At 35.5% G+C, this 136,842-nt stretch overlaps 14 protein-coding genes across 23 annotated transcripts; 7 read left to right on the top strand and 7 right to left on the bottom strand.

Moving 5' to 3' along the window:
- Positions 1 to 403: 403 nt before the first annotated feature.
- On the bottom strand, positions 404 to 11,239 carry LOC136414487 (mucin-22-like; the record flags this gene model as incomplete). Its single annotated transcript, XM_066398535.1, has 17 exons — positions 11,152 to 11,239; positions 8,660 to 9,400; positions 6,848 to 6,898; positions 6,352 to 6,466; positions 6,004 to 6,306; positions 5,891 to 5,958; positions 5,537 to 5,596; positions 5,134 to 5,248; positions 4,928 to 5,088; positions 4,580 to 4,639; positions 3,829 to 4,198; positions 3,623 to 3,783; positions 3,170 to 3,313; positions 2,165 to 2,488; positions 1,915 to 2,029; positions 1,802 to 1,869; positions 404 to 1,057 (listed from the first exon to the last, which is right to left on the bottom strand). Coding segments are annotated over exons 1-17 (3,564 nt in total), but the record flags the coding sequence as incomplete, so codon positions are not given.
- A 5,369-nt stretch (positions 11,240 to 16,608) lies between these two features.
- On the bottom strand, positions 16,609 to 21,741 carry LOC136414470 (suppressor APC domain-containing protein 2). The gene is made up of 9 exons (XM_066398506.1): positions 21,537 to 21,741; positions 18,847 to 18,970; positions 18,598 to 18,785; positions 18,324 to 18,546; positions 18,072 to 18,277; positions 17,598 to 17,810; positions 17,210 to 17,317; positions 16,950 to 17,150; positions 16,609 to 16,839 (listed from the first exon to the last, which is right to left on the bottom strand). Exons 2-9 carry the CDS (start codon positions 18,953 to 18,955, stop codon positions 16,717 to 16,719), a joined length of 1,371 nt encoding a protein of 456 aa, XP_066254603.1. The 5' UTR covers positions 18,956 to 18,970; positions 21,537 to 21,741; the 3' UTR covers positions 16,609 to 16,716.
- Positions 21,742 to 22,827: 1,086 nt separating this feature from the next.
- LOC136414357 (protein MMS22-like) lies at positions 22,828 to 26,331 on the bottom strand. The gene is made up of 2 exons (XM_066398335.1): positions 24,810 to 26,331; positions 22,828 to 24,604 (listed from the first exon to the last, which is right to left on the bottom strand). The coding sequence occupies exons 1-2, from the start codon at positions 26,196 to 26,198 to the stop codon at positions 22,964 to 22,966; spliced, it is 3,030 nt and encodes a 1,009-aa protein (XP_066254432.1). The 5' UTR covers positions 26,199 to 26,331; the 3' UTR covers positions 22,828 to 22,963.
- A 284-nt stretch (positions 26,332 to 26,615) lies between these two features.
- Flo1 (flotillin-1) lies at positions 26,616 to 34,563 on the top strand. Of its 3 annotated transcripts, none has more exons than XM_066398512.1 (10): positions 26,617 to 26,813; positions 27,318 to 27,393; positions 27,471 to 27,561; positions 28,756 to 29,019; positions 29,444 to 29,740; positions 30,016 to 30,202; positions 30,304 to 30,434; positions 30,716 to 30,880; positions 32,509 to 32,569; positions 33,635 to 34,563. In XM_066398512.1, the coding sequence occupies exons 1-9, from the start codon at positions 26,762 to 26,764 to the stop codon at positions 32,527 to 32,529; spliced, it is 1,284 nt and encodes a 427-aa protein (XP_066254609.1). In that variant the 5' UTR covers positions 26,617 to 26,761; the 3' UTR covers positions 32,530 to 32,569; positions 33,635 to 34,563. The 3 variants fall into 3 exon arrangements, with proteins under 3 accessions (XP_066254607.1, XP_066254609.1, XP_066254608.1); XM_066398511.1 differs by having other exon boundaries at positions 33,631 to 34,563; XM_066398510.1 differs by lacking the exons at positions 32,509 to 32,569; positions 33,635 to 34,563 and adding an exon at positions 31,358 to 31,522 and having other exon boundaries at positions 26,616 to 26,813.
- Positions 34,564 to 34,736: 173 nt separating this feature from the next.
- On the bottom strand, positions 34,737 to 41,044 carry LOC136414465 (sulfhydryl oxidase 2-like). The gene is made up of 5 exons (XM_066398496.1): positions 40,244 to 41,044; positions 39,566 to 40,043; positions 39,265 to 39,512; positions 38,536 to 39,033; positions 34,737 to 38,443 (listed from the first exon to the last, which is right to left on the bottom strand). Exons 1-5 carry the CDS (start codon positions 40,743 to 40,745, stop codon positions 38,268 to 38,270), a joined length of 1,902 nt encoding a protein of 633 aa, XP_066254593.1. The 5' UTR covers positions 40,746 to 41,044; the 3' UTR covers positions 34,737 to 38,267.
- Positions 41,045 to 41,471: 427 nt separating this feature from the next.
- On the bottom strand, positions 41,472 to 44,266 carry LOC136414477 (ataxin-3-like). 2 transcript variants are annotated; one of them, XM_066398520.1, is made up of 4 exons: positions 44,036 to 44,266; positions 42,622 to 43,079; positions 42,365 to 42,565; positions 41,472 to 42,125 (listed from the first exon to the last, which is right to left on the bottom strand). In XM_066398520.1, exons 1-4 carry the CDS (start codon positions 44,057 to 44,059, stop codon positions 42,008 to 42,010), a joined length of 801 nt encoding a protein of 266 aa, XP_066254617.1. In that variant the 5' UTR covers positions 44,060 to 44,266; the 3' UTR covers positions 41,472 to 42,007. The 2 variants fall into 2 exon arrangements, with proteins under 2 accessions (XP_066254617.1, XP_066254618.1); XM_066398521.1 differs by having other exon boundaries at positions 42,622 to 43,075; positions 44,036 to 44,264.
- Positions 44,267 to 44,404: 138 nt separating this feature from the next.
- Positions 44,405 to 57,838, top strand: Unr (cold shock domain-containing Unr). Of its 4 annotated transcripts, XR_010752544.1 has the most exons (17): positions 44,405 to 44,528; positions 46,654 to 47,269; positions 47,623 to 47,833; positions 47,881 to 48,022; positions 48,439 to 48,618; positions 49,644 to 49,843; positions 49,900 to 50,107; positions 50,193 to 50,419; positions 51,168 to 51,310; positions 51,364 to 51,553; positions 51,720 to 51,963; positions 52,259 to 52,467; positions 52,532 to 52,650; positions 52,786 to 52,977; positions 53,089 to 53,356; positions 53,559 to 53,849; positions 54,171 to 57,838. XR_010752544.1 is itself a non-coding variant. In XM_066398465.1 (16 exons), exons 2-16 carry the CDS (start codon positions 47,170 to 47,172, stop codon positions 53,725 to 53,727), a joined length of 2,754 nt encoding a protein of 917 aa, XP_066254562.1. In that variant the 5' UTR covers positions 44,405 to 44,528; positions 46,654 to 47,169; the 3' UTR covers positions 53,728 to 57,838. The 4 variants fall into 4 exon arrangements, 3 of the variants coding, with proteins under 3 accessions (XP_066254562.1, XP_066254561.1, XP_066254560.1); XM_066398465.1 differs by having other exon boundaries at positions 47,929 to 48,022; positions 53,559 to 57,838; XM_066398464.1 differs by having other exon boundaries at positions 48,439 to 48,615; positions 53,559 to 57,838.
- Positions 57,839 to 59,688: 1,850 nt separating this feature from the next.
- On the bottom strand, positions 59,689 to 62,904 carry LOC136414304 (protein cueball-like). The gene is made up of 4 exons (XM_066398224.1): positions 62,722 to 62,904; positions 62,164 to 62,304; positions 60,913 to 61,044; positions 59,689 to 59,821 (listed from the first exon to the last, which is right to left on the bottom strand). The coding sequence occupies exons 1-4, from the start codon at positions 62,771 to 62,773 to the stop codon at positions 59,757 to 59,759; spliced, it is 390 nt and encodes a 129-aa protein (XP_066254321.1). The 5' UTR covers positions 62,774 to 62,904; the 3' UTR covers positions 59,689 to 59,756.
- A 10,677-nt stretch (positions 62,905 to 73,581) lies between these two features.
- On the top strand, positions 73,582 to 87,192 carry LOC136414476 (uncharacterized). 3 transcript variants are annotated; one of them, XM_066398517.1, is made up of 6 exons: positions 73,582 to 73,847; positions 83,922 to 84,147; positions 85,750 to 85,852; positions 86,074 to 86,099; positions 86,244 to 86,552; positions 86,840 to 87,191. In XM_066398517.1, the coding sequence occupies exons 2-6, from the start codon at positions 84,066 to 84,068 to the stop codon at positions 87,088 to 87,090; spliced, it is 771 nt and encodes a 256-aa protein (XP_066254614.1). In that variant the 5' UTR covers positions 73,582 to 73,847; positions 83,922 to 84,065; the 3' UTR covers positions 87,091 to 87,191. The 3 variants fall into 3 exon arrangements, with proteins under 3 accessions (XP_066254614.1, XP_066254613.1, XP_066254615.1); XM_066398516.1 differs by lacking the exon at positions 73,582 to 73,847 and adding an exon at positions 75,765 to 76,242 and having other exon boundaries at positions 86,840 to 87,192; XM_066398518.1 differs by lacking the exon at positions 73,582 to 73,847 and adding an exon at positions 80,794 to 80,903.
- Positions 87,193 to 87,403: 211 nt separating this feature from the next.
- On the bottom strand, positions 87,404 to 100,904 carry Usp47 (ubiquitin specific protease 47). Of its 2 annotated transcripts, none has more exons than XM_066398530.1 (20): positions 100,671 to 100,904; positions 100,450 to 100,566; positions 98,495 to 98,701; positions 97,554 to 97,863; positions 96,258 to 96,497; positions 95,891 to 96,111; positions 95,620 to 95,831; positions 95,336 to 95,550; positions 94,484 to 94,956; positions 93,883 to 94,090; positions 93,080 to 93,255; positions 92,800 to 93,019; positions 92,527 to 92,739; positions 92,235 to 92,422; positions 89,986 to 90,045; positions 89,497 to 89,709; positions 89,268 to 89,444; positions 89,001 to 89,175; positions 88,725 to 88,944; positions 87,404 to 88,563 (listed from the first exon to the last, which is right to left on the bottom strand). In XM_066398530.1, exons 3-20 carry the CDS (start codon positions 98,696 to 98,698, stop codon positions 88,392 to 88,394), a joined length of 3,897 nt encoding a protein of 1,298 aa, XP_066254627.1. In that variant the 5' UTR covers positions 98,699 to 98,701; positions 100,450 to 100,566; positions 100,671 to 100,904; the 3' UTR covers positions 87,404 to 88,391. The 2 variants fall into 2 exon arrangements, with proteins under 2 accessions (XP_066254627.1, XP_066254626.1); XM_066398529.1 differs by having other exon boundaries at positions 100,450 to 100,526.
- Positions 100,905 to 101,870: 966 nt separating this feature from the next.
- LOC136414303 (uncharacterized) lies at positions 101,871 to 110,286 on the top strand. Its single transcript, XM_066398223.1, has 4 exons — positions 101,871 to 101,999; positions 103,954 to 104,066; positions 109,249 to 110,227; positions 110,275 to 110,286. Exons 1-4 carry the CDS (start codon positions 101,901 to 101,903, stop codon positions 110,284 to 110,286), a joined length of 1,203 nt encoding a protein of 400 aa, XP_066254320.1. The 5' UTR covers positions 101,871 to 101,900.
- LOC136414397 (uncharacterized) lies at positions 110,272 to 117,629 on the top strand. Its single transcript, XM_066398388.1, has 5 exons — positions 110,272 to 115,132; positions 116,060 to 116,276; positions 116,360 to 116,796; positions 117,050 to 117,160; positions 117,422 to 117,629. The coding sequence occupies exons 1-5, from the start codon at positions 110,294 to 110,296 to the stop codon at positions 117,479 to 117,481; spliced, it is 5,664 nt and encodes a 1,887-aa protein (XP_066254485.1). The 5' UTR covers positions 110,272 to 110,293; the 3' UTR covers positions 117,482 to 117,629.
- A 658-nt stretch (positions 117,630 to 118,287) lies between these two features.
- Positions 118,288 to 122,062, top strand: LOC136414406 (uncharacterized). Its single transcript, XM_066398408.1, has 5 exons — positions 118,288 to 119,187; positions 120,021 to 120,246; positions 120,775 to 120,945; positions 121,164 to 121,345; positions 121,693 to 122,062. Exons 1-5 carry the CDS (start codon positions 118,367 to 118,369, stop codon positions 121,862 to 121,864), a joined length of 1,572 nt encoding a protein of 523 aa, XP_066254505.1. The 5' UTR covers positions 118,288 to 118,366; the 3' UTR covers positions 121,865 to 122,062.
- A 2,235-nt stretch (positions 122,063 to 124,297) lies between these two features.
- LOC136414402 (limbic system-associated membrane protein-like) lies at positions 124,298 to 127,038 on the top strand. Its single transcript, XM_066398403.1, has 7 exons — positions 124,298 to 124,595; positions 124,649 to 124,870; positions 124,925 to 125,046; positions 125,944 to 126,085; positions 126,141 to 126,232; positions 126,284 to 126,800; positions 126,859 to 127,038. The coding sequence occupies exons 1-7, from the start codon at positions 124,418 to 124,420 to the stop codon at positions 127,017 to 127,019; spliced, it is 1,434 nt and encodes a 477-aa protein (XP_066254500.1). The 5' UTR covers positions 124,298 to 124,417; the 3' UTR covers positions 127,020 to 127,038.
- The last annotated feature ends 9,804 nt before the right edge of the window (positions 127,039 to 136,842 follow it).

Genomic DNA, 136,842 nt, shown 5'->3' with positions numbered 1-136,842 from the left:
TAGAACTACCAGAAGAACTTCCTGTGGTCGTTTCTGATGGACCTCCAGGGGTATTTTCGGTACTCCATTTTGTGGGTTCGGTGGCACTTGAACTACCCGATGAACTTCCTGTGGTCGTTTCTGTTGGACCTCCAGGGGTACTTTCGGTACTCCATTTTGTGGGTTCGGTGGCAATTGAACTACCCGAAGAACTTCCTGTGGTCGTTTCTGATGGACCTCCAGGGGTACTTTCGGTACTCCATTTTGTGGGTTCGGTGGCGCTAGAACTACCAGAAGAACTTCCTGTGGTCGTTTCTGATGGACCTCCAGGGGTACTTTCGGTACTCCATTTTGTGGGTTCGGTGGCACTTGAACTACCCGATGAACTTCCTGTAGTTGTTTCTGTTGGACCTCCAGGGGTACTTTCGGTACTCCATTTTGTGGGTTCGGTGGCGCTAGAACTACCAGAAGAACTTCCTGTGGTCGTTTCTGATGGACCTCCAGGGGTACTTTCGGTACCCCATTTTGTGGGTGCGGTGGCGCTAGAAGTACCAGAAGAACTTCCTGTGGTCGTTTCTGTTGGACCTCCAGGGGTACTTTCGGTACTCCATTTTGTGGGTTCGGTGGCGCTAGAACTACCAGAAGAACTTCCTGTAATTGTTTCTGTTGGACCTCCAGGGGTACTTTCGGTACTCCATTTTGTGGGTTCGGTGGCACTTGAACTACCCGATGAACTTCCTGTAGTTGTTTCTGTTGGACCTCCAGGGGTACTTTCGGTACTCCATTTTGTGGGTTCGGTGGCGCTAGAACTACCAGAAGAACTTCCTGTGGTCGTTTCTGATGGACCTCCAGGGGTACTTTCGGTACCCCATTTTGTGGGTGCGGTGGCGCTAGAAGTACCAGAAGAACTTCCTGTGGTCGTTTCTGTTGGACCTCCAGGGGTACTTTCGGTACTCCATTTTGTGGGTTCGGTGGCGCTAGAACTACCAGAAGAACTTCCTGTAATTGTTTCTGTTGGACCTCCAGGGGTACTTTCGGTACTCCATTTTGTGGGTTCGGTGGCACTTGAACTACCCGAAGAACTTCCTGTGGTCGTTTCTGTTGGACCTCCAGGGGTACTTTCGGTACTCCATTTTGTGGGTTCGGTGGCACTTGAACTACCCGAAGAACTTCCTGTGGTCGTTTCTGTTGGACCTCCAGGGGTACTTTCGGTACTCCATTTTGTGGGTTCGGTGGCACTTGAACTACCCGAAGAACTTCCTGTAGTTGTTTCTGATGGACCTCCAGGGGTACTTTCGGAACTCCATTTTGTGGGTTCGGTGGCGCTAGAACTACCAGAAGAACTTCCTGTGGTCGTTTCTGATGGACCTCCAGGGGTACTTTCGGTACTCCATTTTGTGGGTTCGGTGGCGCTAGAACTACCAGAAGAACTTCCTGTGGTCGTTTCTGATGGACCTCCAGGGGTACTTTCGGTACTCCATTTTGTGGGTTCGGTGGCGCTAGAACTACCAGAAGAACTTCCTGTAATTGTTTCTGTTGGACCTCCAGGGGTACTTTCGGTACTCCATTTTGTGGGTTCGGTGGCACTTGAACTACCCGATGAACTTCCTGTAGTTGTTTCTGTTGGACCTCCAGGGGTACTTTCGGTACTCCATTTTGTGGGTTCGGTGGCACTTGAACTACCCGATGAACTTCCTGTAGTTGTTTCTGTTGGACCTCCAGGGGTACTTTCGGTACTCCATTTTGTGGGTTCGGTGGCACTTGAACTACCCGATGAACTTCCTGTGGTCGTTTCTGTTGGACCTCCAGGGGTACTTTCGGTACTCCATTTTGTGGGTTCGGTGGCGCTAGAACTACCAGAAGAACTTCCTGTGGTCGTTTCTGATGGACCTCCAGGGGTACTTTCGGTACTCCATTTTGTGGGTTCGGTGGCACTTGAACTACCCGATGAACTTCCTGTAGTTGTTTCTGTTGGACCTCCAGGGGTACTTTCGGTACTCCATTTTGTGGGTTCGGTGGCGCTAGAACTACCAGAAGAACTTCCTGTGGTCGTTTCTGATGGACCTCCAGGGGTACTTTCGGTACTCCATTTTGTGGGTTCGGTGGCACTTGAACTACCCGATGAACTTCCTGTAGTTGTTTCTGTTGGACCTCCAGGGGTACTTTCGGTACTCCATTTTGTGGGTTCGGTGGCGCTAGAACTACCAGAAGAACTTCCTGTGGTCGTTTCTGATGGACCTCCAGGGGTACTTTCGGTACCCCATTTTGTGGGTGCGGTGGCGCTAGAAGTACCAGAAGAACTTCCTGTGGTCGTTTCTGTTGGACCTCCAGGGGTACTTTCGGTACTCCATTTTGTGGGTTCGGTGGCGCTAGAACTACCAGAAGAACTTCCTGTAATTGTTTCTGTTGGACCTCCAGGGGTACTTTCGGTACTCCATTTTGTGGGTTCGGTGGCACTTGAACTACCCGATGAACTTCCTGTAGTTGTTTCTGTTGGACCTCCAGGGGTACTTTCGGTACTCCATTTTGTGGGTTCGGTGGCGCTAGAACTACCAGAAGAACTTCCTGTGGTCGTTTCTGATGGACCTCCAGGGGTACTTTCGGTACTCCATTTTGTGGGTTCGGTGGCACTTGAACTACCCGATGAACTTCCTGTAGTTGTTTCTGTTGGACCTCCAGGGGTACTTTCGGTACTCCATTTTGTGGGTTCGGTGGCACTTGAACTACCCGATGAACTTCCTGTGGTCGTTTCTGTTGGACCTCCAGGGGTACTTTCGGTACTCCATTTTGTGGGTTCGGTGGCGCTAGAACTACCAGAAGAACTTCCTGTGGTCGTTTCTGATGGACCTCCAGGGGTACTTTCGGTACTCCATTTTGTGGGTTCGGTGGCGCTAGAACTACCAGAAGAACTTCCTGTGGTCGTTTCTGATGGACCTCCAGGGGTACTTTCGGTACTCCATTTTGTGGGTTCGGTGGCACTTGAACTACCCGATGAACTTCCTGTAGTTGTTTCTGTTGGACCTCCAGGGGTACTTTCGGTACTCCATTTTGTGGGTTCGGTGGCACTTGAACTACCCGATGAACTTCCTGTAGTTGTTTCTGTTGGACCTCCAGGGGTACTTTCGGTACTCCATTTTGTGGGTTCGGTGGCACTTGAACTACCCGATGAACTTCCTGTGGTCGTTTCTGTTGGACCTCCAGGGGTACTTTCGGTACTCCATTTTGTGGGTTCGGTGGCAATTGAACTACCCGAAGAACTTCCTGTGGTCGTTTCTGATGGACCTCCAGGGGTACTTTCGGTACTCCATTTTGTGGGTTCGGTGGCGCTAGAACTACCCGAAGAACTTCTTGTGGTCGTTTCTGATGGACCTCCAGGGGTACTTTCGGTACTCCATTTTGTGGGTTCGGTGGCACTTGAACTACCCGAAGAACTTCCTGTGGTCGTTTCTGATGGACCTCCAGGGGTACTTTCGGTACTCCATTTTGTGGGTTCGGTGGCGCTAGAAGTACCAGAAGAACTTCCTGTAATTGTTTCTGTTGGACCTCCAGGGGTACTTTCGGTACTCCATTTTGTGGGTTCGGTGGCACTTGAACTACCCGATGAACTTCCTGTAGTTGTTTCTGTTGGACCTCCAGGGGTACTTTCGGTACTCCATTTTGTGGGTTCGGTGGCGCTAGAACTACCCGAAGAACTTCCTGTGGTCGTTTCTGATGGACCTCCAGGGGTACTTTCGGTACTCCATTTTGTGGGTTCGGTGGCGCTAGAACTACCAGAAGAACTTCCTGTGGTCGTTTCTGATGGACCTCCAGGGGTATTTTCGGTACTCCATTTTGTGGGTTCGGTGGCACTTGAACTACCCGATGAACTTCCTGTGGTCGTTTCTGTTGGACCTCCAGGGGTACTTTCGGTACTCCATTTTGTGGGTTCGGTGGCAATTGAACTACCCGAAGAACTTCCTGTGGTCGTTTCTGATGGACCTCCAGGGGTACTTTCGGTACTCCATTTTGTGGGTTCGGTGGCGCTAGAACTACCAGAAGAACTTCCTGTGGTCGTTTCTGATGGACCTCCAGGGGTACTTTCGGTACTCCATTTTGTGGGTTCGGTGGCACTTGAACTACCCGAAGAACTTCCTGTGGTCCTTTCTGTTGGACCTCCAGGGGTACTTTCGGTACTCCATTTTGTGGGTTCGGTGGCGCTAGAACTACCCGAAGAACTTCCTGTGGTCGTTTCTGATGGACCTCCAGGGGTACTTTCGGTACTCCATTTTGTGGGTTCGGTGGCGCTAGAACTACCCGAAGAACTTCCTGTGGTCGTTTCTGTTGGACCTCCAGGGGTACTTTCGGTACTCCATTTTGTGGGTTCGGTGGCACTTGAACTACCCGAAGAACTTCCTGTGGTCGTTTCTGTTGGACCTCCAGGGGTACTTTCGGTACTCCATTTTGTGGGTTCGGTGGCACTTGAACTACCCGATGAACTTCCTGTGGTCGTTTCTGATGGACCTCCAGGGGTACTTTCGGTACTCCATTTTGTGGGTTCGGTGGCGCTAGAACTACCCGAAGAACTTCCTGTGGTCGTTTCTGATGGACCTCCAGGGGTACTTTCGGTACTCCATTTTGTGGGTTCGGTGGCGCTAGAACTACCCGAAGAACTTCCTGTGGTCGTTTCTGATGGACCTCCAGGGGTACTTTCGGTACTCCATTTTGTGGGTTCGGTGGCGCTAGAACTACCAGAAGAACTTCCTGTGGTCGTTTCTGATGGACCTCCAGGGGTACTTTCGGTACTCCATTTTGTGGGTTCGGTGGCACTTGAACTACCCGAAGAACTTCCTGTGGTCGTTTCTGATGGACCTCCAGGGGTACTTTCGGTACTCCATTTTGTGGGTTCGGTGGCGCTAGAAGTACCAGAAGAACTTCCTGTAATTGTTTCTGTTGGACCTCCAGGGGTACTTTCGGTACTCCATTTTGTGGGTTCGGTGGCACTTGAACTACCCGAAGAACTTCCTGTGGTCGTTTCTGATGGACCTCCAGGGGTACTTTCGGTACTCCATTTTGTGGGTTCGGTGGCGCTAGAACTACCAGAAGAACTTCCTGTGGTCGTTTCTGATGGACCTCCAGGGGTACTTTCGGTACTCCATTTTGTGGGTTCGGTGGCACTTGAACTACCCGAAGAACTTCCTGTGGTCGTTTCTGATGGACCTCCAGGGGTACTTTCGGTACTCCATTTTGTGGGTTCGGTGGCGCTAGAAGTACCAGAAGAACTTCCTGTAATTGTTTCTGTTGGACCTCCAGGGGTACTTTCGGTACTCCATTTTGTGGGTTCGGTGGCACTTGAACTACCCGAAGAACTTCCTGTGGTCGTTTCTGATGGACCTCCAGGGGTACTTTCGGTACTCCATTTTGTGGGTTCGGTGGCGCTAGAAGTACCAGAAGAACTTCCTGTAATTGTTTCTGTTGGACCTCCAGGGGTACTTTCGGTACTCCATTTTGTGGGTTCGGTGGCACTTGAACTACCCGAAGAACTTCCTGTGGTCGTTTCTGATGGACCTCCAGGGGTACTTTCGGTACTCCATTTTGTGGGTTCGGTGGCGCTAGAACTACCCGAAGAACTTCCTGTGGTCGTTTCTGATGGACCTCCAGGGGTACTTTCGGTACTCCATTTTGTGGGTTCGGTGGCGCTAGAAGTACCAGAAGAACTTCCTGTAATTGTTTCTGTTGGACCTCCAGGGGTACTTTCGGTACTCCATTTTGTGGGTTCGGTGGCACTTGAACTACCCGAAGAACTTCCTGTGGTCGTTTCTGATGGACCTCCAGGGGTACTTTCGGTACTCCATTTTGTGGGTTCGGTGGCGCTAGAACTACCCGAAGAACTTCCTGTGGTCGTTTCTGATGGACCTCCAGGGGTACTTTCGGTACTCCATTTTGTGGGTTCGGTGGCGCTAGAACTACCCGAAGAACTTCCTGTGGTCGTTTCTGATGGACCTCCAGGGGTATTTTCGGTACTCCATTTTGTGGGTTCGGTGGCACTTGAACTACCCGAAGAACTTCTTGTGGTCGTTTCTGTTGGACCTCCAGGGGTACTTTCGGTACTCCATTTTGTGGGTTCGGTGGCACTTGAACTACCCGAAGAACTTCTTGTGGTCGTTTCTGATGGACCTCCAGGGGTACTTTCGGTACTCCATTTTGTGGGTTCGGTGGCACTTGAACTACCCGATGAACTTCCTGTAGTTGTTTCTGTTGGACCTCCAGGGGTACTTTCGGTACTCCATTTTGTGGGTTCGGTGGCGCTAGAACTACCCGAAGAACTTCTTGTGGTCGTTTCTGATGGACCTCCAGGGGTACTTTCGGTACTCCATTTTGTGGGTTCGGTGGCACTTGAACTACCCGAAGAACTTCCTGTGGTCGTTTCTGATGGACCTCCAGGGGTACTTTCGGTACTCCATTTTGTGGGTTCGGTGGCGCTAGAACTACCCGATGAACTTCCTGTGGTCGTTTCTGATGGACCTCCAGGGGTATTTTCGGTACTCCATTTTGTGGGTTCGGTGGCACTTGAACTACCCGATGAACTTCCTGTAGTTGTTTCTGATGGACCTCCAGGGGTACTTTCGGTACTCCATTTTGTGGGTTCGGTGGCGCTAGAACTACCCGAAGAACTTCCTGTGGTCGTTTCTGTTGGACCTCCAGGGGTACTTTCGGTACTCCATTTTGTGGGTTCGGTGGCGCTAGAACTACCAGAAGAACTTCCTGTGGTCGTTTCTGATGGACCTCCAGGGGTACTTTCGGTACTCCATTTTGTGGGTTCGGTGGCGCTAGAACTACCCGATGAACTTCCTGTGGTTGTTTCTGTTGGACCTCCAGGGGTACTTTCGGTACTCCATTTTGTGGGTTCGGTGGCGCTAGAACTACCAGAAGAACTTCCTGTGGTCGTTTCTGATGGACCTCCAGGGGTATTTTCGGTACTCCATTTTGTGGGTTCGGTGGCGCTAGAACTACCAGAAGAACTTCCTGTGGTCGTTTCTGATGGACCTCCAGGGGTACTTTCGGTACTCCATTTTGTGGGTTCGGTGGCACTTGAACTACCCGAAGAACTTCCTGTGGTCGTTTCTGATGGACCTCCAGGGGTACTTTCGGTACTCCATTTTGTGGGTTCGGTGGCGCTAGAAGTACCAGAAGAACTTCCTGTAATTGTTTCTGTTGGACCTCCAGGGGTACTTTCGGTACTCCATTTTGTGGGTTCGGTGGCACTTGAACTACCCGAAGAACTTCCTGTGGTCGTTTCTGATGGACCTCCAGGGGTACTTTCGGTACTCCATTTTGTGGGTTCGGTGGCGCTAGAAGTACCAGAAGAACTTCCTGTAATTGTTTCTGTTGGACCTCCAGGGGTACTTTCGGTACTCCATTTTGTGGGTTCGGTGGCACTTGAACTACCCGAAGAACTTCCTGTGGTCGTTTCTGATGGACCTCCAGGGGTACTTTCGGTACTCCATTTTGTGGGTTCGGTGGCGCTAGAACTACCCGAAGAACTTCCTGTGGTCGTTTCTGATGGACCTCCAGGGGTACTTTCGGTACTCCATTTTGTGGGTTCGGTGGCGCTAGAAGTACCAGAAGAACTTCCTGTAATTGTTTCTGTTGGACCTCCAGGGGTACTTTCGGTACTCCATTTTGTGGGTTCGGTGGCACTTGAACTACCCGAAGAACTTCCTGTGGTCGTTTCTGATGGACCTCCAGGGGTACTTTCGGTACTCCATTTTGTGGGTTCGGTGGCGCTAGAACTACCCGAAGAACTTCCTGTGGTCGTTTCTGATGGACCTCCAGGGGTACTTTCGGTACTCCATTTTGTGGGTTCGGTGGCGCTAGAACTACCCGAAGAACTTCCTGTGGTCGTTTCTGATGGACCTCCAGGGGTATTTTCGGTACTCCATTTTGTGGGTTCGGTGGCACTTGAACTACCCGAAGAACTTCTTGTGGTCGTTTCTGTTGGACCTCCAGGGGTACTTTCGGTACTCCATTTTGTGGGTTCGGTGGCACTTGAACTACCCGAAGAACTTCTTGTGGTCGTTTCTGATGGACCTCCAGGGGTACTTTCGGTACTCCATTTTGTGGGTTCGGTGGCACTTGAACTACCCGATGAACTTCCTGTAGTTGTTTCTGTTGGACCTCCAGGGGTACTTTCGGTACTCCATTTTGTGGGTTCGGTGGCGCTAGAACTACCCGAAGAACTTCTTGTGGTCGTTTCTGATGGACCTCCAGGGGTACTTTCGGTACTCCATTTTGTGGGTTCGGTGGCACTTGAACTACCCGAAGAACTTCCTGTGGTCGTTTCTGATGGACCTCCAGGGGTACTTTCGGTACTCCATTTTGTGGGTTCGGTGGCGCTAGAACTACCCGATGAACTTCCTGTGGTCGTTTCTGATGGACCTCCAGGGGTATTTTCGGTACTCCATTTTGTGGGTTCGGTGGCACTTGAACTACCCGATGAACTTCCTGTAGTTGTTTCTGATGGACCTCCAGGGGTACTTTCGGTACTCCATTTTGTGGGTTCGGTGGCGCTAGAACTACCCGAAGAACTTCCTGTGGTCGTTTCTGTTGGACCTCCAGGGGTACTTTCGGTACTCCATTTTGTGGGTTCGGTGGCGCTAGAACTACCAGAAGAACTTCCTGTGGTCGTTTCTGATGGACCTCCAGGGGTACTTTCGGTACTCCATTTTGTGGGTTCGGTGGCGCTAGAACTACCCGATGAACTTCCTGTGGTTGTTTCTGTTGGACCTCCAGGGGTACTTTCGGTACTCCATTTTGTGGGTTCGGTGGCGCTAGAACTACCAGAAGAACTTCCTGTGGTCGTTTCTGATGGACCTCCAGGGGTATTTTCGGTACTCCATTTTGTGGGTTCGGTGGCGCTAGAACTACCAGAAGAACTTCCTGTGGTCGTTTTTGTTGGACCTCCAGGGGTACTTTCGGTACTCCATTCTGTTGGTTTGGTGGCGCTTGAACTACCCGAAGAACCTCCCGCTGTTGTTTCACTTGGACTATCAGAGCTAGCAGTACTAGGAGTAGATGGAATAGAACTAGTATCACTAGTGTCCTCGTTAGGTGGCGTAGTCTTCGTTGAAACTGTGAAAGTTATTTCAGTTGTATAATTGACTCCTCTAGTAGAAATGGACCCTAGCGTGGTGGTCACATCTGATTCTTCAGGGGGGCATTCAGTTGTGGTACTGCTTTCCGAGGGAAGCACGCATTCATAATTATTAGCGCTGCTGCAAATCATCCCTATAGGGCACACTTGTATTTTCTGGCTTGAAAATGCTAGAGAAACAGGTCCGAAATCGGAACATAGGTAGTAATTGGTTTCATTGATACAGCGAAAACTTTTGCCGTAGCAGTTTAGGATTACATCTTCTTCTTCTCCGCATTTTTTACAGACGGCCTAAAAAGAGTAGCTGAATTTAGTGGCCAGGTAATGGATAAGGAAAAATTTAATGCTACACCTCATGCGGAGAATTTAATCTTAAACAAGGGAGTAATTCTGGGCCTTTCTTCTGATGTGCTCTATGATAAACTCACATGTGAGAAACACGTCATCAGAAATCATAAATTTGTTTACTTTTTTGCATTTTACGCGCATGTCCGATTTATTTTCAATTCGAAGAGATTAATCTCATTTAGTTCCAACCAGACGAAATTTTACTAGTTTTTCGGCACTTAACAATACGTTTCCTCCACATGAGATTCTCACACAACACCTAAGATTTACGATTCATTTAAGATAAAAAATTACTGTGTGCTCTCCGTATTTCTTTTATATTTCGCAACGCTCTCTCAAATAGTTAAAATCGCGAATGATCTCGTGAAAAATGCATTTCATTGGTTTCTTTTTGACAATTGTGGCGTTTTTGAACCAATGGAATGACTTACTTTCAGTTAAAGCGAAAGGCTGTTGATTAACTGCCACTCCCACTTCTGATACCATCCAATCAAATTATTAGCCATTAATCACGTCATCGCAGTTTTCTATTTCAAATTTCTGACGATTTAGCAGTTCGAATTAAGTCAAAGTTTACATATGTATTTATACAGGGTGTCTGTAAATGGTCGGTACAAAAGTCCACTACTAAACGAACTTATTTTAATCCAAAAGTTGACGGTTTCCGAAATACAGGTCTTCAAAGTTGATTTTTTATTGCAATTTTTTTTTGTAATTACAGTAAATGAGCAAAATCTGACATTTGCACCGTACTGTCTAGAGGGCGCCATTTGTATTATACTATGTGGCCCCACTTTAAGGAACTTTTTGCAACCCGGTATGAAATTTGGTACTATCAAATTTTTCGTTCGCAACACATTTTATTTAAAAAAGCCTTGTAGAACCTCTTTTCTCGAGATATTTGGAGTAAATATTCATTTCGTTTTCAATCTCGTGTCTGATAATTAGTGGCAGGATTGGATTATTGTCTATGAAGAGGCGTCTATATGTACTAGAATCAATTAAACACTATAATTATTCGAAGTGGTAAGTCGTTAGTTTTTACTTAAAAAATATCTACTTCCGATAACTGTAAATTTATTATGATTATTTTTATATCTATTATGAAGAATTTAAACAACTTTGGCTGCTGAACGGCAAATATTTGAATAAAGGCGGCCCTCCGAGGTTTTTTTGCATAAAATACATTGTGGGGTGCACATTTTATGAAAAGAAAGCTTCGTACAAAAAATATATGCGGATTCCTATTTGTCGTCGCTGAAATCCTCAAATACGAGATTTCAGTCAAAAAAAATTTATTTTAAAGCCCTACATTTCTAAAACCATTCATTTTTGGACTAAGGCCAGTCGGACTAAACCGACGAGTATCGACCTGAGGAATCAATGGTAATGTTCTAGAGACACCCTGTAAAGTATAAGTAAAATTCCACTAATTTAAGACATACAACCTGAGCCCTAGATAATTTCCTTTTTAACTTCTTGTATCGAAAACTTATTGATTAATTCACGTTGGTAAAACTTTTCGTTTAACCCAACCCTCTCCAAGCTTTGGAGGCTCAGAGCTTTGGAGGAGAAAACGTTTTCCTTTCGAATAGTAGTTGCGTTTCAGTAGCCAAATGGGTTTGAGATGATCTCTGCGATATTGACCTTAAATGGGCACATGTAATGGTAGGTATGGAAATCAAAATACTTGCTTGTATTGTAGGAATAAACACTAAAATTGCACTCAATAGAAGCTTCAATCTCATTATGCTGAGGCGCACATGTCGTAATGTTCTAAGTTTTCTGACGTTCTTACTACATTTAAATAACTTTTAACTTCGTTGTCCATTGTTTTGGCAAAATCCAAAGTAAATTAGTTTGCTTATTTGTGTAAGCCCTACTATACACACAACTAGAGTTTATAGTATTTAGCGGCTTTGTTTTTGTACACGTCAATTCCCATGATTTTCCAAGGTGCGATGTAAATGGTGCATTGTTTGATACTCCAAAATTGATTAATTAAAAGTCCCCCGGTATGATATACCAACTCTGAGTAATCAACACTTTGGTGATTTAAGGGGGCTTAGTAATCGGCCAAAAATGTGTCGTTTTTGCCAGCAAATGCAGCGATTTGTATCTTGACTGAAAATCTGCGTAAAACCTAATGAATATTGCGGTAGCAAATATTTTTTAATGTCTTCGAAGAAGGTTTCTGCAGATCTGGAACAATATTTGTCCCACACCACTGACAATAATGAACATTTCGTAGAAGTGAAATCCGTTTTAATCCGAATCTTCATTGTTCGGTGTTTTGATAGAATTCTTAGAGTTACTCATTAACCTCAAATTACGAAACATTTTTAAGACCATGTCGAAACGGAAGAAAATTTTCCGGTAATTCACCAGAGACGTATCTAGAACATCTATGGTAGCTCTGCTGCTTCTCGGGGTACTATCTCTAATCATAGAGATGCATTATGCATAAAGTTTACTTATGAATTACGACTATTAAAAATGGCGCTTAACAATGTAATTCAAAACTATCATCGTCATGATTTTCTCATACGCTAATTGAATGAACACGGGTATTATCTAAGAGATTATTGACTATTAAAACGATGTCAGTGAATTTGATATATTGTACACTTTAACATAATAACTATCGCAGAGAGCTTGTGCTTCTTAATTTATGGGATACGCCCGCTAGCTACCCTCAAATCGGAAAGTGGTCGTGGGGTGGTTTCGCTGTTCTTACTTTATAAACACCACACTTTTTGCAGAGCCTTTGGAAACTCAATATACACCGATCTGTGGGAGTCAAATCAATCGACAATAGCGGGAAACTGAATGTAGAAAACACAAATAAAGCAACTCATAAATTTTTAGTTCATTTTACGACTTTATTGACTTTGGTATAACTTACCGGGTGTTTCCTAAATGTTCGGCTCACCTTGAAGAAGATATTCCTTCGATTAGAACTTAAACAAAAATGTACCTGTAAACACATGTACGAAATTGCTTCATTCTCGAAATACAGAGCGTGGAAGTTGACGAAAAAATGTAAAAAAACGTCTTTTTCTTTATTATTGTTGAACAGACGCTTAGGCCAATTTAAACGAAATTTTCGTGATTTAATATGTGTGTTTTAGACATTTCAGAGTTCCACCAGAAATTTCAGCGGCGTAATCACGGAGCAGTTCTGCGGAATTTCACACAAAGATAGTAACGCCTGCAATTTTCACAACTACTTTGTATAGAACAACTTTTCTGTCTCTTGATTTCTTTCCGTACTTCGCTTCGCTTTCAAAATTAAAATTAAATTCCAAACTCTTACACGTCTCTGAATCTGTTGGGAAAATAGTTAAAAGCTTAAAATTTCTTAAGAACAAACTTTTTCCTTTTAACATCACGACTACCAATAACGGTTCGATCTTTTGCATGTACGCCAAGACGTATAGGTATCAAACTCACGATTAGTGAACTTACGAATTGAATGCATTTGGATGTAGACCATATATATATATATATATATAACTATGGCTGAGGGGTAGCGATTGTAGAAACGCTGAGAATTAGAAGAGTTCACCGGGGAATGACGTCAAAACGACGTCGGTTTGTTAAATTCTAAATGTCCACGCTGCTTTGATTGACTACTTGGGAGCCATTCACCGAAGAACATTTAACTTTCTAAAATATAAAATCGGGCTCTTGCAGTCTAAACATCCCAACTTTTTCTGGAGAGACTGTCTCACGTAGCAAACTAATAATAGTTTCGTTTGAAAGAAAACCATAATCAGACTTGACCTTCTGGCTATAACACGTGATAGAGCTAGATCCCCAAATTCCATCGATGTTCCAGATTCCAGCCAAGGATGACAATTTCTAAAATTCGTGTTTCGAAAAATCCACCAATAAGTACGGTCTTCTGGTGTTAGATTACCTATGATACATATTGTCAGAGTCAATAACCAAACCTCTTTTAGCAAGTGGATATCTATACCATGCCACTTATTGTTTATTGTCAGGTCGACCAAAAACTGACATAATAATTTTAACATTTTTCAACATGATATGGACGTTATAGAAAGTACGTTGCATTAATCTAATTTTTAGTCATTTGTGTTGTGTTATTGTTAATAATATTTTAACTATTCTTTTAGAATTTTGGCGTTCGCTAAGGCTTTAGAGTCACCGCAGCCTACAAACGTTTAGTCGGCCATTAGTACATTTATTGATGTATGACTAAAAAATGACGTTAATACCACGTGCCTTCTATTAAGTCTATATGGCGTTGAAAAATGCCGAAAATTTGCCATCACGAAAAACAAATGTTTACTTATTATTTAGTACATATTTCCGAGAGATTTAAGGGTCAAGGTTATTGTATTTAACACGTTGAAATCATAATCAAATAACATAAAAATAATGCTTAATGTAGACAAACAATTCTAACCATTATATAGGGCTATAGGTTTCTACAAATAATACCACAATAAAATTGTTCTATTACATTATGTTTACTTTAGCGATGATTTTAAAGTTTACTCGTAAATCTCTTTCGTGTAGGCATTGGTAAGTAATAAATATTAGTTTTAATTAATATTACCGCAACGGTTTTTTACATCTAAAAATAAATTGGTATATCCCCTTAACTTCGAAAGCACTTGTAATGTGTAAATAAATTGGCTTTGAGGCCTATGCAGACAACAAAACAAGTACAAAAAATTTTTCTTTTGCGTTATCTTAGTCGACCCTATGTAAACAATGAGGAAAGTCGGGTATTATGATTCGCAAATACAGGTTTTTTCCAAGGAAAATAATACATTGCAAATCGTAGAAATCTTCATTTGAATTCCGAGACTCAATGGCTATTTCAAAATGAGTTACACGTACATTTCTAGTGTACCTACAAAGAAAAAGTTTAAAGTCTCATCACAGTTACTTATTTGATAAAAATGTCACGAGTTGTGTTTATTGCATTCCTAAAGTAACGGTATAGGAACAAAACGATTTTTAGACGAAAATTGGGACAAAAATCTAGCAGCAAAAATAGAAAGCACCGATCTAAGTTAGAAATTTTCACCAAAGTGCAACCAAAATAATTTCTTGTACATTTCCAAATGAATAGAAAATTATCTTTATAAGTTTTATAATAGCTTCGGATTTTTAGCGATTTTAATCTTTTTTGTTTTCGATGATTATTTTTATCGTCCTTTTTGTTCCTAAACCAAATCGCCTTCTTTAAAATTAAAAACTTGGGATTGGCCTATCAAAATTTAAGAGATTCCTGTGCTGATCTTGGTTTTGACCAGTATAGCACTTAACTACCTACATTTCAATTACATATGTTCTACGAAAATGATTGCTCTCTTTCGCTACTTAAAAACCAGAGGTGCACCGACAGAATATATGTATATGGGTATTACGGTATTCACCGACTTACCATCGGTTGTCTCAAAATGTAACTTTTCCAGAGTTTTTTTTTCAATGTCTGACACAACGAAACGTTTTATACAGGGTGTTAGTGAAATAATTTTCGTAAATTTAACCAACGATTAAGAACATCATTTTGCATAAAAAGTTCGACACAACAGCTGCCGAAGGCCTAATAGTTAAAAAAAAAATGTCAAATTTGGTAACCAAAAAACTATGATAAGCTTTAAAATTTGAATAAAATGTGAAAAAATGTAGTTGACACATGTTCACTGTTTGACATGTAACAAAAAAACTTAAAATTATTTATTCCACAATAACATCGCTAAAAGCAATTGAAATCTTAATTAAGAACTTAAGCGGTAAAACTAAACGTAAGCGGCAACGCCGCACTAAACGTGACCGAGGAAGAGGAGTTTGTTTTTGTTTTGATTGTTTTTTATGACTCTTCGTAGGGTTGTTCGCCTACTTTGCGGGTGAAGCGATAAAGCATTGGAATGCGCAGTAAACAAATTGAGTTAATACCTCAATAGTACATGAGTTATGTAACCATCTGCGTTATGCTATGGTCATCTGCACTTTATCCCATTTTATGTGATATATAATCCTGGGTAAAGAGGCCTGGCGCCATGGACATGTGGAGCCCATTAGAGATCATGAAGAAAGAATAAGACAAAACCCAACCCTATTTTTCAAATTTGTCATGAACTGTATGTCCTTCTATACTTTTAATATTTTAGTCTGATTTCGTTCTCGCTGAATGCATCTTCTGTCAGTACACGCAACAGATCATCCGCAAAGTTAATTTGGGCGAGCTTTAAGTGATTTTATTCCGATTTATTAAGAGCACCTACGTGACAATATATTCTGTACGCGAGCATCATGGCACGCCTTTGATTTACGGAGAGGCGTCACAAAACTCAGAAGAAGTTGGGCGCATTTACGGTAATCATTATCCAGAAAGAAAACTTCCAGCTCCACAAACGTTTGTGCAAGTTTCTCAACGGCTTCTGGATACAGGTAGCGTTATTCCTACGTATAAAAGACGAGGTCGACAGCGAGAAGTTGGTTCTGAATCCGAAGAACAAATTTTAAACCTTGTTCAAAAGAGTTCAACAAGAAGTACCCAGAGTAGAGCATTCATAGACTCAAATGATGAACATGTATGTAGTAAAAATAATAAAAACATCACACTCAAAAACAAAAATAATAAATTTTTGTTTCTAAGTATGATTGTGAGTGGTGTAAAATGTGTAACGTAACATGTTATGTTAATTAAAGATAACAATAATTTCAAAGTAAATAGCTTTTCAAAATAATAAAATAAAAATCACATAATTTTTAAATTTCATGAATTTAATGCATTTTGTTAATTATGTACTGTAAAACTTACCATACCCAGAAAAAAACGCCCCAAAGCACCCCAAAGAGATCCACTTCATGCAGCTACTTAGGTAGATATGGAAATGAAATAAATACAACGCGGCGTTGCCAATTCCCACAAAATGTTTTTTTGATTTTCCGGGAATATTATTGAATTTACGATCCCTCTTGCAAGGAACTTTTTTGTTCAAAATGATGTTTTTAATCTCTCTTAATCTCGCTGGTTAAATTTACCATGGTTATTTCAGTAACACCTTGTATAGTTCAATATTTTTCATTTGAAGATATTTATGCTTTTTTACACTTAATATGTACATAAATTTAGCGAAAAAGTTCTCTGTAAATAAAGCTCCTTTGAAATACCATGTTGTATTAAACAATTAAAAAATATATACATGAATCAACACATTTAAACAATATATGAAAGTGGCACATTTGGAGATAAATAATTTAAAACGTAACTAAAATACTGCTTCTTCATTACCACTATTTCTAACTTGTTGTGATTGTAACTGCAACACTTGTATCAAACTGGCCTTTTCTCTTTCCAAAGATGCGATCCTTTCACTTTTTTTGGACAACTCCTAAAAAGGAATATAAATTTGAATCTATGAGTTCCACGTTATTTTTCTCTAAGTTTGTAGTATAAAATTCCACTACATCCCTTTCCAGAAATCTACTTATAAATACCTACCTCTGTCAACATTCGATTTTGTTGCTTGAGCCGATCAGGCGCCTCTTGTGAGGGTGGGAAGTGATGAACAGCTAAATTCATGTGAAGCGGCAAGCCTCCTCTTTCCCAGCTCTCAGTGAGGGCAGACAAGTGTCGATTAACCTCGAACACTCGAGCTTTTTGAAGTTCTAAGCGTTCCTGCTGTGCCTCGGACCACATTTCCTGAAAAATATTAATCCCGATTGAAATTTTGACCCATTTTTTTGGATCATGGGAATTACCACATGGCCCATGCGGCCTAGATATTTCATTTTTTCCTGGACGTTTGCAATCTGCTTCAGATACCAATCTCTTGCTTTCTCAACAGCACCTAGACCGTTCATTAGGACCTGAAATTAAATGTAGATATTATTTAAATATATTATAAGTATATAAAATGCTCAAATTGATGACGTCGCGCTGCTTAGAATAACCGGCCTAACAAATTACGCTTTTTTAAATGATCGTGTTTTTTCCCGGCTTTGGCCTCACATCTCGGGAATTCCTGAATCGTCTCGAAGAGCCCTACAAGCTTGCAGAAACCCAGGGAACTATCTCTATTAGTTTCTGAGATGCAGGGTTTCAAAAACAGCACCATGAAATTTGAATTGCGCATTACAAATTACTTGCCTCTTTTTCTTGCTCGATTTGCTTCATTCTTTTAAGCATATTGTAATCGATTCCATTCTGCAGCGTATGTCTACGTGGTTCTCGTCTTTTCGACACAGGTTTTCTTTGGTAAATTGCCTGTGTTTGAGTGGGCGCAACAATTGGGAGGTCCGGCTGGACAGCAGCTTTACCATCGCCAAGACTTCTACTTGACCGAAGGAAGCCGTTGTAGGTCTAAAAGAGAAAATCACTTTTTTGTTACCATTGAGGCTAGAGCTTATGAGTGAATTGAACAAGCTTCTTTGAGTCAAACCCGAGGTGGATTGTCGAGAAAACTCGCTGATGGATCTTACTTGGAAGCATGGGTGAAAGCCAACACATAATGGGTTCATTCACTAAAAGGCTGAAGGGTTGTGTGGCCCAAGGAACGTCTCAAAGGAGAGGACATGCTATTTGATATTCTTGAATTGCAATATCTCTATATCAGACATGTACCTGTGATGGTGGATTAGAGACTCCCTTGCTCTCCTTAACACTCTGATCTTGGGTGGTTAAAAGTCCCATTTGCCAATTAACTAAGGCAGTCCTAATTTCAGCTCTATCTAGATTTCCACAAGAAGTCCCTGTAGTTCGTTCCACACCTATGGCTGTGCGTGGAGGCTTTGGTGGTCCATACAACGGAAGTTTACTCAAATTCTGAGCTAAAATACACTTTAACCCATCATCAATAAATTTAATGAGGCTCACCTGTTAAAGGAGGGGGTTTCTCAAATCCTTGGTCACTTTGTTGGTCCTTCAATTGAGGCATGCTGAAGGTTCTGGTAACATTTTGTTGATGTGAGTTGATGTTGTTAGGACGAACTGCTGCTGTGTTATTGAGATTGCTCCCCCATGCTGATTTTGTAGCATGATTATTATCTACTAAATCCAGTAGCGGCGCTGAGGGAGGTCGATTGATCAAGTTTGGAATCTGGAAAAACGTGAAATTCTAGAGGGAACTCCGTCTTAAATTCGCTTTTACCTTGCTCATCTCTTGCACGGCTTCGTGTGGATCGTTCCTTGCCTCCATTTGATTCCTCAGCAGGCAGATTTTGAGGCCAGCGCAAAATCGTTCGAAAGTCAACATTCCATTGGGTGGAGTTACTTTTCGTAGGCTTTCCAGTACCCCCTTGGGCAGTCCTTTGGATCCATCGTCTTGCCACCTTGCCTCTGCATTAGAGAGGTGTAAGACGAATTATTCTCTGTATGGATGACGGCAATAGCTTCCTACCTATATCAGTAAAGTTCACATATCCTGTTTGTTTGTCGTCCATAATGTCGAACAAAGTCCTCATTGCATGCACAAATTGTTTGGGCAAGTTATCTAACGTTGAAGTCATGTTTTAAAACTAAATCTGCAAAGAAAGAACAAAGAAATAGTCTAAGTGGGATCCGACTGATTTATTCGGTAACTTTTTCTTGCCCTCAATACAATGATAGTGGAATTTGGAAGTTTTCGAGTGTTACAGTACTCTTAACGCTGCTCTCTAGACAAAGAGCAATCCTCGAAACCATGATACATATTTACTTACTTCTTGCACAAAGACCACATGTAAATGGTTATATCTTTCGCACAATAAAGGCTCAGTGAATGACCTAGCGACTTTAAAACACCGATAAGTCTGGCATTACAGCACTGACACAAAGAACAATGGACGTATTTTGTCACCAGAAATTCCTCTGCCATAAACAGGTGTGGGACTGAATATAAATGAAAGAATAGGTGTTTCGCCTTTGGAAACATGATCTTAAATAAAATAAACTTTAGCAGTAATTTAGTGCCCAGTGGGCATTTGAGTCGGCAGCAATGAGGTCGATCTACCACCCACTGATACATGATTGAACCGTTAAGCGTAGTGTGACAAAATCGTTGAAAATCCCTAAAGGACGTTAAATTTGGTAGTAAACTTTCTTGAAGTTCCACGCACTTTTGCACCCACAGGAAGGGACACTCAAGAAGGAAAAATCTAAAAGTTGTAACTACCGAAGTCGATTCTCTCTATCAATGACTCTTTAGATGTAAAAATGCCCTCGACATGGTTTTATACCTATACGAATTTGCACTCTGATTGGCAAAGAAACTGGTGAGTGGTCAACCGTATTTGAAGCACGAAAGAGCACATACATGAAGAAATTCTAAAATTTCTATGTGCCCGAATACGTATTTCCCGCTCCAATGAATTTAGAACCGAATTGTCATGTACACATTGTGTAATAACAGAATATCGTGAGTAGACTCATTTCAGGTTCACCCAGAATGTTCAGCCCCTTAGCCAGAATGGGGGCTATATATGTTAGATTTAACCCGAAGTTCCTTCGAGAGCTCAGTGATTTTAACACTAAGCAGTCAGAGTCTCCCGAGTTTTCTGCCAACTTAAGAATCTTGCAGAGAACCCGTCACAGCGTTATCTCCACGAGATTCACTAAATTCTAAGGATAGATACAAGCGTTTCATCCACCTGAGATTGCTTTCTTCCTGATGAGAGTAGCGCGAGATGGTTACTGTAGCTTTTTGATAATCTGCAGATCCTCAACAAACTGGCCATCAGAGATTGCCACCATGTGAAGAACTTTTCTCAGTATCAACCAGAATTTCATTTCTCAGCATCGTATGAGGTTGCATGTTTTACGCAGATTCAGTTCAAGACCTGCAAAACTCACGCACATAATTCCATTCTCAGTCTCGAGAGACGAACAGTTCAGATGACGATTTCTGTCCACTTGAGCTTTTTATAAACGAAACTCGTCGCAAGTGGCAGAATCAACACCAATATCATGTCAATAGGAGTACCATGGCCTTAAATCCTGAGCTTTTTAAGGTGGAAAAACGGCCGGCCTTGGACTTGTCGAGTTGACATCGTCAGAAGATCTCCTGCAACCTGAATTTTCCGCCAATCTCAGCACCTTGAAGAGATTTCAGTCTGCGCATCATATCATCCTCAGAACCAGGAGCTGGACAGGTTCAGGCCGATTTTTCTGTATAACTCAGATTTATTCAAGATGAACTGATCAAAGTTTCGACTCGGAATGCGACTTCGTTCTGAGCATCGCGTTGAGTAGATAAACGCGTGACTCAGATTCAATTCTGGTTTTTTTTTCCAATTAATTTTAACATCCTGAGGAAAACGCGAGTTTTATATCGAAAACAATTGTGTGATAAAGTGTCCTGAAAATTTCGCGTAATGAATTTAGTGCATTAAGGAATTATTGCTTTAACCATTAGGACACGTCTACTCAGCGTCACTTGGTATACTACCAGTATTCATTTAGATGCAAGAGGTATTGGGGATGGTATCTGACCTTAGATGGGCATACCATAGTTAACTAAAGAAAACTAGGTAAAAAGTAAATAATCATGAGAATCGGCACGCATTTCTCTTAAAGAATGCCAACTAAGAGGACGATCCAAATGCGTAACAAAACAAGAATAATTATTTAGTTACTTATCGTGCATACTTATAATCACTTTTGTTGGTTTTACAGTGAAGGAATTTCGCACAATTGTGACTAACAACAAATGGTATTCGCGCCAATATGCTTAACTAGGTATTATGAAAACAAGTATAAGCAATTATTAATTACTTTCGCCATCAAAACAATGAGTTTTCTGTTAATTTTACTAGCAATGTAAGGTATTCCGTCATGAGAACCCAATACCATTGACAAATCTGCCTTTAATGGGACACTGTTGAAAAGTTATAGTATTATAATAAACTTGTATGAAAGTATGAAATGTATGAAAATACTTGCTTTGATGACTCACAATGTTACAAGTTCATAATCCGAGTTATAGCACACGTCCGAAGTATTTTCTTCTTATGCCTGACCGCGAATCCAAAACTTTCACTAGCTCTGCCCTATTTAGCTTCATCAGCATCTTACAAAAACCTCAAATGCCGATTCCTGCACTTTAACACTTACCAGTCAATGGCTTGCGTTGTCTCAATTTGCCAGGTTTCACATGGACATTCCCGAATCACCACATTTCAGAATCGCAACCGTTAAAGTAGCATATTTTGTCTTGTAGCTGGTTCGTTAACTGTGAAAACATGATTCCGCGACTAACCACAAGATCTTGATGGTATTCTCGCTTGCTTAGACCATTACCTACTGGCTCGAGTTGAGATTGATTCAGGTACAAACCAACCATAGCAGAGAGGGACTCTCCGTTTTCTTAGAAGCTCGGTATAGGTATCCTAAGACGAGCATGGAAGTACCTTGCAGGCTCCGGAACGAATGAGAATCGACTTTTATTCCCTTCAATTTTGATCTTACCTCCTTCGTTGGTGTAATAATGTCATACCTTGTACATCATTATTGTTAGGTAAGTAATGGTGTACAAAACATTTCTCTTTGTTGAAGAGATTTTTTGGATGGGAAGCAACAAGTGGTAGGTATACCTAGGTGGGTTACTTAGACCGGTCCTGGCCCAATATACAAGAGTAACTGTTCTGTGGCACAAGCCTCTCTTGACCTTGTTTCTATATACCTCGCTAGAAGCGCCGATTGGTCAATTTAAATATTCGATTGGCATAACATAAAATTGAGAAAAACGATACCGCTCCTATGGCATTCGCATGGCATTGTTCATATGACAAAAGCAAAGGCTCCTATTTCATATATAGGGGTCCCAGAAACATTGCTATACATGATTATTGTGTGCTAACGGATAGAAAAATGATTTCTTATATCCGTTGTTTAACGATTCAGCTAAAAATATATTATAAAAAAGTTGCTTTTCTTCATTCTACGAGATGTTTTAATTTTTTTTATTATGTAAATTAAGAATAGATCGCACTGTGTTCGCATGAATTTGCTCCTGGAGGGATTTTTTGCACCTCGATAAAGCAAGGGTGGCGCTATCCATCTGTTAGCGTGAACTAGATATTTTAAATGACTTTAAAATACCCAAAAATCCCCTTAGAAGGAATTTCAAGGGTTTAAATCAAACACTGTGAGATTTATTTCCACTTTACAGAATTTAAAAAAATTACTTCCACACTCTGTAGAAAGATTCATAGAAAAAATCGATTTGTTTTCAGATCTTTTACACGCATCTGTAAAACGTGGATTGCATTAGGAATACTTTGTATATTTATTATACTATTAATTATAGGTATTAAGAATTAATAATAAAAACACAGTTCCAAAAATTACCGAAATTTTATTAATAATTACAATTTAATAAAAATATCAAGGTATTCGCAAAAAATCTACAGAACCTTATCCTTCTTCGTAAATTTAAAAAACCCTTAAAATGTTTCGACTCTTTATATAAAATTAAAAACTCTAAACTGGAAATATATGTCTCTTAAAATTATTTTGTTATAGAACTTATTTCTTAAGATTTACGACAAATTTTCATTGATGGCACGCTCTAGTCTCTCTAACTGCAACCGCAACGATTGATCAAATCCAACCCCTCTGACTTTCTCGACACGTCCAACATGGGCTTTAATACTCTCAAAAACATCTCTCATTTCATGCGGCACGAACTTTGCCACACAAACCATCAACTGGAAATAATTTATACTATTTATCGCCATATTTTTTTGAGTAACATCCAAAAGAACCTTTTTAAATTCATTCTTTACTTGTTGGAATAAATGAGAGTTTGTAATATCCCTCACAACACCGATGGCAATGTTTCTTTGAGAATGAAAAATTATTAATTCAAATAAACCTAACAATATTTTATCTATTAAAAGCCTAAACAGCGACAGTGATGTGGTGCTTTTAGCAATATCGGAGATGATCTTTAATGCTTTCGCCACATTTCCATCTGGCTCGTTTATCGGGGGTTTTAAATAGACAATTGCAATTTTGTCTAACACAACTTCGGCGGTGCTGGGAGTTTCTAGAGAGGCCACAATCGCAGACCCAGATGTGGGAAAAAGTGGTAGATATTTCGCCACCATATCTCGTAAAGTTCTCTCCAAATAAGGATCTTTAATCGTGTTAAGATTTATAATAGCGTCGAAAAATGTGGGCCAACACGTTTTCAAGGCATTAATAACGAAATTATGGATGTGTCTTTTACCCATGAGAAAATCCATTGGCAAAAGGAGAACCTGGACGAGTTTGGTCAGGATAGTCACGGGTTTATTTCTGTTATAAATTAAATTACCGCAAGTAAGAAATATAAGAGATGAATGTCTATAAATTTTTAATACTATCTTTTCATCTTCAGGATTCATTAAATATTGCGCGACGGTTTTATCCAAGTTCCCCAAGGCTGTTTCACAAAGTTTTAATAAATGCATGGTAGATTGAACATTGACACTATCGCTGCTGCCTAGATACTCTATAAACGCCTCCATTGGTTCGTTAGATTCTTTTATACGAGTTTTCAAAGCTTTAGAAAAACACTCTAATTTAATCACCTGTTGGGTTAACTCTACTTGAGGCTCAACGGACAGAAAACATACATTTACCCAACACTGCACTGCCACATTTTCTTGCTCAGGAGTCAGAATTAACCTATCAGGATAACAATTTAATACTACTTCCAAAAAAGTAGACGATATTTTAGGTACCAGCAAATCAATCAAAAAAAACTTAAAGGAATTATCAATTAAATTATTACAATTCAATATCAATTTACCAGCTATTCTTCCGATTATGGGGGGAGGAGTGGAAGTTACGGCTAATTGCTTCAACGCTGGATACACACAATCTTTAAAGAAGGGTTCCCAAACAGCCCAATAATCGGCGTTACTGCATTTTTCCAATATCGACAGCAGAACCGCTAGAGATATCTTTAAATCGGAAAAATAACAAACAGATTGGTAATGAGTTAACCATGGCCCCAATAACGTCCACTGATGTAGCTGCATGTTGTTGCTATGATTTACAATTAGTTGTAGATTACTTATGAAATTCTTGACTAAATGGTGGAGTTTATGATCGGTGCAGGCTTCTTGGAGCATCCGTAAAATGGGAGGAGATATTCTTTCAATGGAGTGTCCATTACGTATGTATTGTAAAACCTGAAAATATCATTAATATTAAATACAGAAAAAATACTCAGACTTTGTCCATCATTTTGCCCTATTCTATCAAAAAATAAATCTCTAGGAAACCTTACCATTAACTTAAATAAGACATAAATTAGATAGACAAATCCTTAGCAGAATTAAATAAAAATTAGTTACTTAAAAAACAATTATTAATTTAAAGGGATATCATATTTACCATTGCTGCATATATATTCCATGTCTGTAGGTTATATTTAGTTGCTCTAGGCAAACTCTCCAAAAACACCAACATCTTCTTCTCCATTTCATTGAAATAAACAGTGCTTAAGGCAAGATACAATATCATCACATGCATCACCCCAATATCTGTCAGATCCTTAGCTTTATTTGGCCCCAACTGGGAATAAATCCTGCCTTTTAATTTTCCCCAATGCAGGGCATGCTTCTGCAGGTAATTTATCAGTATGCCAACAAAAATTTGAAAATCTTCTTTACAGTGTTGCGGTGATGTTATTACTAGATCCAAAATTTCAACTAGACTTATAGCCGAAATATTTTCTAAGGAATTATTGGACACATTTAGTCTCTTGCTGTAGAAATCCCAGATGATCAGCAAAATGTCAATCTTGCCCTCTTTGATCCACAAATCACATATCAATGGTTTAATAATCTTGAGACTACTAGATAAAATATCACAGTTGCTTACAGCATGTAAATTGAAAAGTTCTCTGAATTTATTTTCCAATAAGGGATAATTGGGTTTTATTCTCTCACTGGCTGCACCCATATCTTTGAAACTGATGTTGAACTTTTCAACATCAGCAACTTCTTTCAGAAAACTTAAAACTATCAATGGACTTTCTGATTGTAAAACTTTATTGAATATGTTCCAAAATAGTACTTGATTTGGTTCTTTTCTTTCTGCAATTAACTGAACTACTAACCAAAAGGATTTCATGCAGCTGCACATTTCTGCATTATTGAAATTGTTAATGTTTATTTTAAACAATGAGAATATATTAGTTATAATATATTCAAGGTGGCTTTCTAGTGGTTCTGTTTGTTCTGAGCTTATTAAATAAAGTAGTAAAAGGAAATAATAGATATCTAATAATGTGTGGAAATACTGAAAAAAAGGGCATATTTCTATTCTTGAATATTTCATTTTTGATAACACATTTTCCTCCAATTTGTTCAAGGGCACCAGTGACCATGACAAGGCTCTTGTTAATTTTAAAATGGCACTCTTGGTTCCAAGATCACTCTCCTTGTTGAGCACCACTATGCTTTGGATTATTGCTTCAAATGCAGTAGAAATAAATTTTCTCGAACAGGAGGCGTTCGATAAGAGTGGATCCTGACAATTGAGTGCAATTTCTTGCAGTTGAAATATCTGTGCTCGGACAAGTTGAAAAAAAACATTGTGATGTTCTTCAATGTCTTCAATAATGTCTTGAGTATAATATGTATGGTCGTCTATATTAAACGTTGCCTGGACTACACTTTTAAACTCTCGGTATTGACCATTGGAGAAGAGATCTTGATAGTGTTCTGCTATATTGAAGAGTTCTTGACTGCATCTTTTGAGTGTTATATCACTTGACATTGATTACTGATTATGACTTGTTTGTTTAATATAATTTTTTAGTAAAATAACTTTAAAAGTTTATTCAAGGAAAAACTAAACAAAGACAAAACTTAACCTTACATATTTGATTTTAGCCTTTTACATTTCCCGCGTAAAGTAAAGACGTAGACAGGAAGTAGAAGTCTAGTAATGTCGGACCGCCATATGACTGTCACTTTCACTCGTGTGTTCATTAGTTTTCTGTTAGCGGAGATAATTGTAGAAGACTCAAATGATATAAAAACCAACAACATTAATAATAATAACAAAATTAACAAATGGTTCATCAGTAAGAGATCTGCTTAAATGCATCGTTGCCATTGTTAATGTAATCGATATTTGACAGAATTTGTCCTCCATTTTTGACACTGACTGACACTGATCTCTGAAAGATAAGAGTTTTGTGGATTTTTTCATAACTTTGTTTACAATTTTTGAAAAATTCAAGACGCACTGTTTAATCGGGAAATTGTTGGAAATAGACCTTTAAAATTAGTAGCCAGCAATTAAATATTAAATTGTACGTATTGTTATAGTTCAAGATGACCTGGGGATTTGTAACTTGCGGACCAAATGAAGCACTGGTGATTTCAGGTAGATATTCCATTTAATTTATTATAATTTACCAGTAATAGAGTAATTATTAGTAACTATACTGAGGAAAGGTTTAATTTGTTGTGTGTTCTTTGTAAATTAAAAAAAGGGTATAAAGAACCATTGAAACTATAAGATGCTTGACTGTATACTCTACTGCTGCTTGTTCCGAGGAGCTCAATCAATAGAAAGTAGTGATGGAGCTCTTTCATTGAAGTTAATTTTGCACTCAAACCTTCAAATTATAATATATTATTTGTTTTATATAAATATACTGTTATTCAGCACATCTTTTTTCAGAAAGTTACTTGGAGCACTTAAGAGTTTTAAATCAAAACCAATTGAGTAACTTTCTGAAATAAAATTCCAGATCAACAGATTTAGCACCATCATAAAAAACTATAGCTGTCATTGTATGGTAAAATTTAAAAAGCAATCAAGGCTATTTGTATTGATTTTTATTTCATTTTGGATAAGTTAGCACATATTTAATTTTATTTCCAGGATGCTGCTATAGCAAACCCCATTTAGTGCCTGGAGGTAGAGCATTTATTTGGCCTGGTGTACAAAGAATCCAAAGGTAAGACATTTGGCTACTACAAGATGTTAATTTAATACTAATTGATTAAAAAATCAATTAATTATAAATTATTTCAGGATATCCTTGAATACTATGACTCTTATTGTAGACAGCCCCAAAGTGTATACAAGCCAAGGCGTTCCCATTTCTGTAACTGGAATCGCACAAGTAAGTACATTGAATTAGATCTATTATGCAATTAAATAGTCCATTTGCTGTAAACAAAAGTGTAATTGAAGCAAGATTATTTCATTGTGAATTGCCTAACTTGAATAAATAGGTAGTTTTATTAGGCTGCCACTTAAAAATTGATATATTTACACAATTTTAAGAATTAGGCTGACAAACTATAGGAAGAAATAATATTAGACTTTATTTTCATGCAGTTAAATGTTGATAAGAGAAATCCTATCATTCTTCATTACTAAACTATTATGAAGTTTTTATGGTTTTCAACGAATCATCAAGAGCAATTTGATTAGAATTGTTATGTTCCATTTATTACTTTATTTCGAGAATTTGATAGCTTATCACATTTATGACAAACCTGAACTGTTTACTTGTATCTTTGCTATATTGATGACTTAAGGAATGTAAAAACACATATAAAAGTGGTTGACTTTTATCATGTAATTCAATCTATTTTATTTATTTTTTTGCCCTGTAGTGCAAAAACTAAGATTGCTGGATCAGTTCAGTCAATATCATCATTAGTTTCACTTAAAAGTGAAAACCGCATCTCTATTTTTGCTAATAACCAGAATATCCCATGATTATAACAAAAATGGATTACCCTGTACAAGTACAGGGTGGCACTTAGTTTGAATTCAATTCTTGAATAAAATATTTAATGTACAAGATGATAAAAAATTGGAATTATTTTTTGATGCACAGGAAGTGCTTTTATTATATACATGAATGGAGAAGAGGAAATAAACAAAAAGTGCTTTACAATCTAATTGTAGTTACAGCAGCTTGTCGAATTAATGAAACTGACTAGTTTGTTGGGGTGTAACTCCTTGATCCTATTTGACAACAGGACTTGTTGTCTTAAGTACTCTGTACTGGCATGCATTATAGCTGAAGAATTGGTTTGGTTATGTGTTTCTTAGCCTGCTGCATGCCATGGACAGCATTATAGTGATGTAGGAAATCATTGTGGGAGTGCTGAAGTGCCTTCTCAGCTCAGCTACAGGGATCAGGTTATCAGAGCTCACCACTGGAGACATGACAAGATCAATTCTACATCTATCCCTTAGAGCCCCTAGAAAATGTCTTAATCCAGTTCAATTTTATTCAGAAAAATCTAATAAATTCCTTTTTATCTACATAAAAAATATTATTTGCATATTTTCTTTTCAGGTAAAAATTCAAAGTCAAAATGAAGAAATGTTGCTGGCAGCTTGTGAACAGTTCTTAGGCAAACCTGAGAAAGAAATTGAACATATAGCTCTAGTCACCTTAGAGGGTCACCAGAGGGCTATTATGGGCTCTATGACTGTAGAGGAGCTTTACAAGGACCGTAAGAAATTCAGCAAACAAGTTTTCGAAGTCGCCTCTTCCGATCTGGTCAATATGGGGATTACTGTCATCTCATACACCATCAAGGATATAAGAGACGAAGAGGTTAGTGAGGCCAATAAACCAAACCACTGGCAACTTTATCTGGAAAATAATTTCCAAATTAGGAAAGTTTCCTGAAGTTTGATTTTTCAATACTTACACTAATGGATTCAATTGATTTTAAATTATATATTTATATTCTTTTTTTGCCTCGAAGGGTGCTAAGGTATGTGATTGTCGGGCACGCCCGTTAATGTGTCTGTGTGCATTTAGATTTTAATGTGTACTGTGCATATTTTGTGTTGAACATGCTTAAATATACCGACGCACCCTGTACGATATGCGGGAGAAGCACATTTAAAGCGCATATCTAGAGTTTATTTTTAGTGGTTCGGAAGTTGTTTTTATATCTCGCTTATCCCGTATGTCAACAAATCATCCATCTTAATTTCCAAAAACATATTTTAAATCCATTAATTATATCCAGGGATATCTGAAAAGTCTGGGAATGGCACGGACAGCAGAAGTGAAACGGGATGCGAGAATAGGAGAAGCGGAAGCTCGAGCCGATGCAGCGGTCAAAGAAGCGATTGCAGAAGAACAACGAATGGCGTCGGTATTTCTAAACGACACCGAAATCGCCAAAGCTCGACGTGATTTCGAGCTTAAAAAAGCCGCCTATGATATGGAGGTACAAACCAAGAATGCTGAAGCCGAGATGGCGTACGAACTCCAAGCGGCAAAAACGAAGCAAAAGATTAAGGAGGAAGAGATGCAGATTATGGTCAGTTGCACTTACTGTTTATTTTGAGCTTAAGTTTTCTGGTATTCTGAATGACAATTACAGTACGTTTGTAACGCCACTGAGTTTTTCTCTATATAATTGATTTCATCTTATACTTTTGTGGCAGAGAAGGAAAAAGCTATAAACAATATAAAAAGTGTTGCAACATTTCAAAGATTTAAAAAATACAAGTTAAGGAAGTTCTCTAATTTTTTCCATATATATTATGCCGCACATTGTATTCCCTATTTAGAATTTTTTGGGTTTTTACTTAGGTCGTTGAAAGAACACAACAAATAGCCGTTCAAGAACAAGAAATAGCCAGGCGTGAAAGGGAATTGGATTCAACAGTAAGGCGTCCTGCTGCAGCAGAGAAGTATAAATTACAACAGTTGTCCGAGGCCAATCGAAAGAAGATCATATTGGAGGCTGAAGTCGAAGCTGAAGCTCTCAGATTAAAAGGTATTGAAATTCATTGTTCTATTGAGGATATTATTGGTTTTAAATCTCCGTTTTTTAATTATTAGAAAGGCATTTATTACGTTATTTTGTATTTTATGCAGGTGAGGCAGAAGCTTTTGCCATTGAAGCAAAAGCCAAAGCTGAAGCTGAGCAAATGGCTAAAAAGGCTGAAGCGTGGAAGGAATATAAAGAAGCTGCGATGATTGACATGTTTCTGGACGTTTTGCCGAAGGTAAGTGAAATTCAGTTTTACTGACAATCTTAAATGTAATAAACCTAGTTTTTCTCAGGTAAGGACTGAAATGCTTTTGAAATATATTTATGTACGGAATGTTCCTTTTTCTTGTTTTACATGCAACTTGTGCCACAATATTATATGAAGCAGACTTGCAAGATTATTTCAAAACTCAATGATGGCATCTAATTAGTTTTGTATAATATAAGGAAAACGAAAATGTGTGAATATATATTTTTTAATTACTGTTTAATACAATATATTATGGTTCTTTTTAGGTGGTGGCTGAAGTTGCCGCCCCCCTCTCACAAGCAAAAAAGATCACCATGGTTTCCACAGGAAATGGTGAAGTGGGCGCCGCAAAATTAACCGGGGAAGTCCTGGAGATCGTTAACAAAGTACCTGAACTCGTTAAATCGATGACCGGTGTAGATATTGCCAAGGTATGTATCGTTGAACGCTGAACCAAATTAATTTATCAACTTTTTTAGAGATTTATGCACAGATTTCATTATTATCAAATTCATCACAGATTCATCGCATGCCTTATTGCTAAGCTCTGCATAGTTGTTGTTTTCATCATTACACAAAATTCTTGCCATTTTTCGTTGTGATTGTGTGGTACCTATTAATAAACTGGTACAAGTGTCCTTTATTTTCAAACGTGCAATAAAAAATAGTTCAACGTTAGTATCCGTCTTTAAAAGATGCACACTAAAAGAGTAAAGGATGGCTGTCCAAGTCACTATACAAGTTGATTATAAAGACATGTTTTATTCAATCAATAATAATCCTAAAATGTCTAGGGCGTGCTTTAATTTAATAACTACGAAAGTTATACATATCTTCGTATAACATATGCATTACAACGAAAAATGGACAACCTGCAATGCAATCATCATATTCATTCCATTTTTCAGGTAATAGATAAGTCGCACAGGGGCATTGGAGATTTCTGAAAACCAACCTTATGCTCAATTGATTAGAAGATTTATTTTCTGCGAGAATGGAATGGCTGCAAAGCAAATTTGCTTGCAAATTTCCATTTTATCGTTTTATTACTTCATTTTTATGATACCTACATCTGCATAAACACTAAAAATTCCGAACTTAAACTTTATGCTTGTTTCACTAACAAATTTTGTTTCGATATAGATACCTAACATCATATTACTCATTTATAATTCTTAATCGACTGTTATTAAAGCGTTTTCGATTTACAAACGGTTTCAGAATTGATTGATAGACAATAGAAAAATTGACAACTTTTTTACTGAGATTATGAGTGGTCCTAAATGATGATGTGTAAAAGGACACTCAAACTGTTTTAAATCGAAAGGACTTTTACTGAAAATGGTTTTCTTGTTATTGCCTTGACCACTTCACCGCACCACATTAATTTTTTTATGTAAATAAACTAGAACCATATTTTTGACCAACTTCAAGTTAATGATTTTGTACCACAATGTCTATAGTTGTTTCAATTCGTCTATTTCTCAGAGAAGTCTGCAAAACTATTGCTTTTTCATGGTGTAAAAAGTGTATATGGAAAAATGACAAAGCTCATGTTGGGCGTATTACACTGTTCCACAAAAATACAGTTATTTTCTTTCTAAGAGCATCTTGCACACTGAGAGATACAAGGCCCGAAACATTTTTGTAAAAATTTTAAAGCAAACTTTTGAAATTTTCGAAAAAAATAAAAATTTTAATAACGCCATATTTTTTCGTTTGAATCAAAAATTTAGGACTGTGATCTAGTAACTCTCGCCATATAAGAGAGATGATATGAACCGTTCTTTAACAACAACATCCTGTATTGTTTGACGAAAATTAGATATTGAGCGCTAATGTGAATAAACAGCACAATTACTACCCTAGAAGCCTTAATTTGGCAGTCTTCGTATTTTTGTCTAAACGATTAAAATCGCAAGCGCATGCAAATATTTGAAGAATTGATACGGGATTTGTTTAACGTAATGAAAATTACTTTTGTTTTTTGTTTTTTTTAATTTTTATTCAGTAGGCATTATGCCTGGAAATAAGTTATTTTATATTATATATTTTATAGTCTGTGAAAGCTGTTGCCTAAAGGACAACCCAATGAGTTCATCGTTATAATCATGAAAAAAGTAAGTATAAATCACAACAAAGTATTATATTAATTATTTTTGGCTATCAATTAAACCGTTATTTATACCACTGTAGTTGTTGATACAATATCGGCATTCACCGTTCTTATCAATGGTTGGTAGGTTCTAAGAGTAAAAAATCAGCATTCAAAACGTTATTTCAACATGAAATAAAGAAACATCACGTAAAAAAATAGCAGCACAGCCCAAGGTTCCGAAAAACGAGACCCGTTACTTATCGGCTGCTTTTTTCTCGTATTTTTTGCTGCGTAGAACTGCGAAGTTCAACTTTGAACAAAGTATGAATCAATGGCACGGTCGCAGGCTTTTGTGTCGAGCAGTTGATGAAATAATCGTTGTAAGACGGCTTGTTACATATATAACCAATGTTAACACTTAAAAATAAATTTCGATATGAAATTTATAAATAAAACATGTGTTTAAGATACGCGATAAAACCTACATAAGAATGGTGGATAATCGATTGTAATACATTTATTTTTAATGACGAATTTAAGTGGATTTTCATCAACGTACGTAATTTTTTGCGGTTATCAGATCAGTGCTAATTTTTTAAGAGACATTCATGTAGCTATATGAAATATAATAGCTTTTTCTGTTCGGAAACTAGTGCAAAAATATTGAAGCTTATTCCTGTCTATGGCACGTCAATAAAAGGCCCTAATCCTGCATTAAATTTGCCGATAGAAATCGTTGTAACACTCCATTTGGCCCGCATGTACAGGTCGAATCATTAGTGAGTATGATCGGTTTACAAGATTTAAACGATTAGACATAGAAAACATTCTTTTATTGTCATGATTAATCTCCACAATGGCTCAACCTGCATTTTAGGGACTCGATAAAGATTTCGTTGAGTATTCCTATTGTGATTATTTTGAAAAAAACACTTAGCTTACTCCGATTTACAGAAAGTTTTATATTGCGATACATTTTCATTATTAAATTTTGAGTGATATTGCGTTGAAAAATGTACGTTTATAATTTCAGTATGTTCACTGATTTTTTAAAATACCGCGAGCAGTTTTTCTTTCTTCAAGGCAGTAACAAAACAGTAGAGTTGAGGTATCTCCAGTTCCAACAAAAAATTTGTTTGTAAGATTACGCGAACTAAAGTGCACCAAAACCAAAGAAAATGGCATTTTATTGATTGAATTATCGAATAAAGAATACTTTGTAACCCTAGCGTTATGAGATCTAAATCACAATTATGCCTTTACGTGATGTCATAGCAATTTACGTGCCATGTAGTTCTATGCGTTCCAACCATTTTTTTAAGTAAAGCAATTTAAGTTTTATTTTTTATATTATGTGTTGTCTAGAAAGTAACCGAATCTAGTCTAATTTATTTTAAAATGTAATGTTGTAAATAGGCTATTATCAAATATGTTGTATATGTTCGAAGCGATGATTTTTTAATTCTGTTTGGGAACGTTGAAAATTCTTCGTCTCTGTTGAGGAAAGGAAATTGTCATTCGTCAACGATCGAGGTGAGAAACTTTCAGTGTTTCACATATTCAACACATTCATAATACGGCATAATTCCATCGCTCCAGCAGCCCCCACTTGTGTGTGAGGCGTGACTTCCAAACAGAATGAAAGAAAAAGTAAGCAATTATTATTACTCTATTATTGCATTAGAAACATTTTTGTGAGTGATGTGTTTTTAGATGTTCGCTGCCTTTTTCTAAAGTTTAATAAGCGTTTGAAACGTTTTTAAACCGTATATGTTAATAAAATTATTAATTAGTATTTGACGTTTGAAAACATTCAGCTCTTGATTTTGGTGTTAAACTGAGCCAGTCTTAATCTTGTCTTGTTTGTAATTGTTGTGAATTTTTTTCTTGTAGCACTTTACATGACTATGAGAGAACTGTACTGTCTTAGTTTTCAAGTGAGCTGTACGTATTACAATCACAAAATGAAATATTTTTAAATTTTGTCGATTTAAAAAATATAGATTTATAAACAGATGTTATGTTTTCAATTCATCCCAGTATTTCAAAGATTTGAAAATAATAAAGGGTATGTTGGCAGTCACTGCTTAATTTTAGGATTGAAACCCTAATTTCGCAAGGATGAGAGGTAAGTGTAATTTCTGCTTAATTTTAGAATCACCACCCTGCAATAAATGATAATAAAATAATTATTAATTTCATTAATAATTTATTAACATCCCAATATAAAATTCCCCTACACGAAAAGGTAACAAAAAAGTAACAATATCGATAGAAAATAAATTACAGTCTCGTTTGATAAAATTTTCACGACCAACATACACATACAAAAAGCATTGCAAAACTGCAAAGCAGAAAATACAATCTGATTTATCACAACTTCGTTTCCTGATTATTGCTGCTGGTAGATTACCACAGCAACAGTTCACGTTTCAATTTTGCAAGTTTTGCAGCAATATTTACACATCTTACCTTCTATGTTTTGACAAAAGATAAGGTATAAGCTTAAATAACTGAAATCTCGGATAAGCTACAGTAAACAATATTTACTTTTTAACCTTTGGATTTATCACAAACACCTTAATGTATAAATATTTCAATATTAGACTAGCAAGATTGACATAATCCTCCCTTTAATCCTAATGAAACTTCAATTATAGTACTGAATTCAGTGAGAAAACTACCACTGAAGTATGATGCAGATTAAAGTAAATTCAGACACTATTTTATGTTTCACATATACATAGTGATCCAAAAACATTTACTATAATAAATGTTGGAATTGACCACTAGAAACAATGTGGCAGCATCTAAGACGATCTTGAAACACTTACGCAACAGTATACTAACGATTTTAGTAAATTGGGTATAGAGAAACAAACCAAAATCCAGAACAACCAAAAATTTTATATCAGCAATCGACCTATTTGACCCACTTCGTGAGACTCCAAAAGGTGAGCAGTGGACATTCACGGAGGAGAATACTTCCACCAACTGCGTAAAACTCTTCCCACTTATTAAAACCACCGTTCAAGAATATTCTACGAAGCCGATTAACGAGGTATTTCTCAAAATGGGATTCCTTTTGCCGATCCTACAATGGTGACCAATTCGCTGATCAGAAGAGAGCGGATACTCCTGACTTCTGTAGGAGACAAGAGTTTTTGTCATTACGCAAGTAATAAAGATAAGCATGTGACAGCGAGACTTAATCTTAAGAGGAAACTTGCAAGATCACGCGTTGTGTATCTCTATTTCCGTTTAAATTGGCCAACTCTAACCAACTGAAACTGATATACGGGCTCTATACAATAGGCATGGAGAAGTGCTTGCAAATCTAATAGTAGGGCACATCATAGAAGTAGACTAGCACAGAAGAACTCAGGACCTCTCGAAACTCGTCCTTTGACATTTTCCCTCTTTACAATCTGAAGGGAAGTATGTCCATATATAGGGTGTGCTGTAATTAATGGTGTATAGCTGAGCCTCAGATTCATAAACTACATAAAAAAAGGTGTACCCCTTGATGTTGTTTCATCTGTCTATCTTTGAGATATTTACATTTTTATTGTTTGGTGTAAGGATTTCAAGTATTTAAGAGAGCACTTTGATCGTCAATTTAAGCAACCGTTTTGACGACTTTAGGACCACAGAAATGTAGAGAGAATAATATCAATATAATTAATATTAAGTCATTTTTCATTACTTTAAATGGAAATGTCGAAATTGTAAAACTGCATCTCCCGAAATATCTAATTCTAACAAAAACTTATTTTTATTGTCACTTTCTATATATCAAAAGCTTGCAAGAGATTTCAAATGTATAGAGATTACCTCGTATTTTCCTGATATCTGGGGGCAATAAAGCTCGTCGGTTAATAAAGCCCTGCAACCATATTTTAAAATTAAGGCTAAATTTTAAACATTCGGAAACGTGAAGTTTGGTCGTGATAAACACTGAAGGCCTCCCAGTGTTATAAAAGTCGTACCGATTGCACTTTCGTTCATTAAAATATATTTGTGTATTGAACCGTTTACATGATATAATGTTAAGAATTTCATTTATCATCTATGTTTTACGCAAAGAATCAGGTATTTCTTTATTAAGTAACGAGTGTAACTACAGTAGCAGATACTGACAGAAATTTTATCGTCATAAAATTTATGAGTAAATTGTATCGCGATGAAATTTTTATCATCATCTAAGAATCAAAAATTTTATAAACATGTTACAAATCCTTAACATTTGGTAGAATGAAAAGACCTTTCGAAACACATGTTGACTTTGATACAATCAGAAGATGAGCAAGAAAATGTAACTCAAATTGTCAATAAGTTATTTAAAGGAGTAATCAAAATCAGAAAAGCAAATCAGTGAATTCAAAGTAGTGTTCAAAGGAAAAAATAAGAAGCCTGTGGTAGCAACTACTCCAAAACAAGAAAGTGACGCATAAAACTATTCTTGGTTTTGCTTTGTTTGTGAAAAAATGGAACAATTAGACATGCGATGCTATGTGATTTGTGGTGTTTGGTGCCATGAAATATACGTTAATTTAACGAATTCAATAACTTTCTATTCAAATATTTAGTTTAATTTTATTTTTGTGAGCATTATTAACCGATTGTCCGGATGTTCAATGTGATCTGAAGTTCTTTTTAAAAATGGTAGTTAAAATCTTAATGTTAACTTTATTTCTTTACAAAAAACAGTCAATTTGTTTGTTAAAGATTACTTTAAACTGTGTGGGTGTTTGTTCGGTGGTTATCGCCTTTTTCCAATGGAAAATACCTATTTTTTAAACTCCCCTGGGCCTTATTCGGCTCAAGTACCTTAGTCCTAATAGCACTTAAAGCTGAAAATATAAAACGAAACATCCGATCTTTATATTATAAAAAAATCATTTTGCTTGAAATCTTGAGACTCGGGTCGCAAATAGTTCACTGCAACAATATTTCCCAGTTTATCTCTTAATGATAACTATAAGTCTTAATAAAGTAAAACCAACCTTTTTACGTCACCAAATACCTTACTATGTTGCTAGCACATCATGCTAAAAGAAATAACGTTTCAGATTATAGAAAGGAATAAAGAAAAATAGGCTGGAACGACATCAACCCGAATTAACTTTTTGATGCTTAACTTAGTTGTTATTTTTAAAATAAAGGTTAGTATATCCCACATAGAAGATAATTTAAAGCAGGCATGCATGCATCTATACTGAGTTTATACTGAGTGTCACATTGTATAGTCGTATAAAAATTATTTCATTTACTATATGAGATTATGTTGTTTATTTTCATACCAAACACGTCGGAAAATGGACAAAAAAATCTCTGCCCAGGAATTCTATTTGATATGAATTCAATAAGGAACCTTTAATTTGGCGTTAAAAACGTTAAAAGAATATTGTCCTAAAATCTCCTTAAGGGAAATGGATTATGTACTTCATACTTACAAGATTTTTAAACTACAAGTAGACATCGGTCAGACTTTGCTAAAAAAATACTTGGCACGTATCCTTGGCTAAACTTTGACTGCATAATTCCCACAGCCTAGATTTAGATTTAATTGACAGTATTGACTATTTGTTGCCTCCACAAGAATGAGGAATAATTAAGTCTAAATTAGAAAATAGAAACGTTTTTGCACTGAAAATCACACTTCTCTAGTAAAAAAATTTTTTGGAGACACTCTGTATAAACTCATCTAAGTTCATTATTTAATTACGGGCCCAAAGATTAAAAACACCAGACACGGTTAACACGAGGAACGTTAATAATCTTAAAAATGCCTTATCTTTTGTCGTGGTTGCTGATGACATGCCATCGCTTCTGCGGGTTAAACCTTGCCCAACAGGTCGTGTTTGTATTTGTACATCTTCCGTTTGTAGCCCCGCTTTAAAAACAATTTTATAAGTAAAAAGATCATGAGAAATATGGCTATATACAGCAAAAAATAAAGGGCTACGTCTAAGGTAATTAACCCACCGGAATTGTTGGCGCTCTCTTCCAGACCCAGGTAGATAACCTTTGTGTCGGCTCCTAAGTAGCTGATGTTCACGTTGCTGTAGATGTGTTTGAGGTATTTCAGCACCTCCGTGGAATCCCATGAACCGTCCGATTTTCGGCATTGTTGGCAGTTTTTCTCTGAGGGGAATTGGAGTTTTGGAAAATCTGGGTCTTCGGTTGGATCTCCGGAAAGGCGGTTATTCACTTCGTTGTGAGCTTCCCAGAGCCACAAAATTGCGTTGTCGAAAGAGGATACTTTGAAGATTTCCCTCTTAGCAGCCATTTCTTGAAAATGTTGACTGCAATCGGCACATCCGAAGAAATTTTTTATATAGCCATGCATGGCTTCTAGGACTAGGCGAGGATTGTCTCCTCGCAGTTCGTGGCTGTAGTCCGCAACATTTACAGTGAGGTAATGGAACATTCGCCATAGTCCACAAGGGTATCCCCGGTATTGAGGGGAACTTCCTTGACACGCTGAAAATGATAAAAATATCGATTATGTACTACAAAATTACTTTTTTTGAAGAACTTATTAATAACATCCTTAAAAGTGCTTTACTGGCCCTCACACACACTTCATATATCCACATCCAGAGTTTTATAAATTCAATATTTGAAAGTAAATAGATGATAGAGGCCAACCAGCAAAACTTCACGTGTGCGTATAAAAATTTTCGCACTTATTAAGTAAACTATTGCACTTACCCAACCATTTCTGTGGAGTTGAAAATACTTGTCTAGATTCATTTTCGGCGTTTCTCACTAAAGTGCCAATTTTATTGCCCTCAACTGGATCTGAAGCCTCTACTAAGGCACTAATCTCCTGGAGAAGGGCTTTACCATTTATACCAAATGGAAAGTATTTGGCCAACACCTGGACATATGTTCTCAATGCCTGTAGCTTCTCTCCTGTAATCTCTTTTAAACCCCCAACTTCTCGCTTCAAGGAATATCTGAAGAGAACAATTATTTATTTCTAATAAGACTACCTTTATCCAAATCAAACCTTAAGGCAGTTTCAAGATCCATTTGAAAAACTGCATCTCCCATCTTTTTAATCTTCTCTAATAAATCATTAACTTCCTGCTGCTTCTCCTGTAATTTTTCCTTCTTTTCCTTCTCAGTTTCAAAATTAATCTCAATATCCCTTTCTTTTAATTTTTCTTTCAGAAAATCTAGTATATCTTTGCGATCATAGAAAGGGGGTCTTAGGGTTTCAGCCTCTTTTTTTTTCTCTATGAGATGGAGGCTTGAAGAGCCTGAATGTGGAAGACCAGCAATGAGATCTGTGTTATTGGAATAAGCATACTTGGTAATTAAGTGAGGGGTTTTGTGTAAATCTAGTAGAAGTTGAGGCCCAAGTAAAGATTCAGGTTCCTGGATTAGTAATAATGCAATTTTGATATCAGAGGCTGCTCCATGGAATATTGCTTGAATGTTAGAGCCACTAAATGGTGATATATCAGGGAACTGTTTTCCTCGGCCTTAAAAGAATAAGTCCCATATTTAGTAACAAGTTATTTATCGACAGTTATGTACTACTTCCTTTTATTCATTGATGAATGCATGCATCAATGGCAACAGATTTTTTTCCATTGATGTATGTTACATCTAATTTTTTAATTACTGATACTTCAATTTACAATGCAATCTACATTCTAATATCCTGATAAAACATGCTTACCTTGTTTTTGTTCTATCATAATCTCCCTCACTAAATCATATCTATGATCTCCAGCAGTTACTCCTCTGTTTATATTTTTACCATAATTTTTTGGAGTCTCCTCAAATCCCTCAGGATAATACCTCAATGTGGGATAGGCCATAATTTCATAATCTCTGCATAATGGATAGTTCTGATCATTGGCACAATTAATAGCTGCAACGACAACCATATCCCTCCAATGGTAGATGTCAGTTGCTAATTCCTTCCAAGATGGAGCAAACCTCTGGCAGAACCCACACCAGCTGTTGTAGAATTCAACAAACCAGGCTCGATTACTGCCTATGATGGCATCTTTGAAGTTATTTTCGGTTAAAATTTCCACATCATCTTTGTGTGTGTACAGGCCTTGGTCTCCTGTAAATTCTTGGTACTTGTTGCCGACATCCAAGGAGGCATTGTTTACCAAGTGAAACAGAGTTGAGAATAAAAGGATACAAAATTTCAATACTATAGGGGACATCACAGTGTAGTCTTCTTTATTTGTAAGAAAAATTAAGAAATTAGAGTGGATAATGCACGTTTAAAAATCAACAAGACATTGTCACACTTTTCACCGTGCTACAACCAGGTTAAAATCCGATTACCAAAGCATTTCAGTTCAATATTGATAGGTATTAAGCAATCACAATACCCACGTACTATATAAACGAAAATAGGCTAAAGAAGAGCAATCAATAAAGTAATCAAAGAGAAAATAGTACTGAACATATTAAAAATAATTATAAACAATGGCAATATCTCTTGATTCGCGATGACGTGTTCAGGACGGTGTTATTTCTTTATTTTATTACCACAATATTGTGCTAAAGATGGGCCCTTTCTTTTTGTTACCCTTCAAACAAATCGATAATAAAACAAATATCGATAATACAAATCAGATCGATAATAAAATCTATATCAAAATACTTCGTGCGTATGGTAAAATGCTTAAGGAAATACGCATAAGCTTCGTATGGGTCTAAACATTTGGCTGCTGTTCAACCAAACGACCGCGCATAAAGATATTAATTTGAACGGAATAACAAACTTGTAGGACTTGCAAATATATATCTAATCTCATCTAAATTGGTTTTGTTTGGCATTTGGTTCACTGTACGGCCAAATTCGTTCAGGCCTGTACGTAGTTCAAGAAACCAGACATTATTTTCACATATGAAAACCACGACAATTAATATATAAATACAAATTTTATTGTTAACAATAATTTTATTTTAGAAACATTCCATTAAAAATATCAACGAGTCGATATTAGATTTTAAATCTATATAAACCATAATTAGTATCAGACTTTTTAACTGGTGACGTTGTCACCTCTCTTGTTAAGTACTAAAAATAAAATAAAATAAAAATTATATGCTTAAATACGTATTTACTGTTAAAGCTATTGATTTCAAATACTTATATATTATTTTTAAAGGAGTCTTTAGTGGTTTTATTGCTATAAATTTTATGAAGGGTGCAGTGAGATAAAATGTTTTTTAATCAGATTTAATTTTAGCACGATTAGGGCAAAGAGAAAAGTCTACTACATCAAGAAATTCTTCAAAAAGCCCATAAAATCAACACGAATAATTCTGATTAAACTAGGCAGAGTTAATGCGAAAATAGAATAAAATATAGAAAAATATTACTACAATTGTCAATATATGTCTCCTAAAGTCCCCTTTAACTCTTTCCATTCTCAATCATAATATTACTCTAATAAAAAACTTAAACTTAACTCTAGCATTGCAAACTCATCATTATGGCCTTTTTCAATAGAGCATCCTCATCATCTTCCTCTTCGTCAGGAGAGCTGCTTAAGGCTTGAAGACTAAGCCGCATGGCCTCCTGAAGTTCTCTATGAAGAAGGTATTTATAATTATCTTAGTATTAATTATTAAATATCTACTATTTCTTAAATAATCACAAAGGTAAAAATTACAAAAAATGCATGTTAAATAGTGCTTAAACACATATATTTTGAGTTAACTGCTATCATACAAAAAGGCCCACTACGATCATTTTTCTGGAGAGAACAACAATTTAATTTAAAACATGAAAGTTATAACTATATAGAAAACATGAAATGGATCTTACCTGTCATCAGAATCAGGACTATCTTGCTGTTCACTACTTTGCAAACTAAGTCTTAGTGCAGCCTGTAGATCTGGGTCGCTCTCAGTGGATATTGAAGGGGCAAGATACCTAGGATTTGATGCAGAAATAACAGGATTAGTTTTAAGTACTTCATCTGCTTGGCATTCAGGTAGTTGGCCAAAAACTACGAAAATTGAATACCTATAAAATAACCAGGTGAGTGGCACAAGTTTGTTATCTTATATTGAAACACTCACCCTTCATTTCTTAATTGAGCCAAAAACAATGATAAGTAAGTGTCTGATATAAGTTGAGGTTTGGCAAGTAACGAATTTAAATTAAACCATTGATTACCAATCTTCCTAATGGTAAACCAATGTTCTTTGTAATTACAAATAAAGGCCTGCATCTGACTAGGATTTTCTAAAGCCGACTTCGCTCTTTCGTCTGTACTGCAATAAGGCACTAACTCCAAACCCCACACTTGCAACGCACTACTTATAACTTGTACAGAGAAATAACCACTGTCATCCATGTTACTGGAAGGTTGTTGAAGGAAAGTGCGATAATCTTCAGTATCAACGCCTCCTTCCGCCATTTGTTCTCTTTCTTCTTCATCTAGACGACTTGCTAATGAGCCAAGGTCAACAGCATTAAAATAAGATCCTTGCAATAGAGAATTAAGGCAGTGTTGGGCACATAGAGAACCATCTTGCTGAAATATAAAAACAAATTGAAAACTATGGCTAGAAATAAACTTGAGAATTGCTTTATTAGAAGTTTACATGGCAATTCAGAAACAATAATAAATGTTTCCACATGTTATTAAAAATCAAAACAAAAATAGTACAATCACAACAAATATTTGGATTTCTAATTGCAACATTTTGTTTTTTTGTTCATGCAACAAGGGGTTATATACATAATAGTATGTTAAGAAGATGAGTTAAATGTGACTTTAGCTGTTTTTGATTGTCCAGATATCAATTTTCTTACACAACGTTGGTTGACACTTAGTGATTTTTTTAAAAATTTCTGTTAATAACTGTTTTATGATTTTTTTTCTACAGTAATAGTCATGGTGGTCCACAAAAAGACTAAAAGTTTTCTTTCCATCAATCTCTTCTATTTCCATTGATTTGACAATATTAATATTGAGAATGTTTGAGTGTTGTGTTGGTTACTTATAGAACTCTAGAAGTGAATATTCATTCACTACATATTTTCTAACATTGCTCCTGTCTCTTACTTGGTGAATCTACAAATCTCCAGTCATGAAACAGTACAGGAGTCTTAGCAGCTTTAAGTATCTTGTTTTATGACAGTTGATAAAAAATGAATAAGTATTTAAAAATGTGCCTGTTTGTTTTAAATTTAGCAAGACATTCATGTTATTAGTCAACTCTAGAATGTAGTTGTTGTGTGTAATGTTGTGCAGTACTTTTTTGGTAGTCTACAAGGAGTGCATATTTTTTAGTTAAATATGACATCTTTACTATGAAACGAGTAGCTGAATCAAGCTACCAGGAAGGCAGTTTAAAACATAAGATCACCAATAAACAAAAATTGATTATGGGAATTGGACAAGTGAGCCATATTTTATGTTCATATTCTTAATGAATATGAACATAAAACCAATTATTCTAATTGTACTAAATCCAGGAAACTTACCTTTTCATGAAAAATTGCATCCATAATGCCTATTTGAGTTCCAGAGATGTAAATGGCATTAAATAAATTCCTTTTCAAGGAAATCTTATTTGGAAACACTGGGAGCGTATATAGAACTAATGATGAAAAAAAAAATGTTTTTTTCTTTATTTTTAATTCTATGTGATTAACAAATAGAAAATTCCAAAATATTTTCAAAATTTTCAAAAAAAAAACAAAAACAAAACACAAAAATGACAAAAATGACGTTGACGAATTGACATCTTCAAAGATAGGTGCCAAACATCATTAGGCTATTAGATATGTGTTATCTGATAGTCTAATGCCACTTGACACTATTCTATTTACTTTATTATTTCTTAAACTGGAGAAATTCTGCGGTCAGAGCGTTTTTTTTATCGATATCGACCCTCATTAAAAATCGGTACTTCTCCATCGATCCCATTCCTACATTCAACATGGCGGCATGTCGTCAGTGCTGTGCTGTGTCGTGGTGAGTTACAAATTTTCGTAAATTTCACCAAACTTTTCCTTTATTCAAGCCTCAAAAGTATGCAATTTTGTAATATTTACCACCGGTTTACAGTGAAGGCTAATAATGCTGTAAATATCGCTCTCATATGAACATTATTTCGCCTCGGAAATGGCTTACATGCAGTTCCTTCAATTATATTTATTCCTTTTTATATGCCGCTGTTTTCCATGAACGTAGACCTCCAGTAGAGTAAATTATCAACAATTTAGTCAATAGTTATTTAATTATGTCATAAATTCGCTGTTTTGATAATGTCCTTTTATTAGCACTTCTTCTATAAAGTAAATCAATAATCCGACCCATTTCTGAGATGTTTCACATCTCTTCCTTCAAGCTATACCGCATTTATTGGAGATATTATTTGTAATTAAATAATAAGGGAACGATTATCTACTGATTCATATTACAAATTGTTAATTAATATAGTTTTTAAGGAATTTTAAAACAAGTGATGTAAACAAATCAACCAATAACAAAAAATTGTTTTGTAAACCAGACAAACTATAGATTCTTGAGTCTTACAACATGCTCTTTTTTTCAATAATTTTCGTTGGTTTAAAATCGAAGAGCCATATTAAAATGACACTTTTACCAATAAGAAGTGATAAAGGGAGAAGGGTTAACATAGAAAAAGCATTTGCCAAGGACCAATATTTTTGTTATAACTGCTACAAATGTAAAGCAGGGGGAAGGTCAATTTTTGGGGTAAATAAGTTGAAGGTTATAAAGTGTAGGGGAAGGTCTTCTCCCCAAATTTTTGCACAATTTTTGAAATAAAAATTTGAATTTTTTGTCAAGTTGTATGTTCACAATTTGCAATTTTTTCAGATATGGGACAGTTATTTAAAGCTTTCAGTTGTTTCTTCAGATGTTTGTACTTATTTAGAAAGAGCATCCTTTACAATGATTAATCAAGTGTCATTAAGTCAATATTTTAGTTAAAAATGGCAGCAAAAGATTTTTTTTAATATCAAATGACTGTTTTTCATCATTCGCATTTTAATGTGCCTTAATCCCATATTTTCATCAAAAATAGTGCTTTAGGGATCTATCTCATGTCAAAGAATTGAAAGTCAATCATATATTGATGAAGTGTAATCATTAAAAAAAAAGAGATAATTTGTATTACAAATGAAGAGGAGAGGTCCTAAAATGGATACATGGAGTAAGTACTTCCTGCTGAAAAGATTTTGTTTCTAAAGTGCAAGTACATGATCCATTGAATTTAATACTATTTGGGTTTTGTTATGAAGATAAGAGTTTATGAAATACAAATGTCTCCCTCATCCTCCAACACTACAGTTTGGACAGAAGCAACCAATCATTCAGTCAACAATTTTTTCAGAACTACTTTTCCAATCCCCAAAATTATTTTTTGTCCACAACACCATGTCCTGAAAATCAATATTAGTACCTACTTAAGTTAATTTTCGATTTTTTGGAATTTCTGCAAAATCAAATTCATATTTTCCATTTTTTTATCACCAAAAGGAGTTACTTACTTTAGTGCTGTTATGTGTTAATAATTTGAAGTATATGGGGTGTAATGAGCAGCAATGAACAAAATTTAACCAGTGGAGCTTAGTCAAATATGATTAAAAGTTTATATCAACAGAGAAGAGTAAATACTTTCCTTCTGAGACCCTGTATCTATTTCCCAGTATTTGTATTTCTTAATTTTTTATATATTAAATAGTAATTTATACTAAGAATTTGAGTTAAATGTCTCAAACAAAAAACGTTTATAAATTTAATGCCCTGTAACTTGAAAATAAAGCTTTAACATATCCAAGTTGAACTGAACTACTTATCTTATCTTAATGAGCACTGAATATTTAGTCCGTACAATTTGAGGCACCCTATATACTGACATTAGTATTAGGTAGGCATTATTAGGAAAATCATTTACGTGGAATCCAAGAAACTGATCAATGGTTTGCTTTTATTTTATTATTTTTCAAGGAATTTACTCTCTTAATATAGTTAATAAATAAACTTTTTCTGGAGTATAATAGGCTGCTACAACACAATATTTCAAACTTATTTGACAAGTTATTCATACAATACTTTTCTTTCTTTTCAGCTTGTGTAACTAAGAACCTCAAAATTTAGTGTAGAAAATTCAAAGTATCCTGCGCTCTACTCACCGTGAAACAACAGGCCTTATGGACATATTTCTCAAGCATAACAGCACACAATACGCACCCAGCACGCATTGAAGACATCTGAGGATTTCTATTTACTTTTCTGTTATCACCTCCGTACAAATTTTGAGTGACTGTGGAAACATAATTTTTAACTTATGCCGAACTAATTTTTTTTGGTATGATTTCTAATTTATTTAAATATGGAATCATAATCACATTGTGGACTTGTCTTCTATGAATTTTGAAGATTGATTTCAAAGTGGCCAGATTTTTGTTGATACGTATTGTAGCCGCATTGTGCCGCGGCCATTTTTATCATCCTTCACAACGCCTATATTATAGCATCAAATTCTGTATTGTGGGGTATTTCTGAAATACCGATAACCATTCTGTGATATTCACTACACTTAAGAAACGATAAGAAGTGAACAAGTCTAATAAAGAAGCATTGAATGAACATGTCCAACAGTCCTCAGTGGAAATCGTTCCAGCCGCCCCCCGATTCTCTGAACCAGGACCCTATCATCGATTTTAAGACAATGTCTAGTAACGGTATGTATTCCACAACGCCTTAAAAAAATTTTGCACCACTACGATTTCTTCATTTAACAAGAAAAACCAATTTAGAACACACTGTTTTTACCACACAATTTTCTTAATAACTAAAAGGGAACATCCCTTAGGATTTTTTCCTACTTTTCCCCTTTCTCAACACGGGGAATTAATAAAGAAAACAAGAAGAATAAGTGGATAGAGGCCATCAGCAATCTTTCAATAATCAGTTGATACGATAAATAATATTATTTCAATAACAAACACGGACATTATTCCAGATAGCTGTTGATACAAATACAATAATTTGTTTTCGTTTGTAGTGATGTCACTATAATGAGCTATCTATCTAGGTAAACCGACAACTTCATTCGGCTATAACCGATCCGGGTCAAACACGCGATTTAGCCAGGATTTTCCATTACTGGGAACAGAGAAGCCAAATGCTAACCAGATGTCTTACAGCAATGGACTGTACGGCTCGGCCAGCACCACTCACGCTTCTAGTAGGAACTTTCCCCCTATCGGAACATTTTCATTGGATAGTAATAACGTGTTTAACAGGTTCGTTTCCAAATTATTGAAATTTGATAATTATTGGCTCGTTTCAGTTCCGGTGATAGTTCAATGAACAGCTCTTCGTCAAACGTTTTTAACAGTAATGGTAATAACACTAGCAGTAGCTACAACAGCGATCCTTCAAATGCGGCCAATATGGGCACTCGCGAAACTGGCATTATTGAAAAATTATTGGTAAGATATTGAACAATTAGCAGTCTAAAAAATGTATTTAAGTTGATCTCAAAAGTTATAAAAAAATGCGAATTTTTATAAAAATTTTTGAGGCTGGAAAAAGTGTTGGAACTCAAGTATTCTTCAAAACACACTAGGAGATTTATGAAGTTTTCAGTTTTTGTTTGTGTCGTGAAATAGTCTTCAGAATTTATTCAGGATTTATTGAAGAGTTTACGAGGATTTTTTAGAATCTCGAATCACAATTTTTGGAACTCGAATATTGGCTACATTTTATGAGAAATTAGTAAAACTAGTGGTCTCCACCATTTTATCAACAATCAAAAAAACTATTACACTAAAAAATCACACTCATTTTGTCAGAAGCTTTAATTAATCACTTGGTAATATACACAATTTTCCGATTTTTCTTGCAGCACTCTTATGGTTTTATCCAATGCTGCGAACGACAGGCTCGGCTCTTCTTCCATTTCAGTCAGTTTAGCGGAAACATAGAGCATTTGAAGATAGGCGATCCTGTTGAATTTGAAATGACCTACGACCGGCGCACTGGCAAACCAATAGCCAGTGCTGTGACGAAAATTGCTCCCGAGGTAGTAAGTAGTTGCCATAAGCAATTTTATTGCAGGTTTCTAATTTTTTGACATTGAAACGCTATACTCACACCTATATAATAGTTTAGAGCGAATCAGTTTTTTTATTTAGTCAATAATTTTAACTTATAACAGGACCTTAGTATTCGATACGAAACCGTGTTTTAAGTTTATGTACGTAATATAATGAGAGAACAGTGTATCAAACGAAAGGAAACCAAGTTGGATAATATTCTCGAATTGCAGAAAATGATTATGACGAGTAGAACAGTATATTTTTTCTACAATTATGTATTTTTAATATAGTTGTTACTTTGTCTACGACCATGCACGATAAACAGTATAATTATTAAATGAAAATTGCCAACCGCACTCGCACACTCGATAGTGTAGGAATTTGTTACAGACATGTGTACATAAAATCAACAAAAAACTAAATTTTTTTCCTAGTTTCGACTCCCAATGCGAATAGACACACATTCCTTTGTATCCCTTGTTAGTTAGTTTTTTCATGGTTTCTCCGGATATTCTTCGTTCAATTTTGGGCCTAAATAACAAAAACGTATGAAGAAACCATACTTTTTCTAATGAATTCAGGTATCGATCTATCTAAAATAAAGCACCACATCACCTTATATGTTTTATTGTGAAAAATGTAGCAAAACTTTGTGTTACAAGTGTGGAATGTGCTGCAAAAATAAGCAGTGTTTAAACACAACATAGTTAACGAACTCTATATTTTTACAACACAATTCATACAATTCATAAAGAATTTAAGAAAATTAAGAAGATGTAACAAAAACGTGAAGAAATACCAACTAATATGAAATGTGAGTTTTTGTTATTGGTGTGGCAACAAATCATCAATAATCAATTTTCAACAATACTTTTATGAATGGCAGGATGTGTTCAAGCGCCACGGTTAAACTTTTAGAGACGCAAGTTAACGTTATGAGATGCTTTCTATCTAGATATGCAAATAATGAAGCGCGCCAGATTTTGAGAGTGGTATCACTTTTTTATTATAGGTAATGAGTGAGGAGCGAGTGACTGGTACCGTTACAACCGAAGTTAGGGGTGAAGGCTCGGGGGGAGACACAATGGGTAGGATTAGTTACGAAAATCGTGGCGAATGTTTTTTCCTACCTTACACAAAAGACGACGTGGAAGGGAACGTTGTCTTGAGGTCTGGAGATAGAGTCAGTTTTCAAATAGCAACTAATAACAGGTTAAACTGGTTTCCCTGCCTCAAACTTCGAGGTGGTTCATTAAAACTTGTTGTAGGGGAAACCTTGGAGCTTGTCACGTTAGATTAGAGAACCCAAAACATCCGGTGAAATATCAGGGTGTTGTTTGTTCTCTGAAAGATAGCTTCGGTTTTATTGAACGCGCCGATGTAGTGAAGGAGATATTCTTCCATTTCTCCGAGGCCAAGACCAAAGAAGAGCTTAGACTGGGCGACGACGTCGAATACACAATCCAAACCCGCAATGTAAGCTTTGGCTTTATTATTTTTTTAAATACGTTTGACTGTCGACGTATTTCCAAATAATTGGGATGGGCTTTATCTTTTGCAGGGGAAAGAGGTAGCTTGTAACATTATTAAATTGCCACCTGGAACGGTTATTTTCGAGGATTTGAAACCTGAAACTTTGAAAGGACAAGTGACTAAAGCCATCGACAAAAATCCAAGAACTGCGAACGAACCGTTACCAGGACGGATAACGTACAAAGTTGCCGATTCGAAGGAGATACGTGAAATATCGTTTAGTGAGAAAGACCAGATGGGCGATTTTACGCTTAGGTAAGGTATTGCATTATTTTTGATGTATTAATAAATTAATGAGTTTCGAAAAGAACTTGGTGCAGGTGGTGTTGTGCTTTACTGTTTTCCGTCAGAATGGGACGGCGGTTGTTATCGCAAAGTATGATGTATTGCCAGATGACGCCGGTCGGCTTGATCTGTTGTATTGTGCTATAAGAATTTACTTAGTAACCCTTATTAATTTGAGCACTTTCTAGATTAACAAATTTCTTATTTGAGCTTTAATTAAGGGATAATCTATTAATTGGTAGTTTTGAGTACTCCCTTGTATTTAATCTACACATCTCATAGACATCGTTTCCTTTATTTTCTTTTGGAATTTTTGGAAATACTTTGTGAAGTTTTTGCGAGATCAGCACATGTTTTGCTTATCTTGTTTTCAGAAATTTGTAAATTAAGCATTTGAAAATTCTCTTCAAGTCATTTGGTGTTTTAATGTAGTAATACATTGTTACAAGAAGATATGTTTCCTGTAAGTCGTTAAGGTTTTTACCTTAAGGAAATTATGTCCGTATTATACAGCTATTTATAGTTTATTTTGTAACCAAAACAATTATGATTTTTCAAAGTATTGTTACCTTTTAACAACTTAAACCTCTGTGTTATTCATCAAACAAATGGTTTCAACATTTCTAGTCAAGAATTTGAGAGAAATAGAATTTTCGGTTTGTTACCAAGAAAAGTTACTAGATGAAAGATATTTTGTTCATAATTTTTATTTTGTTAGGTATGGCGATTGGGTGAAGTTTCAAATAGCAACTGACAGGAGAGACGCTTTAGACCGAGCTACACATATCGTGTTATTGGACGAAAGTTTTGCAGCTTCAGGTGAAAAACGGGAACAAGGCGTAGTAGCATCTCTCAAAGAAGGTGTTTTCTAGTTTTTTATTCTTCATGAGCCGAACATAATCAATTTGTTTTAGGATTTGGATTTTTAAAGTGCGTTGATCGCGAAGCTAGATTATTTTTCCATTTCAATGAAATTCTTGACGTGAACCGAACAAGTGAGTTGCAAGTCGGTGACGAATTCGAATTTACGGTCGTTCAGGATCAGACTAATTCCTATACTACTACCCATAAGGAAAACCGCCAAAGTGCCATTCGTATGAAATGGTAAGTTTACGGTATTGGAAATCCGAGTTATAAACAAAATATTCAAGTGATGATAACTTTAACCAGGAGATGTTGATAGAAATTACATGCATGATGAAAGTTACTAGCGCTTTTATTTATTGACCCTCAATATTTATTATTTTTATTACATTAATTTTGTCATTAGGTTGCCACTTGGAACAGTTCAGTTCGAAATAAGAATTGATAGTGATTTATCCGGAGCAATTACCAAGGAAATTCCCGTTAGCAATTGGTTGAATAGAAGCCCTACAAAATCATTAAATTCATCAAATGGGAACGAACCGAACGAACCGGGACACATTGGATACACAGTAAACGGAATTAAGAAAACTATAACTTATTATGCCAAGGATTGTGATATTAAACATTTGCCAAGGGTTGGAGACAAGGTAAGTTTCGTTTCAATATTTTTTGGTTAGTTGAGTAACTTTCTTTACTTTGTAAATTTTTGAGCATAGAAAAAGTAACATATAGTATATGTATACCTATTATCTCTTCTTGGATGTATAATATAAAATTCGATTGTTTTTGAAAACAATTATTATTTTGCAAAACTCCCTGTATGCATGTATAATTCCACCTATTCTTGATAACTTTATCTGTAGAACTCTCCCTTTTCAACATAAATATCTTGAATAATTACGTTTATTCGCACTTTTTGTATATATTTAAAAACATTTTTAGGTGACATTTGATATTAATCAAGTGAAACGAACAAAAGAATTCATAGCTGTAGACGTTCAAATTACCCAGTCTGCCATGCAGACGAACGGCATTAAACATAGTACAAGGAGCAGTGGTCAAGTTTATCAGGGTTTTGTCGCTGCATTGAAGGACGGGTTTGGTTTTATCGAAACTACTCGGCATGACAAAGAAGTGTTTTTTCATTTTAGGTAGGTTAATCAATGAGTGTGCACGTAGTTATGGGTTTTATAATTCTTTATGTAATTCTTTTAGCAATTTTGATGGAGACGCGAATTCATTAGACCTGGGGCAGGAGGTAGAATATAATTTAGGATCTCGAAGTAGCACTGGATCTTGCTCTTCAGCGGAAAATGTGAAAATTGTGCCAAAGGGTGAGTTTAATACATTTATTATTATTATTAGAGTTTAATACTTAACCAACCTGTTCTATATTTTTATTCCTTATAAGAAACATTTTAATGTTTTATCTGCAGCGAAAAATGGGTATATATTTGTATTTTCATCAGGCACTATCGAATTACCACAAATAAATGGTGACTTATTGGAAGGAGTGGTGATTCGTCCGCTACGATCAGTTAATCCAGACCAGTCAGAATATTCTGGTTTAATAAAAATCCGCACCGACAATCCGGAGGAGAAATCTCCAGAATACGAATTTGGCATCATGGGACTTGTTAATAAACGAGAATTACTTCAAGGCAAGTACCCATATTACTTGAGATTTCAACGTTATCGACTCTCATTTTAAATATCTTTTATCTGCCAACATCATTTGGCCATTTGGATTTAATGTAATCCTTTCCTTATAGTTGGAGATCATGTACAGTTTCATGTTGATTCAACTGAAAGGGCAGCCAACATTGTTGCAGTGCGGAAGAAATTGCGCGCTACGGTAGACGCAATTAAGGGACACTTCGGATTTCTGGCCTATGAGGTGGAAGAGGGCAAGAAGCTGTTTTTCCATATGACTGAGGTCAAAGATAATGTGGCTTTGAACGTAGGCGACACCGTGGAATTCGTTTTGGTGACGAATCATAGAAGCGGAAAATCATCTGCTTGTAATGTTGTTAAAGTCAGGTAAGCTTGCTGTTAATTATTAAGTAACCTTAATTTAAATTTCAATGGTGTTGAATTATTTGCTCTAGTGTTTAGGTAAAGAGGGACCGCTTCAACAAATATTAAAAGCGCTCCGTTTAAGCGGCTAGGGTATCATTTTGAAGAAATTCATCTTAAAAGAAATAGAACGATACGCACTGAAGTGTTTTTTTTTCTGTTTCAGTGATGTTCAAGCTCGACCTGAAAGACTAATAAGTAGACTGAGAACTATCTCATTAGACGACGCAGGACCTAAGTTACTAGTCACTCGGCAACCAAAGGGCCCAGACGGCACCAAGGGCTTTACGTCTGAATTTAGGGCGCATCGACTCCCCGGCTCCGTATCCGAATAGTTGCAAAATTAGTCGAAACGTGCAAACAAAAAACAGACTACAAAACCTAAAAAAAATGAGATTAGAAACCTCTCCCAGTTGTTTAGATGATGAAAAGCATTTGGAACTACATAATTTTAATTGTAAGTTTATAAGTAAGGAGTATATTACTCTTTGTACTAATTCTAAAGAAAGAGATACAAGAGCAAATTTGTTGAAAACAAAGATGAAAATAAAAATTGGATTTCAATCCAACTGTGGGACGGAACGATTTTTTATATTTGTTGTACGTCCTCACATTGCATTTTTATCAACATTTTATCGTTTTAATTATACACTTATAATCTGCATTATTCGAGCATCGTTTTTTGATTTGTTGTCAATGACATGGTCAATTTGGCGCCACGTACGAGACGTTAATATTGTTTGCTTGCGAATTTTGTTAAATTTTTCACGTTTTCCAGCTTTCCGTTTTGTGAAGCTCTGTTCTTGAATTTTCCTAAAAATAAGTACCTACCAAATATAGCCGTTACTTCAAAATTAAACTAGATGACAAAGGAAAGGTAATCCATTGGCATAGACACGGATACAATGAATTTATCTCTAGATTAAAAAGTTAAGGCATTAGAAGTTAAACGAGAAATAACATGTAAAACTAGAAAGACTGCAAGAGAAACTGTACAATGTAAGTATTTGCTTTCGAATTTTGTTCATTTTTGGTGTTTTATTTAGGTAATTAGGTAAATTATATTGTGTAATTGTTACAGTCATATAACAGTACCCGCAATGTTATTATTTTACGGAACCGAAGGATTTAAGCTTCAGTCCAAATTAAACTAAAGTGTGATTAATTTGAGCAATTTTTTAAGCATTAGATTAAATAGTTGGTTCTTTAGCAATATTCAGATCTAAGTTCATAAACAGGAAAAGATAGTTTGGATATGGTAATTTTATCAATTTAATGGCTAAATTATTGAAACGCTGTTAACTGTAACAGGAGTGTATATTTTATCTTAACATTTCTAAACTAATTCCTGCTAAAGTAGCGCAATTTCAATCATTTTATAGCGAATTTGGTCAATCGAGAGGTACGCACCCAGTGCAACAAAATGGTAATTTAAAGCTACCTGTGCCAGCTTGATGCGTTATAAAGTGCCATCATAATAAAACACAGGCATTAAAAGAAGTCGGTCATTTTGTTGCACTTCTTATTGGCCGGGTTCAGCAGAGTTAACAGTTGCGTAACTCTTGGGCCTTCAGCTGAATGACTGCTGTCCTTCAAATAATATAAGTGGGACCTGACGTCATTGCAACTCTGAATTTTAAACGATTCTACAACTGTTGCCTCTGTTGGATATGGTGATTTTAAATTGAAACATTAAATGTCGTACAGAAAAATATACATTTTTTCTAACAGCTGTCAAATTATATACACAAAGGTTTTTTCCTCATTTTGTGAAGGAATCTAGCAAGCCAAAGTAATACTTAAATAAGCTGCTTACAAAATTAGTCGGAATGACGACAACGAAAAATGTTCTCAGTATGATACAACTTACTGCATTTCGTAGTTTCGGTAACTTCAGAAACTTTTGTTTAATGTTATTTGATCGATATATCTGGACATATTTGAAAGATTTTCGTTTTTTGGATAATTAAAAAAATTACAGGGTATTTTCAATTAATTTTTTATTTAATTACAGTATATATCTCGGAAATTTGTCCGAGAGACCATTTTTGCAGAATGGTGTAGACTAATTTATACAAAAAAAGTTTTTAACATGGTAGAGCTTTTTGATTTTTGGTCTACAAGAAAAAACTACAGGGAGATTTTATTTATAAAGTTCCTATTTTTTATGAAAAGAAAAATAATATTTACGTCTCTAGAACAGCATTCGATGATGTTTTGGAAAATCTAACCGAGACCAACTGGATTTTCAATAAATAATGTTATACAAAGTAAGAACAATTAAATATGTACTGTTAACTTGGCAAAATTTGAAAACATTTCAAAATGATGAGAATAGAACATTATTCCTTACGAGATATTGACCAAAGCCATTATGAAAGTTATGAAATAACTATAGTTATCAAATGCAGGGGGTTAAAAATGAAAAAAATCTGCATGACATTATTTTTATATATAGAATAGCATTGAACATTTTTCCCAAGATAAGTGTTCAAACACTGAGTACAAGAAACGGACTTTCAGAATCTTCTTTATCAGCCAAGACAGTTCCGAAATACGAGCACTGACAAAACGTGGTATTTTAACTATTTTTGTGAGCAGTTTACTTACAGCTTTTGAATATTAATAGACACTACGAGAAGTGAAAATACCATTATATAAAGGTATACATATAAGGGTATTTTATAGGGTTCACAGGTATGTAATAGTTAAGCAACTTGCAGGTAAGTGTAGTTCTATTTGTTCGTATTAACAAGGGAAATTTCCAATACTTCATTTTTTAATTAAAATGTGAAAAATGCCTTTTTCCAGTTTTGTCAAATGGGATATATCAAGACGCTGTTAGATTTTTAATTAGGACGCTTCCTTGTATTCATTTTTTAATGCATCAATGACAATAGATTCCATCGTTCCGCGTTCTCATTCTTTAGATGTATGTTAGATAGATGTAGCGTCGCTTTCTTTAATTGCTATCACGTCAGCTTCTCTTATCAGTGATTGATCGAAGTGTGAATGGATAAATGTCTACTATTAAATAATATTTCTACTTAAACGCTGAATATTTCGAATATAAATTTCTTTCACTTTGCGTCGACACCCAATAGAGTATTAGACTCAAATCTAATTACGTGTTTATTAATTTTGTTCATTACTGACTTAACCTAAAAATATCCCTGGTGGTACCTAAATGGCAACACCGAATAACACTACTGACATGATCCCAACGCTGCTATTGACGAAGTTTCACTCCATGTGATCAAGTAGGCGAATTACATTGTTGCCACTGTGAACAAATGTTACTGAATTTAATGCCAAATAGTTAACAGGTTTTCCATTTTTCGGGAATAATTAGTTGAAAATTGACTGAAATTGGTTGGATAAGAAAATATGCTGTCTTGTGTACTTGCAGGTCGAAGTTACATACATATTTATTTTCGTCTTTCAGTGAAAAAGTATGGTCTTAGTTTCCCTTTCAATGTACACTGGAACAAAATGAGAAATTGAATGAACAAATTTTGAGACTAGCAAGTTACGAGCAATGTGTTTTTATACATAATCCTGTAAGAAACTAATTATTTGATTGGTAAATAAGGTCAATTCATTATTAACATAAATCAATCTAATCTGACCGTATATTCCCTTGTTGAAGAAGGCATAATAATTAGTCGTAACGGCTTATGATTATATTTTGCTTTAAGTAAGTTTGAACGTATAACTCCCAAATTCTACCCCACAGTATACTAGTTTATAAGTTGACTCTTTCCTGTAATGTTTAACTTCGAGATTGATTGTCTATAGTCATCTTGTATCGCAGAACTACAATTCCCCTGGAAGTCTTATAATAATTGAATAAACACTCCCTACTTTCATGACATGACATATCTTGCAAAATTGACCTAGCGTAGTTCAAATAGGTACCTATAGACGTTTTAATAAGGTTCTCATATTTCATATAGCCGAGTTCGTTAAAACTATTTGAGGAACTCTTGCTTTAATATTATTAAGCTGATTTTTAGGTGGGTATTGAATTAGTGAAACGGTGGAAGAAAATTTAGGAACAATACAACGGAATAATAGCTGAACTCGGCTGTAACTGCAATGTGATGTAGATGACTTCCATGTGGCCTTGCTTTTTACATTTTGACCCACTGTGATAGTTTAGTCATATTTTGTAATCGAACCTAAGTCAAAGCAACGTAATTCACGATTTTTTTACTAAACCGCTATTATCTCAAATTTTGTTTTGATGTACGTATTGCTACTCCTCTTGTATCAAGGAACGATATTGTTATTAAGGTTTTTTTGGATTTTTGCTAATGTGGGTACTGTGATGCTGTTAATAAGGAGAAAAAAAGGAACGTAAATATATTAATAATTATTGTGGATTATCTACCATTTGTAAAATTGTTTTAATTTAAAAGCAAATAAAAGTGACATCATTATTAAGGCAAGTACTTTTTTAGCCCTAGAAATATAACTTGAAGTACGTAACGCGACTAAACTGAAGGTAACGAATGTGGATTTTTCGAATCTGATTAAACAGAACTGCGTATCATCAAATATTCAGCGAAACTGTACAGGGTGAATATTTGTCCTGTCAGTATTAATTCCTGAAAAAATCTTCAAAACGACTAGTTTCGAATTAATTTCGAATTGAAGCAGAGGTGTACACAGTTGAAATCTGAACCAGAAAAAAGTGTTAATTCCTGAAAAGTTTTAAAAAATCTTCAAAGCAGCTCAGTTGCGATATCATTTTTCGGCTACGCCCGTAGATGGTTCCAAGTACATTTCAAAAAAGCCAAAATTGCAAATAATTTCGACTTTGAACTAAAATTATAATTTCGGCGATTTCATTAACCTGATAAAACTTAACTGTGAATCACAAGAAACAACAATCAGAATTCATCCTCGAGTACCAAAAGCGTGAGCCAAAATCATGTCAGCAACATTCACTTGCATTCACGAAATGGCAGCTAAATACCACCCGCTTTTATTAACTAAGTCATGGATGCACTAATAACATACCTCACGAATTTTTAAAATAAAAGGAAATCCGATTTTCCCAATTATTAGTGCAAGTCGCGTTCCGAATACTTACCCATTCGATTAAATCGTTTACGAAGTGATATCAGTACTACCTGCCTTTTGTAAAGGTACAGCTGATCGGTGTTGGAAACGATGCGCGACAGGAAGTAACATGTGATGTTTCGATAGTTAGTAAAATAGGCAAAAAGTTGCGAATTAAAGGTAGCAGTTTCATTATGCAAACATATTCCGACGAAATAAAACATTGTAAGAGAATATAAGGTTTTGAAAAAAAATATGGTTCTTAACTTGGGAAAAAGTAAAAAAACCTCGTTACTATTAATATATGCTTTACTCCCACAGGATACCACTCTGCCATTACGTGTACCTATCGTATTCCTCCTTTTTCCTGCCTTTCGAGTGTATGAGTCACGTCTCGCATACTCCTTTGTAAACATCAACATAACATAACAACTATGAACCTTAATATTTTGTCTCCGTGTGTTAAAATCTTAACAACTTCGAGGGCTGAATAGTATATGTGAGCTTAAAATTTAGTTCTCTTACGAACAATAGCCATAAGCATCGTGTCAAGATCCTGCAGTGGCATCTTTTCCTTCGTCAAATTGTCTTGAATTCGGAATTTTTATTAATAGTATGTTTCAAATTTATATGGGTAACTTTGAATATTTGTAAAAAAATATAAACAATTCCTCCTTTTGATGGACCTACTGAAGACTTTTTTACCATTTATTTTTATATTGGGAATTATTGGGAACTTGATTAGGAATGTTTTTTTTTTGGTACATTCCATTTCCATAATTATTCTACCGGAATTGTATTATATCTTTTCTTTTCAATTTTTGGCATTTTTTGACGTTGGCGTCTTCGATTACATTATTTGAATTAAAACTACCCCTTTCTCTAAGTTGCCTTTCAATACTCGCGAAAGTTTAATGGTACGAAATTCTGCAATTTGGATATTTGTTACAATAGACTTTGACACTCATAGGTCCATTTCCCTCATGAAATCCATAAACTAGAAGCATTTCAACCTTCTCAACGATAGAATAATGTTCTGTTTTACAATACTAAAAATTATTCAATTTACAATAAATTCAGCTCCGATCAACAACAATGGTAGTAAAACTATCGGTATCAACAACCTAAATTTGTATTTTTTAATTTTATTAATTGATCTAAAGCTCATAATAGTTTTTAAGACATGTTCAGTGTTCACATACTCCTTCATCTTAAAACTAAAAACTAACTCTCACGTGCAATACGATCCTTTTATTCAAAAAAATTGTACATCTATAAATACTTAAAAACCATATTTTTATATTACTATACATTCATACGGAACGATGTCTCCAACTCTGCCGGCTGCTGGTATGGGGCAAGCTGAAATTGCAAAGTCGATTATTCATCTCCCATTAATTTTTTAAAATAAAATTTTAAATCTCCAAATGCCTTCCAAAAGAGAAATCATCTGTCTAAGTAAGAAAACTTTTTAGACTTTAGGGCTTGATATTCGACACAAAATCAAACCTTAGAAGTCATGATATAACGTACTTTTAAAACTGTTGAAATAAGAACTGTTTAAGCTTGGAATTTCTAGCGTGTACGCAAAAGTAGGTACAATGAATATGAACTAAGTAACAAAATTACAAAATGCAAATTGGCTGTGCAGCCGTTCCATCAGTTATCATTGATTACTACAAATAGATAGAAAGCGATATTGAGCAAAATCATAAAGAAGCAGATAATAGAAACTAGATTTGGTTCTAAAATGCGTGTTAAAGTCAACATATGAGATACTTGGAAAAATTGCCAATTTTCGGATGGAATGTCTAAAATCACTCTCTGTAGGTGCCCTTTCCCTAAATAAATTTAAGTAATAAAATTTTAAATTATGTTTAACTTTGATTTATATTGCAAAACTATTAAAGTTATTATTAAAAAAAGATTAGAAAACATTGGACAAAAATAAATATTAATTTGAAATTTTTCATTTCATAATTAAGTAGTTGTTTCCCTTTTTCATATTCATTTCTATGATACAAACTTTGATGGTTCTGAAAGATAAATTACAGTCAAATATAATTTAAAATGTTATTTATTATTTTTTAGTTAATGAAAAGGCGCTAGTGAAGAAGACATTTTGACGCACCTGCAGAAAGTGATTTCACAATTGCCCTCTTCAAAAATGGGCAAGTTTTTACTACTTTATTCCATATGTTGACAATTATTTGCTTTATTTTGTTCCTGGTTATGCAAAATTTCATTCTCTAACTGTAATAAACAATTGCAACCAATGGAATGACCGTGAAACAGATTTGCTTGCAAATTTCTATTTTGTAATTTTAGTACTCACTTCATATGAATTTTATTTACTTCTGTATAAACGTTGAAAATTCCAAACTTAAACTATTTTTCGCAGAAAATGAATTTTCTAGTCAAATAAAGACTACGTCGCAACTAAATTTCCTTACCTCTATTGCACCTCATGCCGAAAAATCCAGTTCCCTCACATCGACATTTGTAGCCCGGTTGTTGAGAGATTTGGATGCATGTTCCACCGTGCATACAAGGGTTGTTAGTTTTGCAGATGTCCTTCTTTTTCCCTAGAATTAGGTTAACACAACTGTTACGAAAATAAGCACCCGTATTGATTATTAGTATACAGGGTGTCCCATTTAAAGCTGTGATTGACGATTGCTCAAAAATGATACGTTGTATCAAAAAAAGTTTCAAATAAAAATTGTCCGGTAAAGAGGAGGACATGTTATGAAGATAGTGATTTTGAGCCAAAAAGGCGTTGTTTTAAGGTAATTTCAAGGGCAACTTTTTTTCCAAATGGCGACCTCGTATTTTTTTACAGATCCTTGTAAACCTTAATTTTTTATTTGAACAATTTTGTTATTAGAAGTTTTGCTGCAGAGTTATCCTTGATTTTTCTCCAATTTTTTAGATAGTCGAAATTAATGCATTTTTCTCTAGAAAAGTTTTGCAATCCATATTCTGTTTAAAATTCATAACAATCTTTCTATCTAATAAAAAAAAAACATTATTTCTTTGAAAAAAAAATTTTTTTAATCATTCTTTTCGAATAAGAGTTGAAACGTGTTAGGAGCAGGAAGGACATTTTTTTGAACATTTGCTTCCATAAGTTTCTCAAATCAGGATTTCAAATTAATTTTTTTGTAGAATTTTTTTTTCATAAAAATATTCATTTTTTGAGGCTCAAATTAGGTGAAAATTACTATTGAAAATACAATTGTTGTAGTTATCTTATAATTACTCATAATTTTATAGTGCGTGATTACAGAATATTAAATTTTATCAGCGGAAATATGTAAGTGACCTACATTTTTTGATTTCGGTTATTACCCTTGATGACCGCAGTTCATTTAGCCTTTATCACTTAAAATAATGATAATTGATGGTAAGCATGATATTACTGAGGTAATTGATTATTATTATGAGAATTCATTATCCATCTGTTCGACTAAAAATCAGGCATTCCAGTTAAAAAATGAAAAAATACTACTGGAAAATTTAAGTCTCACGCACTCATTCTTGGTGTAATAATAGTCCGATGGATAGAATGAGTCTTCTAATGAGAAACGATCTGATTTCGTAACAAAAGAATTCAAAACCCTTCTTGTAAAAAGATCTGCGTGCATTTCCATTGAAAATTATACTTCTCATAAATTTTACCAGCCCAAGGAGACATTTTTTACCTTTCAAAGCGGCTTGGCATTCTTGGATATTGTCGTATCTGTAATCCGAAATGCAACCGTATCCACAGGAACACGCCGAGTTCCTTATTAAACATCCCTGCTTAGCCTGTCCAGTTTCACAAGCCCAACAGTGTCCTATTGCTGGAATTAAAGAAAAAAATGTTGCGAGGATTTATTTGTTTTATCACTCGGTTTTAATACTGTCGTAATTCCACTAAAATTTCCCGGATTACCATATGAATAATGTAGAAATCGGCTTAATTCTACTATGGTGACTTAATTGACGCTAATAGGTTTGGATTTAGCCAATGAGGAATTCAAGATGTAAGTGTCTGTAATGATGCTCACATCGGTTGGTTTTAAGCCCAATAGGCGCAAGGATTAATCGATGGTGGTCAGCAAAAAAATTTTTTTAGCACCCGGTAAAGGTGCACACAAAGGCATTATTGGGACATGATTCAAGCTGCAAGTTTGATACGTAATTATTAATTTACAAATCATCGTTAAAATCTACAAATAAACCCTGTTAATGTTGCAAAAATAAACAATGCTGCTTACCCATGCAAATGCAAATTGTGCCAATTATCCAACTATTTACAAACATATTCATTAATATCTTCGAAGGAGAGCAAAATTTGAACTAAACCTAAATTGTCGGAAATGATAAAAACTTGATTACATGAATTTGGCTAAAGAACCCACACTGCAGGCGGTCGAGCCTGAACTATTTTAAAGATATTTCTTTACAATTATTGATGATTCCGATTTCATATGAACTCAGTAGCGTATCATACACGTATTTCTACACGAGCAAATTATAAAATACACTTTATAAAATACCAACTGAGTTTGGGCGAAATTTTGAACTCTTCGTGCGTACGTTTAAGGTTGATTTATCCCAAATTTCAACGCATTTTTCGACATTTCCTTAACGAATCACTGTCCTGCCACTGCCCCGAAACGATAACTGCAATGCGTTTTGTTGTCTTTGGTGATAACAAAGATCATTGGCCTCTGTACATTGCGTTAAACATCCTAGTTTGAAATCACAGCTACTTTTATTGATAATGGATATAAAGGGTTCCAAAAGGGCAAGGAGAACCGAGTTATTAAAATGAACGGGTGCATTTTTTATTGCTTTTTGAATGGAGATTATCTTTTGGAAGAGTAAACATCAGGACTAATTGATCGAACGATTGTCAAATCGGTAAATTTCCATTGTTTTTAATTAAAATTTGGGTAATATGAGATTTATGACCGCGTCGCTCAAATGGGCAGAAGAGGCGGTGCAGAGTTAAGTTTCCATTTGAAATAAGTTGAAAAAATGAGATTCAACGTCGAGTGGAATGTATCATCTACGAAATCCGATGATTTTTCCGCATTTTACGTCCGCTGAAGATCGAGGCAAAGATCAGAATGTGTTTCCATGAGAACTTTTTACGTTTTTCGACTATGCGGAGGTTTTTGATTCGGTAAAATGGCGGCAGCAAAATCAAACTTTTGGTGGCATCAGTTGTACGAAAAAGTGTGCAACATATTCACGTATGGCCAAAAATCTACCATTTTTTTCATTATTTTTGTATAAAGTTCCGCCCTATGTACCTACCCGTGGATCCGCCCCTGAAATTTCCGAACGAATACTGATATGTTTAAAAGACACACTGCGACATTGATATTTGAAAGGACGAGCACTTTAATTAAATTGGTCTGATAGTTTAAAGATGTAATAATGATATATCGCTTTTTATATGTGTTTAGAAATAGGAGCAGGAACGTTTTTTCTTATGTTGGCTTAAAGCATATCCCCATTAAATTCGCGCTCTACGTTTAAGAAAAACCCCGTGTACTAAGATTAGTAAGAAACTAGGGGGAAGGCTTGTGACCAGGCGAATGAACATATACGTATAATGGGTCCAAGCATTAATTAATGCCAGAAGCTTAACAACTGTAGCGGGAATTCGCTACCTTTGGAAGACAACTCCTAATTGCACCTAATGAAGTATTGAGGAGATCAACACCATATCTACGCATATATCACTATGTCACTATATCTCTTGGCGACGCATATTGATGAGGCGAGAGCAAATCGTGACTCCAGTATGAAACGCCCATAATCTCGTATTCTTAGGTTAACTCAGGATACATTAAGACTTATTAGTTGATCAATTTACAATCTGCATATTCAATGTTATTAACAACGGTATAAACAACTGTCACATATTAGCGGCTGTCAAAAAAGTCTGTAAACAAACATTTTCATAATCGGTTCTTGTCAAAACTGACATTTATTTCTATTTAACATTTGTCAAAGTTCTGACGTCATTATCAGTTTTTTTAACTGTAAGATAGACTGTGTGATACCCTCAATGAAGGTCCCTTCAGTGAATTTAGTTAAATTCAACAGATGAGGCAACGCGTCAAATATTGCTATTTCTATAAATCAATTATCAATTTTCGCGGACGCAAAAGTAAATGCTCTGACGCTTTTCCGGGATTTGACAGGAATGAATTATTTGAGGAAATATTTTAAAGAAAATATTTATTTCGTCAGACTTTTTTAACACTGCATATTTTCTTTTTTTTTCCGAAAACTGACTAGTTTAGATTTATCCAAGAATGCAGCACATCTAGGAAACTACTACAAGAAAAGGATTGGATCTTGGATAAACCTAACATATTTTCAACACATTACAATTAGAATCAATGTAAGGCCGAGTGACCAGATTGCAGCCGCACATTGAAGATATGCAGACCTTTAAGGCACGTGCGACGTATTACAAAACACGACGTGCCGTAAAGTATCTTGTAAGAGTTCTAAAGTCTCTTGTAAAATATTTTTATTGCATCTACGTGCATCAATATTACAACTAATTTAAGTTTTTAGGCGTCAAGAAATGTTAGGAATTTGTTAATCTTTAGACATGCCGAAATGAATATTTATAATACTGTTTCCGTAGAAAATATACATGCATCGTAAAGGCCGTTTTAGGCACGCTGCAGCGTGCTATAATCGTCGATTGTGATGCAGACGAAATAAGAACGATGGAAATGCGTTGCTAATTTAGGTTAAATATCGTATTCAAGAATGCAGTATCACCAAAAGCATCAATGCATATTAGCATTACAAATATTCTCATCTTTCTTGCGTTTTATGAGGCAAAATCCAGAACCACGAAGAAAGACGATAGGAAGACTTAAGGACGAAAAATTTGCGAACAAGATGGTTTATTTATAACATTTTTTTTCACAAAAATTTCAAATTGAACTTTTTTTTTGTGAAACCGCCAGTTTTTAATTTGTTCGGAAATCTCAAACGTTGGAAGAGCAGAAATTCTCGAAATTGAACGCTCAAAAATTCAGCTAAACTCTTAAATTCGTAAAAACTAATATTGTGACAAAGTGATCTATAATAAACGCCAAACAAAAAGATTCGCACGTCATCAAAGTTCTATGTCGCGCTGCCCTACGCAGTTGCCAGACTTCCGAACAAATCCTTGAGGCGATATACATATAATTTGTTTCAGGACAGTCAGTCGTAAGATTTAATAAAAACATGTTTTTAATTAAAGAATTTTATTATTGTGTAAGTAAATAAAATTCTATCTATCTAATAATCAACACATAAACAAACGGGGGTTTGCGGTTGATGGCAACCCTGTCGGCTTAAAATTTTTCCAGTGATCATGTTTACATCTTAGTGGAATTATCGAATTTTAACTAAATGACGTCACATCAAAATTTTTGACCATATTTTACTATATTTATGTTTATATTTTATTTATATTTTAATATACCTGTACCTATATGACCATATTCATTATATTTTTAATAATTAATACCTTTTACCTTCATAAGATAATGATAGTTAAATAAGGTTCATATATGTTGCTTCCGAGATAAACATAACCAATGTGGCCATATTATTTCGTCATAGATGATGTGTGAGATTTTTTGTTTTGGCGTTTACCATACGTACATATATAAAAATCTCTTTTAAATCCTCAGAAATGCATCGGGAACCCTGGTCTAGTTGTACAGTGATGGTTCAGAACGCGGTTTGATTATCCCTATTGGTAGTTGAACCACCCTACACGAATAGTATCGGAGTAAAATTGGTTTCATTTGCAACAGCAATGTTTTTCTTATAAAGCAATTCGATTACCAGTCGGGTTTAGCTGAAGTGAATTTTGAACCATCGTGACGCAACTGGGCCGAAGAATCTTTCTTTTTGTCCTCTCAAATGAAGAACACGTTTAGAAAGTGAACACTTTAAATCTCTGCAAAAAACCCCAAAAAAAGTCATTTTGAATTATTTCTCTTGCCGAAATTCGATTTGTAAAAATCCAAATGAGCGAGCCTCAGCTCAGCCTCATTTAGCGCGATAATGGCTGTTTTCTCTATTAAATTTATACTCAGCAGTTAATCAGATAAAGTCGAAATTTACATATCGTAAACCATAAATCCGAATAAAACGGTGATTAAATTAAGCTCTTAAGTGAAACTTGGTTCATTTTTAATTCTTTGTTATGTTAATTTCTAAAGATTAAAAAAATCTGTAAAAGATTTCCTTAACGCATTTATAATCGTTTTAACTTGCAGATGTCTTTCTTGATTTTAAATACCTTATATTTTAAATGTTTTTCGGAATTATAGACGCTGAGGTGTGTCTTAAAACTTGTGTAATCGATAAATTAGATAAGGTGAATTTATTAGCGGTGGATTTAATGGCGTCACAGGGATTTAAATATTTTTCAAATTTGGTTTTATGGTGATGGTTTCAGCTCGGATTAAGAAGTATTCAAATATAAAGCCCTCATATACATCATTCGGGTTCATTAGTCAGTAGGACATTTAACTACGAGCGGCTACCTACGGATGCAGAGGAGCAATAATTCAAACGAAGGCAAAGAATCAAAGTCAAGAGGCAATTAATACCTACATGATTTCATAATCAAGCGCAGTAATGTTTCTTTTATAGTCATTCCTCAACATGATAAATAATCTCTCCGATAATTAAAGCTTTCGGTTCGAATGACCTAACAAAATTAACTTGTATAAAGAACAGTGGTAAGTAAATTACGAGTGTTCGGTAACTTTTCCTGCGCTTCACTGATTTCAAATCTATTCCGAGAAGTTGATGCTCCGCGCTAATTGAGAGACTTGGAAGCTCCAAAGCCTAAGGGATCGGTGCTTTTTGTCGTCAGTGGTAGAATGCAACGTGAAGAGTTGAAGTAATCATAAGTTTTTGTGGGATATCGTATCTGTTGATGATTAGAGTCGAAAACATCAATGATGGTTAAACACGGCAATCTGTGTTTTAGAATAAGGTTTTGTATTGCGGAGATAGAAGCAACACTGCTTGAAGCAATAAATTACTCAAGAGCAAAAAAGGAGGAGGAATACAGCATCCTCCTTTTTTGAAAGGAGTAATGCGGCAGGAAGGTTGCATCCAAACGAAATTTAGATAAGATGAAAGGCACTTATTGCAACGTACCATTCCATCAGTTTCCATTTATGGTCTAGACCTACCAATTTAAGTCGATAGTTTCCTTTTTCTGCAACTAAAATTTGTTATGATCCATAAATATGTGAAACACAGTATACCCTAGCGTCGCGTATATTTGTATAGGGAGTGTATGTTGGGTTGCTCACTTAAGGGGCAATATATAATATGTTCGCAATTTTTTTTGCCTGTGAAACACACTAGATTTGCATTTTTGTTTTGGTTTAATTGCTCAACGTGTATTAATTGACGAGGATGCCCAAGTTACGTTCGAATCCGTTTTGCGTTCTCCCATCATTACGAGGGACCCAACATTCTATATAAGCAATTCCTCATCAATTTCATGCCACCCACCAAATCCTGCAAAATTGATCATTTAATTTGTATACTTCAATAAGGAACTGAGAACTAAACAATGGACCCAAAAGCCCATAATAGATAATGAAATAACGGTTTCCATTAACCTTCATTGTTATCTAGTGCAGTGGGAAACATAATAGGATGCATTTTTCAGTAAATTCCTGTAACAATGAAAACAATCTAGGAAGCAAATGAGATGTAGGTTGGACCTAATAGGGGTCCCTGTTAATGGTTTCGTCCTGGGGCACACCGATCAATTTTAATCAATATTTATTGATTGCTTTGGTTGTATTTTATGATGATGCAGTAAGGACTCATTTTAATAGGGTATGTAAAATTAGTTCTCTGAGCATCTGTGCGATAGATTGAAACCATCCCCTCTCCATCACATAACAAGACGATGAAATATTTAATAACAGTCTTCTGGACACTACTGCGATATTCTCAGACATACTCCATCAAAGCAGTATTTAATCGACATTCGTGGCAAGTTATCAAATTTAATTTGTACTTAATCATATACAATTACTTAGAAATAAGCGCTATAATTACGTACTAACCTTCTTATTCTAAGAAATTGCATTTTAAATACAATTTGCATCCTTCAGGCATTAATATGTTGCCTCCAACTATTGGAAAAAAGCTAGAACATGAAACTCATTGCATTTAGTGGGTTGGGTTCTTGAAGTTAACCAGAGATATATTGCTATGCATTTAATTACTTCGCAAGTAATAATTTTAAAGTATTGCGTTGCTGATACATTTCCAGTGTTCCTACCATTGTCAGCAGACAATTTGTTTGAGTGGGAGTTACCCACCTTGGATGGATAAACGGCTATCAATTTTACTTTACATCTATTTAGAATTTAAATTATTATTGCCGTGTCGCTTCGTTGAGAAAGCCCTTAGGGCAGGAGCGGGTTTGTGGAATAAATTATTAGGTAGTGCATAGAGTTAAAGCGAAATCGTAGATGGTGTCGCAACTCTTCAGGGTCTCAAGAACCCTTGCGGATATTTGAAACTTCCCTGCAAATACTCATTTGAAATGACGCCCCTCCAGAGTTTAGAACGTTCTTGGAAACTTCCTTGAGGCGCTGCTACGAACAATATATTAAAACGACTGAAAATTACGATAGTGGTAGGAATCCACTACTACCGACCTTCCCTGATAGTGATCGGAAGGTGATTGTAGAAACTTGATGTAAGTTATGGGCGTCTCTACTCTTTTGAAGCCCCGAGATTGTCGGGCTTCAAGTCGTTCACGGGCCTAAAAGGAGTACTTTCCTCCCGTGTTAGACGAATAACCATTTGTCCACAATTTTATTGAAGTTTGAGCGTCGGTATGCGGAAGATCCGTGGAGGGATTGCCCTGAAGAAGCTCCAAATCCATTTTTTTTCTCTTTTTATCGCACAGTTTCTGAGACCAACTTCGGATTTGAAAGTGAGACGGAGAAACTAGCAGAATCATCTATCCATCTAGCGCAATGTTGGTATGACACATTGTATACAGTAGCTTCGCGAACACTTCTGGAGGTGTACGGTACCCTATATTAATCATACAGTTAAAGATCAAGAACCGGACCTTTGTGTTGTTAATTATGGTCAAATGTGTGACCTGACAGACCTCGCTTTATTACCGTTTTAATCAGTAAGTTTTACTTAGCTAATTCCCACGAATTTTCGTTCTCGGAACACTAAAAATAATTCACGAGAGCGGTGGCCGTAAAATGCCGAAAAAACGGTGCATACCTTTGGTACACTGGACGCTACGATTATGTTCCATGTTCGTTAAATTAATCAGTCGTGTAACAAGCACAAAGGTTCAACAAAACGGCCGTGTTCGAGAAAATTACGAAAGATTATAAATTATGTAAAACAGTCAAATAAAAAGCGGTTTAGCGGCACCACAGTCACCGTGTTTATGGTCTCCCTTTCTGTTTTTTTCCGGGGCACTTCTTGTTTCCCGCTGCAATAAATCCGGAGTTTTAGTCGCAAAATAATCAGAACCAACAGGTGAGAATCTTAAGAATGAAATGACCAGGGAGAGAATTTAACCGTTTTGCCCACGCCGCATTTACATAGTAGTTAGAATTGTCAATTGCCTCGCTTCGGTTCTTGAAACTATAAACTTGCACTGGATCGTCCTCGCTCTTCTTTCGAGGAATGCGTCGAGGTAAATGTAACTTTGTTACATTTGCAGAATTTGTTGATAAGATGCAATTATCCAGTTAAGCAGCGAAAACTCGATCGCAACTAAGGCACACTTAGGGAATTCTTCGATCCTAAGTATTTGAGATAATGCCCGGAAAATTAAATGTCCATTATTTCTTCCTGGGATTGTTGCGTTCCGTCTAAATTAATGTGCAAGCAGTAGCTTCGGTCATGCTCATGAAGGCATGATAATTCTCCAAATCGCCCTGCGCTGATGTTCAAATATCCAATGATGATGCAATTGAACCGACACGCCACTCAACTCAAACTCACACGGGAAAAATCGTTGATAGGCACGGAATGGGGTTGAGGCACTAGGAGAAATCACTGGAAAGTACTTTACCGAACGGAAGATGAACCAATTTCCACCACCAAAAAAAAAAAACAAGCAAAAATTATTAGGCTAATTTGAAGACTTTGGTGCAAGAACCGAGCAACTCCAATTTTAAAAAATTTTCAGGAAATGGAAAAAACTTCGCCATTTTATAAAATGAAAATAAGAACACAGTTACTTGTAGTATCTTTTAGTGGTTTGGTTAATGAAAATTTGTACGTATTAAGTCACCCCATGATGGCGGAACATGATTTTGAAAATTTGGACTTGCCTGTTTCTCTGTTTCTTGCACCAAATCAGCATCTAACCATAAAAATGTCCAGCTGATCTACGAATGTTATTTATTAAATAATAACAAAATACAAGTTTTTTTGTTTAAATAAATGAAGAATCGGTTTCATATTCGTTTCTTCCTCGGCCTCTTCATCTGTACCACATTCGATACTTGGTGATTCTAGTAGTTCTTCAAAAACGGTTTTATAGTAATTTTGGTAAGCCACTGGAACATGTTTTCCCACAAGGTTTTTGCAGTCTTTTATCTTCATTTCGTTCAGCGGTAAGGGGTTATTGTTGTTGGCCTTTAAATTTTCACATATGTAGATTCCTGCCCCACTGCTCCTCACTCCGGCGGTGCTTCCTGCCTCTATTTACGTACCCTCCGCCTTCCGACCATTTCCTAATACGGAATTTCTACTTTTCACGTAGAATAATAACCCGTATACCTCCACTTGTGGATGGTTGATCGAGTTCGGGCACATATTCCCATCCCGAACTTTGATACGGTTCCGATTCTTCATAAAAAATATCCACATTTATACAGACGCTTCAAATCGCAACATATCAGACGTTCAAACACTTCTATACAGGGCGTAACATAAGTAGGGGTTTTCCTTCTAACGCGATATAGACCTCAAAAAACTAAACAATATTTTTATATAACATTTTTTCGAAATTTCAAAAACAACCGAAATATGCGCTTATGAAAGTTTTAATAAGTACCATATCTTGAGGTACTACTAAAAGGTGTTCGAAATTGTCTCCATTGGTTTCATGTGCACAAATTGTCGCTCGCCTTAATCACGACCCTGTGCATGCTGTTAGAGGAGATGGTTTTCCTTTAATTATTTATTGTGCAGTAGCATTGCATAATGGACAATAATTGCCAATTTAATAGTATCGATAGTGATAGTTTATCAAAATAACACCTGGCGCTAAACTTCACGACCGATTTTTAAGCGGCACGGGTAAATTGCATAAAAACAGTAAACATTAAATGTTTTTTGCATGTTTACAATAACGGACCATTTTTTGTGGGACATTTTCCTTTACATTGAATTTACTATTTTATGCAGGAATGAATTTAGATTTTATTCAAAAATGTATTAAAACTCATCTGTACACATTTCGTTCTTTTTTTTGAGGTCTATGTCGTGTTAAAAGGAAAAACCCCTACTTATGTTACACCCTGTATAGTAACAACGATATATTTGCGACCAGTGAGTATCTAAAGTACGATCAACCAGTCCCGACCTGTTGCATCGATCAATCTCTATTTGATGCTTATCTTTTTGTGTAATAACGCCGTTAAAATGCGGTGGATTTGCCTGATTTTTACACCAAAAGATGCGCAACATCGATTATAGTATAGCGGCATGGAGATCTCAATAATTGAAAAATATGGACTTGCCCAGTTTTGCACCAATTTTCAACTTCAATGAACCTGAGCAGCTCAATGGGTAGTATTAAGTATTAAAAGACCTAATAAGTTACTTACGGTTCCCAATGTGTATAACATTCTGAACGATGCCCTTTTGATATTTAAACGACATACACTTTATGAGTTTTCGAGATATTTAGTAATAACGCATTAAAATCGAGTTATTTAGAAGCGTATCCAAAATCACAAACCCATGAATATTGGTAAAGTAAAGGGTGACCGACGAGAACCTGAAGATTTTTAAATGAGTCGTACACAGTTATTTTTTACAAAAAATGTAATTATAATTCATAAAATGGTTTATTATTACATGTTATTTGATCACATGGAAAAAATTATGTCGGATAGGCGGTGTCCCTCCGCCTGGATACAGGTTTCCAATCTTCGCACAAAATCGGCTATTGCTCGAGCTATCATTTCAACGTTGATTTGAGCGACTTCTTCCCTGATGGCCTCCTTTAGTTCTGGCAACGTACGGGGTTGATGAAAGTAAACATGCGCTTTCAAATACTTCAACAAAAAAGTCACATCCACCACATAAATCCGGTGATTTCGGGGGTCATGAAACGTCACCCTTTACTAATAGTTACTATAGTAAAGTTGTGAACAATGCCCCTGAAGCCCATGAAACTAGGTTAAAATAGTTTTTACGGATAAAGGAACTCATCTAGCAACACTCCTGAATTTTTATTTTTAACCGAATTTGACTTCGTCAGATTTTGTAGCGTTTAGTAATTTTTCCTCGAGAATCGAGGTATTAAGGTACGTATCCAGGGGTCCAGAAATGTAAATCTAAGAATCATCACTCACCTAAGTGAGTACTTTCCGTAAGTTTGTGAATAATTAGTTATTTGTTGAAATGTTTATATGCTTAAAGAGAAGAAAAGTTATGTATACATTAATATTCATGACATTCCGTCAGTTTCCTCATTAGCAAAGTTTAACATTCGAGACGCAAAGTAATCTATTCGAAATCCTGATTTATGTTCTTACTAACTTGTAAAATCCAGAATGTGTTAATATGTAAATATGGTTACGCTTCGTTCATAATTCGTACAAATGGGTGTTGGAATAAGTAATTTCTCAGGGATATTGAAGATTTTAACAGTTAATTATTTCCTATACTTCTACATGCAGTGTCCATATTATATGTTTATATTTGTATATTTGAGTTACACCATCATCGTGTCGTTCTTATCTCTTGGATGAAGCAAAGGATTTGACCATTTTCACAATTATGGGATAATGATAGTAGATAGGAAACACTCATGCCAAGTTACTTATCTTTGTTAATTTTTATTATTGTTCTCGTTAGGTTTATATGCCTATATACGACACCACGCTGTAATCGCCTTAGCCATTGTCTTAAGCTTATACACTTGACGCCGAGTAATCTCGTCCTGTCCCAACACCAAAAAAGTATAAATCAAAAGACCGATTGTCTCCCGCATAATGGCATCCCGTTCTTCGACCGAAGCCTTACACAACCTCCAGTTACGGCCTATTGTAAGGACATAACATGTTCATTATGACCATGTTGAGGAAAGAGCAACCACAGGGTAGGTGCCAAATGAAATATATTTGATGACAACGTCGAATTGTGGTCGTCGGAGACAATGGGCGATTATTTCGTACCTTTTGAGAAGTAGGTTCGCATTGTGTTCGCATAGCCAAGACATACTGGGTTTATGAAAATGTATAAAGACTCTAAAAGGGAGGGACGGATGGAAGTCTATGAATAAAGTAAATTGAAATAAATGTTACATCAACTGTGCATAATGGTTCAGAATTGCATTTAATTGCATATTAGATGTTTAATTTGCATTTTTCAGGTAATACCTACCTGAAAAGTTTTGTTGTGTACGAGGCACTAGAAATTAGTGAACGACAAAAGCTAGAAAAAGCAAGCGAGAAAAATAATGAAAACACAACATGGATCAAACAAACGATTTTTGTAAGCGGCACTGATTTTAAAGAAAATAGCATTTTTTAGATATTTGATTAAACGAATTAGGATATGGGGAATGTTTTATCTGAATACATAGTGGTTTTTTATTATTCGCGAACTCTGTTGGGTTTTGCTTCCAACTCAAAAACCTTTTCGACTCAGGTTCTCGAAAGCATGTTCGGGAGGCACGTGGGAATAATACAGCTTTTTATATCGTTTAAGAGAATGAGTGCCGTTTCCGTCTCAAAAGTTGCATTGAGACTTGAATTAAACATGCGGCGGATACGTGGGAACACCGCTTAAATAAACAATATAATCATGTATCTGCGAAAGAAATAAATTCAAACCGCGCTCAAGGGAGTCGAAATTTCAAAAACATAAAAATGATCAGTACAATCATTCAGCAGTATCAAACACTGAAAATTAAAGAAAAATCGCAAATTTTGTGTGCTGTCACTTTCATTTACCACCACTATTAATATCGATCTACTCAAACATAAAGATAGCTTTGCCTAACTTGTAACTGTCCTGTTTTATTGCATGTTTTTAACTGAAGACAGAAGATGTAACGTACGTGGCGCCTGTGTCCAGAACTTATTTCACTGGAAGTAGGTAAGTGACGCTAAATATGGTTTCATGATATTTGCACAGTGGTAGCAAATGATAATTTAAATAGTAAAAAGAACAATGTTTCTTATACCGGGTGCCGTAAATTCGTGTCTAAAGTCGACGAATCTTGAAAATGGTCAGAGGAAGAAATTTGCACTCGAATACCCATCAAATACTTCAGTTTGAACACTAATCTTAAAAAACTTACCAAATATGACCAATGAATTTTTGACTATGCATTGAAAATTGTAGAACATCTCATCTCTATACAAGAATTGTATTCGGATGTTATTGTCTATACTCTGTAACAATAAATAGTTTATGCAGTATGTTATTGAATGCTTTTGAGAACAAACCCATAAAAATTCATTATCTGATGGTATTTGCCGGTATATGATTCATTATTAAAGTACCAAAAATCAAAGTTCAAATAACTTTAATATTATAAAAGATGATTTCTCGTACCTGCAAGTAACCTTTCCTATATTTATCACAAGGTGAAACTGAAGCTGAAGTTTACTGATGAAGTGTTGACTTATTCAATTTATCCCATTATGAACGATCTTACCGAGAATTCCATGGGGAGGGACTTCTTCCTTATTGAGAATACCCTTTGCAGGCTTGAAGAGTGCTCTTGACTGTCTCAAACTAATATTTAACATCTATCCATGAGTATCAACATGAAGCTAAAGCGTAAGGAGCATTAAGAAAGTCAAAAGATGTTATATGAGATACGTTCATAACTAGAATAAACGGCCTCATCTGATGGTATAATAACTATATCTAAATCCCATTCATTCAACAAATTAACCCATCACGTTGGTGCTGCGGCATGTCCACCACAGTAATCAATAGTTTCGCAGGTAGGCTCCCCCTTTTCTGATACACGATAATTTTTTTATCAGACCACAAAGTGTATATCATTCGTCAGGTCAGACCGCCGTGGCCGATGGGCCACCTTCGGAGTGGCCAACCTGTTGGTGACGTCACGTGGTGTGCCGATCGCCGCGAAGAAGTACAAATGAAGATTAAGTTTAGCGGAAGACGGCGAAGAAGTACCTTCGCGAGAGTACCGCGATTAGGGCGTCACGGAAGAATTACGCGAAAAAAGCACTACTCGCGAGTGTAATTAGTTTGATCGGCGTCATGGTTTCCAAGAATTTGTAATAAGGAAACACGTTGTTTACACTTAATTAGCTAATTTCGAAGTGCTATTTAAGTGCGTTTTTGCTAATAAGGACTAGAAGAAAAAAGTTATTTTGTATTAAAGAAAAAATGTTTAGGTGCTTCCAAAATACGCTAAGTCGTATTGTGGGAATTGTGGAAAAAAACTACAAAGATTTGGATTAAACCTGCCTTTAAATTTGCGCCAATTTGATAGAGGGAAAATGCACGAGGTAAGTTTGAAGTAGCAATCCTGTTCTGGTCATTATCAATCATTATAAATCTTCTTGATATGTCTTACATATTGAGTTAAGTTGTGAACGTCAGAAGAAAACCTACAGAACCCAAAACATTAAAGTTTTGAGAAAAGTGAAAAATCGATTAATTCCATTTAATTTTATATCGCAAGAAACTTGCAATAAATTGAAACATGCCTAGTTAGTTGGTATTATTAGCTGAAATTTTCCACTTACAGAATTACTGAATTCAAGAAATGTTTAGCTTTTATTTAGGAAAAATAATATACACATAAAAAGAGGTATTCAGATTCTTCTCAAAAGAACTAGACAATCAAAAACCAAACGCTGATTCTTAAAACGATATATTCAGTGTTGACTACCTCCCAAAATTGTCACAAATTTAGGACTTTCCGAACTTAAATGAAGCCCAAAGAAGTTCTTTTTACTTTACTCGAAGTAGCTGAATTCTCTACTCACAGAATATCAAGATATTTTGAGGTGGGTGCAGTGTATTCTAGTGCTTAAATTCACCAACAAGTACTATATTCTTTGCACACCCATCAGAACCCTTAGGAGCTCCTCACAGATAGAGTAAAATTAAGAAAAAATAATCTAAATGCGATACGTAAAACCATATATCATAAGCATACCAAAAGAAATCACAAATTCAAGGGTTCACGAGTTTGGTGAAAGGGGAATTTAAATAACCAGCTAGGAAATGAATAGTTTTGTGTGACGAGTAGGATTCTGATTTCAGCATGACCAGAATTACGCAAAATAAATTTTTCTAATGAGTTTCGTTCACACTTTTCCTAACGTTGCGGTACGGTGAAGAAATCACAAGGAGATGGTATAAATTTGAGAATTTCATTCACCACTTGTTCCATCAATTTCCATCTGAATAGAACGCATGCATCGAAAATTCTAAATAATTTCAGACGAATATGCAATCATGCAATTTAGATCTGAAAAAGCACTGGCGGTTTTTTCAATCAAATTGTTCTCGTGTATATAATCCTAATTAGTCCATAATTTTCAATGTACCTATTATACATCCGAATATATTCAAGGTACGTCCTGTACCTGTTGAACTACAGCAACCTCCCGGTTTGGGTCCCATTTATAAAGCAAGTTAATAAATTGAAGCTTTTATTTTATAACTAGTTACGAAATGATGCGCGTTTTCTTACCGATTTCAATTGCTCTCACCACATTTGACAAACTTAGAAAAAAATACCTATCTCTAGTACTAGTTTTACAAGACACCATTATTGGTTGTATTATATGACTGGGAAGTACGTTTTCTCGCCTTTTTTCGAAAAATAGTTGAATAATTGTTGCTATGACATGAATATGGCTCATTATTTAACTAGAGGGCTAATAAGCCACCGTGTCGTGATCACGTAATTGCTGTTTCAGTTATGGTTGCTATAGAAGTGAATGGCAAACAAAACATTACCGTTGATGTTATAATTCAAATACGCGTCGTCTTCTTGCATTTTAGACATAATTTTTTCTTACTGGTTTTGAAAAAATCATATGTACATTGCAGTTGTGATGCACCTTGAACCCTCAAGTTTTAGTTCGTTTCAGAATTTAAATTTAACGTTCAGGCAGTAATAATGTTCTTCACAATCTTGGGGTGTAATATACTATTTTCTGTCGTACGCAGTAATGTGAATAGAAACACGAAATTATTGATAAATAATTATGACGATATTCTCTTGACATTCATTAATGAAATTTCCTTTTTAGGTACCAGAGTCATTTTCTCAGGCGACTAAAATATTTACAACTTAATCCCGTGACACTAGGTAGTTTAATATCCATCTAAATACGTAGGCGATGGCTAAAAACCGCTAAACGTTAAGTAGAGTCAATGTGGATGGATCTTCTTTATAATAATTGGTTTACCACAGCCCATAGCGGAAAATAGATAAATTAGAAATTTATTCAAATTTTATGTCTTACCGGCAGCCTAATGGATTTATTTGAATAGGTTATTTATTTCTTAATTCCTTGTTAGGTGCGTTTTGTCGTTTTTATCTCTGCTGCGAATGAAAAATATAACCCTGAAAACAAAACAAAATAAAATTAGAAGTAAATCTTAAAAATAATTAATTTCGTCAGGCTGTATAATATGCCAATCGCTATCCTCGGTAGGAACATAAAGGTACTATTAAGAATAGCCGCTTTTCTCATATGTCTACAGATTGATTTATTGGCTATAACAATCAGTTTCTACGCATCTTGTATAGGCATTTATTAATGAAGAAGGTGATTAATTCCACTTAAAAGTAATGAGGGAAGAGTAAAACAAAAGCGAGGAAAAGAAGGTAAAAAATGTTTGTATTGAAAAAGTTGTTGAATGCGCAATTCTTAGTAAGGTTAAATTCAATTTCAAAAATCCATATTTAAATTAAAAGAAAGAAGAAATAGCCATGAAATTCGAATCAGATACGAGGATACTGGACTTAAAACGAATACAATATGTTATTATAAAATAATTCGAAAATTCATTGCTCTTAACAAAAACAAATGTGCGTGAATTCCATCCACCATTATGTCAAGAAAATCGTCAAATTTCTTGATATAATAATAAATGAATTTATTATTGCAAACTGCAAAGGATCTGCAACATTAAAACACTTCTTTTGTATTGAAACTAAGACGTAGCTTACAAAGACTTCCTAAAAAATATATCAAAAAGCTCGTTGGGAGCAAAAGGGCAATTCGAAAAATTAGATTTTTTAGCTGGTACAATTTAATCTGGTGATGTGCAATAATTTCTTGTTCTATTGACCCCTAAACTAAAAAAAATACAATTTTTGAGTTATATCTGCTTGTTCCTAATAAAATTCGGCAGATTTTCATCGATTTATCGTTGACTGATTCTATCTCTGGACTTAGTCGTCTTTTCATTTTATCTCATTGAATCAAATTCATTAAGCAACATTTGGAGGTGTGATTTACCTCACATAAGCGCAATTTACTCCACTTCAAGCGTTTTTTTCATCCAGAGAAGCGCCCTCTAGGCCTTCAACGCCTTGTATGTTGATCACTCTATACATTTTATTATACCAACGAAACAATGGGAATATTCATTATAAAAGCGTTTATCGGCAAATAAAAGCACAAGCCCCATCAAAATAACCCGCGATATAGTCGTTACATGGTCGTCAAAAGGCCATCTCTGTTACTCACTTCTTTTTGTTTCTTCGACTAAACCCATACGAAGTTGATGAAGACATCGCGGGTCGTCTGGCAGCTCAAGGCCACCTTCCAACCACGACCAACTTTACATAAATAATAGGTTTGGCCTCTTTCATTTCTGACCGCCGTCCTAATGAGAGATCCACCGCTATTGGTGCATTTTGCAGGAATTTTTCCTGATTTTGTTTGTGAATAATGAGGCTCGTTTTGTGGTTTCAGCAGGATTGAAACTAAATGTTAGACAGTGTACGCATTCGAGTCTTTAATTTTATGAGCTCTTTTAGAAGAACTAATGCCTAAAAAGCTCTTCATCAGCTATTTTTGGTGTTAAGCGACGTTTGTACCACATCTAATGGAACAAGCAGCAAAAAAGTTTAGAATTTTTTGCGTTTACGCTATAGATACAATAAATATGAATAAAATTACAAAGTAGAAATTTCCAACCAAATTTGTTTTGTGGCCATTCGACTGATTGCAATTGATTATTACCGCCAAATGGAGAGTGAAATTAAATACAAATAGCCATAAAATAAAACGAATAATTGGACGAAATGTAGCAATAAAAAATTGCTTTGAAATGTTAATCAAAGTCAACATAAGGGTTAAATGAAGAAAACCAAAATTAAAAATTGAAGTGATTAAAACAAAGTAATATCAAAATAATTAAATTCGGAGTCAATAATCTCATATTTGAGTAATCGCTTCAATTATCTGTTTTATTTTATGGCTATGGTCAATCTCATTTTCATCCATACGTAATAATCAGTTGCAATCAATGGAATAACCGCCAAGCAGACTTGCTTGCAAATTGCCATTTTATAATTTCATTACTTACTTCATCATGGTTGGACATACTCCTGCGTAAAAGCTAAAACTTGCAAGGCAAAAACTCTCTTTTTGCGCCCTCGGCTGCACCAGATATGTAGGTCCAGGCCTCATCATCTTTTAGAAAACATTTTCAGCCATCTTTTTTAACATGAATAATTGATGTACAGTCGCTATAATCCTTCTTGATTGAGCATATCTACGAGTAGGTAACACCTTCTGGTCGTATATACAATTTCGTGGAATCTTAATAACTTAAATCACGAGAACTCAACTCTCATGTTCTAACGTCCATAAAAGTGAAGTGGTGAAGATTTTTATGTGAGCAGCGTAGAAAATAGACATCAGATAAAGAAAATAACGGTGTTTATTAAGCAATCAATTATATGTCTGTATTTAAAAAGCGATGTGTTCTTAAATACATCTAATCTCTCCTACGAAAATCTTATAAGAAAGAAAACCATCGCCTTCCCACGCATAATATCAGCAGGCAATATTTATTCACATCTTCATAGGCTGCCAAAGAATAATTACACTCCAAGCCGTATGTGCAAACATGATGTTCTTTTAATTGGGGAGTAACTTAAAGAGTTGTTCGGTTAATGCACCGGTATTAGGTAAGTACTTAAGCTGCTTATGTTGGAAATAGTTATTAATTATACGGTTACTTTCGATGCTAATGGTAAAGTGGGAATATTTGAATAGGCTGCTGTCGTTTAACGAGCCATATAATAAAGCAAAATTGGTGGATTCACTTATACAGCAGAAGTTCAAATGCCAATGCTCTGTAATGGTTCATTTAACTCATGAGTACCTCCGAGACATTAGTAGGTAAAAATACGGCAGAGCATTGCGCCTCCAGGGATCAAATCAGAAAAAAAGCGTGCAGAATCTATTAAAATATCTTCTCATACAAAACCAAGCTGTTTCGCTCATCATACCGAGATGCTCTAAAATACCCACCAACCACTTAAGTAAGGAGTAAAAAGATAATTACTGAGTCTTCCCAATTTCTTCATCAACACGCCTTTGTTGTCGTCGAAACTTCAATCTCGCAACACTTCGATACATACCGCCGTAAAGGCCATCATCAGCCACGAAGAAGATAATTTCAGCATCAATAAAAGTGTGTAATTAAGAGGTAGATGGCATATATTTTAAAAGGGAAACACTTTTTAATTGCTCAATTAATGGAGCGGTGTTGTTAAAGCAGGACCGTGTTCACAATAATTGTCCGAACAACGCTGTAAACACTGCTTTGTTTCGCCAATAACGTGAAATTGAAGCTTTAAGTGAAGCTCTGTGAATGAATGTAATTAAAAGCTGTTAACAAAACGGTGGATGATATCTTTATACTGTTGATTTGAAGACTCATGTTCTAATGGAAAGTGTTTGTTAGTAGAAGCATTCTACTGGCCAGAACCAGGTAGCAGAAGCTAATTACTGATCTAGGGAGTATACAGGATTATTCATTAGTGTGTCAAATTGCGATATCTCTGTAAATATAAGTTTTAGAGGGAAATGTTTCTTATCAAAGCTTCTGGTCATTAAGAGGTGCGAATTTTAAAATTAGTTTTAAATGTACAGGGTTCGTTATAAAAGTGTAGTAGAACCAAATCACGTTTTTGAAATGGAATGTCTCGATTTTTTTGCAATTTTCGGATTTATGGCAAAAAAATTGGGGGTTCCATTAAAAAACACATAATTTGGTACTACCACACTTTTATGATGGACCCTGTACGTTTGAGAATAATTTTAAAACAGACACCTCTAATGACCAAAAGCTTTAATACGAAAGATTTCCTTCTAAAACTCATATTTACTGAGTTATCGCACTTTGACGCACTAATGAGCAACCCTATATAGGGTGTTTCAGTTTGAAAATTATAAAACATTTTTTTATAATATATATGACAGTGATTCTTAAATCTGGAGAGTGCAAGTCTGAAAACCGACCTACTGGATCATATTGACGTTATTTGTACGTGAATATGTATCCTGTATGTGAATTCTCCTTCAGTATTAGCTGGCTTATAAATCGTCTTCTTAATCATGACATATTCATGAGAAATCTCTTCTCCTCATACAATGCACCACGCAAAAAGGGCAAAATCAGACACGAATAACCGCACCTATATGTTTAATGTAGCACACTTGCATATCCGAACGGGCGTACATTCGAAGCAAGAACACAATACGCCATTGATGTTCATTTTTCAGTGTGCGATGATTTGCTACCTTGTCTCATCCCAGGGCCCTTTCTCCTATCTTGTCATAAGTTAAATTTAATGGTGTATTTCGCTGGTTGTGCGACATTCTTGGAAGCTTGCGGTCGACACCTACCTTTTATGTTATATGAACCGTAGCGTTACGGGTCCATTGTTCATCACTTTATCGCGAATACATCACGTGATGTACGTAGAGATAAACGCGGTGTTTCTGTATTGAATTTCCCTCTAAATCGCTCTAAGCCATTGGAGGCGGTTAGGTAGATGTACTTCATGTAGAAGCAATTGATTTAAAAATATAAAATGAGCAATTTTTACCTATATAAATTCTCGTTTGTCATCACTACCCTTTTATCGAACTGCGACTAAAGGAAATGGTTACTGCCTTCTACAGAGAGATCAATTAAGTTTCATATCTAGTAAGCTGTGAAATTTGTTGAACAAAAGAACGCATGTTGATAAAAGTAAATAAAGCAACATAACCTCACTCGGCTCCTTTATCAAAAATTAAATTGAACGTCATTTTGCGGCATATGATCAAGCTACGACCTACTTTTTATCTTCCATTTCTCTTGTGTAAAATCCCAGCTGGCTATATATGAAATTGAAACAGTCTCGTAGTAGGTAACCGTCGTTTTCTAGTATTCGCTCTTAAATAAAGTCGCAAAGAACGGGGCAACTGCACCCAGGGTAAGAAACTTGCAGTAGTCACAGTAAAAGCCACATCTACCTCCCTGGCAATTTCATCTTGTCTATTAACCACATCTGAATCGTTAACACCATTTCCTTCATTCACAGCTTCACTTTTATCTTCAATAATCCGCTGATCTCCGAAGATAGCCGTCACTTGATTCTCGTTTTCACCCGACGATGGCAACAGTTCCACGATAAATTGCTCAATAAAGGATATTATGATTACCTTGTGCTGGCTGCTTTTATTGATACCACAAAATCCCCAATTTGGTGACACGAAATGCCTTAAGATAATTATTAACAATTAACCGTAAAAGGGGTCGAGAAGCGATGACATGCAGATAAAAACATTTCATAGAAATTAAATAGGCAAAAAATGGTTGAAATTAGCCTAAGAGTATTTAACTGTATCTTACTTTTATTAGCCTCTTGATTGATGAGTCAGGTTGAGATTCCTTTCGTTACAACAATAGTTGAAATAGTTTAAAAAGCCCAGCTGAAACGGCCCGTTTGATCTTCAAATTAATAATGAATCAATAATATTTTTCAAACCGAAGAGAATTTTATTTATCGTCGATCGACAGAAATGATTTATCGATTCAGACTCAAATGAGCGGTTTCATAATTTATTACTTAAACGCATATTTCATTGCCTAAACTTTTCGTCCTTCAACGAAGATAATGAAATTTAATGAAAATTACATTTACTTCTAGAATGACGTTCCTTCAGCTTTAAACCACAGTGACCATTTGACCCTACCAGATGAAGACCCTCCACCTCATCCCCTCTTTGACCCTTGTGAGGGAGGTTTTCTCCAGTTCTTGCCCCCACCACCGAGGCCGTTATTCCTTGAAGATATGATTCAGGACGAGGTTACCACTTGCGATTTATGCACTTGGGCTATGCAGGAAAAACCCATTATGACTTTTAGAGGCAGAGGTATGGATATTAAAAAAAAAACAAGCGGTGTCGACTCAAGGACATCTTCACTTTTTAAAACGATGCAGTTTAAATACCAATTTCTTGCCCAATCCAATCTATCTATGTGCTATATATGAAGACCTTTTGATAATTTTCTTTTTATTCAAATTAGAATTGCACAAAATCTTCCAGAAATTGGGCTCATCTCTGATCAATCTTCATGATTTTTTTATTTCCGGCAAACTACCGACAAAATTATTCGACATCAAACTCTAAAACTTAATGAAAAATCTTCATTTTTGCTTATTTAACTTATCATTTGCCACCACCATTATACTTATCCACATATGACCCAAAACGTTTGTCACACGCCTTCATAGTCTATATCATACTTTTCTAATACATGTTATTAAATGAAGACAAAGGATATAACGTACGTGAAAGTATATTCAAGGCCTATTTTGCTTCGTAGCGTAATAGGACCAAGGCCATAACATTTATCTTCGTCTAAGCTCATGTAGCAAATAAAGACGGTTATTGATAAGGGGTAGATGGTCCTGAACTTGGTTTGATGATACTGGCACGGTGGTGGCAAATAAGAATTTCAATAATTAAAACAATAACAACGTTAATTCTACACGGTGGCCCAAATGTAGCTTCCAAAAATTTACACAGAAATACCTTATTGTACTGCATTTTTTACATATTTTAGTTTCTGCTCTCCGCATTCGGATTCCCAGGTATACGCAGCACACAGCGAATTCTTTATTTATAAGGGAATTCATTAGAATCCTAAAAATAATTGAAACTTACAATATTTTACATTCACATACTCCCTACCATAGACGATAGATTATGCATAAACGCCTTTTCTATCTCTACTCGACGATTTTTAATCCAATTACTTATCTGATCTCATTACATCTCCCATTCAAAATCAGATTTGCTCGGAGCGATTTTTTCTTTGCCACTTGGCATTATTAAATATTCTTCCGTTCGGATAAGCAATGCGAGATATGCAAATGGACTGGAGATTTTCATTGAGATGAGCGATAGTACCTGCATAGGCGATTGTGGAATCTTGACACAAACCCATTCTAAATTTTCAATTTTAATCTTTATGTGAAGCAAATAAGATTACTCAATTCCACCACTGTAATTACGCAATTACAATACACTTTCGCGATGTTTTTGGCTGGAGGCACCTGCATTATTGAACCTCTATGAAGGAATATAAATGGGATGCGTAAATCTGCTGTGAAGTTTGAAATAACTGGACAGACAAGTATAGAGGTGGTTTTATTACATGTTTTTTTTTGCAAAGAGTACTTATCGCAAAAAGTTGTACATACTGATCAAAGGAAGTGAAATGTATGTTCTCCAAGGCTTTAAATACGTTACAAAATTGCACCCAACATGCTTCGTCCGGCTGTTTCAGGCAACGGAATTACTATTAATGGTATTAATCAGGGCTATGTTCAATAACTTCATTTCAGATTGTTCAGTTCAAAGTCAAAGCCATATTTTGTAAAGTTGGCGAATGTTACTTAGAAGAGTAAATTTTGAAAAAATACATAAAAAAACGCTGTATAACTTTAAAGTTATGATCTTTTCTTTCAGTGTTTGCTGGTGAACTGGGATGGGCTCTGACATTAGTCATAGTGTCTCTGAGCTCTGCTCTTATAGGTGCTGTTATTATGGTAGTGGTGACGCGGTGCAAAAGGTAAAAAAAATTATTTAATAGACATAAGCATGTCATGAAATACATGAAAATATACAAAAAAAACATGAAAATTTAACGTCCAAATTATCCCGTTGAATTATGACTTAATTCAAACTTGGTTGATGTGTTGATACAAACGAAACTTGCCATTAAATAATTAAAATGAAAAATTCCAAATAAATATTATAATATGATAATATAATATAATTTTTTTGTTTTAGGAGACTCAAAAATGTAGGACTAAATGGTAAGCGAACGTTCTCTTCTGAAAACTTTTCAACTACTCCTTTTTTTCCCCAAAACTACACAATCACTTTCAGAAAAGCAGTCTCTTTTCTTTTATTGAGAGAAATTTTCTCTTAAATCCTTTATCTTTTCATATATTTTCCAGAAACTGAATGTGGGATTTCCCTCCACCACCAGCACTTATCGACACGCCCCCCTATCACCATCCCAGCCAATAAGGAATTTAGTCCAGTGGTGGCACCTAACCTATCAACCATATCCGGGTCAACCACAAATACCAACGTGGTTTGGTCGTGGCTTGCACGGCGAAATCACAATACAACCAACAACCTCAACACATCTCCCGGTTCCCATGCGATGGAGAACCATTACACTCACATGGAGGAACAGTATAATGTGGAAGAGGTCGTCTATGATGAGTTGGATAAAGAGGGATCGGAAGGGAAAGTTGAAGGTAGGTATAAGAAGAAGAGTTATGTATTAGAAGAAAATGTTTTTTGATGTTAGAAAGTTTTTTAGAAATTAATGGATATATTTATAATTTATTATTTAAATCTGGATCTAAATCTTAAGATTTTGGATCAAGAAATTTTGAAACTACTGTTTGTCCAAATGATATAGGCATTCCTCACATCATCACATATAAAAGTAATTAAGTAGGCTTAAAGTTTTATTATTTTCCTGTCATAAACTCAAATGGGTAATATATATATGTATATATATAAATATATATTTTTTTAGATATAAGCAGTATTCAAGTATACCACAACTCAGCGTTCAACAGCACACCCGTTGAACTCCCTATATCTAGCGCACCGTCCAGTGCGTACTATTCAGATTTGTCAGTAGTACAAGAACGCCCTTACGAAACTGTTGATAATCTAACTGTATCAAAAGTTTGTAGTAAGAATTTAGAAATGCAGAGGTCCAAGATTAATTTGGGTTCTATAGGTGAAAATGTGAATTGTAGTATAATTTCGAACTATGTTTGAAATGATTAAGAATTTCATTATTGGTTACTTTGAATGTCGAAAGACTATAGAGGATGTAAATAATTATCAGTAAAGAATATACTTAAAAAAGTTTTTCTATTTTTCGTTACTATAGATTGGAATGCAGAATTGAAGGAAAAAAAGCAAGATTTCGTAATATTTTGAAAAGCAATGGGAATAATTTTTATCTTAGCTACCTGTTTGTAGCGGTTTAAATTTTTTCCGGATTTAAGGATAGCCACGAAGGGCAAGGAATGGTCCAGTTTCTCAAATGTTGTTGTAGAACTTTGTTAAAAACATAATAAGACTTCGCTTATAAATATTAATGGCTTTATTAATAAAGTTGTATCTGCCTGATAATAAACATTGTTACAATCCACCAGAATGTCACTGGACAGACTAAAATCAAGGTAGCATATTTTACGTTGAAAATTATGATCCATTTATAATTTTGGGTCAATTAAAAAAATAACGAATTAAGAAATAACTTACATTACAAAGTCATTATAAAGGAAAATGTTGTATAAGGACCTTCAAACATGTTATTGTTAACGCATCTTAAAATTGAACTTAAAAGATATAAATAACAAATGAACCAAAAGAAATGATATTTGGTATATGGACTTATAATTTTGAAACATGTTTAATTTTCGTTGGTGAAGCTTTAGAGGTCATTATACAAGTTTTGCACAGGCATCCAAAATTACTCATTGTAATCGATTAAATAACTAATGACATGTTTCAGTTGGTTACTATAACTGCAAAGCGTTTTGTTTAAACTCAAAATATGTGATCTGACAACTTGAAATTTTGTTTAAAATTGAGCAAAATCTGGAAATATCATGAGAATAATTTTACGCTTACCTGTAATACTCCAATCCACAAATAACGACTTTGTATTAACCTCGAGGCATACCCATTAAACAACAAAGTTTGATTACTTTTTTCGCCTTTTTAATAAAAAATATCTGGCTACTAAGTATACAAAAATTCAAACATTAAATAAACGGCCACCGGTGGGTTAAGTCCTACATAACAAATTTTGAAATGGATAACAAACTAAAAATATACAAATAAAGCGAAACATAGTAGGACAGCTCTAGATAGGCGAGGGTTGAAAACATGCGGAAAAACATATTGTCACATGAAACCCAATATACCCAGCCGTCCCCTTATACCTAACACGAAAATAATCTTATACAATATAACGCACGCCCGGGTCTTGTTTGGCAACAACCTGTATACTGTTACACTCAGCTAAGAATGCAGTACATGAAAGAGTCGTAAATTCTAGGGACATGTCAGTCTATGTCGTCTTCTAGTTTTGAAGGCGAATTATCAAGTAAGTATATTTTGAGTGCGCGCTCTCTACCGGCCAATCTGGTACATACCCTACCTAACCTGGTGTCTTCCTTCTGGGCGATTTCTCTTCTTTCCTCTGTCGTGAGCTCTTTCAAACTTTCTCTACGGTCTCTGAAAAAAAATTGATTAAGTTAGACGATAATTCTTCTCATTGTAAATTCCTTAATTGGACTTAATTTGTCTAATTGTCACAGTTACTTGTGTCAGTGTGCGACCACTGCTGAATTACCAAAAAATTTTCCCAATTATTGATCATAAAATTATTTACTTACTTGTAGAAGAACATAGCCCCGTCGTCCACGTTCAAAGGCCACTGTTCCAAATTTTCTACGTTCGGATTCCATTCTAAATTATCGTTTATCTCTAATAAGTGCATATCAAATGGATAGTTGCCTTTCACTTGAGCTATGTCTAGATGTTCCAAAGGTATGCCGCTTATATCCGACACTTTCGACCTAAGGTGGTTCATTGTTAAGATATCTAGAACAGCCTCTGAAATTAAAATAACGTCTTTATGATAATCCTTCAATTAAGTTGGAAGTTGTTACCTTGGAATGATCCTAAAGTCAACTCCGGAGGACTAAACTTTCGCAAAAATACTACTACTTGATTATTTGATGTCACAGTCTCTGGTTCTGATAATTCTTGAAGGTACATTTCAAAATTGTAGTTAGTACCAATCTCTTCTCCGAATTTTTGATCATCTAGATACACTTTTTTAGGCTGAAATTACGAACTATGCTATAGGAAAATATCGTACTATAATCGATCTTAAACAGTTCAAGAAAAAACAAAAAAAAACTTGTCTAACATACCTTTTTCCAATTTTTCTCCCGCAATCGGCACTTATTGAAAGGAATATCTATGTTTTGCCTCTTTTTGACGTTATCCAAAATGCTCCTTTTCACCGATTCAACCGTCTGACATCTGGCTACGATATGTTCAAACATAAACACGTTCGGATCCGTCGTGTCTGGTTTTAAGTCGTAAACCTGCAAGAAAACGATTATGCTCACAATTGTTGAGTACTAAAAAACGACGTACCCTGCATTGAAATTCGTCTTCTTTTAATACCCGGCCAAGTTTGAATATCAGCTTCTCTCCATCTTTTATACATCGCAAGTTGTCTTTTAGCCGGGACCATTCTTCCTCCAAATTGAAACACTTAAAAACTTTGAAGTAGTCTGATGGTATGCGTAGAACCGATTCAAAGTGTTTCTTTAACATTTCCAAAGTCATCCTTCTGTCTACGAAAACCTAAACCAATAAATAATGAAGTTTGACAATAAAAAGATGGTTTTGTTAGTTCTAATTTTTGTTTTTACGATTTTAAGTAAATGTATTAACGGCTCACTCTGGAAAAGACTCTAAGTGCTGAAACTTAATCCAGTTATTACATAAAATCCATATTAGATACTTTTCAAACTTCGAGCGCCAAAATGTAGTAAATCTTTCTATTTAACCGATATTGTCTACTCAGTAGCAATGCAATACAATGCAACAACTTTTGAAAAATCATACATAATTACTTACCATGCAACTATACTTTGTTCCTTCGTCTGAGTCTGGACTTACAATCGTTCTACTTGCCACCTGTTAATAATATAATAACTATTAAGATCTGTATTATAAGTCGTTTAAAACGTTATAAGTTATAAGTCGTTTTTACTTTTCCCACTACCACATAAAGTTAAAATTTTGCATTTGTATTTTTTAAGCAAGTTGATGGTGCTATACTCAAAATTTCTTTTTATTACATTACAGGAGATACATATTAAAAGATTATAGATTTTCGTCAAGCAGAATGTCGTCTTGTATTTGCATTTCTTTCGCCCTCTCGATAATACATTGCCATGACTCAACTTGTTGTTCAAACTCCTTCATCTTAGTTTCAAAACGCTCGCTTTTTTGTTTCCATTTTAAAAGTTGCGTCGAAACAAGTTCCGTCTGCTCTTTGCACAAATCCCTCAGTTTTTTACGCACTTCCAATTGTTTAGGGATTGTTTCTTCGTCAGTTTGTATACGATTGTGGAGTTGTATAAGATCTACTTTTGATTTTGCGATCCCTTCGTCTAATGCTTTGACGAGCAGTCTGGTATTTTGTTCTTGTCTGTTTAAGCTTATTTCCACGGGGTTGCTGCCAGGTATTGAGTCATTCCACAACTCGTCTGTTTTTGTCAGAGTACCCAAGAAGTCGAAATCTCCACTGCCTTCATCCATAGAATTTTGAGCTGCTTCGTCTCCGTCATTAAAACATTTATCTCCGTCGTCAGGTTTCTTCGACAAAGATGGTTTGAAGTAGCTAAACATTATTTGTTGTATAAATTGCATTTGAATAATTTTACTTCATTACAAAACTCGAATTCAAAAAAATATATTAAATTTACAGAAAACTGGTCATACGTACAATGACGGATACATATCAACGTCAGTTATAATAAAACAACCTGTTATAACAATCAAAATAATAAAGCACAGGTGGCACAATCTTTTGTTAGACCAAGTTTACCTATATAACCTTTATAGATCGTGTACAAGCTTCCGCCTCATTTCAAAACAGTCTTGATCAAATATTTCTGCAGTAATTTACCAATGAGATAATTGTCACCCTTCCTTAAAGACTGAATAGTACCTGTCCATGAGCTCTAGAAATATATTTTTTTATGAAAACAAAATATGTTTTTTATATGCAGGTTTAAACTACATGTAAAACAGTTTTATTTCCCTTGAGATCGCCATAAATGTTGCCACATAGCGAAATACTCAGTTTTGTAATTAAATTGTTTGTTTCATAAATGATTTTCCCTGTTTAGTACCAATGATTAGGAATGCGACGCCGAATAATCACAAAATGAATTTTAAAATGCAGTTTTCTTGTCCTTAATGCGGAAATCCTTTTTGAGAGCACCGTCGAATTCCTTTTAAAATGCAAAGCCATACGATAATAAGAATTTTTAGAAATGACTGCTTAATTTGTCATTTCCAGATCAGAGACGTCTTTTTAAGTTTCAATTATTCATCTAGAAACATAGAGGGGCGTGTTGGTCGTTTCCTCATATACCTCAATAATGAGCTTTACATCAGTCTTTGAACAGTTATCGACTATTTTTAGATTGTTTTAATTCCAGTTTTTGATCAAAGAAAAGTCAAATTATAAAAAAATAAAAATATCAGCGGGATGAGGGCCGAGAATTGTATAACATTTCAACTTTTTTTTAAATTTCACTTAGTGTTCGACAAACAATTCTTCACTTTCCACGCCTCTTTTAAAAAAACGTCCTGCAATTCCTACTAAACTAACAATTATACTCTCTTTAATTAAACAAAATAATAAAATTTTGGTGAAAGATTTCTCGAATTTCTCATGATTTGCCTCTAATTCCTACCCGCCTAAAGGTAATCAGTATAATTTAATAATTTCTCATTTTTAATAATCGCATCTTTCGACACGTAGAAGAGTTCAATTCCTAAAATCCTTATATAAATCAATACACTACTGCATTGACTGTCTATTTCTTATAAAATATTTGTTTGAAAATTTTCCGCCTTCTCCCCTCCGTTTCTTTATTTTTATACCTTTTATATTATAATTTGTTTATTTAGTTATAGACCATTAATGTCATATTTTTAAATTTAGGTTTGCAAATAGCTAGTTAGAATCAGTTGTAGAAGTGTTAGCATTATAACGAAAATACTTTTGTTTTAACAATTAATTTTTCAGTTTCCTATAAGTGGATTCTTAAGCGGAAAAAGAGCTTACATACCTAATCTGAGATACGTACTTTAAAATAATAATTTTGAGGAACGTCTTTTTGTGCTTCGGACTGCGCATCTGTATTGTCCCAAAACATTTCCTCCCCCGGGTGGCCTAAGACGTCATGGTTGTACGAGTCTTGGCAAGGATCCGACGGCGACGCCATGTGTTGATCGGTGGGGGAAACGGCATCGTGGTATAGGCCCATATATTCAGCTGTAGAACAGTCAAAACTTCAGGATATATCAACTTTAAGAAATAATCGCCATAAGAAATGAGCTTAAAACCATAATATTTAACTAAAAATAATGGTATCCTACTTGGAGCATCTCCGATCAAAGTCCGATCACTTTCACTCAAGCTACTGTCTTCGCTGTTGCTTTGGTCATAGGCGTCTCCGCCCATTACACTTGCCCCTGGTTGCGGTGAAACCCTCAAACTTGGCGAATTTGATTCGCTATCGAAAACTTGTTCTGGTTTATCGACGTTTTGGTTGCAGTCTAGCGATGGAATTGACAGTGATTCCAGGGTGGCTAAAAATTGTAATTAAAACTGCCAAACGTATTAAAATTATTGGAAAAAAACAGACTTACCTTCATCGGTTTCTGGTAGTATGATATTTATACAAATCACAAAAGTATATGTTTCAATCAGCCGCTTCAATTTGTTTAATTTCCTTTTTACTACCTCAGTATCTTTATCGGTTCCACTAGCTACATAGATTCTATAGTCTAAAGATTTGGACTCAAATTGTACTATCTCGGTATCATCTTTAAAATACTTTGGTTCACAGCTGTATGTCCCAATAACAACCTAAATCAAAATAAGAATAATTCTATATTCATACTCCACCTTGAAAACAATGAATTTTACCTGTAAGGAGGAAGGATCTGCGGATAAGAGTAATCCTATTTCTTCTTTAAGTTCGCCTACAGTTTCACCTTCATCTACTCTTACAATTTTAGGCTCTTCTATTTCTTCAGTCTCAAGATTGATAGGATATACTTTCATGTTTACTCCTCCAGGTTTAAAAGTCCTCCATTTGGTTTCTTAAAACATGAAAAATAGATATTAAATGCAGAACAAACATGTAAAAATATTAAATTTCTTAATGGAAATCAAAAACTGTATATTTTTAATATTATGCGGTATGTTACTCTAATCCTCCGATTTCATAAACGGGATATTTTGGATAAATCGGGGAAAAGTGGCACACTTTTGGAACTAGTGAACTGGGAGTATTTTCCCGAATTTTAGAATTTACATTAACAATATAAAATAGCATAACTTTATTTTTATATTTTGAATGAAAAATTATGAAAATGAACAAATGCAGTTTTTAAAGAAAATATACTTGAATACAAAATTTTCTCGTTGTTTTTAAATATGAATATTTCCTGAATAAAGGAATTGGGCGCCATATATATTGCTACGAAATTTGTTTTTTTAATTAAATTTAATTAATTGATATGATTGATTGATACGTGCTGGACACTTATCGATAGGTAGCGGGCAATTATCGGTACCTGCCAAGTGATGTAATATTTCGATAATTGTATTTCTCAAATTTACTGTTTAACATACGACGGAAATATTCGGAAAAATTCCTGGACAGATGTATTTTTATTTCCAATCAGTTGCGTACATTTATCCAAATATCAAATTACATTACTAACCTGGTTCTCGCGTTTCCAACATCCATTCGTTGACCATACGTGGGGTGTCTTGAAGCATCGTCTCATCAGACTCAAAGCTGCAGAAGACGCATTCCTGGAACTTGTTGTAAGTTACTAGACGACAATCGTTCACATCCACTATTCCCTCTAATTTAAATCTGGTGTGGGCGAGTTGCGTAACTTCGCGAAGAGTTGCCTCCAAGTAAGTCTGTAACAAAGGAGCGACTTCATATCAGCCAAATAAAAAAATAAAACCTTGTAAATTTTAAAACTGTGTAGAAGTTTATAAACATACATAGCGAATAACTATTTAAAGATATATTATACAAGGTGTTTTCTAAACATATGGAGGAAATTTAAGATGACATTCTTTGAGTTGAAATAAGAAAAAAATAAAATAAAAACAGACGTTCGGAATCGCTTCATTTTCGAAATACGGAGTATTCAACAGCAATAAAAATATACAATGATTATCAAAGTCGATAATTAAGAAATCAAATAAAAATGTGAGTACTTCTTTGTCAAACACTGAATAATCAATATGTTAACAATTCTTGAATTTTTAGTTTACATGAACTAGAAAAATTAATTAAATACTCACTGTTAATGTGTGGAACAGCCCATTGGCACTGGGATGATAACACCAGACACTCAACTTAACCATCCCATCCTCCCTTTTTTTATTCATCAATTCTTCCTCATCTCTCTGTCGCATATTGCTCAGCAGCTTCTGTATGTGAGGAGGAAAATCCTTGACGGTGATTGCCCTACAATTTCGTTCCTTGTCTATTTGCCTGTACATCAACATATAGGCGTTCGTGCTAGAACTATAGGCTCCAGTATAATAAGTCCTGTGAGGGCCGCCACCGTAGGTCTTCTTAATATCCTCGCTGGTAACCGGACTGACGCTTTGATCGTTGAAACAAAACCACAAGTCCTTGTCAAAATCTTTGATGTAAGCGTAGTAGTGCCCCCCTGAGGCGCTGCCTGAGTGAATCATTATGCTGAATAGTTCGTATACGTATGGTCCCTTTTGCTCGTTTACGTGATTTGTGCCCGAACTCACGTCAATACCTGATAATAAAAATAACAAATTGATGATCAACTATTGAATTAATTAGATCATGAATGCTCTGAATTTTCAAGTATAACCTTCGATATTTGATGATTTGATGTACTTTTTGGGGAAGCAAAATACGTACAACACATAGGTTTCACAAATTTACATACATACTTTTTTACAACATAATCACAAATTTATTAGTACTGACACGTTCCCTAAAATCGTAACAAACTCATTTTTGTTATGGATCTGGATAGATCCAAATACACTTTCTGCATATCTTAGAATTTCAGATTAACTAGTAAAATTTCAGGATTTCGTAAGGACTTTGTTAGAAAATCAAAACATATTGGCGCATCAAAGGCTCAATTTTTCAATGTAGCAACTTACCTTCATCACTATCCGCACAATTATCATCATGCCCATTTACCGTCGATGACAAATCGGTACCTTGACAGCTTTCATCATCGGCGGAACCAGAATCCGCTGTGCTGGAATCATCACATTTCGTCAAAGATTCTCCTTCACCGAGATTATTATACTCCGCTTTGTTCCTACTTAGCGGGATGAACGAATTCAAATTAAGCTTTTCCGGAAACACCACTCTAAAATGGCGAAGGAAAAGTTCAATATTTGATGAGAAAAGCTCCAACCATCCCAGGTAAAATACTTACTTATCATTAAGCTTTATCCTGTGCATGGTGCTGTAATCAAAATCGAACCGTTTCAAATGCAACGTAAGCAAATAGGGAAATTTTGTAAATTTCAAGCCTTTATGAGCATCGCACTTTTTGTTACATTTCTCGCAAAAATACTGATTGTTTCCATCTAAAGTTTCTGGTTGCACAAATGCCCGGAGTGCCTCTTCTACGCTATTGTATGCCACCTGTAAATAACGGAGATAAACGTTTAAAATATTTCTCCATAAAATTTAAGTACACTTACATTACTACCAAAAGGCCTAACCGGCAGGGGTATGTCCAAAAACGTGTCTTCTCTGGATTTTTCAGTTCCGCATTCCAAACATTTGACATAGTCCAACATTTTACCCTCATAGAGATCATTGATCAAATTGGCCTGCTTTGTATCTTTGAATTTCTGTTCTAAAGCATCGAACATAACCCTGCAGAGCTCTTGAATATCGTGTTGATGCCATGCGTCACTTCCTTACAACAATTAAATGGTCATTAAACCACAACTGAGCATTATACTCGTTTTAAAACATGTTATTGCTAATCACTGCATTTTTCCATGAACTCTATTTAGTTATTACATTTACCTAGACTATTTTTGAATTGACAAACTTAGTTACCTTGCCATCCAAAACTAGTAGTGAGGTTGGTGGTTTCTACGGCCGATTTGGTGGAGGTTTGCAGATTTAAAAATAGTTTTTGCAACTGATAAGGGATTGAGCGCGATTCGCTGGCGCCGTCAAATTCCCAGTTATATAAGGCGTTGCGAAATTCCGGAGTCATGTATAGAGCCTGCAGTAAACTGTTTAGGTAACATGTCATGGCTTGATTGACCAAGCCGACGTAGCTTGGTGACTCCGCTGTAAATTAAAAACAAAGTCATGAATAAAAACCGATAATTAAATAAGTAAAATTACTTTTGCAAACCCTGGTAAGTAACGATTTGATTGACATTCGGATGTAAAGCAGTAATTGTTATTTTCTTTTTATAAATGAACTCTGCCTGCTCCACCTCCGTGTACACGACCAGAAGTTTTTATTAAAACATATCTCTTCAAAAAGTACGAGTATATTAAAAATAGTTTTCAATAGATCACCATTTTTCTTCCAAACTCCCCTTCAGACGCTTTGCAATTCAAACAGTTCAAAACATCGTATTTGTATAGAAAATTAATAATAAAGCTAGTTATTTATAACTAAAGCAAATAAGCAATAGAAGCGTGATTAACACAATACGACGCTTATCACTTACCTTTATCGGTTTATATAGTTTAGTTGTGACTTAATCCGGACGAGAATTTGAAATTTTTGAACAAGTAAACATTTGTAGATATAATTATTATGAGAGAAAAACCTGTAACCTTGTAAATGTAAACTATAATGAGCTTTTATCTCACGTTTTAACTGTATATGAAATATTATTGTTTTTATCTAAGAGTTATTACGAGATTGATATAAAGGATCCCAAATTATACGTGGAGTATATTATGTTACACTTTAAAAACCTCATCTAACATTTTGCTTTCAATGTGTCTGAAAACATTAGAGGCTTTACTAGATAGCTTTATAATTAGAGAATTAACATATTTCTGTCTATGGACTATTTTCATTCATGTATACCACAACGTATAAAATAAAAAGAATAAATGGTGCTGGAATGCCTAAAGTGAGAGGAGTCATAACCGGCAGTGAATGATTTGATTTGGTTAGCATTCTGGTACGTGACTGCTAATTTGTTTTTATGAGTGATTACTGCTGGACTCATCTCTACACATATACATACACCACTGGAGTTCATCATTCGACTGATGGATAACACTGTCGTAACGTACTTTCTACGGTTTTATGGTTTACTATGTTTATAATTTGTCACAAATTATCGAATTTTTATTCACATTAAATAAAAATTCTCTTACCTACAACTGGACTGAGCTGCGTGGCCTTTCTCCTGCCCTGGTTATAATCGAATCCTGGGAGATCGCAAAAGGGCAGTGTAGAATTGGAATATTCATCAGAAGTTTCCACTGTCAATTCTCCAGTGGTGGGACTTGCGGAAGCTCCTAAATGTAACTCGTCCTCTGAAATGTCCGACGACCCGTAACACAAGGCCATGTTTTTGTTTTTGGATAACGTAACCGCAAATTCGAATTCTAGATTTCCCCGTACCGCCCACAACCACAATTCCGCCTCCACCAGAGATTTTTGTTTGTGGGGACTTAAAGCAGCCTAAATAGAAAAATATTTTATACTTAGTACTCTCAATACTTTAACACATTTTATAATAATATTTCCTTATTAGTTTCGCCATTATTGAAACATTAACCATAATTTCGTAATTCTCTTAAGGCCGTTTCGATAAATATTATTTCACAAATATTTATCAATGTGTTTGTATAATGAATAATAATATACAAATACACCTACTGTTAAATTTTAAAACATTTTACTTGAGAACATTAATGATAAAGTCTTGAGATTTGTGGCTACTCATCATACTTCAGGGCTTTAGAAACGACGCGACCTCATGTTGTACATTTGACTAGTTCTAGAATTTCATAATCCTCCATAAGTTTCCAAGCTGGTATTCAGTTACTGTTTTGCACCACAATAATCTATTTTAATAATATGAAAATTCAATAGAACAAAACTTTTGTCTGTAACAAATCTCCTCATTTGCAAAGCATTGGCGTCTTTTACATGTAAAACTTGTATGCTTGACGTGTAAATATTTTCTGTACTTAAAATTAGAGTTGAATGAATGAAGTGTTGCTATTTACAGCCATTACGGTCGTTAATGCTAATTGAAAAGTGCAACATAGCCTATTAATGAATAATTAAATAAATACTTTGTACTTACATAATCTTTTCCATCCACTTTAAAGGTAATTTCGATGTCCTCTGGAGACAGTGTAAACCTGTCGGCGACTTGCATGAATATCGACTCTATCTGTTTTGATGGAGTGACAATGATATAGAATTCATTAGGAGAATCCCGCATGGATATATTCGTAGAATCCAGCAAGTACACTTTAATTGACTTTTCATCTTCCAGACCCACCATTTTCTGGAAAGAAAATACTTATAAACTAGTTTGTTAATTGGGACATTGGGAAACAGAACATGGAAGGTGTATATTTATCATTTATTAAATTTAACTTTGTAAGGAAACTTCTATTTTATTTGCAAGTCTCCCTTTAATCAAATGTTAATATACTTCTCTATTCAAAATTTTTATTACTGTTGAATATATATAATGTAAATTTTGGGTTATTAAGGCAAACTTTAATTAAAAAAACAAAAATCTTAAATAATCGTGTTGTTGGTACATTTGATAAGTGGCACAATACATAGAAAAATTACAAAACAGACCAATTTATTTTGGGAATATTTACATAAAAATTGGTATCTCCGCCAAAATAGAAAATTTTGGCAAATTTGTATTATTAATAGTATTCTCCCACGGTTAAAGTTGGTTACATGTTTGCCAATGATATCGTAGGAGATCTACCAAATGAGTCAGGCAAATTTCTAACTGGATACTTAAGCAATTCAAATAAAACATCAAATTATTTGAAAAAAGAAAATAAATTACTAATTACCTGTTTATATTTACTGAAAATTCTTTTTCCTTGTTGTTTGATTTTTACTGCAATTGGAACTATTTAAGGATTATATTTAAAACATCAAAAGAAAGTTTTTAAATTGAAAGATGGTACAAGGGATGGCTTCATTATTTACAAAGCAGACCAAAAGGATTACTTTTAATTGTCAATTTACTGTAGTTTATTTTTTTAATGAAATACAGAGTGGGAAAAAGAGTTGCAAATTGGCTACTAAAAAAAATCATCTTTATGGCTTTATTTTTTTTATTTGTTTCCATAACAGATCTCAGAAGCATGTGGTTTAGCAACATAACCTTTGCTAAAACCACATTATTTAGTATTGCAATTTTCTAAGTCGAAATTGATAGATTTTTGAGTAATGATTTTACAACTGGAATTAAAGATAATCTCTTTCAGCATTAGAAGTTTGGCATTGCTAAAATTAACTTACGTAAAATGCATTGATGTTAATATAACATAAACCAAAAAACTAAATATAGATTTTAATTTTTTATATAGAAAGCATCCAATATAATATATAAATTTAAGAAAAAGTAATACCTAGATGCAATCAAACATTCAATGATCTATTTTTTTTGTGATTCTTTTATGAGAAAAACTGAAAAAACAAAGAGCTACAGTGTTGTTGTTTTCCAGATATTGTTAAGTACTAAGTGGTATACCATATACTATATATACTATGTATATAGGTGGGGTAAACTAAAAGTACCAGAATTCACCCATTTTTTAATGATTTTGACAGAAAAAAATATTTCTAAGAAATCAAATAAAAAGGATTATTTTACATTTTCTGATAAGATTTATGAAATAGTCTTATTCATACAATTTCTAAAAAAAGATAATAAATTTATATATTTTTCTTTTAACTGCATATCAAATTTCTACATAAATAAATATACATATTCATGTCTGAAAAAGTTTGGCCTTCAATTTTCGTATTGCTTATGAAATATACCTAATAAGGAGCAGATTACTGAATTCAATTGAAATTGAGATATGAACAATACCCAAATAATCTACTAATCAACTTTAACCAGGAGTGTATGCAATTTCAAAAATAGAATATATATTGTTTTCCATTCAGGTCAGAAAGCATTCTGGCTCATTTCCAACAGATAAATTTAGATGTTACTAAAGTTGTACTTCTAAAACCAGCTTTGGGGTCAAACTTAGTACTAGTGGGACTTACCAAATATTGAATCGGACAAATTGTGGCGGTTTTCTCTACCCCTCTTCGGGAAAGTCAAAACTGGGAATTGAAGAGCACTATGACTAAAATGATGATGCAAAATTCAAATAGTTGGATCTGCTTAAATAAATTCTATTGAAAGATAGTAAGAAATTGCAAATTAAATTATTGCAAAACACTTTTTTTCTGAAGCAATGAAGTGACAGAACTACATATATTACCTATTGAGGATGGGAACAAATTTGTTTACGTCATTTGAATTTGATAAGCACGATTACGTCCCTTTTCCCGGTACAAATTCGAAAACACACACCGAATTGTATTGCTTTATAAATGGAGAAATAAATTTAAAGACAAATTACAATTTCTGGAAAAGAATCTGCAACTCTACACTTCTTGGGGAAAAAAAATCTTTCTGGAGGAACTTTGACAGGTGAGAAATTCACGGCGCCATTCTCGTCATCTGTCAGAAATAAATCTGAAGTAGTCATATGTCACATTTTCACATCACAGAACGGGATTATCGGTATATGTAGGAAATGTGGAAACGAGTGTAAGTAAATTTAGATGTTCGATGCAATATTTTAGAGATATTCTTTCGCAGATTCGATAAAAATTGAAATTATATGGTCGTATCGAATGGTCAGCATGTACACTTTTATCAGATCTTACCAGTGGAATCAGAAACGAAAAGTAGCCCAAGCATGGTCAGTGTAAAATAATGAAAACCCCATAAATTTAGGAATGTGTCGTTGAAACCGCGTTTGGTTCCAATTTTAATACTTGCAAATTAAAATACAAAATTGAATAATCGGTGGTAAACATTGCACAGGCCCCACCCGCATTAATTAAAACTAAAGCATGTTTGCCTAATAATAAGTAATAAAGGTGAACGTTAAAACAATATCAAGCAGACGTTGAAATATCAGAGGCCTGTCTTAGATCGATTCATTTGTTGGATGTCGGCCAGAGGCGCTCTCCAATTGTAATAAAGGACTGGTGTACCACACTCTCGGAGTGTTAAATCCGGTATAAGGGATTGAAGTATTTTAGCAGGAACCTTTTTTTCAATGGGAGAAGTATAATGTTCATTTTTATAGAAAATGTGAAATCCAAATGCTTTTTTCTGCTTTTTTTTACAACTTTCAAATTAAACCCCTTCTAAATTAACAATTAAATTTTTTTTAATTCCAAATAATATATACACTGGTCATAGTTATCAAACTACTTTATGCGTACAGAGTTTAAAAAGCTATAAAACCGAACTAGACCCTTCGGAACTGTTCCGACCTACTCCAACGGCAAGATGGAAAACCTCTCAGATAATGATGGTAAATAGCTAACGATTTAATCAACGCCCTACGTTTACAATTGTCACAATATCAACACATTAACGTGACCGGCATTCCGCGGGAAGCTTGGTGAGTGCTACATTTGGAAATATTAATACTATGGATCGTAAAATTAGAAAATTAGAAAATCAATTACGCGAACATGAATCTTGGGGTGAACGGCGTTTTCCACAAGCCAACTATTATTATAAGCCACATGTAAGTTCAAGTTCAGTCATTTGAAGCATGCCTAGATATCTTCTGAGGAATAAATGCCAGTTTTCTTAACTTAGTTTTTTTAGTTTCCATTAATTGAGTTCAGTGTTATCATTCGTTCGAATCATACCTGCAAAATTTGTCTGCTCAAGTAATGTTCAATAATCCTAGTGCCTGAGGATATATGAAAACTCTCACAAAAAAAAATTCTAGAGAATTGGCATATGCGTCCATGAGAGCCCAAAGAAGTATTCAGATGTGGGTTGGCTTAAATAGGTGAAAATACTATTCTGCCCCATATCTTCATGATCTCTAATTCAACGTGTTTTCAATTTGCCCAGAATTCAGATTAATCACTTTAAGTTTTTAAAAAGTTATGATGACAATAACTGAATTGTAATTAAAATAATACAACTCATCACGAAACAGATCAGTACTTGTTAAAATAAAATTAATTAAGAAAATTAACCCAATACTCAAGACAAATAATTAATGTACACACCTGTGATTAAAAAACAAAATCTATCCATGGCATGAACTTAAGTGCGGTGCGATTAGAAACGTGAAGTGAAGAAACACATATTGTTAAAAGTAATAATAAATACCTCAACATGTAGAGTTACAGCTATAATATTACTTTTCCCTTCAAAGGCAGATGATTCTCTGAAATATAGTAAACAGCAACATCTTGCATATTTTTATTACTCCCTGAGGTGTGCTACTTTCAAGAAAGTGTGAATTATGTTAGAGTGTGTGAAAATAATTTGCACCTCTAGTGTTCAGTCTCTGGGCTTAGCACAAAAGACCCACTTTCATTGGTTGTAACATAGTTTACTCTTGTTAGATGTCCCATTAATTAGACGCTGAATTGACAGACATTCGCATTAACGCCGCCATAAACTCGTCATCCCTTAAAAACTTAAAGGCGATAGTTGTGTTTCGTCAATCTTAACCTGGCGGTGACAGTCGAGTTTACCTAGTGGACATTTACCACCTCTTGTTTTTGCGACATCTCCGTGGGAACGGAGCCCCTGGACAGAGAGAGACTTAAATTTGAAGGAAAAGACTAGGCCACCAACGCAGATACCGCCCTAAAAAGAGTCTCACTAGACCAATCGCGTGAAAGAACGCTTTGTTTGTAAACGTCCCTTCGGATATTTCTTCTGATCGTGTAAAAGCGTCTTGGAAGGCCTAAGCATTACTTCGGTTTGTGAGTTTTAAAACGTGAAACTATTTCTCAATTTATGTAAGTTAAGGACGGTATCTTTGAAAATCAACAAATATAGTTCAAGTTTACTAGTGTACGTACACCTACGAATTATTAGCTGGTGCCATAACAGTTTGAAGGTAAGCTAATAATTTACCACGTGTATTAAACAAATTAGAGGTGCAACATTGATTTATTGGACGAATTTAAATTCGGTTCATATTTCATATTTTCCTCTTGCAGTAAAAATCATCTGCATAAAGGCATAATTTACCAAACTAAATATAATAATTTTTTAAACTGATGTCCTAAACAGTAATTTTGCACACTGGGCAACATCGAATGATTATAAACAGAATCGTTCATTCAACCAGTAAATTGATTCCACGCTGGCATTTCATTTCCATGTGCAACACAGAACTGAATAACTGCTTTAGCAGGTGTAGAATGAAAATTTTCAAATTTGGTTTAATGAAAGTGGGGAACTTATCGTTGAATAGGGAAAGAGTTGTGTAAGATAAAAATAACGAGTGTAGTGAATGATCTTTGGAATGTCGAAAAATGTATTGGAACTTTGTAGATGTATTTAGATTTTTTATTATTTACATCTCGCATCCCTTCTAGTCTTTATAATGATTTCTAAATTCACGACCTTGAACCCTTGTTGAGTATGAACACAAAAATCCTTTATAATGATGCTCATCCCATACCGCACCAATAACATTTAAATAAGTTTAATGTTTTTTCCAGCTCTTCAATACAAATTGGAGAATTAGAACGCCGCCGGAACGCAGAGTTGTGCCAGATTTCATGCCAAATTGGCATCAACATTATGCAAGGCCGTTCAGCAATTACGCATCGTTGTAAGTTGAACTAAACATTAAACCCAAGACCTTGTCAAATTAAAAATGTAGTTATAAATATAGTTTTATCCAGGGTGATTCCTAAACAGACGCCGCAAATTTAAAAGGTATCCCTTGAGTCAAAATAAGAAAATAAGTTTCTATAAACATATGTCTGGAATGGCCCCATTTGCGATATACAGGTTGTTGGAGATTAGAAAGAAATTCGTTAATAACATTTTTTTTTTATGTTTAGGCCGATTTAAATAAGATTTTCTCCGTGCAATCACAATATGATCTCTTTTTTAGAAATATTAGAATTTATCCAGAAATTCGAAGAGCGTAGCCGTGGGGTTGATCTGTCGGAATTATACACAAAATTAATAACTTCCAGTAGATTTTAGCCATTGTCATAATTATTTTGGATAGAGCGTGCAAAAATTCAACTTTTCTGTTGCTTGATATTTTCTCGTATCTCGATACGTTTTCGTTAAAATTAAAATTCTTAAAAAAATTAAAATGTACAAAAATGGATTGAGATGATTACCATCAACTAGAGTCCATGTATGAAGCCCATGAATCATAGGACCTTTTTTTCTATTGTCACTAAACCTGGAATACTCAGTTGTCTACAATTTGTTTTGAAAGCGAACTAGTTTCTATTTTTTAAGGTAAACTTGGTGCATGTTGTTTTTCACAATGGAACTAAAGTGTATTATACAGTATGCCACGCCTGTTAATAACATAGCAAAATTACAGCCAATATCACTTTGGGTGCTTTCCCTCTTATGCAAACTTACATGAAAAAAATGTTTGTTAAAATGTCGGTTTTCTCCATGATTTTGGCTGAAAGGTAATGGCACGTGAAAAATTGGACAGATTTGTTCTAGTCACGTAACAGATTTCTTCGCGATTTTATTTTACTATAAATCGCCCATAAACAGGTTGTAAAACGACACTTAAAATCCTAAGGTAAAAATGCCGACCATTATAGGGATATAAAATTTAACTGTATTCGAGTCTTTCCATGCACATTGTAGACACTTTTTTAGTGAATTCTGTTAAAGTTAGTTAAATGCTAAAATCTAAACATAGGTGTGATTTTTCGAATACGTAATTGATTACAGTAGAGAACGTGTACACGATATCCGAGTCACAAGACCGGCGTATATTGGGTGTTTAGCGCAGTTATTTATTACCGGCCTCTTCTTCCACAACGATTGAAAGGTATGCCGAACATTAGAAAGATTTTATGACTTCCTATTAAGATGATAGATAAGTTTCTCCTCGACATCATATTTTATGGGGGTCATGAAGGTTGAATATTCTTCCCTCGATTCTTCCTGTTATGTGGTTTCAGTTCTTAAATGTTATTTGGAGATGGAGAGTATATTCAGTTGTTCAATTTCCTTCATCAAATAAATAAATAAATATCCTTTACTGCCAGCAAAGCGATGTTTACGTTATAAAGTAATGGCAGCGTTAAATGGGGTCTGTGACACCTAAAGAAAAGTCTATAACGTATAAGAAAGGAATAAGTATAGCGTGAAAAGATAGATTATAGTTATGCCGTGATATTTCTATTAAAACTAACGGAATTTTAAAAAATGCCTCGAAAATGTTAAGTCTCTCGGAGAAATTGAAGTGTTTCTTTAAAAACTAGAGGTAGGAGACCCTTTGTACCTCTGGCCACTACAGTTTTAACAGGTGAGTAGTTTTTATAATTGCGCAATATTGAGTATGGGGTTTACAAATAATTTCAGACAAGATCTTTCTATTTTGCTTTTATTTAATCGCAGTCAGAAGTCACGTCCGTGTTAGCGTTACAGAGACTTCTAGAATTTAACTGTTAGTGATTAGTAAATTTACCATCATTCTCTACTTAAGGACCAATATTGCAGATACCCTTTGATTTATTACCTCGGCCATCTGGTTTTCACATGAGGAAAAGATAACTTTCAAGTGGTCAAAAATAAAGAAAGAACGTTTTTCGCTCCTTTCTGTATAATAGAGAGTCATAAATTTAATAAACTTGACTCTTCCAGGCAGTAAATTAGAAGAAGACATAAAGACTATTGAATTTTGGAGGAGCTTGATTTTTACCAGGAATCTCACAAGCAGAAACAATTTAGGATACTTTTTAACAAGAAACACCAGTTACAAAAAATATATAAATAGAGTTGCGAGAATATTCGTGGTTCTAAAATGTGATTGACAACTAGGTCTTGGATGTCCTCCTCCAAATGTGGCCCTAATAATCCAAAGTTTTGAAAATCCTGCCCCACGCTGCTTGAAACTCTCCAAAATAAAATTCTTTAGCGCAAAATTGATTGAATACTGAAGATATAGTATATTTTCGTCATATCGACCAAAAGAATGGTGGGTGGAAAAGCTTCATTCAGCCAATCAAGAGGAAGTATCTACAGCACACGTTCCAATTCAGGCGTTGATCAAGACACGTCTCCAGAAATTTGATGTCGCTGGCCAGGGCCATTGACTTTCCATCAACCACAAAACATACAAGAGTAGCTTTATTGGTATTTACCAGCCACAATTACTCCCTTATCACACTCATTCTATTTGCGCATAACCCTGCCGAATTGTTTATGGCATGACACACCAAAAGAACTGATATATGGTACGGATATTGTCAAGCAAGTCAGCACTATCTCTCTAATAGAATCAAAAGCCTTGGAGAGTTCAAAGAACAGACCAGTTACTCAGCAACCGTGATCCACCTTTTCACACACGCAATATAATAAAATGTTTTATGATCCTTTGCCAGTAAGTTACAAAAAGGTTAGAATGATCTATAGCAGAAAATCAACGATTACAGGCAGGTGCTGCGTAATGAAACTCGATACAGTCATATTCCTGTTTACAACGTGACCCTTTATCCTAGTTTAGCTGGTGATGTATTTACAATTATATTCTGCTTATATTGCATTTATCGACGTAAGGTAATCTTATTCCCGTATGTAACGTAACCCTTTCTTCTAGTTTAACTGCTGATGCATCGAAAATGATGTTCTGCTTATATTGCATCTATCGTAGCATTTAAGGTTCTGTTAAGAAATTTTTGAAGTCAGTCACAATTTTTCATTCAGCCAAGGTTTTTCGAATATAAATGTGTGTGTGTGTGTTTTTTTTTAAATCGTTTTCCGGATTTATAGAATTCAACTATGTTGCTAGGTAGAAACTGATTAGCGCCTATATCGTGTGTTTGTTCACGATGTCGGAACACCTGATTTATGGAGAATGCGAAGTTTATGTAGCGTTTCTGTGACTTGCGTGCTTAAAATTACCGGTCTAGACATATCGTTCTAAAGGGCTAAGTAGTGTGTCGTTTCTTTTTGTAATGGGTTAGTCATAACCAGCTAGCAGAATGATGATGGTAATTATGAGTTATTTGTCAATTTTATTTTCTTTGCCGTTGTAGGTGTTTAACGAACAAGTGCGTTAATGACAGCAATTAATAAGTCGACACATTTTAACGTTGATAGAAGTTGGCACTATTAATGGTGCGTTAATTTACACACGCGTTACAACATTTTTCACTGTAAAATTATAAACATTGTAACTCAAAAGTGATAACATTAGTTTAAGGTTGAAATTTTTAGCATAAAAATACTGATGTATATAATTTTCACTCCTAATCAGTATTTAAATTCTGCCTGTAACACCTTTAGAAGCATTTCCGGTTTCTTTTAAATTTGCATTTTTAATATGTTTGGTTTGTTGCCAGTTTTTTCGAGGCCTGGAAAAAACTCTTGCTTTTTCGATTTTTCCGTTTTTCCAACCCGTTGAGTCTCTAGGCTGTACTGATAGTGATATTACAAATATTATGTGTTTTAAAAGTACTCTATCGAGGATTATTTGAAGTGGAAAATTCCATTTTATGAATGCATTTAAATATTTTATTAAAGTGTATGTGGTTGTTGTATTCCGTGTCGGAGCGACGTCTCCACTCCGATGTTTAAGTTAGTATCGATTTCGCTGCCTTCACGGTAATGGAATTTTTTAAAAATATCAGGGCAAAAAATAGCAATGTAAATAAATAAAAAAAAACAGAACAAACGATTAATCCATCATTAGAACTTATATCAATAAAAAATTCTGAAACGATGAGACGTCCTGGTAACACTGGACTAACCCGGCCCGCGTCAGCCGCTAACCGCGCAACCCACTTCGTTGGTCTTTGTCGGTGGCATATTAAACCTTATGCGATCCTTCTCTCACTTGCATAATCCCTATATTTTTACTTGAACTGGTGATACCTGTATATTGCTTTCAGTTGTATGTAAGTGTGGGAATCTATAATAAAAACACAAATATTCCTTATCTTTTGTTATTTATTTTTGCTTTACAAAGGGTAGTACTAGATCAGTGGACTGTGTTGCCTTTCTATTTCACTGCTTGTTAAACGTATATTGCTATGAGGTGGGTCAATAAAAATCCAATTAAAAATGGCAATCTAAGTATTTTAATTTTTATAATATTTATTATATTATATTTATACGTCCCAATTTTACCACAGGTAAATTTTGAATATTGGATATTGATTTTTATTATTTTAACTATTGATGGGACCTCAAGTGGATTGTCCATATCGCTCTCAAATAGCCATCTCGTTTGAAACTTCATCTTACAGCGACATGACCGTCCAATCCGTTACAACATGATGAATTGCCTCCTTGTAATAATTAGACATTGGTATAACGGATGATTATTAAAAGAAACACTCACAATAGGCGAATCGCAAACATAAGGCATAGATTAAGCCTTTTACTATTTACCGTCAAACATCTGATTGGCATAAAATAACACAACAGGTTTCTTCTTTTCATTCTCTTTTCCGATTTTTGTGACTACGAAATAAAACTGTAAAACTTTGAAACATGCTAATGTCTTTGACCAACGTGTGTGTGTGTTATTATTTTTTGGAAAATCAAATATAAAACATATAAAAAATGAATAAAGAATCAGCTAAAGTTGGTCGTAAAAAATCTCTTCATGCTTTCAGGCCTATGGCTTGTCCTAGGATCTATTTAATTTGTCGTGTAGTGCTATTTTCGATTTTTTAAGTTATATACAAACATCTACTACAAAAGTGTTTTCCTCACAGAAAATTTGTTCAAGTCATTTTTTAAATATTTTGTTCTTTTCGTTCTTTTTTTTATTTCGTTTTATTTGCTATTTTTAGGCCGACGCCACCGTTCAGACCACCCAGATATGAACCATACCGTTCACCATACAGATGGCCATATCGAATAAATAACTTTTTTTATTGCAAAAAACGCGAAAAACAAGGAAACTTGGATGAAACTGTACAAATGTTATTATGTAAGAAAAGTACAAATTCGATAGATAAAGATCGCATACCAGATAGAAGGTTGATACACTCAGACACTAAAACAAAGAGCGACAACAACGACAACGAATTAAAGATAAGCCCAAATAATCAAATTAAACCGCTAACGGTATTGGGTAAAAAAACCAAAGATAGTCAATTAACTTATAGTTGCCATAAAGAACAAACCATAGAAAATAGCAAACATTTACCTAAAGTAGAGAAAAAAGTCAATAACAGTGAAAAAGGTGGAGAAATACGTAAGCATCCTACCACTGAAAAGAAGTTAGATGATTTAGTTGAGAAATTGGAAAGCGTTTTTCAGTCATCTCGAGAGTCCATATCTTCCAGTAATTCCTTCCTTGAAGAACCAAAAATGTTTGTCAAAACCACATCAAAAACTAATATTGGACTGAGTATCATGGATGAAAATCGGACATCTTTAAACAAAACTTGTACTTCCACTCAACCAATCAATATTAAAATTGATTTAAAACGAACTCCAATGGCTAAAATACATCTGGAACCCAACACTTCAAGTAGTAGATCTGAGTTAAAGAAGCAGATTGACTGCTTTACTCGAGAGGGAAATATCGAGAATTCTTCAATTAGAATAGAAACTGATAGAGATAATAATTGTCAGCCAGAAAAGGAAGAACAATTTATAAAATCGAGACCAAAGAATGTTGATAGTTCTAATAGTGACAGTCGTGAAGACGGAAAACCCGTCTATTGCAAAGCGACAATTTCACATAAGCAGAAAACTGCAATAAGTATAGATAATGGCAGTCAAAACTCACAAAGAGACAATAAGGAGAAAAACGCAATAAATGTTGCAAACTTGAATACTCGGTTGTCTGACTTTGATTGCGTTGAAAGTTTATTTTATAACTCCAGAATGATTTCGGAGGACAACTGTGTGTTACATAAGAATGTTATGGGTATAGAGTCTCCAAAAAACTTCTGGAGAAGACAATTTCATATGAGAAATTTTGACGACAAAGAGAAAAGTGATATGCCAATTCAGTTAGAAATTAACAAATGTCAAGGACTGCCAGAGACAGATAAAAGAGTCCCACTTTTATTAACTGATAATCCAAACACTGAAGGTATTACTTGTACTTCCTATAGGTCCAGAAGTTACTCGGAATCTGCATCTTCGATCATTAAAAATAACTTGCGAAATAGGAAAGCTATTTCCCTTTCAGACATTTCTAAACAACTAATATATACACCTTTAAACGCGTCCCTACCAGTTGATGACACAAAAATACATGTATCAAAAACTGCAATTAGTGAAACAAGTCAAGGTGATTACAAACAGGAACTCCTGAATTTATTAGATGCCGCCGCCGATGATTTACTGAAGAAACCATTGAAAAATAATGAAAAACAACCTGGATATAAAGCTCAATTAACTAGTGATCAGTTTAGTAAAATACCAAGAAGTATGGACACAGGGAGTCCTGATACTAGAAAGTTACAGGATCTTAAAATTGTAAGAAAACCATTAAAAAAATTCTCAGATGTGAAAATTTTTCCAAAGAAACGGAAAAAGATAATGGTTTTAGAAAGTTCTGAAGATGAAGAGAAAACTAGGATAGATACTCTGAAAAAACGTAGAAATAAAAGTGTTGAAAAGAAGAAAGGCAATATGAAGTTCAACTCATCATTAAGTTCTAGACAAAGGAACTTTATGGACAAAAAGGAAAGTAAAACGGGCTTAAAATCTCATAAGTATGGTATAATAAATTTTAAAGTCCTCTCTGGGAAAGAAAAACGTATCTCTAAAGGAAAAACTACTAAAACTATGGTAGAAAAGAAATCTGCGTTTAACAGTTCTTTATCCATTAATGTGGATAAGCATGAAACAAAAAAACCCTCAAAGAAGTCTGTAAAAGGAAAACGTACCTCTACAGGAGAAACTATACAGTTAAAACCTGTAGTTGATACGTCATTATCCATCGTGGAACCTCAAAGGAAGCCCGCCCGAATAAAGCATTCTCGATCTACTTACACATTTGAATCTGATATTGATAGTAGTCTCAATAACATACCACAGAAATATAAAAAGAGATTTCGGGATTTATTTGGAGAAGCCTCAGATGACGACGAAATAACTCAACTCCCCAAAAATACTTCATCGCTTAAATGCGAAATGGTGAAAAATCTAAGTAAAAGAAATATAGTGACTGCAAAGTCAGATTGTGAAAAGCCGACTAAAGGCGCTATAAAACGACCTAAAGAAGGAAAGACTTTTAACATAATGAAACCTAAGTCACTGAAAGGCCAGATGACTTCTGAGAATACTAAAGAGAAACCAAAGCAAAATAGTGAAACCAATAAGCAATATTTAGTGAAAATAGGTGATAAACAAGACCAAAGAACTATTGCAAAATCACAGACTACAACTACTAATAAAGAGCAACCAAAATCAGTGAATCAATCAAATAAAATTCTAAAGAAGAGAAGATTAAACAAAGAAGAACAAGTCGCGGCCCAGGAGATCTCACAATTGAACAGTCCTACAGGCGAAAATAAGCATTATTTTGCCGCAAAAACCTGCACCTCCCTTACCACTAAACCTTCAATACATCAAACCTTTAAATTGCAGCCAATGCTTGATAAGTGCACTGAACAAGTCAATATTTGTGATGAACCAGGAAAGAAGAATGACAGCAACGTTGTTCAGCGCGACCTTGATGATGTTGTGGAAATCGTGCCTCCTATTCCTATAATTAATTTAACTACTACGAACTATGGAGAGGAGCTGAAGGCACCTGCAGAAGACTGCTTCAGCGACATGTTGCTTGAACCGAAGAGGGAAATACTAGAATCTACAGGGGAAGAAGGTATTATTACGATGTATAGGGCACAAGAAAATGTGACAGCTGTAGAAGATGTAGAAGCAATATCTGCCTCGATTTGTGTAGGGTACTCAACTAATAGCACTTTTAAAGAAGAAACTGCAAGTGCGCAGACATCTACTTTGAATGAATCAGAATCGTCACAAATTGGTGCTCAGTGCAATAATACATTGTTTCGGGTTTTTGTGAACAAATCGGGAGAAAATGTCGAAGCATCGATTTCTGTTCCTTCTTTGTTCAAACTGCACTCAAATACTCTAGGAATCATTGATAATCTTGAATTGCACCAAGCGCAAGTCCATGAGTCTTCCATAGAAAATACTCCAAAAGACCCTTCTCTTGCTCTTTGTTCTAAATTTGCACTGATGAAAGGAAAAAGAGATGATACTCAAATGGTATCTACTTGCAGTTTAGATGCATCTATAGCTCGTACTCAAAACGTTCAAGGTAGTGGTAACAATGACACAGAGTTGAAACATCTGGTCGGGAGATCAGTGGAAGATTGTGGTGTATCGACATCAGTAGTTTCCTCCATTGAAAATAATTTTTGTTCTTCTCGAGTTCCTTCCATATCTGCTCCAAGAAAAGAAATGAGCACATTAATGTCAAACAGTGATAGGTCCGGTATTGATGGGTCTTCGGACGCAGCATTGATTTTTTCGATGGCTTGTCGAGATGAGGTAACACACAATCCGGCTGTTACACCCACAGTTTGCCCCAAAAATTCGGGAATATTTTCTTCAATAAACGAACTTCAATCAAATGTGTATAGGACTGAGGTCAGCAGTTCCGGGAAACATATAGACAGTTGTGTTGAAGATCAAACATACAGTTTTCAAACGACTGATGATTCTACTCTTTCATATATATCACCCAGTGTGAACAATCGAGGAAAAAGTGCTACAGTTCAAGACAATGAAGCTTCCAAGGAAGTCGTTCCAGCGTCGATTTCTGTTGATTTCACTACAGAGAAGATAATGCAGACTCTTTCATCTGTTGCAGAGAAATGTAGCGCCACGTCGGTATCTGTTAGTTCCACAATCGAAGAAGAAATACTTAATGGTGCGTCTGCATCAATAAAAGAAGAGAGACGTAACACTACCTGCAATGGTGATAATGCCTTGGTGGATACAGTTAACATCAGCATTTCTTCTGAGAAAGTTGCTCCTGCAGCTTCGGTTTCTCTCAATGTTGCCTTAGGGGAAACAATATCCTGCATTCTATCTCCTACTGGACCTTCACAAACATCTACGTTGCTTCCCAGCATAAAGGAGGAACCTACTGATTTTGTCTCACTAGATACTCACGCCCAAGACAGTGGTAATGTAATTCAAGAACAGTGTGGTGGAAATACTGCAGCAACAATGTTTTCAAGTTCCAACCTCGAAGTTTTTCCGCAAAATCCTTCGAGTTCATCTATAATTAGCAATGAAAATGTATCAGTTCCTAAATCGACAGCTTCAACTCTAATTTGTCCATATCCATTGTCGTCCTTAATCCAGACAGTTGCACAATCAATAACATCAACTGAAGTTCGAGAACAAATCCCCAGACCGTCCATGATGTCTAGTGATATTCCTAGCTCAAACTTCCCCCTGCAGAACTCCATGATGCCATCACCATCAAATCTAAATCGCAGTGACGCTCGGGAATCTCACTCTGGAGCAGACAAATCGCATTCGGTTTCTGAAGAAGTAGCTGAGGGTCCGATGATGTTTTCGCTAAATGATAGAATGCGCATAGCAGAAATTCTCTCGAGGCACCTCTACTTCCTAGCTCAGCTCTGCAACGTGCAAAATATCTATGTTGAAACTCTAATCCGTGCGAAGTTCTATAAAAGTTACTTCAAAGCCGAGATAGCGATTTTCGAGGCTCAGACTAAAACCCGTCTGAATAGCCAGTCGTTACAACTCTTCAAGGAGCTGTTGCTTTTGAATATTAGAGTTTCTTGTAATTTGAGCAGTATCGTGCCTTTAATAATACACGATATTACGAATAATCTTGCAACTAAAGATATGCCCAAACCCACCACGAAGGCATTGGTGTGTTTGCTTCTGCGGGAATTATTGGTTCCGTATGGTAAAGCATACGCGAAAATTCCACTTTTCAAGGTGATGATGCAGTACTGTGATGACGCCCTTGAGCGAATGTACAATAATTGTGTGAGATCGACACCATTTACTGAGCAAATGCGTAAGACTCTGATGTACCAAATCCAGCAGTACAACATGATAATTGCGAATAGCCGAGCTGCAACGCAATACAATCATGGTGGTGCCAACTCTCTACTGAAGACGAATGCAGAGAAACAGACCGTGAAAAGAATGCATAAATATAGAAATCATTATAATTTAAATCAATCGAATGTCATGCAGCCACCAGCAATTCAGAATCGAGGAATTATCCCTCAGAACGTTGCATATCCTGGGGGAGTTAACACTAGTGCTTCGGGGTATACTCCAGTATATGTCCCACAATTCCAAAGTAGGACGCAGAGTCACGTTTACACGCAGTGGTTAAATTTTGGCAATAGAGGAATTCCGCGGTTTCATTTGAATCCGAACATCACTACAGAAAATCGCAGCCATATTCCATCTACAAGTATTCAACGTTCGGACACTCAACCCAACTTATTGAAACCCCGTGGAAATTCTTTGGATAATCAGACCATTTTCTCGAAGTTATTGGCAAGTTCTGGTGGGGAGCCTTTTGCTGGAACTACACATTTTGGACCACCGAACAATCCTTCTCCGCGGGAGTCTGCAGGAAACAACGGGGTTATCAATGGAGTATCACCAAAATCAGGTCCGGTTCTTTCACCAGTACGTGAGAACATTCATTGGAAAAAGCGGGCTACAAATACTAAAGAGGTTAGTTCAGGTTAATTTATCACAAATGATAAATTTTTCTCAGCGATTTTTTTATCTTGGATAAAAAGCTGTGTAAAGTCTAAAGCATAAATTTGTTTATGTTAAACTTTGAAGTACTGGTTGTCTAATGGCGTGATAAACGGCTGCGAATTTGTTCCGTGGTTATATCTGCAACAGGGTTCAACACATTTTATTCTCTAGATGTTAAAGAACAAATATTAGAATTTACAGGACCCTCTGCTAAGTGCGAAAGCTAAAAGAGTCGTAAAATCGGGCAAAAACTTCTTAAGTAATTAAAACAAACTGCAAATTGCGAGGAACCTATGGTGCCGAACGTTTGAATGGACCGAACCCTTTCTCTTTTTGAAGGGAGTCACAGTTTCTCAGTTTCAATTCGAAGTTTTCAAGGGCGTGCGAAAAAGTAAAAAATTCTGTAAAAATCTTAGGACTTTGTAATAAGGTTAATGCGTGTTCTTTCGATTTCTGAGTTCCCTCGAAGACGTCCCTGATTTGTTTCTGTTTATGGACGCCGTTTTTCACATTTTTGAAGAGCTTTTCGCTTAAATATAATTCAAGATTTTCTGTGGCGTTTCAAAAACGTCACGAACTGTATGGATCTTGAAATTATAACAAGATTAATGTGAGATATTCTAATTTATTAATCCGGGGGAGACATCCTGGGTTTTTGTATAATTTAATTGTTTTTCTCACTTTTTGAAGAGTTGAAAAAGTAATTTTCACTTCAAAAGGTCGAGAATTCTGTAAAATCCCTCAGTAATATTAAAGTGAATCTAACAAACCCCTATCCAAATATTCCCCTTCTACCCGAACCAGATCAGAATCGAACTCCTGAGGATGCTCATCACGATTTATATTTTAAATGCTTTGCGTTTCTCACTTTTGAAAACTTCCACAATTTTATTACAGATCTGTAAGCCATGCAATGTTACAAATCAGCTAGTTCAACCAAATAAGGCAAAAGCAGACATTATTTCAAAAGCTGCTGATGGAGCTAGAGCATCGAAACAATCGAATCTACCAAAAACCGTCGAAAACGAATCTCCTACCGGAGATACTATACGAAAAGACCCTACTTCCATTCAGTTTACCCGAGGCGTTTCAAGAACCACTACAACTAACACAGGTATTTACTATTTCCCTTTTAGTAACAAATTTCCAGATACTTTTTTCTGTAAACTATATCGTAAACAATTCGTTGGGTTGTAGAGAATCATGTTAACAAGGAGAAAGTATATGCATATCAAGCCCCTACAGAGCAATATATGTGTCCTGAGAAAAGAACATCCGCCATTGATGGACATAGTTTAAACTTCAAGAAAAGAAAACTACATGAAGTTGCTGATTGTTTAGTTGTCCAAAACCTGGATCAACAGACTGCGGTTCAAAAGACTAAGCCCATTGCACTACCATCTGCAAAAGCGGACCAAAAATTCCCTGTCGCGCATATAGACGACCCAACTGCAATTGGCGAAATCAGTTCCAATAGTACTTCTATAGATTCAAGCTCTATGGAAAATAATATCGAGACCATAGATTTGACTTGGATTGATGATATAGACACTGCTGACTTGCAGAAAGATATAGACTTTGTTTTCGTTAAGCAAGAAAATGAGGAAAATAGTGTTATGCAGGATTGTAGTGGGGTAAGTAGTGACGCATTTCTGAAGTTGAAAAGGGATAGATCTATTGAGAAAGCGACAGTTTTTTATTCTTAACGAGTGTCTCAGAGTTACTACTGCTCTGTCATTGCGGTGTGTTAAATCTATTTCACTGAGCATTTATTGTGTTCCTACAGAAAATTTAAAGAGCGCTGATATTTTTAACCAACTCTCAGACCTACTGAGACTAAAATCCTAGTTATCTAAACAAATTGTAACTCTCACAATTCACTTTTAGGCCGAAGAAGAAACAACTATCACTATTGTCCACAGGATGTGTTTATGTGGAGTAATCGCTAACTATAACTGTGCTTGCGGGGACGCGTGGTATTGTGGAGAAAATTGTCAGGTTAGTTCAAGTTAATGAAAATTAGTAGATGGTTCAGGTAGCGAAACCTTGAAAACTTTAAAAATTAATGCGACACTCGGTGGACAAAGTTCAAACATAGAAAGGCGAGCAATTCTAGTATTAAATAAGTCACAAAATTTCGCATATTTATTCGGTTTGTTGGTGTATCGCAGCACCATTACCTAATAATATTGAAATTAATTCTAGATTATCGATCAAAACAGTTTAATTTATTCATAAATTGTTTAATTTTCTTCGCAGTTAAAGGACTGGGTTTCTCACGAGAAAGTGTGCCATGCGGTTGATGTCCAGGAGTCTTAGTTACCATCAAATTAGATTTTTTTTAGTTTCATTGCTGTTAATTACCTATGTTGCAATATTTGTTTAATTAATATTTTTTGTACCTGTTGTTTTCTGTGATAATTAACTGATTTATTAGTTTTGATAAAATAATAAAATATGTTTTTGAGACTATATAAATTTTTTATTTCACCATATACTAATTTGCACCTTATTTGGCAAACACGCACTTTTAATAATATCGCAAATATTAAACAAATGGCGAATTTGAACATTCAAAGAGAGCGGCACATTTTGTAGTTCCTTCTTAAAATACGGACACCCCGTATATCGGAAGAAATGTACATAAAATCTTAATGTCTTATTTCACAAATTATTAAAAATAGTATATGCTGGACTGAAGTTAAGTTTTCTAAATGAATAATCTGGACATTGAAATTGAATTGCATAACATCGATGATATAGTTCAATAATAGTTCTGATTAATTATTATATCGGAAATTCTGTTTGGAGAATTTCGACTATAGATTAAAAATGTAGATCTCTCGATAATTGCTCCAATATATAAGAATAAAATATCGATATCGATATGAGGCTCTAATCTTGGGATTTGGAACAATGAAGACAAATGACAAATTTGACGGAAATTATCAAATCTGACATTTCGAAGTTTGAGTTCGTTAAGATTTTAATTATTTAAAACGATATTTGAATGTTCGTTATATATTAAATCTACAAAAAAGATTAATTATTGAAGACTAACTCAGTGGTAGCAATTCGCTTTGTTTTGTTCCTTAACTGAATGTTAAAATGTCTCAGACAGTAATAAATTAACTTTAATCAAAACTCACCGCTCCAAATATCTCCCCTTTTCTTTTACTTTCTGAATTAACACTAATATTTTACATGGATCGCAAGCCGGAAAATCAGGCAAAAAAAAAAAATATCAAGAAACCTCAAGTGAAATGTAAGCAAGTACCTCCAGTACGATTAACTCTTACAGCCTATAAACGAATGCTGAAAGCCAATCCTTTATTGGAAGTACAAGAATCAGGCATATCGATGGATCAACTTGCGGAAAAACTATTTCCAAGAGAAAACTCAATTAAGTCCGTTGCTCCTGTTACTTATAATCCAGCTTTGGAAGGTTTTGTAAAACCTGTAGGAAAAATCTTCAAACAGTCTGTTTCTGTAAAACCTGAACTTGGTTTTTTACGACCAGAGCAGCCTAAATGTGAGTCTACAAAGAATTCAGCCACTAATAAATGTGGGGTCAATGTTCATCCAAAGTTACATAGTGATAATGATCAAAATATTGTTAAAGAAACCATTAAATCACAGGCCACAAAGACAATTCCAGCATCCTCCAAAGTAAATGCTAAGACAAATATAAGACCTTCAGAATGTAGTGGTAAAGTTAGAAACCTTCAATTTCATAAGACCCTAAAGATATCAAAATCTGAAGAACAGTTAGATCAAGATGGGGTTTGGGAAGGTGGTTTTATTTCACCTATACTGGAGGAAAAGAAGATAAGGAATAATTTTAACTTTAGAACTCCAACACCATATGACAGAAGTTATTCATTTGCAACTCCTCAGTTTGATAAACAACATAAGAGCTTTGTCAGGTCCACACCAGCTGCTATTACTTTGCCTTTACTTCAAGAAAGACTCGATAAATGGTTGCAGTCAAGAGGAAAACCTCCAGCACTGTTTCACCATTTGAGGTAAGTAAAGACTATAAATTCATTGCCATTTGAACTGAGCAAATTTTTGAGTATTAAGACAACCTTTTAACAGGGTGAATTTTTTAAAGTGGTACAAGGTAAACAAATCAGCACTCATTATTTATTATCCCCTAAGAAAATTGTTTATCCTGAAAATTCTAATTTTGTAAAGCCATAAATTTCCTCTTTCCTGCTTTTATTGACTCTCAGCTTTTATGCCTTAAAGGTCATTTAGAGAAAGGCTCTATTTCAATCTATCACAATTTAGAGCCACAATCCAGATATAGAGATTTTGCTATAGAAAATCACTGAACTTCAGTAAAAACCGACAAATTAAATACAAAACCCAAAATGGAAAGTTCTTTCTGTCAATAGGACCATTATAAGTACTTTATCTCCGTCACTAAATTTATTAAAAAGTGAGCTTCGATTATCTGAAATGACCTTTCAAGGGTTCAAACTGTGTTATTTGAAGTTAGACATCGCTTGGCGGATCAGACAATAATAATTTGTGCCTGCATATGAGTATAGCAAACACTGCAGCATGGAACATTGTGGAATGAGTCTCTAGAACCAGAGAACATAGGCACCCATCCCAACTGATCCATTCAAACTGGAGCCATCTCTTTACTAGCTAATTCCATTTTGAATCATGTCTAGGAAGACCTTTATGTCCTATTGTTTGCAATGAGATATTACGATCTTCATAAAGTTTAAGCGGGTTGGGGATTTTTTTTTTAATAAGTATTTGTCATATCAATAATTTTTACTTTCGTTCAATTCTGGTACAAAAATCCAGGTTTTACTTTTAAAGAATATACAATTAATTTCAGGCGATTAGAAGCAAAGACATCTGTTGATCAAACTTTACATAATACCTCTGAAGAAAATAAAGAGAATGTAGAAGTTGCTACGAATCATTCCGACAGCTACGAAAGCTTAAATATACCTAACGAACCTAAAATCAGCAATGAAGGGGAGTGTAAAATACTAAGTAATGATGATTTGGGGATGCATGCCAAAGAAGCGGTTACCGAGTTGCTGAAACTAACAGAAGAGGTATTGTTTGTTTATTTTCATCTTAAGGTCACAGAAAAGAACGAGACTTAGGGTAACAAACTAATTTCCATAGAAATGACGAAGTAAGGACAGTGCATTAAAGTCTTTATTTTCCTTATAAACGTGTGTGTATTTGGCATATTGCCCTTTAAACTGATTACAATTCTTATTTTGACAGGTGCACAGTGCTATACGAATTAAGGGCAAAATTCTATTCAAAATATAGGTTTCACATAGATCAAATTTTCATAAATAATTGCATATAGCATATATGTATATGTGACATCCCAGCTTAGCGGGTTTAAATTGTCTAAATACACTATGCTGTTAACATTTATTCTACCCAACGTGGGGCACGACCAGCACAATCTTTATGAACTAAAATTAAGTTTGTAATTAATTTTTTCCTTAGGACATCATATTATGAAGTATAAATTAGGGAAAGGAGTATGATGATATTTGTGAGAAAATAAATCTCGTGCACAAACCGATTTCGAAATTTATGTGTAAGTATTTAATTCCTTTCAGGGCTATCCAAGAACTCAATGCATGGCTTGGTTGGATTTACTAAAGGAAAGGTATAACAAAATCGTTCAAGAACCCGAATATTGGGAATGTAGGGCCGCTATTGAACAGTCTATCGGCAATATTCATAACGCTGTAGAGTATTATCAACAGGCAATTGTTCATGGGGCTGAGGTACGTAGATATTTATGATTATGTTGATGTGTTTGCTCGCTTCGTAGAAAGTTGGTCGTGGTTTGCTCTGTGTGTATCTGGAATTTAGAATTTCGTTTCTTATGGAATTTCTTGTAAATTGTAATATACAAGTTAATATATGTATTACTTTTGTTTAAACCAACGAACCAACTTGTGTTGTCCTCAAATGTTTGTTTCATATGCGAATATGTTTACAGGTCAATAGTGTCAACAAATCATTAGATCAGTTGTTGAAGAAGTTCAGTTTGTTGGATATCAATTCAAATGATGCTGCACGCACACAAAGCTCTACTTCTCATAGTGACAAAATAGTTGCAGAAGCAAGAAATGTGTTTATCTCTTCCATAATCAATTTCGCTGTCTACAAACGTAGCATGAAGTAAGTAGTCATCCTGTTGCTTACTAAAACTTCCGAGCAGTAGTTTACAAATAGTCACTTCATACATCATTTTCTTAGCCTTAGTAATAGTATTTCAAGCTTCTAAGTCTCGGATATAATGTACAGTCGGATAGTTAAAAACATGTTCTATACGTTTGAGGCGGATTTGTTCATTTTCTCTTCTATTTTGTTTAGGACTAAGAGACGTAGAATACATAAGTAGGGGTTGTTGGACCAGTGGAATCATACACTATTCTTAGTTAAAACTAAATGGAAGAAAAAATTAGTGTTTCAAATATAATCCTAAATGCATTTTAAGGTTGCGATTCAGTATTTTGTTTTCACAGGAAAAAAACTGAACCATCTGAGGACAAGCTGTTTGTCGTCCCAGTCAGACGCAGCGCTAGATTGTCGAACTGCCCATCAACTTCCAGGTCGGTAAAACTATGCAAATCTCTAAGGGAGCTCGACGGAACTTTAGAGGAAATTAATTTTGAAACAAATGAAGCTTTATGCTGAATCCGATACATTATTCAAAAGCTTCAAAGCAAAAACATCTGCCCTTAAAATGACTTTTTTAGCCCGCCGATGTCCTCAGTTTTCATTACTTGAATACCTATCTGTAGTACCAAACCAATATTTTGGTGTTATCGAAATCAAATAATATTTTAATATGATATTGTTTTGTTTGTGCAGAGCATAAACATATGTTTTCAATTTTCTAACGCCTTTTTGTTCCCTGTTATATTAATTATTACATGTTCATAATTTTTTAAAATCATTTAATGTAATTGCTTAAAGCTATTGTCGCATCTTTTATGGACTTATATCTTTAAGTTAGGTTTGTTTATATTATAAATTTATTTATTGCTAAGATTTTCACATCTAAGTTCTTTTATGTCTGGTAATTAAACGCTTTTATTTTAAACCTTATTTGTTTTTTTTTTAATCCTTTATGTTGTAATAACTGGTGGATGGTAACAGCAATGAAACAAAAGCAATACACAGATACAGTCATAGCGCTAAACGGCGTCTCATAAAACCACAAAAAATATGAAAAAGATGTCTAAAATTTACAAATACTAAGAAAGTTTCACAAATTTGGTTATCGTAAAACCAGTGGCGTACATGACAATTTCGATCAAAAAAATTAAATGAAAATTGGGTGCTCCGATTTCAACAAGATTTGGTTCCGCAGTAGGCGTACCATACAGTATTGATATGCTGCGGTCAAAACTCGAATCGGACAACTTCGATTTTTGGGACCAAAAAATATCATGGACTATACATCATGAAAATTTTTGGCTCAAAAAATCGAAGTTATCCGATTCCAGTTTTGACCGCAGCATATCAATACTGTATCGTACGCCTACTGCGGAACCAAATCTCGTTGAAATCGGAGCACCCAATTTTCATTTAATTTTTTTGATCGAAATTGTCATGTACGCCACTGGATTTTTGGAGAACAAATTGTCGTACACTTACTGACAATTTTAATCGGAAAAATTTCAGTACGAGCATCGTTTAATGTTTATCGACTATTTATTGTACTTAGCATATTTTGTAGGTGCATCATAGAAACCTTGGTATTTCGAAGTAATTAAAACACTTTATTTTTTTTAATATAATTTTATTACTGGAAGAGTCCTTATATTAATATAACAATTACATTACAAAAGAATTAATTTTAAATGTAAGATATATTTTTATACATGAAAAAGTGTATTAGATTGCTGTCATTTGTGACGTTAATCCTTTTGTATATTAATGGTAGTGCCATCTATCAAACACACAAGATATATAACTGATAAATATAAGTAGATTTCTTTTTTGTGTAATACTCAGTTTTGCTATTTAAATATAGAGGGCGCCACACAATCATTTTTACAGATTCCTTACCTAGAAATTACCTTACTTAAAGTTAAGACGTGAAGATGGCGCTATATGAAAATACTTTTTTAGGAACTGGTAGAGGCGCAACGGGAATTCTACCCTTAAAAATTCAATTTGTTATGGTTGTGATTGCAGTACTCGGCGATATTTGAATTTTCTATTCGTTCATATTCTGAGCAAAGCAAAAAACCAGTGGCTAATACGACAATTAAACAAAAAGGAAAAATAAAAAATAAGGTGGTCCGATTTCAAATAGAGTTGGTTCTGTAGTAAGCGTACGACACAGTATGCAGTCAAAACTCGAATCGGACAATATTGATTTTTCGGGCCAAAAATTTTCATGATGTATAGGTTCATGATATTTTTCGTACTCAAAAATCTAAATTGTCCGATTCGAGTTTTGACCGCAGCATATCAATACTGTATTGTGCGCCTACTGCGGAATTAAATCTTTTTAAAATCGGACCACTCAATTTTCATTTTTTTTGGGGTGGAATAGTCATGCACGCCACTGATTTTCTAAGAGAAAATTGTCACTTGTACACTTCATGACCATTTGAAACCGAAAATTTCAGTTATTCGTATTTCAAAAATCTTTGAATTTAAAATGCAAATATAGATCGTAGATATGTATATTGTTCAATATTCATCGTCTATTTATTGCACCTAGCTTCAGTGCTGAGTAAAGAAGAAAGCCCAAAGAAGTGGTCTAAATTTCAAAATAGTTTTGTGGTTGCAAACGGCCAAACTTCCAGAACATCGGTATCTCAGAAGCGTAATCCTACTTTACGATATTTAATAGAGCTTTGTGCATTTAAGATAATTTTTTAAATTTTGTTAAAAATGTTTGGGTTATTGAACTTCAATCTCTCTTAGAGCCTATTTCAACACTTCAATCGTCCTTATTCACACGTAATTTAATCCAATCTCAGTCTCTTCGCTGATACGCAGTGGAATACAAAAGAAAACGATCCAAACCAAAAACACAATAGGGGCCCGTGTGTGTCACAAATCGTATAATTAAATAATAGGACCGGTAAGTAGAGCTTAATTGAGACATAACAGCTCCTCTTCAGTTACTTTTCGACCTCAAATAGCCACTAGTCCCCTTGGCAGTAATTACGGACGACATTCTGTTACTTAACAAGAATTAAATGTGTCTTAGTTTATTGTTTATTGATGTTTGAATTTCTCGAGAGAATTATGACACACTTAGTGCAAATTGCTTTGTGGACGTTCGTGCTTAGTGCGATAATTGGTGTGAAGTGCCACGATTTTATCAGCCCACCCACGACAGTCAAAGCCAAGGAAAACAACACAGTGCTACTTCCTTGCTACTTAAATACCCTTTCTAATGGTATATTTCATCCTGAAAAAAACATAAACACTATTTTTTTACTTTTTGCATAGATGGGGCTTTCGCCCTCTCAGTAAAATGGTACCAAAATGACAACCTTCTGGGAGACAGCGCTAATGACTCCGTCTATCTCCCGCCAAGACACAAACTGTGGGAGAATGGCTCTTTAGAAATTCAGCAGGTCAAACCTTTCGATACTGGGGAGTATGTCTGCGAAATCGCCAGGCCTGAACCATGGGGGGTGGTTAGGCAGAAACACGCAATTGAAGTTTTACGTAAGGAGGATCTTGAAAATTCTTATAAGTAAGGCTGAAAGTGGTGATTTTTAGACCCGCCTTTCGTAGAACCCTTCCCAGGATCTGGGTTCCTGCAGGTGAAACTAGGAGAGGAAGTGCGGATGTCTTGTACAGGCAGTGGGGTGCCTTATCCAATAATAACTTGGACTAGCAAAGTAATAATAATCTCACCCTCACCTCTTTTCTCAATAAAAAAGCTTTCTATTCATGAAAGTTGCCTATCGTTGAGAAAATTTAAATACGTAGAAAAACCTATCATGTGATATGCGAAGCATCCTTGCAGGAAGCTTCAGTAATCCAAGTTTTGCAAAATCAGATTAATAGTTTGGACTAATTTCGTTTGAGCAATTTTTATAATAGATAGAAAACTTCTATTAAGTTTCTTTTACGTCATTTGCTGTAATAATAAATTTATACACATTTTACTACACATCACTTTGCTCCACAAGACTTGCAGTATCTTATTTTTTTTTTAATGTAAATATTATTATTTTCTATATTAAAAATGCATATAGATTATCTCATTCACCAGAAAATTATCAAAGTCTGGCAACGGAGCATTCACACTTTAACATCCGTAATACTGTGACCTCTCTATCGCACTTACACACGTACTGGCATATCGTTTTGACAAATAACTAGCTCCCTGTTGCCATTTACTGAAAATTGCATAACTAATTACTCAAAACTTTCTGTATTTCGTTTCATGGCAAGGAAAATGATAAATAACATTATGAGTAATATGTATTACCTTTCTACTATTTTAATCAAATTTTTCTACTTTTTCTTTCTTTTAAATTGGGTTCAGAATTAAAGAGTGAGAATTTTTGAATACACATCTGATATACGAGTGTCTCAACTTACCAAGAAGATTTCGGTACAGTCACTTTACAGATATAACATTTTTTTACGCATTTTTTAATGGAATAATTTAGTCTATAAATCTGTAGCATCGCCTACAGAGACTCGAATTAAATAAGATATGGTTTTTTTGCACATTGGAAGACCACCCAATATATACATATGTATAAAAAAATTATACTTATCTGTAGGGAGAGGAATTGAAACTTCTGAATCATAGGGAAGTGCTGGTTTTTACTGCTTCAGATAGATATTTGGCTGGTACTTATGAATGCACTGCTAATAACGGAGTGGGAGAGCCGGCCAAGGCAAGAATCGATTTGAGCATTATTTGTAATTTTAGCAATCTTAATATTATGTTTTATCTAAGATATTACCATTCATTCAGATCCTCCGGACATCATGACGTCAAGATCCTGGGTTCACACCGGCCCTGGACATCGAGCTCAGCTTGAATGCAGAGTTTCTGCAGACCCCCAAGTAAGCATCACTTTAACTATCAATGTGCTTCTTAGATGAATATTTTCTTAGGCCAAAGTAACTTGGCTGAAAGGAGAAGTAGTGGTACCGCTAGATAGTAGGATAGTTTCTTTGGTGGATGGCGAGAAACACATTCTCCTGATAAGGAATGTGCAACGTAGCGACTTCGGTATCTACACCTGCAGAGCTATTAATGAACTTGGACAGGGAGAAATTCAAATTCAATTATCCGGAGTCCCAAATCCAGGAGTCTTCAAAAAAAATTTTGAAAATGATATGATCTCTAGTAAAGACACTTATACGTTGATATGGGAAGTAGACAGCTACACCCCAATCATTGAATATTCTCTGTGGTTCAGGCCGTATAAGATTGGAAGAGGCTTGAATAGGCCTGAGTGGACTAAACTAACGATTCCTGCGGAGCACAGCTCTGGGCCTGTTTACTCTAAAAGCTACACTTTAAGAGGATTGAGGTTGAAGACCATCTACGAAGTTCTATTAGTTTCCAGGAATCGCTACGGCTGGTCTAAACCAAGCCCTATTCTGAGGTTTGCCACTGCAGGGGCTGGTAAATTACCCATCATTATTATTTATTAAAACTAATGACTTTTTTCCAACTAATATAGAACTTCGTGATGATATCGTGACCACAGTGCAACTTTCTGCAGGAGACGATAATGCCATTCCTTTGAATTTGCAGGGTGCCGCGGCATTGGATATTACTGCCAAGCCCACTCTTATGTTTCTATTGATTGTCCTCAATGTGTTCCTTAGTAATATTACGTAATATATTTTGCTCAGCATTTTACATGAGTAAATGAGGATTCTCGCATGCATTGCTAGACTGCAATTATTCGGTTGTTGTCTGGTCCTTGATTAAATAATTAATGCTGATTAGTCTTTGTAGTGTTCTATAGTGTGGTGTATGTTTAATTTGCAATGTCCGTTTTTATAGACCTACAACTACTCTCAAAAGCCGAGGAAAGTTGCAGTTTAAACCCTTTAATTGGCCTTTATTGCCTCTCAATAATAAATTCATTAGGTTTAATTGGGGATATATCCGGCTCAATAGAGTAATACCTTGTAAGCACCTATTAATCAAAAGACAATTAGTTTTTCTTAATTACGTAGGTGGTTTAAAATGATGAAAAACCAATTTTTCTTATCGAAGATTATAGAGGATGAATGACACGTTTAGGTAACGGAAGAGTCGTAGATTTAATTTCGAATTATAATTTATTATTAATGATTTTTCTTACGATCATACAGTAAAGTGACTGTACTGCATGCAATTTTTAGCTAAAAGAAACTCTTTACCATATATGTGTGCGTATGAAAATATTACAACACTCCATTGTTGACCGAACACCAAACTCTTCTCGCGTCGTTTGGTCAACTGCAAGTGGCGTGCGGAAAAGTGTACTTGTTAGGTAAATAACTATAAAACTGTAGATTTGTTGTTCCAGTGAGAAAGGGAATGGAGTTTACAGAGATAATAACGCACCGTTTTAATTTTGAATATTTTGCAAGATTCTATCGAAATTCTAGACAGTATGGTGAACGCAAATTACATGGACAAGAATTGCCACTTAAAGATGCTAAATGTGATTACTTAGCAAAATTATGGATAAACTGGTGAATGCAACTTATATTTTTTATATTTAATTTTACCATTTAAATGTTTTATTTCACCAAAAAAATGTTGATTATTAGGGCAAGTTAATCAAAGCCAACAAATGTTTTCGAGTGAAACCTACACAATTTGATTTGTTGTATATCTGGAAAAAGGTTTTACTTTTTAATATCAATATTTTTAATGGGAAAAATAGTGAAAAATACATAAGTAGCATTATACCATCAACAATATGAATAAGTTCTTCAAACCTTGTAAGGCTTTATCCTATTGTAAATTACACCGATCATACAGATGCAGTAGATAATAGAAGTTTGTCACTCAGTACGTATATTTGATGTACTCATAAAGCATCAAGACGCATCCAGCAATTAAGATAGCAATGCAAGATAACCTATTAAAGATGGTATAATACGACACACACCTAAAACCATTACAATTTATCGATAGGTATCTTTGTTTGTGGTTTGCATTTGGTGCTATATATGTTTAACGATGGTGAATGAATAATTGCCTCAATTGAGTAACTGTAAATTTTAATGTGATGCTTATTATTGTTCATAAATGAAATCAATAAAGGAATAAAAAAAGCAATAATTTTAAGTAAACATTACTGCTTTCCACTCTACCATATTTGGAACGTTTCTGACAAAGTTGAGAAGTAAGATACAACATTTATTTCCCCTGCATTTCTAAACTTAAGGAATTCATAACAAAATTAAAGTCTTGCATTTGGATAAGAGATTGTTTGTGAAAGGAGGAAAAAGCAAGAAAATTCAATATTTAAAAAAAATTCCTATAATGAATAAATATTCTGGACTGCAATCCATTGACTCATGGGTTTTACTTAACCAACTGAATTCAGTGAAAATCCTCTAAATAACGTTTAATACTGTGATTAATGCATGAGAACAAAACTACAAATATTTTCAAATCCGCGCCTTCATGGTCGACTCAAGCAATACCAATAAACCCAACTCTTGCGGTTTTCTTCTTCTAGAAAAACTATCTCCGTTACATGATGATTCAACATTTGAAGTGATCACAAACAGAGATGATCATCATGATTGAAGTGTACATTCAATGGTAATAAAACCGTGACTGCCACACTGCAATGAATGAATCATTTATGAAAACCAAACGCATGGGCTGGTCAAGTAGGTACCATCAGGAATTTAAAAGGAACATAATGTTGGATTGTTCTTTTTCTTGGTACCGATTCAAATTGATTATTATTTTAGGCCATGTTCGTTATTGTCTAATGAATGTACTGCCACAGTTAGTTAAATACATTTATTAATGTCTTGAAGTTTATATTAATAGAACCCACACTGAATTGTTTTATGAAGATGCTTACATTATCGTGTTTGCAAAAAATTGCATATTTAAAGTTCTAGCGGGGATGAAAAATTTTATGTTAGTGAAATCATTTTAGACCTTCGGAAAAGAGAATTCCAGAACGCCAAAATTTTATTAAAAATAAAGAAATTCGTGGATCAAATATAGCCAGCACGCCTTTGGTAGTGGTCATAGAATTAAATGGAACGATGCGAGCATCGTTACCGAGGAGCCAATATCAAAGAAGTGTACAATCTAAGGAAGTGTACAGGGTGACTCATTAACAATGGAACAATCGAAAGCTGGAGATACTACAGGTCAAATGGTCCCGATTAGAGAAAATATGCCTTATCCGAAAGTTGATAATTTTCCCATTTTCCCCAATAGTCACCATTTGACCTGTAGTGTCTCCAGCTTTAAGTTGTCCCATTGTTAATGAATCACTCTGTATATATTTTATTTGATTAAACCCCATTAGCGGGCTCATATTCGATAAGTATGCATAATACTTGATTATCTATGCTTGGGCTAGAGGTCAATCTCGAACATATATAGGCGGTCAACCAATCACTTACCTCAATCGACTCGTTGGGTGATGACATAATTCATGTCTAAAAAAACGGTCCTTCCTCATCGATCGAGAAGGGGAATTTTCAGGTGTTGCACATATTTTACATACTTACATTCCATACATTTTAGTTCCGTTAATTTTCGTTTTTGTAACGATTTTTTCTCAGGTTCTGAGGATGGGTTTGCTACCGAAACGGTGGGATTTCGTCCGAGTCCTGAGTGAAGGGTGCTAAGTCAGTCAGCTTTAACTGAGAATGCTGTGCGATCCTACCACTCCAATAACCCCTACTTGTGTGTGAGACATGATTCTCAAATCTAATAAAAGAAAAAAGAAAAGGACACCGGTTATCATTGGTGTGGTCAAAAGCGTGTAAATCCGTATAAGGTAATGCGACTCACAATAATTTTAAAACGTGAGCATTCTAAATATCTAAAAGCACCTTGATAAGGTCTTATAAACCAGTTCTCCTCCATATGGACCAAAACAAAAATAACGCCGTAATGGATCTTGCGGCAAACCCGTAAAGGCTCGCTCTAACGCATATACATGATACATTATAAACGATAATAAAAGATTTTTTCCTGAGAAACCCCCGTCTACGCCTGTGAAGTCGTCTTAGGCGCCGCATAGCCCCAGCTACAAAGAGAAACGAGGGCGGCTACTGCCTCTTTTAGAAAATCGATAGATGTAATAGAGAGGACATCATTGTTCCTGCAAAGACCTAGAAACACCATGATAAGAAACGAGATGTTTGACCTGCTGCCCGATATGGGAAACTTATTCGAGCTTGTTTGAAACAATACAACAGCAGATGATAAATTAAGAACAAACTGACCTTAATGCGAACGAATACATGCGCCTAATTTATGTAGTGCTCCTAGTTTCAGGCCTAAACGCTTTTTAATATTCCTAACGTAATGGCTTTGAATTTTATCACCCATCGTATGTGCAAGCTCCGTGCCAAACAAATTTGGAGTCATAATTTCTATTTTGAGCTCTCGATTAGCATTCATTACTTTTACCTTGAACAACGTGACAAGCTATACAGGGTGTTATTTAAGTACGTGGCCAAACTTCAAGGGGTGATTCTTTGAGTGATTCTAAGACGAAAAGTTTATATAAACATAGATCCGGTAATGCTTCGTTTTCAAGATACAGGGTGTCAAACTTTCGTAAAAAATCGTTACGTATTAAAAAAAATTCCGAGGGACAAAGCAATCTTTTAAGCTAGAAAATGTCTCGTTTTGCTAGTGGAATGTACAGGGGTAGCTCCGGAAATTAAAGAAAAAACTACGCTTCAGTCAATAGTGCGCATTTTTTTAGTAAAAAAACATTTAACAATAAGTAACATGAAACTTAAAATAGTTACTGAAAATGTCCTTCAACTTGAGTGCAAGCATTAGTTCGTCTTAACATTGATTGCCGAACACGTTGAAATACTCTTGGCTTATATCTTATCTGATTACGTGAATCCCGTATCTGTTGGGTTAATTCTTCTTCAATGTTGACCGGAGTCCTATAAACGAAGGACTTTACATGCTCCCAAAAGAAAAAATCTAACGGACTTAAATCCGGTAAACTGGATGGCCATGACTGTACTTAGTGCGAAAAAATATTAAAGTTGTAAAAAATGGCAGTGGCGCATAAATAACAATAGTAACTGTAAATAACATTGTTAAATTTCAAGAAATGGGCTAAAGGATTATTACGATTTTTATAAAAAAACGATAAAAAAACAGTTTGACATCCTGTATCTTGAAAACGAAGCATTACCAGACCTACATATGTCCATATAAATTTTTCGTTCTAGAATCACTCAAAGGATCATGCCTTAATGGTGCCGGCCACGTACTTAAATAACACCCTGTATAAAATCAAGGTTTGGCCCTAAGGAACGAGCTCTGCTGAAGTGAATGTCTGCTGGGATGGGCACCAACCGCAAAAACGACGAAAAGGAAGCAATATTTGTGTTCCAAAAGCTCGGGAATTAAACAGTAAAGCTCTGACACCACATGAACTAATAATAACGAAACGTCGTCTGGCCAACGACCTCGTAGGAATGAGAAATTCAGTTACTTCATCGCAGGAAATAAATCATTTCCCAAAAATTTGTTTGTTTATAATTGAAACATAAACTTGAATCTTCTTATAATGCATCGTTTAGGTACCCGCCAGCAATTAAAATACTCATTTCATCTTAAGAATCATTACCACATCCGGATCGAGTGGAACGATTTCTTAAAAATCTAATTTGTGGAATATCTCCAAAACGGGAATTTCAGTCACCATTCGATTTCCTCGAAAGATTCATTGGAAATAAATTCAAATTTGACGATTCTACATGAAAAAATATCGGTATTGTTAAAAATCTAAAATGCCAAACATGTTCAGATTTGTGAGAAGTTTTGAATCTGCCATTAGATTTTAGAAAAAAAGTACCTGAATATGGGCCCGAATACAATTGATCCATTTTTGAAAACTTACGAAGTTGGTAAAAATCGAAATTGTTAAGCACCTTGAGAACAGTAAGAGTTAAACTAATTTTGCCACCGTTATTCGGTTCCTTGGGAAAGTGACCTGAAAATGAATCCAAATTCGGTTGATCCATCTTGAAAAATTACGAAATTGGTAAAAATTCGAAATCGTTGAAAATCTCGAGAATAATAAGATTGGTAAATTTAGTCACCAACATTGGAACTTAGACCATATTTTTCATGGAAACCACAAATCTGATCAATGCTTTGCCTTTATTTTAATGTTTCCATGAATATTATCGTTTTGATAAAGTTGTCATGACTTTGATGTATTGGCCCTAACGGGCATTATGGAATAGGTTTCCACAGGATGATTGATGCACCTTAGAAGGCTCCAGAAATTCATTGGAAATACCCTGATTTCACAAAAAAGTATTATATTTATCATTTTTACTCATTTCCGGCGTCCTGGAAATTCTTTTTTTGATATATTTGGGTGGAAAAACCAGAAACTCACAATAAATAAGTCTGTGTTCGAAATTTCCACTTGTGTAGTATATTTCATGGAAAAACTGAAGAAAATATGCAAACTTTAATATTTTTTATTAGTGATGAGTTTCTGAAAATCGATTTTACTTGATTTAACACGATTTCTGTTTGAGTTGAGACGACGATTGCTAAGTATTCTTTCTAGATTGAGAAGCAGCAGCCTATTAACAAGTTTTTTGTTCTCGAAATTGGAGTTTTAGAGTTGAAGGAGATGTCCATAAATGGCAGTTAAAGGGCTTAGCTATAACTAATATTTATTTTTATTCTACGTAAAACAGGACGTTTCAATATGCTCATTTTTGGAGATAGTTGATTCAAATCCACATTTCACTCCATGCTACAAACCTCTCACGAACCTTTCCTCCGGTTATACTCCTGCCCCTATCGCCTAACTAAACCCAAAATCTCCTTACTCATACTTGGATAAACATCCATTATAAGGTAAGCTCAGATTTCACCTACCTATGCCCCCTGTAAACGTAAACTATACAAGTAAGTAGCTTTGTCTACCTTCAAAACCAATCTCGTAACACAAGAAAGGAATTACAGTGTAATATTTCATATACCGAGCGTTTTTCCATGTCGGGCCGGCTTGTCGGGGCCATCGGGACTCCAGACAAAAAAAAGGAACAAGAGTGAATCGGCCTTGAAGAGTGTTATTTGTGAGCTGAAGAAGTTTCGAGACGTAGAGACTTCCTCAGATAGTAGTTAAATTCCTGAGGATACAGTCGGGTGCTACCTAAAATGACCAAGGCTGAATCTGATTATGCGGTGCATGTTAACAATTTAGCGCATTCATGAATCGATATAAATCAGCAATATATGAAGACAGCTTAAGGCTGATGTTGAACGCATATCATTGTAAAATGGTCACGCATAACCGATGAATATTGATGAGAATCTTCCTGATGATGTAAGAATCCATGAGTAACGAGAATTCGTCATCGGTCATTTTCTCCAAGGGGCTGAACTCGTTGGCCTGACATTTTTTACCATTGTTAATCAAGAATAATTGATGGAATTGATGCACTCACTCATAGGCTATAGGCAAAGTTATTGAGCCAATATAGCAGAACTGATTGCTTTCTCTTGCAACACTTCGTAAACAAACATGAGCAGATGTGGCGTGGTGTTTTTCGGTTTTTCAATATTTGTCCTGAATTGCATAAGATATTGGCCACTGTGTGGGAGTATTTTCACTATAGCACGGGGAAACATACTTTCGTCTTTCTATCAAAACATTGGCCATTGATATTTTTAACTCTGATTTATGAGCTCAGGGTTTCGGAAGACGCTTTCTATATGATTTGTATATTTTAGAAATGGATAACATCTCCAATGCGGCGGCGATGTTTTGAATCCAAATCTGTTCTCTCTTGAAAATGCAGGAAAATGCGTACGTTTTATAACGTATTGCGTTACATTGTAACACGTAGGAGGCAGAATTTGAAACGTTCGAATTTCGATTTGAAACCACAGTCGCAGAAGTCCGCTCTAATACTCGAAATTTCGAATCGCCCCGTACAAAAAATAATTGAAAAGAGGCTTTTATGCAGGCACGGAATTATGTTCAAAGAAGCAAAGCTTGATTGAAAGGAGCCACGTTTCAACCCGTGTTACTGCTTCTTCAGGTCGCCTGGTTTGGAGTTTCCGCAGGGATACCAAATTTCATGCGATATTACGCATTGTTATGCGGTGGATCAGTCGGTGCTATTTTCCCATTAAAGAGACTACTTGCAGCAACAACGATTCAGAATTTTCATGTTCATTTCCGAGCTTCACGTAAAATTTAACAGAACAGACTTTATGGTACTCTGCGGTAACTGAATCTAGACGACTGATGTGAATTTTTAGATTTCGATAAACATGTCTAGCTGGAGACGTGTCTTGGCAATGCTCCATGGATTCTATGCAATTTCAGCGGACGCTGGGAACATGATCTGACTAACATCCAGTACGGGGACCGCTCAAAATTTGCCCACGCACCAATCAGCATTATATCTCCCGAGTATGATCAAATCTCCCGATTTCGCTCTGTATTGTTACAAAAACAAAATCGAGGTTCCAGATCTCGCAGAGCATCAGCGTTTCTGGTATTTCAGAGAGTCGCGTTTCCGGGTCAAAAATGTCAGGTTGCAGCTAATTTATTTATAACCCAGGAAGATAAACGCAGTGTTATATCAACAGTGATATAATGGAGTGTAGCTGTGTGTTGCCACACTTTTTATTATCTTCTTGTGTGTCGGAAAGATGGTTCTTCAAACAATCGTTATGCGGATGAATGGCTTATCGACGTGATGGTAGATTTCTGAGCTATTGATTGATTTACGAGCAACCGTCTCAGACCGAACAACATAGAGTTCGCACACGATTCAACCGGGGTTTTAAGTGGAAAACAACATTAGTACTTGCACCTTAGAATGCGACATAAACGGTCATAACACCATAAATTAAACATTGCAATCGCTTTATTAAAAGGCAAATCAACAGGTGCTCATTAAATTATCCTTAAACAGTTCCAGTAATTGCGTTTGCACATTTCTGTGTACACTCAGAGACAGGCTAATTGCAATTATTTTAATGTGATTTCTGCGTTATATTCTTACCTGGTACGTAAATATTTCGAAATCTGCTTGGCATGATCACGCAGCTATGGTTTCAAAAATTGCCTCTAAAAGGGGACCATCGGATTTATGGCAAAGGGATTTTTGGGTAATTAATACAGAAAGATCATTTAAATTTCGTATCTAGGCAGCTGTGAAGTTTGTTGAACAAAAGAACGCATGTCGATAAAAGTAAATAATCTCATTCGGCTTCTTTATCAAAAATGAATTTTAACGTCATTTTACGGCACATGATCAAGCTACGACCTACTTTTTATCTTCTCTTTCTCTTGTGTAAAATCCCACAGCTGGCTAGATATGAAATTTAAATGATCTCATAGTATATACATATTGTACAGTTACCCCCTCTCCTATTAACAGGTGTGAGGATTTTACCAGATAACTTTTAGATAACGAGAAAAACATATGTAAAGTTTTTTAGGCCATTTATATACCTGACATGTTTATGGTTTTCATATAACTGCCAAGGTTCGGTCGATTAAACAACAACATAATTGTTTTGGACATTGCGCATACGCGGTTCAAACCCGTCCACATCTATATTCCTTTTTTCAATTCAATAGTTATTACATGTTCATTTTTTTATGGTTTTTCACACTTCACTATAATATATATATTAATAAGAAAACGTTTCGAATGCTTTTTGAAAGGTGAATGGTTCTCTCTAAATTTGAAAAGCTCCAATTACCTATCACAAGCGATTATTCCTTAATACACTTTCCTGCCTTTGTCGGTTTTTAAATATCTTCAGTGCAGCCCAAGACGAGGGGAGTGAAAACAGCTACAAAGCCTCAATGTAACCTTAGTAGAGTTTCCTATTGTAACGCAATAAATATTTTTTCCCAATTAATATAAATATTTAGGAAAAGAGGAAATGATCGGTTTTGACCTAAATTACCATGACCACATTTGCGGGTATTTTTAGTCAAGGCCAATTAAAATTAACGGGATAAGTAAGTCACCCTTGAACAGCCTCATTATGTCACAGTGCCTGATTCATACGCTTTGAATAGAGTCTTTCCCACTCATAACCAGAGAAAATATTTACTCTAAGAAATTACTTTCAGCGAATTTGAAATTCAAATGAACTGAGCACGAAATGCAAACATTCAGACATGTCTGCCTAAATAATGATTCACGTTTGCAATTTCAAAAGGGAACAAACTCAGGGAGATAATGTTCCATTTACTGCTGACATCGGACAAAAGAAGAAATCTGAAAATCTCCCTAAATACACCATAATCCTCGGGCCTTCGAGACCATCAATCTTCTTATGCAGATGAAGCTATCAAATCTTGAAAGAAGTTTTAAGGACCTGGTATTATCATATGTATGTATAAGATGTAATATAAGGTGACCCATTTGCATAATGTCACACCGAAATGGGGCCTAAGGAGGAGCGCACCCATACGTAAAATATT

Source organism: Euwallacea similis, chromosome 17 (genome assembly GCF_039881205.1).
Source record: "Euwallacea similis isolate ESF13 chromosome 17, ESF131.1, whole genome shotgun sequence".
In the NCBI taxonomy this organism is placed as follows: Eukaryota; Metazoa; Arthropoda; class Insecta; order Coleoptera; family Curculionidae; genus Euwallacea; species Euwallacea similis.
Note: the sequence above shows the minus strand (reverse complement) of the source record. Positions and strands in the feature narration are given on the sequence as shown.

Bases quoted from the DNA above. Each gene is read 5' to 3' on its own strand.
- LOC136414470 (XM_066398506.1), bottom strand. From the start codon at position 18,955: ATGACTTCAACGTTAGATAACTTGCCCAAACAATTTGTGCATGCAATG. The intron at 18,786-18,846 runs GTAGGAAGCTAT...TCTCTAATGCAG, and splicing joins TGTGAACTTTACTGATATAG to AGGCAAGGTGGCAAGACGAT. The intron at 17,811-18,071 runs GTACATGTCTGA...TTTCTCTTTTAG, and splicing joins TCTCTAATCCACCATCACAG to ACCTACAACGGCTTCCTTCG.
- LOC136414357 (XM_066398335.1), bottom strand. From the start codon at position 26,198: ATGTCAAGTGATATAACACTCAAAAGATGCAGTCAAGAACTCTTCAAT. The intron at 24,605-24,809 runs GTAAATATGATA...TGATATTTTCAG, and splicing joins GGAATATATATGCAGCAATG to GTTTTACAATACATACGTAA.
- Flo1 (XM_066398510.1), top strand. From the start codon at position 26,762: ATGACCTGGGGATTTGTAACTTGCGGACCAAATGAAGCACTGGTGATT. The intron at 29,020-29,443 runs GTTAGTGAGGCC...AATTATATCCAG, and splicing joins AGGATATAAGAGACGAAGAG to GGATATCTGAAAAGTCTGGG. The intron at 29,741-30,015 runs GTCAGTTGCACT...GTTTTTACTTAG, and splicing joins AGGAAGAGATGCAGATTATG to GTCGTTGAAAGAACACAACA.
- LOC136414465 (XM_066398496.1), bottom strand. From the start codon at position 40,745: ATGTCCCCTATAGTATTGAAATTTTGTATCCTTTTATTCTCAACTCTG. The intron at 39,034-39,264 runs GTAAGTGCAATA...TATCATTTTCAG, and splicing joins AACTCCACAGAAATGGTTGG to CGTGTCAAGGAAGTTCCCCT. The intron at 38,444-38,535 runs GTGGGTTAATTA...TTGTTTTTAAAG, and splicing joins AGAGAGCGCCAACAATTCCG to CGGGGCTACAAACGGAAGAT.
- LOC136414477 (XM_066398520.1), bottom strand. From the start codon at position 44,059: ATGGATGCAATTTTTCATGAAAAG. The intron at 43,080-44,035 runs GTAAGTTTCCTG...TTTATATTTCAG, and splicing joins ATGCAATTTTTCATGAAAAG to CAAGATGGTTCTCTATGTGC. The intron at 42,566-42,621 runs GTGAGTGTTTCA...GTTATTTTATAG, and splicing joins GCTCAATTAAGAAATGAAGG to GTATTCAATTTTCGTAGTTT.
- Unr (XM_066398463.1), top strand. From the start codon at position 47,170: ATGAACATGTCCAACAGTCCTCAGTGGAAATCGTTCCAGCCGCCCCCC. The intron at 48,023-48,438 runs GTAAGATATTGA...TTTTTCTTGCAG, and splicing joins GCATTATTGAAAAATTATTG to CACTCTTATGGTTTTATCCA. The intron at 51,964-52,258 runs GTAAGTTTCGTT...AAACATTTTTAG, and splicing joins TGCCAAGGGTTGGAGACAAG to GTGACATTTGATATTAATCA.
- LOC136414304 (XM_066398224.1), bottom strand. From the start codon at position 62,773: ATGAATATGTTTGTAAATAGTTGGATAATTGGCACAATTTGCATTTGC. The intron at 62,305-62,721 runs GTAAGCAGCATT...CTTTAATTCCAG, and splicing joins CACAATTTGCATTTGCATGG to CAATAGGACACTGTTGGGCT. The intron at 61,045-62,163 runs GTAAAAAATGTC...ACCTAATTCTAG, and splicing joins ATGCCAAGCCGCTTTGAAAG to GGAAAAAGAAGGACATCTGC.
- LOC136414476 (XM_066398516.1), top strand. The intron at 86,100-86,243 runs GTAAGCGAACGT...TATATTTTCCAG, and splicing joins CAAAAATGTAGGACTAAATG to AAACTGAATGTGGGATTTCC. The intron at 86,553-86,839 runs GTAGGTATAAGA...ATATTTTTTTAG, and splicing joins ATCGGAAGGGAAAGTTGAAG to ATATAAGCAGTATTCAAGTA.
- Usp47 (XM_066398530.1), bottom strand. From the start codon at position 98,698: ATGGTGGGTCTGGAAGATGAAAAGTCAATTAAAGTGTACTTGCTGGAT. The intron at 95,832-95,890 runs GTAAGTGTACTT...CGTTATTTACAG, and splicing joins TTAGGCCTTTTGGTAGTAAT to GTGGCATACAATAGCGTAGA. The intron at 89,710-89,985 runs GTAAGTAATTAT...TTATTGGTTTAG, and splicing joins GAACAAAGTATAGTTGCATG to GTTTTCGTAGACAGAAGGAT.
- LOC136414303 (XM_066398223.1), top strand. From the start codon at position 101,901: ATGGATCGTAAAATTAGAAAATTAGAAAATCAATTACGCGAACATGAA. The intron at 102,000-103,953 runs GTAAGTTCAAGT...TGTTTTTTCCAG, and splicing joins ACTATTATTATAAGCCACAT to CTCTTCAATACAAATTGGAG. The intron at 104,067-109,248 runs GTAAGTTGAACT...TGCTATTTTTAG, and splicing joins TTCAGCAATTACGCATCGTT to GCCGACGCCACCGTTCAGAC.
- LOC136414397 (XM_066398388.1), top strand. From the start codon at position 110,294: ATGATTTCGGAGGACAACTGTGTGTTACATAAGAATGTTATGGGTATA. The intron at 116,277-116,359 runs GTATTTACTATT...GTTGGGTTGTAG, and splicing joins AACCACTACAACTAACACAG to AGAATCATGTTAACAAGGAG. The intron at 117,161-117,421 runs GTTAGTTCAAGT...TTTTCTTCGCAG, and splicing joins ATTGTGGAGAAAATTGTCAG to TTAAAGGACTGGGTTTCTCA.
- LOC136414406 (XM_066398408.1), top strand. From the start codon at position 118,367: ATGGATCGCAAGCCGGAAAATCAGGCAAAAAAAAAAAATATCAAGAAA. The intron at 119,188-120,020 runs GTAAGTAAAGAC...AATTAATTTCAG, and splicing joins GCACTGTTTCACCATTTGAG to GCGATTAGAAGCAAAGACAT. The intron at 121,346-121,692 runs GTAAGTAGTCAT...TTGTTTTCACAG, and splicing joins GTCTACAAACGTAGCATGAA to GAAAAAAACTGAACCATCTG.
- LOC136414402 (XM_066398403.1), top strand. From the start codon at position 124,418: ATGTTTGAATTTCTCGAGAGAATTATGACACACTTAGTGCAAATTGCT. The intron at 124,871-124,924 runs GTAAGGAGGATC...GGTGATTTTTAG, and splicing joins ACACGCAATTGAAGTTTTAC to ACCCGCCTTTCGTAGAACCC. The intron at 126,801-126,858 runs GTAAATTACCCA...CAACTAATATAG, and splicing joins GTTTGCCACTGCAGGGGCTG to AACTTCGTGATGATATCGTG.